Source organism: Staurois parvus, unplaced genomic scaffold (assembly GCF_062004578.1).
Source record: "Staurois parvus isolate SC_StPar_1 unplaced genomic scaffold, SC_StPar_1.0 ptg000558l, whole genome shotgun sequence".
NCBI classification, from domain to species: domain Eukaryota; kingdom Metazoa; phylum Chordata; class Amphibia; order Anura; family Ranidae; genus Staurois; species Staurois parvus.
In genome coordinates, this window is record NW_028318354.1 from 149,801 (window position 1) to 278,446 (window position 128,646).

Below are 128,646 nucleotides of genomic sequence, written 5' to 3' on the forward strand. Positions count from 1 at the left end.
GCCAGTCTGGGGTATTACCACTGGCTGCTGACACGTGTGTGTCCCCAGCTGTCTTCACCCAGGGCTAGAAACACGTTACGGGTGTTAGGAATCTGGGGGTGGGAAGGAGGATTGGTGGGGTTGCTTTGAGCAGCACTCGCTTTCTGAGCTGGAATATGATTGGTGTTTTATATATGTGACCCCAAGAGGGTTCCTATTTGTTCACCAGGCTGGGGGGACTATAGGCATCAGCGGGGTACCCTTTGTGCAGGTGGGCTGTGGATTGGACTGAAGTGGGGAGGAAGAGTGCCATGGGGGGTGGCGAGTTATGTTCTTCCTAGGCCTAAGCCAAGTGACATCAATCAATGAATAAAAAAATCTTCTGACTCCATGATTTATTTATTTATTTTACCATCAATTTACGCAGTGCTTTACATATATATTGTACATTCACATCAGTCCCTAACCCTCAAGGGGCGTACAATCTAAGGTCCCTAACTCACATTCATACATACACATACTAGGGACAATTTAGACAGGAACCAATTTACCTACCAACATGTCTTTGGAGTGTGGGAGGAAACCGGAGTACCCAGAGGAAACCCACGCAGGCACAGGAAGAACATGCAAACTCCAGGCAGGTGGTGCCATGGGCCGTGGCTGAGATTTGAACCAATGACCCTAGTACTGCCAGGCGGAAGTGCTAAACATTTAGCCACTGTGCTGCCCAGGATTGGAAGCTGCATTCACTATATCCGGTCTCCCCGGACCCTGCATTCACTATATCTGGTCTCCCCGGACCCTGCATTCACTATATGTGGTCTCCCCGGACCCTGCATTCACTATATCCGGTCTCCCCGGACCCTGCATTCACTATATCTGGTCTCCCAGGACCCTGCATTCACTATATCCGGTCTCCCCGGACCCTGCATTCACTATATCCGGTCTCCCCGGACCCTGCATTCACTATATCCGGTCTCCCCGGACCCTGCATTCACTATATCCGGTCTCCCGGACCCTGCATTCACTATATCTGGTCTCCCCGGACCCTGCATTCACTATATCTGGTCTCCCAGCACCCTGCATTCACTATATCTGGTCTCCCCGGACCCTGCATTCACTATATGTGGTCTCCCTGGACCCTGCATTCACTATATCTGGTCTCCCCGGACCCTGCATTCACTATATCTGGTCTCCCAGCACCCTGCATTCACTATATCTGGTCTCCCAGGACCCTGCATTCACTATATGTGGTCTCCCTGGACCCTGCATTCACTATTTTCGGTCTCCCACAGTACACACAACATGGAAGTGCGATTATTTTAGTAAATATAAACTGCTAAATAAAAACGCAGAGACGATCAAATACCACCAAAAGAAGGCTCCATTTGTGGGGAAAAAAAGGACATGAATTTAATTTGAATGCAGCGTTGCATGACCGCGCATTTGTCAGTTAAAGTAATGCAGCGACGTATTGCAGAAAATGGCCTGGTCAGGAAGGGGGGGGGGGGGGTAAATCCTCTGGAGGGGATAGGTACTTATTTGTAATGTTTTACATAGCTATACCTGTGAAAGCGGCCAGACTAAGGTGATCTAGTTTTTTTTTTAAGTTCCACTTAACAATGGTGCCCAACGCAGATCGCAACTGCAGTGCTTTTTGAATGAGCTGATAGCATTCAGTCATTTTTGATTTACAGTACTTGTTGCAGTGCAGCAACAATGACTCTGTTCAGTCCTTAGCCTTTCTCTCTCCCTCCTCCATCCAGGACACTGTTTGGGCTTCTACATGGAAATAAATCGATTATATTGTATTAATGATGCATGGTGAGGAATGTCTGTAAATATCCTCAGTGAGATCAGGAAATATGAAGCATATGTGTCTGTTTCCTCTGCGTAGTGATAGGAAAAGGAAAATGCATCACACCATCCCAGCACACTCTACACTGCTCTGGAATGGTGGTGCGTTCACATGCGTTGCATTAGGGCAGCCCATTGAAAAAAAAAACAGCTGTCAGCACACTAAATCATGCAAAAAAAAAAACATAAGTGCCACAAAATTCCTAAAGCTACACGCTATGGTGATGCAAGGCATGTGTATTGCCTTCGTGAGTTGGGGATGCTCTTCAAAATGATTTAAAATTCAAACGTGTTTTCCTGCAGTGCTTAGATGTAAAAATCACACCTTTGCCTTTTGGTTCTTTTTTTTCTGATGTGTTTTCAATTGCAATCAACAGAAAATAGAACAAAACACACATGTTGCCATGCGTTTTCACTCGCAATGCACTTTAACCACTTGCCCTCCAGAGGATTTACCCCCCCTTCCTGACCAGGCCATTTTTTTGCGATATAGCATTGTATTACTTTAACTGACAATTGCGCGGATAGATCAATAGATCAAAGGAAGGATTGATCAATCAAAGGAAGGCTCCAAAATCGCAGCTGGATCAAAATCCATGGATGAAGGATGACCAGGGAGGTGAGGTGAAGGTTAAAAAAAAGAATACTGAATCCATCATCCTTTTATAGGAATGGCTCTTATCTATGCTGATGCGACTTCTCTGAGAGAACATAGAAGCCTATGGGGCTGAATTTGCACTGAAGTCCATTGGCAACCTTTTCCAAAATCATATTGAGCCGAGTTCATTAGAAGGGCACTGCTGAATATAATGTGATCACCCTTCTCATGCAATTCTGTAAACCCAGCCTTGAGAATTTCCCAGAGGTGAGTTGCATTATTGATGCCTTTTTCATGCATTTTTGATGTGGTTTCTATTCATTTCAATAGAGGGTTGCATTTTTTAGCATTTTTTCAACAGACAAAACATGCACCAAAAATGTAGCAAACAGTATTTTTAAAACCACAACTGATGCGCAACGGACCAATGTCGTATTTAACCCTTTCGCTGCCAGGCCCGTATGTCGTATGGACCTGACAGTGGGGGGTTTTACACACAATCTGGTGGCCGCAGCCACTGGGATTGTATATAAAACTGATAAGCAGACTCCTGCCTGTCTGGCTGTGCATGTCCTTGCCATGTAATTCTGGGTTCCGCTTGCCAATCTGCGGGCCTGGGGCCAACATGATGGATGCTGGTGGGTGGAGGGAGTAGAGCGGACACACGTCTGCTCTCCTCTCCTTCTTACTTTGACCCAGAAAGCGACTCATATGATGTGACCTCCAGGTCACTGCTGTCACTTTCCCAAGCTAGAATAGGGGAGTAATGTATTACTATGTGATCTTCGTTGCAATACATCCAGTGGAGACAAGCGGACACTTTCAGGGTCTTTTAGACCCTGCATGTCTCAGTAAAGAGAACCTGTCACCTAAAAATCATCACATAGGGCAGTGGTCTCCAAACTGTTGCCCAGGGGCCAGATGTGGTCCTTTGCTTGTCTATATCTGGAACTTGAGGCATTTTTCCTCCCGCTGACATCAACGATGGGGCATAATTCCTGCCACTGACATCAACCATAGGGCACTATCACTCCTATTGACACCAACAATGGGACATAATTCCTTTTACTGACACCAACAATAAGGCACTTTTCCTTCTGACACCAATGAGGAGACACTATTCCTCCAACTAGAAATTCTGAAGGACTCTCTGCACACTGGTATATACCCTTTCAAGCAGACTATGCAATAAATAGGGATATTTAGTACACACATATTGCAATACATGCTTATTCCTCCAACTGACACCAACAATAGGGAACAAAAGATGGGACACTGCTCATTCCCATTGGGCACAGTCTGGCCCCCCTAAAGTCTGAAGGATGGTATAATGGCCCTTTGTTTAGAAACTTTGGAGACCCCTGACATAGGGGACTTTGTGTCCTCTATGTGATGAAAAAAAACAGTCAAGCATAAAAAAAAAAGTTATACCCAAGCACATAACATTCCCCCCAAAAAAACTTTGAGGCCCCGTACCCTCTCATATACTCATGTACAAATGTAAATCGGGGAAGCCTACACATGAAAACGTTCATTGCAGTACACATGTTACATATTGCTGCTCACACTGGAGTGAGAGCAATAAATCTAGAAAAAGACCTCCTCTGTAAAATTAAACTGCTGACCTGTAGGGGATTTTGAAGCATCGCCTATAGAATATATAGGGTACTGAAGATTGTCGCCATTTCACAGGCGCACACAAATTTAAGGTTTGGCATGTTGGGTATCTATCTACTCAATGCAATCTCATCTGTTATATTTTACCAAAAATGTGGGTAATTTATTGCATTTGTTTGCCCTAAAATTCACTTTAGTGAGTTTTTTTACTGAAATTTTGCATATCGTAGACCTTTGCGGTAATATCGTGTAACATAAAAAATTGGAGCTACCACTATTTTATTCTCTAGGGTTTCTGCTTTCAGAAAATATATAATGTATTGGGGGTTTTGTGTAATCTTCAGGCCTAAAATGATTTTATGCAAAAAAAAAAAAAGCAAAAACAGCTTTAGCTGTGAAAGGTTTAAAGGGATGCAGTTTTCTTGTGTTTTTCTTCTGCTTTTCTTAACTGAAGAACGCACCAAAAGTGGATCAGTGTGAAAGCAGCCTATAGAATGGAAAAAAACTATACTAGCCCTGACCCTTCCACATTCTAGAAACTAAATAGGGCATGCCAAACATGTCACTGTACTGAGAAAACACAGGATCCCTGCCATCATTGTGTTATATTTACCTCCAGAGCAATCTAACACTTTTTACAGCTGAGTAAGCTGTAAAAAGATAGATAGAGATGATCTTCGAATCTCTGGGAACACCTGCTGAAAATAAAGGAATGGCTCACAATACATTGGTGTAATACGCCATACATACAAGAGATAAAAGAATGAGTAATTACATAGTTATATACTGTAGATAGTCTGGCTGAAAAAGACAAAAGTCCATCCAGTTCAACCATAAAAAATAAAAAAGTTATAATCCTATACCCACAGTTGATCCAGATGAAGGCAAAAAACCCAGCAAAGCATGATCCAATTTGCTCCTGCAGGGGAAAAAAATTCCTTCCTGATCCCCCGAGAGGCAATCACATATTCCCAGGATCAACTTTACCTATAAATGTTAGTATCCAGTTATATTCTGTGTATCTAAAAAAAAATCCAGGCCTTTTTTAAAGCAATCCACTGAGCTGTCCAGAACCAACTCTTGAGGGAGTCAATTCCACATTTTCAAAGCTCTTACTGTGAAGAAACCTTTCTGTGTTTGGAGATTAAATCTCTTTTCCTCCAGACGTAGAGTACCCCCTTGTTCTTTGTGATGACCTCAGGGTAAAAAACTCTACACCGAGTTCACTATATGAACCACTGATGTATTTATACATGGAGATCATATCCCCCCTTATGTATTATACATGGTGATCATATCCCCCTTATGTATTATACATGATGATCATATCCCCCCTTATGTATTATACATGATGATCATATCCCCCTTATGTATTATACATGGAGATCGTATCCCCCCTTATGTATTATACATGGTGATCATATCCCCCCTTATGTATTATACATGGAGATCATATCCCCCCTTATGTATTATACATGGTGATCATATCCCCCTTATGTATTATACATGGAGATCATATCCCCCTTATGTATTATACATGGTGATCATATCCCCCCTTATGTATTATACATGGAGATCATATCCCCCCTTATGTATTATACATGGTGATCATATCCCCCTTATGTATTATACATGGAGATCATATCCCCGCTTATGTATTATAAATGGAGATCATATCCCCCTTATGTATTATACATGGAGATCATATCCCCCTTATGTATTATACATGGTGATCATATCCCCCCTTATGTATTATACATGGAGATCATATCCCCCCTTATGTAATATACATGGTGATCATATCCCCCCTTATGTATTATACATGGTGATCATATCCCCCTTATGTATTATACATGGAGATCATATCCCCCCTTATGTAATATACATGGTGATCATATCCCCCCTTATGTATTATACATGGTGATCATATCCCCCTTATGTATTATACATGTTGATCATATCCCCCCTTATGTATTATACATGGAGATCATATCCCCCCTTATGTATTATACATGGTGATCATATCCCCCCTTATGTATTATACATGGAGATCATATCCCCCCTTATGTAATATACATGGTGATCATATCCCCCCTTATGTATTATACATGGTGATCATATCCCCCCTTATGTATTATACATGGTGATCATATCCCCCTTATGTATTATACATGGTGATCATATCCCCCCTTATGTATTATACATGGAGATCATATCCCCCCTTATGTATTATACATGGTGATCATATCCCCCCTTATGTATTATACATGGAGATCATATCCCCCCTTATGTATTATACATGGTGATCATATCCCCCCTTAATCTCCTCTTATCAAGAGAGAATAAATTCAGTTCCTCTAATCTTTCCTCATAGCTGATCTCCTCCATGCCTCATCAGTTTGGTTGCCCTTCTCTGTACTTTCTCCAGTTCCCCAATGTTCTTTTTGTGAATTGCAGTGTACCTAGCATCATTTTGAGCACCCCCCTATTCATTAAAAAAAATGGTAACATTTGTGAAGTGAAAATAATAATAATGAATAATAATATTGGCCAAAAAGAAATGCCGACTGTGAAAATGGTAGTACCTTCTTACATTTCAGTGGAGAAATGTCCCTTTTATACTGGTAATCAGGGAAGAAAGGTCCCCTTTATATTGCTGCCAAATGGGAAGAAAGACTCTCTTATATTAGGGATGAAGGGCACCCCTACATGGGTGATCAGTGATGACCCTGCTTATTTTGGGGGTCATTGGGAAGAATAAAGGATACGTTCTTACATTGGTGGACAGAATATTCCCTTACACTGGTGGTCAGTGATTAAGTACTCCCTTACATTGATGGTCAGTGGGGAAGGGCCCCCTGTACATTGGTGGTCAGTGGGGAAGGACCCCCTGTACATTGGTGGTCAGTAGGAGAAAGAACCCTTTACATTGGTATTCAATGAAAAGAATGTCACTTACATTGCTGGTCTGTGGAGAGGGGCATCCTTTTATTGGGAGTCAATGGAGAAGGACTTACATTGGTGGACATTGGGGAGAAATACCCTTACATTGATAGTCATATGGAAGTATATCCCCTTATACTGGTGGTCAGTGGGAAGAATGTTCCTTTCATTGTTGGTCGTTGGGTAGGATATTTCGTTACATTGGTGGTTAGTAGCAAGAATGTCTCTTACATTGGTGGTCATTGGGGAGAATGCTTCTTACATTGGTGGTCAGAAGGAAGATAATTCCTTTACATTGGTGGTCAGTGGGAAAGATATTACCTTACATTTGCGGTTAGTGGGAAGGATATTCCCTCACATTGGTGGTCAGTGGGAAGGATATTCCCTTACATTGGTGGTCAGTGGGAAGTATATCCCCTTACATTGGTGGTCAGTGGGAAGGATATCCCCTTACATTGGTGGTCAGTGGAAGGGATATTCCCTCACATTGGTGGTCAGTGGGAAGGATATCCCCTTACAGTGGTGGTCAGTGAGAAGGATATCCCCTTACATTGGTGGTCATGGGAAATATGCTCCTTACTTTTGCTACAACTGGGGATACCATATCTGGCCACAAAGGTTACTGAAGGTCAGTTGCTCAGAAACATTAATCATTGTGACACCAATCTTTTGAAGGACTTCGAGTCATTTTTCCTACATAGAAAAAACCCAGTGAGAGCGATTCTATTGCCGCTACAAATCCATACTACAAATCCCCTGGTGTGATATAGACCTTTTCCATTTTCATTTACTTAAAAACACAAGGGGGTTGTCTAAGAAGTGTGTGTATATATTCTGTGTCCTCTGGGGATCTGGGGAATACATCTTTGCTAAAGGGCCCCAGTGGGGTACGGTGGAAGCCGTAGGATTGGCAGTAGGGGCTGGATTCCAGGACTGTGATCCAGAGCTCCAGCAGGGACAGTGCAGGCAAGTCTCAGCCAGGACAGGGATGAATACAAGCAGTGTAGGAGCTAGTATTTGCAGGAAAGGCTTCCCTCCCTGGAAGGATTCTGCACACATCTCACGCTTTGCACGTACTCACTGCAACATCTGGGCTGTAGAGTGAGTGTGAGCAATGCCTGGGAGGGGGGGGGGGGGGGGGGGTGCAGGGGAGGCAGTGGAGGGCAAACCTGAGGGTGGTGCAGGGTGAACTCTCTGCATTGATCCCGTTGGGTTCAAGGCTAACAGGTTCCCCTGTCTGGGACAACTTGGCTGTGTGCTCACTACAGCTGCATCCTGTACACTCCTATTCTTGCTGGAACTTGTAGTTCTTTAGAGCTAGCCGAAAGCAGACTAATTCACCTCTGTGTCCGGTCTACAAGCAGGATGGTGCGTGTCATTAGATCTGTCCATCATAAACTACCCCAGAAAGAGTTTCTACAGCTCCCTAACGGTAGACACAGGGACGGACTGACAATTCATGGGGCCCCCGGACATAGGGGATCATGGGGCCCCCTACTGACCCCGGGCCCTCGGGCAGTGCCCGAGTTCCCGGATGGTCAGTCCGCCCCTGTGTAGACATAAAACAGGGGCATGGATATGTGATGTCAAGTCCAATGTCTAAAGAAATATTGTGTGAACTTTCCCTTTAAGTAAAAGTAAAACGACCCATACAGCACTGAGATGGCAGAGGAAAGAGTAGAGCCCTCCAGCAGTGCAGAGTATTTCAAGAGAGGAGAGTCTGATAGAGAAAGGAGCAGAGACCTTCAGCAATGCAGAGTATTTCAGGAGAGGAGAGTTAGAGGAAGGAGCAGAGTCCTCCAGCGATGTAGAGTATTTCAGGAGAGGAGAGTTAGATAGAGCAAGGAGCAGAGTCTTCCAGCAGTGCAGAGTATTTCAAGTGAGAAGAGTTAGTTGGAGGAAGGAGAAGAGTCCTTCAGCAGTGCAGAGTATTTCAGAAGAGGGGAGTTAGATAGAGGAAGGAGTAGAGTCCTCCAGCAGTGCAGAGTATTTCAAGTGAGAAGAGTTAGATAGAGGAAGGAGAAGAGTCCTCCAGCAGTACAGAGTTTTTCAGGAGGGGAGAGTTAGATATAGAGCAGTCCTCCAGCAGTGCAGAGTATTTCAGAAGAGGAGAGTTAGAGGAAGGAGTAGATAGATATAAATACATATGCCCACCTTATACGTCTCGTTGATTGGCATCATGAGGCAAAACACTGGGTTGCTATGGAACTAGAGGACTCTCAGAGGACAGCCTCGAGCTGGCCCTGGCTGGTTCACCCTTTACCCCAGAATCTCAGTGCACACCCCACCCTTGGCAATACTTTAGGGGTCATTCTGCAGCACCTCCATTTCCCCTGCCCCTTCTCCCATGGTTCCCATTCCAGGAAACCCCAACTTTATCTCGGGAATACATAATCAGCAATTCCTTTGCCTCAAAGCTAGTGGGCATACCCATCTGATAGACTTTATGACTTCTGATGGGGCTCTAACCACTCATCCAGTTGGTGGACCTTTGGACTTCTGGGGAGGTCTCCAGCTTTGATCCTACATTTGCTCACTCTTGTGCTCGCATGCTGACTGCCTTATATCATAAGGGTGAACCAGTCTGGCACAGTCTCTCTATATTCTAATCACCTCTCATCGGTCCAGAGGCAAATTATTCTCCCCCTTTTCCTTCCAAATGGGAGTCAGATTTAGGTGTGCCACAGAAGGAGAAATTTCTACACTTTGCCCAAGAGTCCTCCATTGCGACCAAGGTCCAGTTACAAATTTCTCACCCAGTGCTATCAGGTCCCTACCAATCTCCATCTCGCCTCAGCTTTCTAGTGCTTGCTGGAACTGTGGCGCTGATAGTGGCACCTTTCTCCACAATTTCTGGCAATACCCAAAGCTCCAGTTCTTCTGGCGAGGGGTAACTAGCATAATTAAATAACTCACTGCCATAGACCTATGTCTATAGACCTACTGCCATAGACCTATGTCATAGACTCACTGCCATCGACCTACATCTTCACGACAAGTGCAGCAGGCAGGCCGCAGGGTCGTCATGACCCTGCGGCCTGCCTACTGCACTTGTTGGGAAGACCCATCAAGAAATATGAGACCTTTCTCACCGGTCAGCTGCTCAATGTGGCAAAGGCTTGCATTCCACTTCAAGCTACAGCCCCCCCACCCCCCACACACTCTTTTTCTCTTGTTTCCCTAGGTAAACGAATTTAGGGACATGGAGGACCTCACAGCCACTTCACGCAATAAAGAAGAGACCTTCCGTGATGCTTGGCAACCTTTATTTTGTCTTCACAGATGCCTATCTGAATGAATTCACTGCTCTTCAGTGAGGTTCACTCTCTTTGGCCCCCCTCACGCTCCCCTGGAGAGGATGCATGGCTTCTGTCCACTCTTTTGCTCACTTCCCCATTCTCCTTTTACTTGGTCCTATTTTTACCTCTTCTTCTTCCACCTTCTCCCTCCCCCCCATTCTCTGCCCATCCTCCATTGACATTGCAATACTTACCTGTGGCCTCTAACCTCTGCCCCTTCCCTTAACATCAGCTTTCCCCTGTATAGAGGGTAGGCAATGTTCTCCTTGCTGTTATAGCCCACAACGTATTGGTAAGCCTCAAACTACCTACCTTAGCAATTGCCCTAACCTTTTATAAGGTCATTTCCATTACTGTCTCCACTTGTCCATGATGTTCTACATGAACCATTATTGTTTAAAATACCCTGTTTATGTTTTATATGCCTTTTCTTACTGGCTATGACAATCCTTTTTGCAAGACCTGCCATTTGGACTACTTTTTTCCCAGGATTGACATTCTCTGGGCCCCAGTGGTCTTTGGGTGCCTCTTATCCTCCTGTGCTGTCCATGAGCCTTGGTCATCTATGCGCCTTTTGGTCCATTTGGCTGGATCGGTGATGTCTATACTTGTTGTTTTTACATATTATGACTTTCTCCATATGCAATAATTGACTTTTCTATGAGTATCAGATACATGTCTCCAAGTACCCAGAACAGAAGATTATTAAACGAGTGATTGGTCTGGAAGGAGGTATTGTAAGAACAGTTGGACACAAGACTAGATTTGTCAAAATTCCCAATGGGCATATGTGGGTGAAAGGTGACCACCATGGGCATAGGCGATTATGGAAAGTGAAGGAGAGTAACAGGGGTGGACTGACAACTCATGGGGCCCCCGGACAATAGGGGATCATGGGGCCCCTGTGTCCTTGCCCAAACTCAAAAAAGCCTATGAAAAAGGTACCAGGGGCATCTCATGGGGCCCCCTACTGACCCCGGGCCCTCGGGCAGTGCCTGAGTTTCCAAATGGTCAGTCCGTCCCTGGAGAGTAAGCATATTGGCACTTCATCCCACCAAGAGATATTTATTGAGCCATTTTTGCCAACCATGAGAGTGGGAGTCAACACTTGCTGAGTGTGCACCTGATAGGGGGAACACCATTCTCCTTTCTCACGTGGTGGTTACTTTGAGGAGTTTGAAGAATTGTTTGGTGGATAAGGATTATTCTTTGGACTTTTCTTGGGACTATACACTTATTTTTATTTATTTTTCATTTTTATTTTATTTTTTTATATATAACATACATGCATACATACGTAGGCTGGCCATACATGGGTTAATTTTCGAACGATTGTTCGTTCGAAAATAGGACCTAAGAAGAATCGGCCTAATTTCGCTCTGTTATTGAGGCAATGGCACTGGCCGATTTTCTTGGTTCCTCCCCATTTCGTTTATCGGGCATGCTGGAAAATGCGTGAAAAACGACCGATTTTCGAAATCATTGGTGGCACCATCGGATTATAGAAGGAACGCTGTTTTCGATTTTCGATCGAAAAATCGTATGGAATTCAACCCATGTATGGCCTGCTTTAGCCTGGCCATACATTATACAATTTTCTTGAGAATTTTGCTTTAGATTTACCAAAAACTATATAGTATGAGGTCACACCTGAACAACATTTTAAATTGTATCCGATCAGGCAGGCCCTTGCACTACATAGTTAAAAGTAAATCTAAAGGAAATTGGACAGAAAATTGTATAGTGTATGGTCAGCCTTAACCACTTCCCATCTGGCCGTTTATATACATGGTGGCAGTGCAGGGGCGGGTGGCTGTTTATAAACGTCCTCCCCACTACCTGCTTGTGCACGCTCCCTGGGAGCATGTAGCACCGCGATCCAATGCCCGTTGTGTCCTCTGGACACAGCGAAACACGGATCGTTGTACAGGACCTCTGTGTGAATCAGTGATCACATGAATAGTAGTGATCAAGATGTCACTTTTGACATCATTACCTACTACTAGTGAAATCTGTGAATGATCACAGAGGTCACATGGTACAGGGCTATTCACAACAGGCTTGTACCATGTGACAAGCTGTGACTAATCACAGCTCTCACAGTATTTCTTAATGGCTGCAAGAATGCAGCCAGAGAAGGAGAAATGATTGTTTTTACAGCCTTTATGGATGTAAAAGCAATCAGTGTATTAAAAAAAAAAAATATTCATCACCCCCCACAAGTATACAGTGTCACTATGACACGGTACTGCTAGGGTGACAGCATGTTAAAAAACATAAATAATTATATGAAAAAAATTTAGAAAAATTATAATTTTTGGTTATAAACTAATTTGGGTTATTTTTTTTTACTAAAAAGATAATCAAATAAATTTTGGCCAGATTATTTATTTGCAAAATTTTATAAGAAAAACACATTTTCTTCAAAAATTTGGGACTTTTTCATTTATATAGCAAAAAAAATAAAAATCCCAGTGGTGAATAAATACCATCAAAATAAAGTTTTATCTGTCTCAAAAAAATTCAAAGTGTGACAGCGATGAAAGCTGAAAATTGGTCCGGACTTGAAGTGGTTAAACAATACATACACTACATACATTATATAACACACATACATACAATTACATACATGCATACGTAGAATACTCAGTCCCAGCTCTGGCTGCACTCTGGCAGTGAAAGAGTTGTCAGATGTTGCTCAGGATGTAGGAGGAGACCGTGGTCTTTCCTCAGCCAATCAGAGGCCGGGCTGTCTGTGAGTGGCATGCAGTGGGCGTGGTCATTGCGTGGCAGAGTCCCCGGGAGCTCTGGGGAGAGTGGGATTCCGGCGGTGAGTGTTGTCAGAGATGAGTGTGCAGCTCCTGCTCCTGGGGGTCCTCTCCATCCTGTCCTGGGGGGCTCTTGGCTCCAGCCCAGAGGGTGAGTGATTGGGGGGGGGTCTCTTCTTCAGCACTGGGCAGTTTTGTGGGCTCAGCCTTGTAAGCCCCCCTGTGCACCCTGGATGATCCCTGCGTGTATGATCCCTGCGTGTATGTTCCCTGCGTGTATGATCCCTGCGTGTATGATCCCTGCGTGTATGTTCCCTGCGTGTATGATCCCTGCGTATATGATCCCTGCGTATATGATCCCTGCGTATATGATCTCTGCGTATATGATCTCTGCGTATCCCTGCGTATATGATCTCTGCGTATCCCTGCGTATATGATCCCTGCGTATCCCTGCATATATGATCCCTGCGTATCCCTGCGTATATGATCCCTGCGTATATGATCCCTGCGTATATGATCCCTGCGTATATGATCCCTGCGTATATGATCCCTGCGTATATGATCCCTGCGTATATGATCCCTGCGTATATGATCCCTGCGTATCCCTGCGTATATGATCCCTGCGTATATGATCTCTGCGTATCCCTGCGCATATGATCCCTGCGTATATGATCTCTGCGTATCTCTGCGTATCTCTGCGTATATGATCCCTGCGTATCTCTGCGTATATGAGCCCTGCGTATATGATCCCTGCGTATATGATCCCTGCGTATATGAGCCCTGCGTATATGATCTCTGCGTATCTCTGCGTATCTCTGCGTATATGATCCCTGCGTATCTCTGCGTATCCCTGCGTATATGAGCCTTGCGTATATGATCCCTGCGTATATGAGCCCTGCGTATATGATCTCTTCCTTCCTATAGGTGATCGGAGGCATTTCTGCTCAGTGGTCTGCCAGCTCTGATGGGCTCTTGTCTGGGTAGATTGGTGCCCATTCATTTGGAGTCATTCTGAGTCCTCTGTGCGCCCATTGGTTGTACCTGGCGAGCGGTTTATCCGATGCCTTCTGGCAGATTTTATGGTGGCCATGCACAAATCGATCTGTGATTGATCGAGCGATTGTAAGCAAGCGATTCATCCTAATATAAGGCATCAAACGATGCGACATGTATGGCATTGTCTGCAGATCTGCTTCGCTTTTATTATCTGATTGATGTGCGTTCCATGGATAGCCATCACTTTGCTTCCCATCAACTTGCAGTCAATTCAGATTGGATGAGATCAGTGGTCTCCAAACTGTGGCCTGCGGGCCGGATGTGGCCCTGTGCTTGCCTTTATCTGGCTCTTGGAGTACTACTGTTACTCTTACTGATACTATTTCTCCCTCTAACAACAATGATGGGACACAAGTCTTCCACTGACACCAATGATGGAGACTTATTCCTTCCAGTGACACAAACCATGGGGCATAATTCATGCCACTGATTTTAAAACAAGCGCACACACACACACTCTCTCTCAACTGGATAGACTGGTGTCATTTTGTAACCTTACCAACTTTAGGGGTAATAAACAATTCGGTACTGTTCCTCTCACTGACACCAATGCTCGGGCACTATTCCTCCCACTGACACCAACAATGGGACACTATTCCTCCCACTGACACCAATGCTCGGGCACTCTTCCTCTCACTGACACCAATGCTCGGGCACTCTTCCTCTCACTGACACCAATGCTCGGGCACTCTTCCTCTCACTGACACCAATGCTCGGGCACTCTTCCTCTCACTGACACCAATGCTCGGGCACTATTCCTCTCACTGACACCAATGCTCGGGCACTATTCCTCTCACTGACACCAATGCTCGGGCACTATTCCTCTCACTGACACCAATGATGGCGTACTATTCCTCTCACTGACACCAATGATGGCGTACTATTCCTCTCACTGACACCAATGATGGCGTACTATTCCTCCCACTGACACCATTCCTCCCACTGACACCAATGATGGGACACCATTCCTCCCACTGACACCAATGATGGGACACCATTCCTCCCACTGACACCAATGATGGGGCACCATTCCTCCCACTGACACCAATGATGAGGCACTATTCCTCCCTCTGACACCAATGATGGGGCACCATTCCCCCCACTGACACCAATGCAGGGGCACCATTTCCCCGACTGACACCAATGCTGGGGCACCATTCCCCCCATTGACACCAATGCTGGGGCACCATTCCCCCCACTGACACCAATGCTGGGGCACCATTCCCCCCACTGACACCAATGCTGGGGCACCATTCCCCCCACTGACACCAATGCTGGGGCACCATTCCCCCCACTGACACCAATGCTGGGGCACCATTCCCCCCACTGACACCAATGCTGGGGCACCATTCCCCCCACTGACACCAATGCTGGGGCACCATTCCCCCCACTGACACCAATGCTGGGGCACCATTCCCCCCACTGACACCAATGCTGGGGCACCATTCCCCCCACTGACACCAATGCTGGGGCACCATTCCCCCCACTGACACCAATGCTGGGGCACCATTCCCCCCACTGACACCAATGCTGGGGCACCATTCCCCCCACTGACACCAATGCTGGGGCACCATTCCCCCCACTGACACCAATGCTGGGGCACCATTCCCCCCACTGACACCAATGCTGGGGCACCATTCCCCCCACTGACACCAATGCTGGGGCACCATTCCCCCCACTGACACCAATGCTGGGGCACCATTCCCCCCACTGACACCAATGCTGGGGCACCATTCCCCCCACTGACACCAATGCTGGGGCACCATTCCCCCCACTGACACCAATGCTGGGGCACCATTCCCCCCACTGACACCAATGCTGGGGCACCATTCCCCCCACTGACACCAATGCTGGGGCACCATTCCCCCACTGACACCAATGCTGGGGCACCATTCCCCCCACTGACACCAATGCTGGGGCACCATTCCCCCCACTGACACCAATGCTGGGGCACCATTCCCCCCACTGACACCAATGCTGGGGCACCATTCCCCCCACTGACACCAATGCTGGGGCACCATTCCCCCCACTGACACCAATGCTGGGGCACCATTCCCCCCACTGACACCAATGCTGGGGCACCATTCCCCCCACTGACACCAATGCTGGGGCACCATTCCCCCCACTGACACCAATGCTGGGGCACCATTCCCCCCACTGACACCAATGCTGGGGCACCATTCCCCCCACTGACACCAATGCTGGGGCACCATTCCCCCCACTGACACCAATGCTGGGGCACCATTCCCCCCACTGACACCAATGCTGGGGCACCATTCCCCCCACTGACACCAATGCTGGGGCACCATTCCCCCCACTGACACCAATGCTGGGGCACCATTCCCCCCACTGACACCAATGCTGGGGCACCATTCCCCCCACTGACACCAATGCTGGGGCACCATTCCCCCCACTGACACCAATGCTGGGGCACCATTCCCCCCACTGACACCAATGCTGGGGCACCATTCCCCCCACTGACACCAATGCTGGGGCACCATTCCCCCCACTGACACCAATGCTGGGGCACCATTCCCCCCACTGACACCAATGCTGGGGCACCATTCCCCCCACTGACACCAATGCTGGGGCACCATTCCCCCCACTGACACCAATGCTGGGGCACCATTCCCCCCACTGACACCAATGCTGGGGCACCATTCCCCCCACTGACACCAATGCTGGGGCACCATTCCCCCCACTGACACCAATGCTGGGGCACCATTCCCCCCAGTGACACCAATGCTGGGGCACCATTCCCCCCAGTGACACCAATGCTGGGGCACCATTCCCCCCAGTGACACCAATGCTGGGGCACCATTCCCCCCACTGACACCAATGCTGGGGCACCATTCCCCCCACTGACACCAATGCTGGGGCACCATTCCCCCCAGTGACACCAATGCTGGGGCACCATTCCCCCCAGTGACACCAATGCTGGGGCACCATTCCCCCCAGTGACACCAATGCTGGGGCACCATTCCCCCCACTGACACCAATGCTGGGGCACCATTCCCCCCAGTGACACCAATGCTGGGGCACCATTCCCCCCACTGACACCAATGCTGGGGCACCATTCCCCCCACTGACACCAATGCTGGGGCACCATTCCCCCCACTGACACCAATGCTGGGGCACCATTCCCCCCACTGACACCAATGCTGGGGCACCATTCCCCCCACTGACACCAATGCTGGGGCACCATTCCCCCCACTGACACCAATGCTGGGGCACCATTCCCCCCACTGACACCAATGCTGGGGCACCATTCCCCCCACTGACACCAATGCTGGGGCACCATTCCCCCCACTGACACCAATGCTGGGGCACCATTCCCCCCACTGACACCAATGCTGGGGCACCATTCCCCCCACTGACACCAATGCTGGGGCACCATTCCCCCCACTGACACCAATGCTGGGGCACCATTCCCCCCACTGACACCAATGCTGGGGCACCATTCCCCCCACTGACACCAATGCTGGGGCACCATTCCCCCCACTGACACCAATGCTGGGGCACCATTCCCCCCACTGACACCAATGCTGGGGCACCATTCCCCCCACTGACACCAATGCTGGGGCACCATTCCCCCCACTGACACCAATGCTGGGGCACCATTCCCCCCACTGACACCAATGCTGGGGCACCATTCCCCCCACTGACACCAATGCTGGGGCACCATTCCCCCCACTGACACCAATGCTGGGGCACCATTCCCCCCACTGACACCAATGCTGGGGCACCATTCCCCCCACTGACACCAATGCTGGGGCACCATTCCCCCCACTGACACCAATGCTGGGGCACCATTCCCCCCACTGACACCAATGCTGGGGCACCATTCCCCCCACTGACACCAATGCTGGGGCACCATTCCCCCCACTGACACCAATGCTGGGGCACCATTCCCCCACTGACACCAATGCTGGGGCACCATTCCCCCCACTGACACCAATGCTGGGGCACCATTCCCCCCACTGACACCAATGCTGGGGCACCATTCCCCCCACTGACACCAATGCTGGGGCACCATTCCCCCCACTGACACCAATGCTGGGGCACCATTCCCCCCACTGACACCAATGCTGGGGCACCATTCCCCCCACTGACACCAATGCTGGGGCACCATTCCCCCCACTGACACCAATGCTGGGGCACCATTCCCCCCAGTGACACCAATGCTGGGGCACCATTCCCCCCACTGACACCAATGCTGGGGCACCATTCCCCCCAGTGACACCAATGCTGGGGCACCATTCCCCCCACTGACACCAATGCTGGGGCACCATTCCCCCCACTGACACCAATGCTGGGGCACCATTCCCCCCACTGACACCAATGCTGGGGCACCATTCCCCCCACTGACACCAATGCTGGGGCACCATTCCCCCCACTGACACCAATGCTGGGGCACCATTCCCCCCACTGACACCAATGCTGGGGCACCATTCCCCCCACTGACACCAATGATGGGGCACCATTCCCCCCACTGACACCAATGATGGGGCACCATTCCCCCCACTGACACCAATGATGGGGCACCATTCCCCCCACTGACACCAATGATGGGGCACCATTCCCCCCACTGACACCAATGATGGGGCACCATTCCCCCCACTGACACCAATGATGGGGCACCATTCCTCCCACTGACACCAATGATGGGGCACTATTTCTCCTCCTACTGACCATAGGCGCTATATAATTGTTTTAATCCTATTGACCACCATGCCTGAGACATTTTCTACTTCCACTGATGTCGGGCATTTTCCACTCCTGCTGGTCACAGTCCGGCCTCCCTAAAGTCTGAAGAACAGTAAACTGGCCTTTTGTATAGAAAGTTTGGAGACCCCAGGATTAGATCAAGTGTCGATCGATCAGGTCATGAAATGTGATTGATCAGATAGCATTGATCGTCCGCATACTTGGATCATATGTTGTAAAGCGTAAACTGTTGGCGCCACATAAATCCTGTATAATAATACGAACTATAAGGTTGCATGGTGGAAAAGGAGATGAGAACTTTCAATGGTATCTTCAAACTATCGATCGAAATCCACTTCCCCATGTGTGTCTTATCGATCTCATGGCTTGTCTGCTACAGATTGATTATTCCTATCAGGAGAGATGGAAACAAAATGGAACATTTATTGAAGTGTGTATGGCCAGCGTAAGAGATACAATCTATTAGAGATGACCAATTAGGCTTGATTCATACTGCCGCAACTTGGGATCCGACTTGTGAAATCCCATGTGAAGTCGCATGATGTGTGAAATACCCTGTGTAGTCGCATGACATGTGAAGTCGCATGACGTGTGAAATCCCCTGTGTAGTCGCATGATGTGTGAAATCCCCTGTGTAGTCGCATGATGTGTGAAATCCCCTGTGTAGTCGCATGATGTGTGAAATCCCCTGTGTAGTCGCATGATGTGTGAAATCCCCTGTGTAGTCGCATGATGTGTGAAATCCCCTGTGTAGTCGCATGATGTGTGAAATCCCCTGTGTAGTCGCATGATGTGTGAAATCCCCTGTGTAGTCGCATAATGTGTGAAATCCCCTGTGTAGTCGCATGATGTGCGAAATCCCCTGTGTAGTCGCATAATGTGTGAAATCCCCTGTGTAGTCGCATGATGTGTGAAATCCCATGTGTAGTCGCATGATGTGTGAAATCCCATGTGTAGTCACATGATGTGTGAAATCCTAATGTGTAGTCGCATGATGTGTGAAATCCCCTGTGTAGTCGCATGATGTGTGAAATCCCCTGTGTAGTCGCATGATGTGTGAAATCCCCTGTGTAGTCGCATGATGTGTGAAATCCCCTGTGTAGTCGCATGATGTGTGAAATCCCCTGTGTAGTCGCATGATGTGTGAAATCCCCTGTGTAGTCGCATAATGTGTGAAATCCCCTGTGTAGTCGCATGATGTGTGAAATCCCCTGTGTAGTCGCATGATGTGTGAAATCCCATGTGTAGTCGCATGACGTGTGAAATCCCATGTGAAGTCGCATGACGTGTGAAATCCCATGTGAAGTCGCATGACGTGTGAAATCCCATGTGAAGTCGCATGACGTGTGAAATCCCATGTGAAGTCGCATGACGTGTGAAATCCCATGTGAAGTCGCATGACGTGTGAAATCCCATGTGAAGTCGCATGACTTGTGAAATCCCATGTTAGTCAATGAAAACTGTCTTAATCAGCACAACTGAGGTCGCTCCCACTTCAGAAAAGGTTCCTGTATTAATTCAAGGCGACTTCTATCCGGCTTGTGCCCATAGACTTTAATAGAAGTCGCCTCCAAGTCGGATCCTCATCTATATGGGTGTGATTTGGATCTGACATTACAGGAAGATTACCCAGCCATTCCCTGAAAGTTGCTTCAAAGTAGTGCCCAAGTTGCCTGGCAAAGCCGCATTGGAAGGCTACTTTCTCACTGAGGAGTTTTTCAAGCGTTTTTGCTTTTAAAAAAGCATCTAAAAAGCTCAAGAAAAACGCCTCCCTGTGTATGTGAATGTATATTTATGTGTGTTTTCACACTGAAGCTTTGCACTTGCGGTGCGGTGTAAAAACTCCTGCTTGCAGCATCTTTGGGGTTAAAAAAAAGGCCCCCAAAAACGCCTCTGGGAAGCGTTTCTGGTGCAGTTTTAACCAATTCAATACCGGGCAATTTTCCCCCTTCCTGCCCAGGCCATTTTTCAGGCTTCAGCGCTCTCACACTGTGAATGACAATTGCGCGGTCATACAACACTGTACCCAAACTAAAATTTTATCATTTTCTTCACACAACTAGAGCTTTCTTTTGGTGGTATTTAATCACCGCTGGGGTTTTTATTTTTTGCTAAATTAACAAAAAAAGACCAAAAATGTTGAAAAAAAAACACGTTTTTCTTTGTTTCTGTTATAAAAGTTTATAAATAAATAATTGTTCTTCATAAATTTAGGCCGAGATGTATTCTACTACATGTCTTTGGTGAAAATAACCCAAATTAGGATGTATTTTTTAGTTTGTAGGAAAGTTATAGAGTTCACAAACTATGGTATAGATCTGAATATTGATCAATCCTGAAGTACTGACAGCCAATCTAATCTCTTGAGGTCCAAGAATGTCAGAACAGCACAGATATCCCCCAAATGACCCCTTTTTGCAAAGTAGACAGTCCGACGTACTTCATAAGAGGCATGGCGAGTTTTTTGAAGTTGTATTTTTTTTGTCATAATTTTTTGGAAAATGAAAAAATGAAAAAAATTATTTTCACTATTTTTTCTTTTTACATACTGTCACCAGTGCAGTACAGCGTCATCATATAACTGGCATGGCGGTGAACAGGGACACTGACTGGTGACAGTATGGGAAAAAAAAAAAAAAAAAAAAAATTTATATATATATATATATATATATATATATATATATATAATTTTTTTTTTAATTTTTTATTACTTTTTTTTTTTTTTATATTTTACTATGACCAAAGTAGTACAATGTTACCATAGTAACATTGTACTACTTTGGGGAAGTGATCAGTATTTTTTTTTTTTTTTTTACACAATTTTTTTGTGCTTAGCTGTGATTTGGCCACAGCTAATCACATGACATGTGCATGTGACCTGCTGTGACCATTCACAGCTAGGCACTAGTATACAATGGATGGCATGAATGAAGCCATCCATTGTATACAACTGTCATGTGACCTGCTGTGATTGGTCACAGCAGGTCACATGGTACCGGCAACGGGGGCTGGTACTCAGATCTGTCATCGGCCATGTCCGAGGTACACGGCCGGTGACAGATCGCGCCGCTGCGTGGCTCTGCAACCGCGCGAACTGCGCATGTGCGGGAGGACGCCAAATGGTGTACACCCCGGAAAGCTAAAGCATTTTTGCGGCCGCCAAACGGCTATAGGCCGGGCGGCAAATGGTTAAGTCACGTGTCCTATAAAAACGCTCGGTGCGACAAAAGTGCGGTAAAAATGCCCATGCTTTTTTGCAGCAGATCAGTGTGAAAGTGGCCTTAGTCGTGTGACTTTCAGGTTGTAGTAGCGTGAACTGAGACTAATGCAGGCCATAGATGGGTCGAAAATCGTCCATTTTTAAAAAAAAAACAAAAACAGAAATCGGTCGTTCAATCGGCCGACGTTACCACCAACGGTAAAAAAATCGGCCGATTTTCGTCCCGTCTATGGCCGGCGTTTTTCCTTCTGTTCCTTGCAGAGAGCTCCACTATTATATTTTACATGAAAAATCTTGCGGTTGCAACAATGTATCCCATTTGTATCCATTTCGGATACAGATGGCTTTATTCGGATACAAATAGATAAATTGCTGCAACCGCAAGACTTTTCATATAAAATATAATAGCGGACTGGAATTCTTCTTCTTTTTCTTCTTGTTGCAGGTCACGGCTCATGCGCAGATTTTTTATCGGTAAACGATCAGCCGATTTGCCCATCATTGCCGGGAAAATCAGCTGATCGTCAAAATCGGCCGCAAATTTTCCAACTTTACCGATTAAAAAAAATGTGCCAAATCCCCGAAAAACGGCCAACCAATTAACCCATTAACGGTGCGAAAATCGGCCGTTTTTTTTTCGGTCAAAAAATCGGCCGATTTTCAACCCGCCTATGGCCTGCATTAGTCTAGGTTCACACCTATGCAGGTTGCAATTCTGCATTGCGTTTTTGATGTGTTTTTCGTTTTTTTTCCATTTTTCAAAATGTTTCTTGTTACTAGGCAGATTTTAAACACAAAACACGGCAAAAACGCAATACATGCTTTTCTGCAGCATTCCCATTGAAGTCTTTAGAACCAAAAATGCAATGTTTTGCTTTCAAGAAAAGTCCCTGACCCTTTCCAAAAACGCAGCAGGTGAAAGCGCAGAGATGTGAACCTGTCCCATAGGAAATCATGTTAAATGGACTGTACTGCGTTCCTGCAAAACGCTGCAGAAAACGCTTAGGTGTGAACCCAGGGCTAGAGGTCTCCAGGTATGGACATTTGTTACAAAGTTACATTGTTTCAGCTTGGACCAATGTAAGTGTGTTCAGTGTGTGTCATACCTGTGGGATCCCCATGGAAGCTGCTACTACACTGATTGCTGCTAGCTTCCAGGTCCTGTGCTGTGCTGCTGCCCCGTGAACACAGGAGGTCACTCGCTCGACACGGCTGCCATTCGGAGAACACTTTGCATTTTTTGCATTTGCACCCTGATTGGATGAGGTTGAGATAGTGATGTCACTTTCATGCCTCTCCTCATCCAATCAGAGAAATCTGTGCTGGGACACAAAGTGGGGGTAATGCCCTGTTGAAGTCATAGGCAGCCTTTCCTATTGTATCCAGCAATTTTTTCTAATGGAGTTCAGCTTTAAAGGGATTGTAAACCTTTCCATATAGTTAGTGAAGTGACTGGTGTCAGGTGATACACGGAGATGAAGCAAATCCTCCTACAGAAGTTGTACCTGTTTATCTGCAAAATTATTTTCTCTACAGTCCTTCAAAGTGCAGAATTTAAATCAGAGCTCCACCCAAAAGGGGAAGTTACGCTTTAAGCCTTTGTTCCCCACTCCCCATTAAGGATTGGCACCTTTAGGGAGTGGGTACCCAAATTTGACAAGTACCCTAGGCGATCGGAAGCGGAAGTTGTTATCTCCCTCCGTCTCTGTAGTCTTCTGGAACACGTGACAGGTCCCAGAGGACTACAGGGCCATTCACAAAGCGCAGCGCTTCTCGCTCATGCACAGTGGGCACCCGGCTGTGAAGCTGCAAGCTATCACAGCCAGGTGCCCACACTGAAGATTCCGGTGCAAGGGAGAGAATACAGCCGGTGAAACCAGTCGTGGTGAGGACACCGCTGGACCGAGGGACAGGGTCAGTGGCTGTATTTTAAGTCAGCAGCTACAGTTTTGCAGCTGCTGACTTTTATTTTTTTTTTCAGGTTGACGCTTTAAACAGATTGTCTGAGCTGTCAGAGAGCAGGGGGTGGAGAGCTGAAATTACACTCTGCAGAGCTCAGTGAGGAGAGTTCTAACGGCTGATTGGAGGAAAGAGGAAAGTAAATTTAACTCAGCATGTCACATTTGGAAGTTGGTGTCACTTGCCAGACACACACATTTGAAGTCAATGGTTTTCCAATTAAAAATCCCCCTTGGATAAAAAAAAACAACTACAGGTATTTAGGAGACAGAAGCAGTGGGGTTGATTTACTGAAGGCAAATAGACTGAGCACTTTGCAAGTGCAGTTGCCCTCTACAAGGGAATTTGCTCCAGAGCTTAGTAAATAAAGGGAAGCTTCAATTTACACACAATACCCAATCACATGCAAGGAAAATAGAAAAAAAAACAAAACAGCATTTTTCCTTGCACATGATTGGGTGATGGAAGTTTGCAGGTCTTCCCCTCATTTACTAAGCTCTGGAGCAAATTTGGCCCTGCATGGGGCATGGATTAAATTGCCCCGTGTGAATGAGATCTTGCTCACATACTATGCGCCCAGGTTTACATATATGTGGTGCATCACATGTGATTCGCACAGGAACCGCACTGCATTCCTGTTCAAATCACATGCGAATTCTGTGCGGTGCAATTGGAGCCATACATCTTGTACGGCTCTAATCGCACCACACCAGAAAGGTGCAGGACCCTTTTTTGGTCCGCACTAGAATCGGATCGCATGGGTATTCACACTTATGTGATCCAATTCTGCACATGGCACCGCGTTTTGCGGACCGATTTCGGGGTGTTGTTAACTTAACATACACAGCCGCAGCGGTTTGCAAGAACGGGGTGCAATTCTGATGTGGTGCAGAAAACGTTGGTTAAATTTGATGCATTTCTGCATTGCGTTTTTGTACTTGCATTTTAGCCGCATTTTTGATGCATTTTGCAGGGGTTTTTTCTTTTCATTTTTCTTGTTAGGCAAATTTTAAACGCACAAAACGCAGAAAAAACGCAATACATTTTTTTCTGCAGGGTTCCCATTGAAGTCTATAGAACCAAAAATGCAATATTTTGCGTTAAAAAAAAAGTCCCTGACCCTTTCCAAAAAACGTGGAGATGTGAACGTGTCCCATAGGAAATCATGTTAAAAGGACTTCTGTGTGTTTCTTCAAAACGCCGCAGAAAACACTTAGGTGTAAGCTTGGGTTAAGATAGTGCCGGGACGTGATCCAAGGTCCCCAGCGCTGCAACGCAGAAGTGCTAACAGGTTGAACCTGATCAGGGTGGATAAAAATCAATGATTTTTTTTAAAAAATCAAAAAAAATCAGATTTTTTTTATTTAAATCAGATTTGTTTGATTTAAAAAGGATTTTTTTTTTAAAAAAATGCTTTTTGAGGAAAATATATTACCATCCAAAGGTTATTCCCTCATGAAATAAAGATTCGTTTTTTAATTATGTAGAATAAGGCTGTATATGTTTAATTTGTTTGGTAAATAAATTCCATGAATCCATTCACAATGTCATGCTCTTCCAGAGGTTTTTGTAAGATTATTGGGCAGTTTCTCTGCCTACAAGATATTATCACAGATGTTGGTTTACTTTTGCAGTTTTCAAAACTGAATTTGACTCAGCGGAGATCACATGCCTCTTCTTCACAGCAAAAATGTTATAACATGAACAGAGTTAAGAAAAAGACCTTCATCCTAACTTCTACAAACCTATGAATACAGAATCAACCCCTTCAGTGATAAGTTTCAAGAAGTTCAGTGAATAGAATAGAAACAATATTTTTCTGATTGTTTGGAGTGGAATAGATCTGCACAAGAAGAAAGTGAAACTAAGTGTGAGGAGGAAGGGGCTGACAGTCTAAGTTTCTTAAAATATATATATTTTGTTTAGCCAAATTAGTTAACAAACATGGATGTCTGTTTAAACAAATAACATATGCTGGAATGTTATTGTTTCAGATGGATAAATCTATTTAAATTGTTAATATTAAGGTAATGATTATTTTTCTCCTTCCTAAGTACAACAGAAAAGTTGTCCAAATATGAATGATTAACCACTTGGGCTCCTGAGGATTGACCCCCCCTTAATGACCAGGCCTCTTTTTGCTACTCGGCGCTGCACTAATTCAACTGATAATTGCGCGGTCATGCAATGCTACACCCAAACGAAATTTACATCCTTTTTTTCACACAAATAGAGCTTTCTTTCGGTGGTATTTGATCACCTGTGCGCTTTTTATTTTTCACGCTATAAACAAAAAAAGGCCAAAAATTTGGAAGAAAAACAATATTTTTTATTTTCAGCTATAAAAAATATATAGTAAACTCAAAGTTGGTTATAAATTTAGGCCAAAATGTATTCTGCTCCATGTTTTTGGTAAAAAAAATCCCAATAAGTGTATATTGATTGCTTTGTGTGAAAGTTATAGCGTCTACAAACTATGGTATAAATACTGCAATTTACGCCATTTTTCTGCTATACAGCACTGCACTAGTTTAACAGACAATTGCGCGGTCATGCAATATGGTACATAAATTAAATTTACATCCTTTTTTTTTCCCCACAAATTGAGCTTTCTTTCGGTGGTATTTGATCGCCTGTGCGGTTTTTATTTTTTGCGCTATAAAAAAAAAGGCTGACAATTTTGAGGAAAAAAAAAACAATATTTTGGACTTTTTACTATAAAGCATGTCCAGTAAAAAAAAAAATGCAAAAATCAAATTTAGTCATAATCTTCTGCCAAAATGCATTCTGCGACATGTCTTTGCTAAAAAAACCCTCAATACGTGTAAATTAATTGGTTTACGTAAAAGTTATAGCGTTTACAAATGGCGGGAAAGATACTGGGATTTTTAGGTTTTTTTTTATACTAATAATGGCGGCGATCAGAGAATTATGGCGGCAATCAGGGACTTATGGCAGCGACTTATGGCGAGACTGTGGCGGACATTTTGACATTGGGGGGTACTGACTTGGGGTCACTGACATCCCCAAAAACACTAATACAGTGATCAGTGCAAAAAAAAAAAAACTGACACTGTACTAATGGCAATGGGGAGGAAGGGGTTAACTTTATTTAGCAGGGAAGAGTTATAGGAGTGAGGGGAGTGTTTTACTAGGGGGCGGGGGTGTGTGCTGGGCGGGACATGGCTGATCGAGAAAGAAAAACTGTTCTTTCTGGATCAGCTCATCCTCGAGCTGTCAGGGAAGTGACAGACAGCACAGCTACTGCAGCTGTGCTCTCTGTCACTGTTTGCCGCCGATCGCCGGGACATAGCCGCTAAGGAGCAGCTGTGACCCGGCGACTGACATCTGTGGCAGAGAACCGCAGGACAAATAGGGCGGCGGCGCGCCTCGTGAGCGCCCCCTATTTGTTTACAAAACACACGTCTTAAAACGTGGTTTTGCCTGTGAGTGCCGCCCTGCCTCCGTATATGTACAGTGGCTGGGCGGCATTCGGTTAACCTATTAAACTGGGGATTAAAAAACTAATATGAAAAGTTATTCTAAAAATCTTCATCTACTTGCATATTAAAGTTATACCGGCAAGAATGAGTCTTTATGTAGAAAACTAGGATTTAAATCAAGCCTTACTGACTAGTGATTTAAATCGTGATTTAAATCAGTTTGATTTAAATCAAATCCACCCTGTCCCTGACCCTTTCCAAAAAATGCACCGGGTGAAAACGTGGAGATGTGAACGTGTCCCATAGGAAATCATGTTAAAAGGACTTCTGTGTGTTTCTGCAAACCGCTGCAGAAAACACTTAGGTGTGAGCCTGGGTTAAGATAGTGCCGGGACGTGATCCAAGGTCCCCAGCGCTGCAAGGCAGAAGTGCTAACAGGTTGAACCTGATGCTCTTTTCTTTTTTTTCCACCTAGCTTATTGCCTTACTCTGGATGTTTGACAAATAGAGAGCATTTCTATGTTGGAACTCTCATGGGCTACCTGTCTCCCGATGAATAAAGGGGCACCAGGAGGAGACAAGAACACCCTTTATGTCTGAGCTGCACTATGTAAAGTCTACAATTACAGCTCACGGGGGCAGGAAACCCCTTCATCACAAGGACTATTATTGTACGGTGTTCCTTCCATTGACTGGGGATGAATGGGGCCCTTTATTCCCCTCGCTCAGCAATCTATGAGAACCCCATGGCACGTCCTGCAAGCCAATCACAGCCCAGGATTTACACACTGCATGTATTTCACAGGCAACCTGTAACCTCCCTTATTTATCCTGCAAAGGTCTACATACCAAGCCATAAAGTGAACCTGTCATGTACTGTACATTCACTGAATGCCAGCCAGGCTAAGGCCGGTCATACATGGGTCGAAAATCGACCGATTTTTCGTCCGAAAATCAGACCTAAGAATAATCGGACGATTTTCACTCTGTTAGTGGGTCAATGGCACCTGCTGATTTTTATGGTTCCTCTTCTTTTCGGTGATCGGGCATGTTGGAAAATTCGTGAAAAACAACCAATTTTTTAAATCAGTGGTGGCACCATTGGATTACAGAACGAACGATGTTTTCGATTTTCAATCGAAATATCCTTCGTAATTCGACCCATTTATGGCCTGCTTTAGCCTGGCCATACATTATACAATTTTCTTGAGAATTTTGCTTTAGATTTACCAAAAACTATATAGTATGAGGTCAAACCTAAACAACATTTTAAATTGTATCCAATCAGGCAGACCCTTGTACTACATAGTTACCGATTTTCGACTCAATGATGGTCAAATCGTACGATTGTTTTCCCGAAAATAATATGCGCATGAGCAGTGACCTGGAAGAAACAGAAGTTTTGCATGTTATATGGGGTGAACTTTATGACTTGGTCGGTTGATTTTCAAAATCAATGATGGCACCATCGGATTACCGAGCGAACGACGTATCGGACGAAAAATCGTTTGGAATTCGAACCATGTATGGCCTGCATAACAGCCAATCAATTTACAGGAACTGGCGACATCACTAAGACACCAGGGAGGCAGCAATGTCATTGTTTCTAGCAAAAGAATGACAATTTTGGTTTGGATAATAAAAAAAAAAAAAGCTTTCCTGCAGAGTGAAGAAGCCAGGTACATATTTTGTGTATAAATTATTATAGTTTCCCTTTTCCACCCAAAAATGATATTTTATTTATGGGCGGACACTGGAGAGCTAAAACAACAGAAGCATTTTTTTAGGCTCCATGAACACTAGCTGTTTTTTTTTTTTTGGGATAAAAACACTGGTAATAGCGTTTTTAGGAGCATTCGCATTTTATTAGCATTTTTACAGTACATGTAGAAAGAAGCTAGAATAAAAACCTGTTAGTGGCGCTTTTAGTAGCGTTTAGAAGTGTTTAGCATTTTTTTTCTGTTTGAAAAACACTCCAAAAAACATTAGGCTCCATGCACACTAGCATTTTTTGAAGCTGCTCGAAGCTAAATAGTGTTCCCCTGTGAGTCCCTTGTGTCCATGCACACTACTTTAGGCCAGTAGCAATTTTTGAGCTTCAGTGTCTAGAGTTTTTTTTTTAAAGTGTTTTTCCAGCAGTAAAAAAGCGAAATGCTCCTAAACGCTATTAGGCACACGGGGCGTTTTGATAACGCTGGTATTGATAGCTGTGTAAAGTCACGTTGAAAACGTGAGTTTTTCAGCTTTTTTTAAGCATTTTTGCATTAACGGTTTTCCGTGTTTTAGTGTTTTTTTTTTTTGCGTTTTATAGCGTTTTCATTGTAAGTCACACGATTTCAAAGTCGGGCTTGATGTGACCGGGGTGTTACTTTCCTTTCAGATTCCACATTTTCTATGGGACACTATACTGCAAAATACTCCCACAAATGCCGGCCATTGATGGCAAACAAGATTTGTTCATTTGCACACACTAAGGGCTCATGTACACTGAAGCTGCTAAACTGACATTCAGGAACTGTTCTGCATTTTTTTCAGCAGCCCCTGAACTCTCCCTAATGTCTTCCTATGTGTCTATGTACAAATCCTTGTTTACAGGCATTTGAGTTTACAGTCGTTTTTTTTAATGCAAAAAACTTGCGTTTAGCAGTTGATTTTATCAGCGTTTCAAACGCTAAACGCGGCAAATCATGTTTATAAGCATTTGCATTTGAAATTTTTTTTTAACTCTTCCAGTTCCCGATGCTTTACAGAGCCTTTTTTCTTCCTGAAAAATGCATGCAAAGCATTTTCAAGCTACTCAAATGGACAAAACACTGAACACAGGATGTTCCTACCAAGCTTGTCACACATTGTAATGACCAATTCACACCTCAGACCTTGGAAACAAAAGATATGTTAATGACCATTCACAGCTCAAATTCCTCATGAAGACCCCCGGCCTTAATGACTCCCTCCACCAGACACCTTTCCCAGCCTTGAAAACAAAAGAAATGTTAATGAGCAACTCACACCTAAGCTAATCTGAAGACATACTGCTGTCTCTGCTTCTACTCTCTATATTTCTCTGAAACAGTCTGAAATAGTTACTAATTTACCACTTTTCAGTGCATTCTGGGCATTTGGGAGGTTCTCCTGTGCTTCTCTTTAGCTTCTAAACGCAAACGCGCATAAATGCGTTATGCAAACGCGGCTCAACAGACGTTTTTTAACCTACGTTTTCCAGCAGTCACTTTGCATCGTTCAGAAGTGTCCCGTGTACATGGGACCTAAAAAGTATTTTTCCTAACAAGTTCATTCAAGACCATGTTGCAAAAATGAATACAGGCCAATGAAAGTCTTATGCAGACCATTGGTTGGATTCCAAACAAATTTTCTTTAGAGAATCTGAACTTTCGTGTGTTTTGTAACCCGATGGCGCCACCATTGATTTTGAAATTCAACCAACCAAGCCTTCAATTTCACCCCATGTTGCTACAGAAAAGAATTTTCGTGGCCGGGAATTTTCTTTTCTTTCCAGGTCACATCTCACGCTCGTTTCTTTTTTGTTTATATTTCTCGCACAATTCTCCCATCATTGATTCAAAATTTGTTAGTTTTTCAAAAATTTCCAATGTCCCCGATCACTCAAATTCAATGGCCACCATGGTCTGTTTCTGTTACCCACTAATGGTGCGAAATTCGAACGAAAATTCCAAAAACAATTCTTTTGGAATTCAACCCATGTATGGCCGGGTTTAGGAGCAAAGCTAAATTTTAGACAACAAAATCCCAAGTAACAAGAATTCAACTGCAGGTGAGTCTAATTATCACTTGCCGTCCAGAGGATTTACCCCCCCCCCCCTTCCTGACCAGGCCATATTTTGCGATACGGCGCTGCGTTACTTTGACAATTGCGCGGTCATGCAACGCTGCACTCAAATGAAAAATCCTTTTTTCCCCACAAATAGAACTTTCTTTCGGTGGTATTTGATCACCTGTGTGTTTTTTATTTTTTTGCGCTATGAAAGACCGACATATTTTGGGAAAAAAACAATATTTTTTTGCTATTAAACATATCCAGTAAAAAAATAAAAAAAATCACATTTTGTCATAAATTTATGCCAAAATGTATTCTGCTCCATGCCTTTGCTAAAAAGAAAAATCCCAATACGTGTAAATTAATTGGTTTACATGAAAGCTATAGCATTTACAAATGGCGGTATATTTACTGGAATTTAACTTTTTTTTTCCACTAATGGCGGCGATCAGTGGCTTATAGCTGGACTGCAGTGGGCATTCTGACACTGGGGGGAACTGACTAACTGTCACTGACATCCCCAGTGACACCAATACAGTGATCAGTGCTAATAAAAAGCACTGACTCTACTAATGGCACTCGGAAGGAAGGGGTTAACATCTGGGGCGATCAAAGGGTTAACTGTGTGCTGTTTCACAGTATGCTGTGTGTGTGTTTTCCACTGTAAGCACACTGCTTTGTATGGCTCTACAAAGCAGTGTGCAGGAGCTGACAGGGGAGAGATCTGTGTTGTTTATACACATTCAGTAGTTCTTGAAGATCGCCGGGTGTAGGCAGGGAATCACCAGCCGGGACCCGGTGATTGATGCCACGAATGGCGGCGCGCACGCTCCCTACCCGGAACTGCAAAATCACAATTTTGCACACCCGTGCCACCCTGGTATTTGTGCTATAGGGCGGTGCGGAAGCGGTTAACAAGTATTCAAATCCAGGTTAGTCTAATTATTCAATAAACAGGTGTCCAACAGACAGTTAGTTATAAAAGGGCGTTGCTTAACAAAGAAGGCCCCTCCCATTTCATGCTGTCAGCAATGGCACCACACAAAAGAGAAATGTCACAAGACCCGAGAAAGAAAATAATTTCAGTACACAAGAAAGGTGAAGGCTACAAGAAGATCAGCAAAGCTTTACTTATAAGTCAGAATACTGTAGCAAAATTGATGCAAAAATATAACAAAGATGAAACTGCAACCATCTCACAGAGACATCCAGGCTGTCCACGGAAGTTAACACGTCGACAGGAGTGTCTTCTGCTGAGAAGGGTTGAAGAAAACTGCCATGCAAGTTCACTGCAGTTAGTTTAAAAAGTAGAAAGCCAAACTGGGGTGATTGTTTCCCATGACACCATACAGCGTACACTGCAGAGGAATGACATGCATGGGTGTCGTCCATGAAGGAAGCCGCTCCTAAAGCCCATGCACAAGAAAGCTCTCCTAGAATTTGCCAGCACCCATGCTGAAAAAGAAGATGCCCACTGGGACTCTATACTCTGCAGTAATGAGACCAAGATAAATGTTTCTGGAACTCATGTCTTCAAAACTGTATGGCATTGCAAAGGTGAGGAGTACAAAGACAAATGCATGGTGCCTACAGCAAAACATGGTGGTGGCAGTGTCCTTCTGTGGGGCTGCATGAGTGCTGCTGGTGTCGGGGAGCTGCATTTTATTGATGGTATCATGAATTCACAGATGTACTGCTCTATACTGCAAGAAAAGATGCTACCATCACTCCGCACCCTTGGTCGTCGTGTACTTTTCCAGCATGACAATGATCCAAAACACACATCTAGGGCCACTGTTGCCTTTCTGAAGAAGAACAGGGTGAATGTGATTTGTGACCAAGTATGTCTCCTGAACTTAACCCAATCAAACACCTATGGGGAATTCTGAAGAGACAAGCTGAGCATCACTCAACTCTCCACCCAACATCCCGGCTCTAAAAGACGTTCCTGAAGAATGGAAAAATATAGATGTTGCAATATGTCACCAACTTTTGAATTCCATGCCTAGAAGACTTGGTGCTGTCCTTACAAATCATGGAGGTCATACAAAATACTAGGAGTGGTTTTTGTGGGGTGTATTCATTTTTGCATCACATAATTTGGGTAAAACTGAAGATTTTGTTGTGAAGACGTTATATTATTAACCTTACTTTCATGTAATGAGCTAAACAATTGTTCTATAAAACTCAGTTTTGTCAAAATTTTGGAAATTGTTCTTGTGTTCATTGTGATATAGACTAAAATCTTACTTTTCAAAAGGGGTGTACTCATTTATGCTGAGCACTGTATCTGCCGGTTGTCATATTCTTTGGGCATAGTGGGAACTATGGCTCTATAGTTTACGGTCATGAAATAGTAATGGTAGTTTTGTCCTTTTCTATCTGGACAGAAAAGCTCCTGGTTCTGACTGTAGCCACCGAGGAGACAGATGGATTTCGGCGTTTTCAGAGATCAGCCCAATGCTTCAACTACAAAGTGAAGGTGAGTTAGAACCAGGTCTGTGGCCCCCCGAGGGCATCTTCTTCTTCACAAAGGAATTCCAGGAAATAGCAGACCAAGGCAAATATTTCATAGCTCAGACTGTCCTTTGGCTGTGATTTAAAGAGCCTACAAATGTTAGAGAATGTTTCCCCAGATGGATCTAAATTTAGGCCAAGATGTATTCTGCTACATTTCTTTTGAAAATAACCCAAATCAGTGTTTATTATTTAGTCTGTAGACGTTGTAGAGTTCACAATCTATGGTATATACAGTGGGGATCGAAAGTTTGGGCACCCCAGCTAAAAATTTGTATTAATGTGCATAAAGAAGCCAAGGAAAGATGGAAAAATCTCCAAAAGGCATCAAATTACAGATTAGACATTCTTATAATATGTCAACAAAAGTTAGATTTTATTTCCATCATTTACACTTTCAAAATAACAGAAAACAAAAAAATGTCTGCAAAAGTTTGGGCACCCTGCAGAATTTATAGCATGCACTGCCCCCTTTGCCAAGCTGAGACCTGCCAGTGTCATGGATTGTTCTCAATCATCGTCTGGGAAGACCAGGTTATGTCAATCTCAAAGGTTTTAAATGCCCAGACTCATCTGACCTTGCCCCAACAATCAGCATCATGGGTTCTTCTAAGCAGTTGTCTAGAAAACTGAAACTGAAAATAGTTGACGCTCACAAAGCTGGAGAAGGCTATAAGAAGATAGCAAAGCGTTTTCAGATGTCAATATCCTCTGTTCGGAAACTTTCGATCCCCACTGTATCTGAAAATCTATGAGCCCTGAAGTACTGAAGGCCAGTCTAATTTCTTGAGGCCCAAATATGTCAGGACAGTACAGATATCCCCCAAATTACCCCTTTTTTGCAACGTAGATAGTCTGAGGTATTTAGTAAGAGGCATGGCAAGTTTTTTAAAGTATTTTATTGGAAATGAAGACATTTAAAAAAAAAAAATTTCACATTTTTTTTTTTTTAACATACTGTCACCAGTACAATACAGCATCATTATATAACTGGTGTGCTGGTGGTGATTGGGGACACTGACTGGTGACCATACGAAAAAATAAAACTACCGGTATTTTTTTCCAATTTGTATATTTTTCATTGCTTTTTTTTTTTATTATGATTTTTTTTTCATAACACAGTAGTATAATGTTACCATTGTAACATTGTACCACTCTGGGGAAGTGATCTGTATTTTTTTTAAACGTTATGATTGCTTATAGCAAAGAATTTTGTTGCTATAAGAAAACATTTAATTGAATGAAATCAATTTTTTTGTTGTGATTAGCTCTGATTGGCCACAGCTAATCACGTGACACAGATGGGCTGTGATTGGCCCAGTCTGTGCCATGTGATTACTATGATCAAGTACAGCTAGCGACACAATTGCATACAATGGATGGCATTAAAGGAAGCCATCCATTGTTTACAGCTGGTACTGGCAACAGGCCGGTACACAGATCTGTGACAGATCTCGCCACAGCGCAGCCCCGCGGTGCGATCCGGGAGGACATCATATGACGCCCATTCGGATTGATTAGAGTCCCGCTTGGCCGTCATTTTGCTATTAGCTGGCTAACCCCTGAACTTGTTAACCCCTTCCCACCATGTGACCACTGTGATTGGTAGTCACAAAGGTCACATGAGCGGAAAGCTACCTATCACAAGTATGAATTGTTCTACTCTGGGGAAGTGATCAGTTTTTTTTTTTTAACTTTATGATTGCTTATAGCAAAGAATTTTGTTGCTATAAGAAAGCATTTAATTGAAGGAAATCGATTTTTTTTTGTTGTGATTAGCTCTTATTGGCCACAGCTAATCACATGACACAGATGGGCTGTGATTGGCCCAGTCTGTACCATGTGATTACTGTGACTAATCACGGATAGCGACACAATTGCATACAATAGATGGCATTAAAGGAAGCCATCCATTATTTATAACTGATACTGGCAACGGGCCGGTACACAGATCTGTGACATATCTCGCCACAGCACGGTCCCGTGAGAACACGCAAGGTGCCAACCCGGGAGGGCATGATATGATGCCCACTCGGATCGACAAGAGTCCCGCTCAGCCGTCATTTTGCTATTGGCTGGCTAACCCCTGAGCTAGTTTATCCCTTCCCAAAATGTGACTACTGCGATTGGTAGTCACAAAGGTCACATGATCGGGAAGTTACCTATCACAAGTATGCATGGGGAGCTTTCCGGTACCTGCCCATTACTGTGCTGGGTTCTTGCTCTCAGCACAGTAAAGTGTGTACCTAGTATGTATGCGCTAGGTCGGCGGGAAGTGGTTAAAAAGGTTAAAGTTCACCCTCCCTATCCTAAAAGAAATTTCAGATCCCTAATGCTTGTCCCTATAGGAAAAAAAACATACTTATCAGTCAATAAAGTCCAGCGTTGTCTTTCATGCAGTCTAAGTTCCCCCTTCTCCAGTCTGCTCCCACGCCACCTTCTTGAAATGAGCATGGGCACATGTACAGGTAGGCCATGGGTTTCTGCCAGGTCCCATAGGCTTGGCAGAGACCCACCACGTGTCTTTGCATGCATCAGGTCCCCCTGCACATGTGCAGACTGCCATGGATCTCTGCCCGGTCCCACAGAACCCGCGTCATATCTGCTCATGAGCAAGACTGTGCAAACTGTCTGCTGGAATGTGTGACGTAGGTGAGAATTCAGGAAGTGAAGGTATAAAAATAAAATAAAAGTAATCTATTTACAGTTTAAAATTTTTGTCCTGCAATTCTGCAAGCAGGGAGGCAGGTGGCAGGACGTAAATAAATGGGTGAAGGTTTCCTTTAAAAGCCCATCCCCAACGCTGCTTATTTTTACCTTCCTTTTACTCCACCACCATTGGCTGTGAGAGGGAAGAAAAGAAGCTAAGTCTGGCTGGAGTTTACATGAGGCTAAAGATCCCCCCTAACCTCCAATGCCCTTGGGTCTAATAAATGGCTCATTAGCACCGAGTTGTAGAAGGAAAGAAGATACATGATCTACTGTACCCAGAAGTACCAACTTTTTGTCTTTGCTTCAGTTGTGGCAGCAGATAGGCGATGAGTATATGCGAGGTGGCACCAGGCATTAAAATATAACTGCACACAAGAATACTTGTCTTCATGGTGAGTATTTGGCAAAGAGTGCAGCCTGTTAAAAGCAATTTAATATCTCTGTATGATGTTCCTGCAGGTCCTGGGGCTCGGGGAAGAATGGCATGGAGAGGGGCAGAAGGTCCGACTCCTAAAGGCTGCACTGGAACAATATGCCGACGATGAAGATCAGATTATCCTCTTCACTGAAAGGTATCTGTGGGCAAAATAAAAAAAAAAAAAAAAATCCTGACAGGTATTTTTTTTATATATATATATTTTTTGGTTTACTCTATGCAAAACTCTCTCAAAAGAAAAAAAAAAAGTTCAATTTTAGATACAGATGGTGCCTGGGTGGCTGTGACAGCCCATGGCTTCTCTATGTCAGGGGTCTTTAACACTGAGATCTCCCTGACATTCATGACCATGTTCCTATCCATCTAGAGGTTGTTCTGGTCATGGCTGCTGTTAGAAACAACAGGGCCCATACAGCCAACCTGATAGCCCCCCCCATCCCCCAGAAAACACAGGTTACTATGCTTCAGTTACGAATGAACACAGTGAGTGATCGGTACATTCATTTAGGAAAGGAAGGGGCTGATAAATGTGACATTTTTACCTGGATCCTTCCCCCACTCTCCATCCCGAAGGATCCAATTGTGTGCTTTCAGCTGCCGGAGGAAAGGAGAGGAGGAAGCCGGCAGCACTGTGGGTGTGGGGGCACACTGGGTGACGGGGGGAAGTAGGGGAATTGGTATGGTGCATAGGGAGGGTGATGGATGTGGCAAGGAGGCAATTACTGGAACCAATTCTCTCTATGGCTCTCTCTGCAGCAGCTGAAAGCCAACAGCAGGGAGAGGAGAAGCCAGCTTTCAGCTGCTGCAGAGAGAGCCATAGAGGGGATTGGTTCCAGTAATTGCCTTGCCATGCTGATCACCCTCCCTGCCCACATCTGCTTCACCCAGATGCCTGGGCCTCCTTACTGGCTTGGGCCCCATACAGGAGGATTGGTGGTACCCCTTTATCCACTGCCCTGGTTCTACTCACCTTTGTGTGTTCCAGCTCCCACTGTTAAGATTCTCTGTAATCTAACATATAAATCAGGCAGGGATGGTGAGAGACCCTCATAAAGGACACAGCAGGAGTGTAAAACCAGGAAGTTGGCACATTGATGGTGGGAGCCCCTCATAATGGGTACAGCAGTTGTAGAGACCTGGGAACTCCATGCAGGGATGGTGGGAACCCCTTATAATGGGCATATCAGGTGTAGAGACCTGGGGACTTGATGCAGGGGTGGTGGGAACCCCTCATAGTGAACACAGCAGGTGTACAAACCTAGGAACACAATTCAGGAACCGTGGCAGCCACGGTCCCAATAGTGGGTACAGCAGGTGTACAAGACCTGGGAACTCAATGTAGGTATGTTGGGAACCCCTCATATTGGGCACAGAAGGTGTGCAGGCCTGGGAACGCAGCACAGAGATGGTGAGAATCCCTCATAATGGGCACATTGAGAGATAGAAGAAACTCTCAGGGGGTGTATTACTCCAGCATCCCCCAACACTGAAAACTCACTTCCAGGTAGACTGATGAATTATAGTGATACTAAAGCTGAAAATGTTCCTTGCATTAAGGTAAACAACGTCTTCTATCACAAGATGCTGCATGTCGTAATGGACTTTTCCTTATTGCTTTGCTCTGCGTATTTCCTTTGCAGCTACGATGACATATTTGCTTCAGGCCCGGCTGAACTTGTGAAGAAATTGAAGCAAGCCAAAAGCAAGGTGGTGTTCTCAGCAGAAGCCGTGGCCTATCCTGAACGACGTCTGGAGCCCAAATATCCGAGTGTCATAGAAGGCAAACGTTTCCTGGGATCGGCAGGTAAGTCTCCGACACATGGAACTCCAGTTCCCAGTGTTTAATGCTGAACTTTGGGGAAAAGAAAACAATATCCTTGGAGTGTGGCTCCCGAACAGTCCAAGGAATAAACGCTCGTATTTGCCTGGGGTACTGGGAAAGGGACTTTTACTTTGTCCCTGACTCCTGGAGGCTCCTTCTTCCATGTGACTGGTGCCCCAAATCCTCTTCTCTAACACACTCCAGTTGGTGGTCGTACTCTGATGTCATTACGTACAATGCAGGACCTGCAGTCCTGCATTGTAAGAGGATGAAAAGGGCCCACCCACAACATAGAGCATGGAAGGGAAGAGGAGAGCACCGGCTGCTGGGGGAGGGAGGGAAAAGGTAAGTAACACTGCTTTTTATTGATGCTCTAGGCCAGGGAGTCTTCAAACTTTTCAGTACAAGTTCCACCATATTGCATTTTACTAGTATTTGTGAGCTGAATAAAATCCTCTCTTACCAAGGGTCCCCATCAGTGTCGCCACCCTACAACAGGGTCCCCATCGGAGTCCCCACTTTGCATCAGTGCTGCCACCTTGCATCAGGGTCCCCATCAGAGTCCCCACCTTGCATCAGTGCCCCCACCTTGCATCAGGGTCTCCATCAGAGTCCCCACCTTGCATCAGTGCCCCCACCTTGCATCACAGTCTCCATCAGAGTCCCCACCTTGCATCAGTGCCCCCACCTTGCATCAGGGTCCCCATCAGAGTCCCCACCTTGCACCAGTGCCGCCACCTTGCATCACGGTCCCCATCGGAGTCCCCACCTTGCATCATTGCCCCCACCTTGCATCAGGGTCCCCATCAGAGTCCATGCATCAGGGTTCCCCCCCATACATAAGGGTCCCCATCAGAGCCCTCTCTCGTAGCGGTACAAATTTGTTCCCTTTATCAGTCCAAAATCCCAGTTGAAGCACAAAGCAACCAAATGTCTTCCGGGTGCCACCTCTGACCCATGAAATGGATAGCACACAAGGAATAAATGCTGCTTGGAAAACCGGAAGAATCTGGTACTATAATCCAGAAGGCAGACAAAAAAAGCAACAAATAGATCAGTAAGAATTAAGATTAATCATCTATGCAGAACTGCTAAATAAGATAAAGAATTTGAATTTGCTGCAAAAACAAGCCAGTCCTCAAAAAAAGTGGGGACCGGGCACCTGTAGTGAACAGACTGATGAATCCTTGTTCTGAATAGCTGGAATCAGTCTCTATACAGATGGTAAGGAAACGAGAATTCCAGTTGGTAGTAAATAAAGACACTTTATGATGCAAACAATATCCACTTATATGTGGGACAGGGTCTGTGCACCAGGAAGCCATCAATGTGGTGGTGGTTGGGGGTAGGATGTGTACCTTCCTCTCCTGTGGCATGGCAATGTGTTTCGAAGCTCTGCCTCTTTGTCAAGCCAAGTCTTGGTGTGGAAAGCCTACGTTCAGGTAGTACTTCTGTATACTATATGCAGGTTGCTCATGTACCAGCATACAGCCATACATGGAGGTTGTATGCAGCACCTGGGCTTCTTGGGTGTTAAAGTGTGCCTATCATATGTTGTATGTGGCCTCATGCACTTGTGAGGCCATGAAAAGAAGTTGGAGTTTGTCAGTTTTGACTCACCCCCCCTTCCCCAACTCTCACTATTGACTCTCCTCTCTGCAGCTTTCATAGGCTATGCTCCGTATCTACACAAACTGGTGGCCGATTGGGATGGGGCCGATGAAGACAGCGACCAACTCTACTACACCAAGATCTACTTAGACCCCGTGAAGAGAGTAAGTGACCTGCAGACTGCAGGCCTGATGTTGGCTCTACACAGGGCAATCATTTGGGGATTTAAATGAGAATAATTAGTGCAACCTACCAACTTTATGGATTAGCAAAATTGAAAGTTTTATTCTCCCTGAAACGTAAAATGTTTCAGGGGGGATCTTTAGAGGACTACATTGAATTCAGTAGGGAAGGCAAAAGTAATGTAGTTTTTCTTTGTCAAAAGTTTTATTGAAACGCAGATCAATACAAAACAACTGATCGCCTGCTCAGGGGTACAGATCAATACGTAAACAGATGAAGTAACAGGCGGTGCTCACAACATTTTCAGAACAATTAGATCAGAATAATGCCAACCTGTGACCGAGGCCACAGTGCGGCTTCCATGACCCAGGGACAAGCCCGAGAGGACAAACCGTAGGCAATAACGACAATTCAATCGCGTTTCATTTAACAATAGAGAGAGGACAGAGGAATAAACCAAAAGAAAAGAAATAGAGGAAAAAGCAGGAACATAGTAGAAAAAGAAAGGGGTAACCTCCTGCAGGTCTGGGTCACAGCTGGGATTTAGAGGGTCCCTAGTCCCAACGGGGATAGAGTAGGGAACTCATAAGTCCACCAAGGATGCCAGATTTTCAGGAATTTAGCATGTGAATCACCAACAATACTAGTCATCTTTTTGTGTAACATCAAGGTGGTCAGGGTGAGTTTGACCTTACAGAAAGGGACAGAGGGCGATCTCCATGCTTTGGCAATGACCCTTTTATCGGCAATGAAATCATAGGTGGCCAGCTTCTGTTGAAAGTAATGTAGTTTTTATTTATGGGGCAGCACAGTGGCTGAATGGTTAACACTTCCACCTGGCAGTACTAGGGTTGTTGGTTTGAATCCCAACCACAGCGCCACCTGCCTGGAGTTTTCATGTTCTCCCTGTGCCTGCTTGAGCTTCTTCTGGTTTCCTCCCTCACTCCAAAGACATGCTGGTAGGTTAATTGGCTCCTGTCTAAATTGTCCCTAGTATGTGTATGTATGAATGTGAGTTAGGGACCTTAGATTGTACACCCCTTGAGGGTATCGACTCATGTGACTGTACAATATATATATGTAAAGCGCTGCATCAATGGACAGCTCTATATAAGTACCTGTAATAAATAAGATAAATAAAAATACATTCAGTAGGGAAGGCAAAAATAATGTAGTTTTTAGGGTTGCAATGGGTTTTAAGTAGCTCTCGAGGGTCACAGAAGCACTTTTCATGTATCCTGGACCTGTTCTTCCACTAAAATTTGCCTCTCATGGCTCCAGAAAAAGTAAAACATTAAAAAACGAAAATAAAACTTAGTTATCATACTGAAATAACAAATACACAACAAAACATGTAAAAATAAAACCACAAATGCAAGGAACACTGAATTTTCTGAGCTATTCCCACTGTGTTCTGTGTGATTGCCGGCGAATGTCGCTATGCTTTTTTCTATCCAAGTGGGATGACAGCAGGAAAATACGGCCACTAGATGGAGCTGATGAACATAAATACAGTCAGGTCCATATTATATATATTTGCACACAGGCACAATTTCCATACTTTTGGCTCTGTATGCCACCAGAATAAATTAAAAGGAAACAATCGAAATTAATTTGAAGTGCAGACTTTCAGCTTTAATTCAAGGGGTTGAACCTAAATATCAAGTACACATTTTATGCACAGTCCCTCCATTTTCAGTGGCTCAACTTTAATTGGACAAATGAATCTAATCATAAATAAAATGCTCATTTGTAATATTTTGTTGAGAATCCTTTACTGGCAATGACTGCCTGAATTCTGGAACCCATGGACATGACCAAAGACTGGGTTTCCTCCTTTCTGATGCTTTGCCAGGCTCTAACTGCAGCTGTCTTCAGTTGTTCTTTGTTTGTGGGTCTTTCTCTCTTTTTAGTTTTGTCTTCAGCAAGTGAAATGCATGCTCAATGGGGTTGAGATCAGGTGATTGAGTCGGCCATTGCAGAATATTCCACTTCTTTTCCTGCAAAAGCTCCTGGGTTGCTTTTGCAGTGTGTTTTGGATCATTGTCCATCTGTACTGTGAAGTGCAGTCCAATCAACTTTTCTGCATTTGGCTGAATCTGGGCTGACAGTATATCTGTAAACATGGCAGAATTAATCTGGCTGCTTCTATCTTCTGTCACATCATCAATAAACACCAATGACCCAGTGCCACTGGAAGCCATGCATGCCCATGCCATCACACTGCCTCCACCATGTTTTACAGATGACGTTGTGTACTTTTGATCATGAGCTGTTCCAAGCCTTCTCCACACTTTTTTCTTCCCGTCATTCTGGTACAGATTAATCTTAGTTTCATCCATCCAAACAATGCTTTTCCAGAACTGGTCTGGCATTTTTAGATGTGTTTTGGCAAAGTCTAATCTGGCTTTTCTATTCTTCAGGCCTATGAATGGTTTGCACCTTCTGGTGAACCCTCTGTATTTGCTCTCGTGAAGTCTTCTCTTGATTGCAGACAATGATACGCCCACCTCCTGGAGAGAGTGTCCTTCTCTTGTCTGGGTGTTGTGAATGGGTTTTTCTGTACCATAGAGAGGATCCTGTGGTCATCCACCATTGTTGTCTTCTGTGGGCGTCCATGCCTTTTTATGTTGCTGAGCTCACCAGTGCGTTCTTCTTTCCTCAGAATGTACCAAACTGTTGATTTGGCCACTCCTAATGTTGCTGCTATATCTCTGATGGATTTGTTTCATTTTTGAAGCCTTACAACGGCCTGTTTCACTTTCATGGACAGCTCCTTTGAACACATGATGTAGGTTCACAGCAATAGATTCCAAATGCAATACCACACTGAGGTTGGCCATACACTATACAATTTTCTGTCCAGTTGCCTTTAGATTTACCTTAAACTATGTAGTGCAAGGGCCTGCCTAATTGGATACAATTGAAAGTGTTGTTTAGGTTTAACCGCATATTATATATTTTTTGGTAAATCTAAAGCAATTTTTAAAGAAAATTGAATAATGTATGGCCAGCCTTAGCATCAATTCCAGACCTTTTACCTACTTAAATGATGAAGAAATAATGGAGTAGCCCACACCTGGCCATAAAACAGCTTTTGATTCAATTTTCCAATTAATTTTGGTCCCTCGAAAAAGGGGGGATGGCTAGTCTTAAGAGCTGTAATTCCTAAGCCCTTCCTCCAATTTGGATGTACATACCCTCAAATTAAACCTGAGAGTGTGCACTTTCAGACCATTTCCATTATAGAACTATAGCTTGAATATGTTTCGGTAAATACCTGAAAAAATCTAAAATTGTGCCTGTGTCCAAATATATATGGACCTAACTGTATATACCTATTTGTTATGATCATTAGTTCCATCTAGTGGCCATAATGCAGTATTTTCCTGATTAACGTTTTTCTTAGGAATGAATAACATCCAACCCGGAAAGAAAATATCCCAGTAACATTCAATTTTGCTGACATTCACACAGAACAAGTGTACATGCAATATTACAGGAAAAATAGCTCTGTGAATTATTTTGTTTTCTAAATACACCTCTAAGTGAAATAAACAAAACTCTGCTAAAAAAAAAAAAAAGAGTAGATCATTTGTTTCAAGCAGACTTTGCCTTACAAAAGAAATCTTGTGAGCTGATAACGTCCTTTATTCTCTGCCCTTGCGGACTATTATTTTTCCTAGATATCCTTGAGGAGTACAGAACACCCTCCCTTTGTGTTGGGGCAAGGGGGAGGTGTTTGTAGTCCTAACACACTTCCTATCCTAGGGTGACAGTACTGCTCCTCCATGGATACAGTACTGTGAATGTTGCTATCCTAGAAAAAGTAGTTTGTTACTGACAGGATAAAGGGGAAAAGCTCTGTGAAAAAAAAGAAAACTAATGCAACCACCACATCTGAGGGGTGTTAAGCTGCAATATATTTCAGTTTTGCTCTTGGGTTTAGATACCCTTTAATTACGTGACGGAAAGGGTAAATGTTTACAAATATAATCTTGGGTTAGGGTCAGCTTTGATACAGCAAAACTTGATTCTAATAATACCTATTTATTTTATTAAAAGGAAAAAACAAACATTACTTTGGACCACCGGTGCCGAATATTCCAGAGCCTGTATGGATCTGAGGGTGAGTACGTCGCCAAAATTGTATTTTTGTGCTGAAGTAGTCATAAAAACACTTGAGTATCAGCCTGTATATTTTTTCAGTGCCATGATAGTTTGACTGACAATTACTTGGTCATGCAGTAGCGCACATAAGTACATTTTATACTTTCTTTCATTTTTTTTTTAGACAAATAGAGCTTTGTATGGTGTTATTTAATAATTTTTGTGCTTTTTACATTTTTTTTTTTTTTACTATGTTACCCTTGATCCTCTGCTCCGTCTTGTGGCCATAGTGCGGTCATATCCTGATTCAGGTGTTTCAGGAGAGTTCTGCATTATGGACACTTGATGAAGCTGGCGATTATAGAAAAAAAAACAAGTGTGTGTCTGAATGCTGAGACATTCTCACAGTAAGTTTTTTCATAGATAGACATCCCTAAAGGCATTATACACTTTCAAATAGTTTTTATTATTTATAAATAGGTGTATTTATATTCCCTGTGCTGTTTGTTTGCCCCTTACCTTGTAATGATGGGCTCCCATGTTGTAGTTGCAGTTTGTAGTAACATGGCTGAGTGATTCCCCTACGTCCATGCATTGCTTCAACTAGCTTGTCCCTATGTGCCAAAGGGACAACTTCCTGATTCAAGGCACACAGCATCCAGTGCATGTGTTACCTTAAATGTGGGAGTGCTAATGCAATGAAAAAAAAACCATCTTGCAACTGCACGGTGAGCTCTCTGTGTCTGTAAATGTTCTGCCTGCTCGTGCCTATGTCAGATCTAATTACTGTGTAGCTCTCACCTGCAGGACACCAGTCTGGAAGACACAGGGATTGTGGGATATATAGTTTCTTCCCAGGAAGTGTCAGTTCTCAGACTGCAGACAGAGATCACGTATTAACCTTTGCAGTGCCAGATTACACGCCTCATGTTTCTACACAAACCGAAACTTCGGACACAAAAATGTGAAGCTTTTCTCTATTATAGACCATGTGTACAGGGCAACAAATGACACCACAAATGTACATGATCAGTGCACATCTTATGCAGGTGGAAAACACAAAGTGTGGGAAGGAAGGTTTTTAATGTCCTTAAAATTTACTGATGGTGAATTCTGCTTTCTTTCCTGTCATTCCTACTTACTATTACAATACACTTGGAGCAGACATGTGGTGGCTGCACATATGTTGTGCTCAGATTTTTCATGCATAGCCCTGTCCACCCAGCCACCGGAATTAGAGGAAATGTCAGACAAGCTGTAGTCTTAGGATAGACAGGGCATTTTATTATAAGGACTTTTCTATGATAACAGTGGAGTTTCCCTTTATTCGGTTCCTATTTCTTTTAGGGGACGTGGTGATGAAGTTTGAGAATGGACGAGTCAGAGCACGGAATCTCGCCTACGACACCCTTCCTGTTCTGGTGCATGGCAATGGGCCTACTAAGGTGGGAATCTATGCCATATGTCAGATATACACTATATTGCCAAAAGTATTGGGCCAGCCCTCCAAATCATTGGATTCAGGTGTTCCAATCACCTCCATGGCCACAGGTGTATACAATTAAGCCCCTAGGCATGCAGACTGCTTCTACAAACATTTGTGAAAGAATAAGTCGCTCTCAGGAGCTCAGTGACTCCAAGCGTGGTCCCGCGATAGGTTGCCACCTGTGCAATAAGTCCATCCGTGACATTTCCTTCCTACTAAATATTCCACGATCAACTGTTAGTGGGATTATAACAAAGTGGAAGCAACTGGGAAGAACAGCAACTCAGTCACCAATGGTAGGCCACATAAAATGACAGAGCGGGGTCAGCACATGCTGAAGTGCACAGTGCGCAGAAGTCTCCAACTGTCTGCAGAGTCAATAGCTAAAGACCTCCAAACTTGGTGTTACCTTCAGATTAGCACAACAGTGCGTAGAGAGTTTCATGGAATGGGTTTCCATGGCCGAGCAGCTGCATCCAAGCCTTGCATTACCAAGTGCAATGCAAAGCGTCGGATGCAGTGGTGTAAAGCACGCCGCCACTGGACTCTAGAGGAGTGGAGATGTGTTTTCTGGAGCGATGAATCACGCTTCTCTGTCCGGCAATCCGATGGACGTGTCTGGGTTTGGTGGTTGCCAGGAGAACGGTACTTGTCTGACTGCATTGTGCTAAGTGTAAAGTTTGATGGAGGGGGGATTATGGTGTGGGGTTGTTTTTCAGGGGTTGGGCTTGGCCCCTTAGTTCCAGTGAAGGGAACTCTTAAGGCATCAGCATACCAAGACATTTTGGACAATTTCATGCTCCCAACTTTGTGGGAACAGTTTGAGGATGGCCCTTTCCTGTTCCAACATGACTGCACAAAGCAAGGTCCATAAAGACATGGATGAGTGAGTTTGGGGTGGAGGAACTTGACTGTCCTGCACAGAGTCCTGACCTCAACCTGAAGGAACACCTGTGGGATGAATTAGAGTGGAGACAGCAAGCCAGGCCTTCTCGTCCGACATCAGTGGCTGACCTCACAAATGCACTTCTGGAAGAATGGTCAAACCTTCCCATAGACGCCCTCCTAAACCTTGTGGACGGCCTTCCCAGAAGAGATAAAGCTGTTATAGCTGCGAAGGGCGGGGCCAACTCAATATTGAACCCTACGGACTAAGACTGGGAGGCCATTAAAGTTCATGTGCGTGTAAAGGCAGGCCGACCAATACTTTTGGCAATATATTGTATGTATGTGTATGAGGGCCACAGATAATCTGCCTATGAATGAGTATTGCCTTATAATCTAAATGTGCCTCTGTGCTAAGTCAGTGCAACATAGCTGCATGAAATTGGCAAATCTATCAAGAGAACCTGTCTTCAATGGGCATCTGTAATCATTTAAATCTCCACTCTTGGTTTATTATAAAAGTGCAGCCTTATTAATCAGAGATTACAGGAATTGTACCATGTATCTGTATTCTCTCCCTGTCATATCTGTAAGACTATCCAGTGCCCTGCCTGAGCTGAACAGATCTAAAAGCTGTCACTTAACTAAGGATTGTTAATTGGCTGTTTCACCTCCTTCAACAGCCTGGACATGGTGTTAATTATTAGGCCTAAGCACGTGCAGCAGGTAGGTCAGCCTCAATGGGGGCCATAAGCTGGCCATAGATGCACTGAAATTTAGCTGGTTTAGCAGGGACTGGGCAAATTTCAATTAGTGTGTGGATATCCGCTGATCGACTTCTGGCGAATGGATAAGTCAAGAAATATTTGTTAATCAGTGGCTGCAGTCGCTGAATGATGTATTCTGACAGCACAATGTCTTGCTGTCTAGATACAGTGCCCCAGCGGGGGGAGAGGGATGCCTCCATTTGTAGATAGAGGAACATTTATTTTTCATTCCCATGGATGAAGAAGAAAAAAATACTTACATGTGACCAGCTTTACAGCCAGACACTGACCTGACATGTCTGCTGTGACAGAGAGAATAATGGAAGCAAATAACAGCACACAGCTCTTCCTGAGAGGTAAGGCTACACTATTATAAAAGTTTGGCAACTCAGATTTATTACAAATGTCCAGATGAGGCAAAGAATATCTCTCTTTGTTTGGAATTTTAACTTTAGGCTAGGTTCACACATTGGAAAAAGAAGCACACGGGGTGCAAACATCTAGTGCATTATCCAAGCTTTATATAAAAGCGATAACATACTTACAAACATGGAAGCATAAAAGCCTATAAAGCCACTGAGATGACCCAACGTGGTAACAGAGTTCCCAACTGGTATTGAAGTCGGCTCCTTCCTCAGACCTAAAGCCGACCACAGTTTGTGCCCTAATAAATGTGTGTGTCATAGGTACCGCCTATCTCAAGGCTCCTCCCCACAGCATGGGAGGGGACCAGATAGGGTAAAAATGATAAATAATAAAATATGTATAAGGTGGGCTCCACCTGGCCCTCTGGATACCCATTGGCTCAAGACAATACAATCTATTATGTTAAATGTAATGTTCACACCCTCATGATAAAAATCAATATACAGTTAGGTCCATATATATTTGGACACAGGCACAATTATAGATGTTTTCAGGTATTTACTAAAACATATTCAAGCTATTGTTATATAATGGATATGGGTGGAAAGTGCACACTCTCAGGTTTAATTTGAGGGTATGTACATCCAAATTGGAGGAAGGGTTTAGGAATTACAGCTCTTAAGAGTAGCCATCCCCCCCTTTTTTTTCAAGGGACCAAAAGTATTTGGACAATTGAATCAAAAGCTGTTTCATGGCCAGGTGTGGGCTACCCCTTTGTTATTTCTTCAAAGGTTTGGAGTTGATTCTAAGTCTGGTATTTGCATTTGGAATCTATTGCTGTGAACCTACATCATGCATTCAAAGGAGCTGCCCATTTCTGAAAAAAAAAACTAAAATTATGCCTGTGTCCAAATATATATGGACCTATCTGTATATGTGTATATATCTCTGAAGAAATCTATATGTATGTATAGAGAAAAAAAATACCTTAGAAGAGGAAGGGGGAGAAAAAAAAACAGCCAGTCGTGTGAAGGGGAAGAAAGGTTCACACATATGCAGGTTGTGGTTGATGTGTTTTTCCGATGCAGTTTTTTAAATTTTTGATGTAATTTGTATTTTTGGGATGTGTAAGGGCTCGTTCACACTTGGCTGTTTTACCAACGCTTGCCAAACGCCCCTATAGCGTTTGGCAAGCGTTGGTCCGGCGTTTGTGGAGCTTTTTTTAACGCTCGGCAAACACTCCACAAACGCCGCATGCGCGGTTTAGCGGCAGTTGCTTGGCGTTTGCCAAGCGTTAAAAATGCCCCACAAACGCCTACAATGCAGTTTTGAATGGTGTTACCGCTCCGCAAACGCCCCGCAACCGGGTTGAACCGCACCGCAAACGCCGGCCGGGCGTTTGCAGAGCGGCACCATAGACTAGAATAGGAGGCTTCAACGCCTCCTGACTCGACCAGAGGCGTCCGTTTTGACGCAACGCGTTTGCGGAGCGGCATCATAGACTAGAATACGGTGCTTCAACGCCCTCTGACTCGACCAGAGGCGTCCGTTTTGACGCAATGCGACGCGACACAAACGCTCCCGTTAGAACAGCACCATGTGCTGTAATGTGCAGAATTGGCAGAGGCGTTTGGGAAGCGGTAAAAACGCCTCTCTGCCGCCTGCACACAACGCTAGTGTGAACGTAGCCTTAATGTTGCTAGGGGGAGGTGCAGGAAAAAAAAGCACCAAAAACGCACGTTACATGCACTTTTTATGCATTTGCATTGAAGTCTATGGAACCAAAAACTCATCATGTTGCGGGCAAAAAAGTCCCTGACTGTTTCCAAAAAACGAATCGGCTAAAAACACACAGATGTGAACGTGACCCATAGGAAATCGTTTAATGGACTGTAGTGTGTTTCTGCAAAACTGAAAATGCACCGCAATACGCATAGGTGTGGACCTGGCCTAATAAATAATGGGTGAACATATTTGACTTATTTCCAGCCCTGCCAGTGGAGAGTAATATTTATTAGTAGATTATGGGTTCTACACACTTGTGGCTAATGCTTGTGTCTCTCAATCAGCTTCTGATGAATTATCTGGGGAATTACATCCCTCGTGTATGGACCTTTGAGACCGGCTGTGTCGTCTGTGATGAGGGCTTAAGGAGTCTCTCTGGATTTAAGGTAAATAAATTACCGTTCCTCTTTTTTTTTTTTTTTTATCATGCATTTAGTGATCAGAAAATCCATATTAATAAAGCTGATCTCCAGGAAAACAGCGAAGTACACCGATGACATGAGCTGTTTTACCTGCCAAGGAATTTGTCTTTTTGTCCATCCAGACCAGACCTGAGATTACACAGCTCTGCCACACAGTACAGACCTATCTGGTAGGGCAAGAGACCTGATTTGTAATCTGCTGCAGTTAAGTCTTGTTCCTCCCCCAGCCTGTGACTGTACAGTAAAAGGAGGAGCAATAGATTTATCCGTTTTATTTCTCTGTCACTCTGCTCTCTCCTCCTATCACCATTTCCCTTGGTAACACATGAGCACTGCAGCAGAATTGATTGGCTCCTTGTGCTGTCCCCTTCCTTTTCTAGTCTGAGTTCTGCTGTACAGGGACACAAGAGGCTGATACCAAGTCACATCCAGGCACTTACACTGCTTACACTTGGAAACTAAATATATTGTATTTATTCATTAACTAAATGTATTAATTTATTACATGTATGTATTTATTAAAGCGGAGCTCCAGTCTCCTCTGCACTTTTCTACAAAATGCACCTGCATTATTCTCTTCAGTTGCAGTATATAATTAGGACAAGTGTATGTCATTTGCTTACTTGCAAATGTGACATTCCTCAGCAGGATCCCGGCAGGCAGGCAGCGGCCATTACTAGTGTGGGCATCTGAAGCCAGCTCCTACTTTCTTCTGGATTCTGTGCAGCTGGCTACCCAGCATGCACCTCCTGATCTTGCGCTGTAAGGACATGGCACGGCACACTGTGTTTGTAGGTTGCCATAACAATGGCGACGGCGGCGACGGAAGATCCCGACCAGTTGTTATGGCAACCTGTCAATCATTCCTCCTGATAACGTCACTTCCGGTCAAAAAATACCGCGAGACTTCACCATTAGGCTTCCCAAAGACACCTGGGAAAACCAATGGCGATATCCCAAGAGTTTTAGGGAATCACGTAATGATGAAGTCGCCTAGGCGGCTGGACCGGAAGTGCAGGATACTGACAGCAAAAAAAGGTATTTTGAAATAAATATTATTATTATTATACAGTATTTATAAAGCGCCAATAGTTCGCTCAGCACTGTACATTACAAAGGGGGACAGAACATGTGACAGAACAATACCAATACAATGCAAAACATGAGGGGATCGAGGGCCCTGCTCTTTGGAGCTTACAATCTAGGAGGGAGGGGATAGTGGCACAGGAGGAGATAGCTGTGGGGGATGGAGTGGTAGGAAGAGTGGAGGAGGTCGGCAGGTTAGCAGGGGGTGGGGTAGGCTTCCCTGAAGAGATGGGTTTTCAGGGTGCGCCTAAAGGAGAGGAGAGTAGGTGATAATCTGATGGGTTGGGGCAGGGAGTTCCAGAGGATGGGTGACACCCTGGAGAAGTCCTGGAGGCGGGCATGGGAGGAGGAGACCAGGGAACTAGAGAGAAGGAGGTCTTGTGCGGAGCGGAGTGTGCGTGCTGGGCGGTACTTGGATATTAGGTCGGTGATGCAGTACGGGGCAGTGTGGTGGACAGCTTTGTACGTCAGTGTTAAATAAAAATATCCCATAACAGACTGTTCTGCGGGTGGGCATTGTGTGGCAAGAATCATGAAAAAAGGGTGGAACTCCGCTGTAAGATTATTATATTTAGTTTGTTAAAATGTATTCATTTTTATCTATAAAATTTTATTTTATTTATTACATTTGGCATGACCTGTTCAATTCCTTGCTCCTCTACATCCTCTGGCTGCTGCAGAATGGCGGTTGGCATAGTCAGAATGGTAGTAGGTACCCTATTGCTGCAGTTTTACTGTTGCTAAACTTTTGTTTTTATTTTTTTATTGTGGAACACCTTCTCTTATTCCCACCTTGACACCTTTACTGCCCTGGATCAGCTCATCTTACAAGCCTTCTCCTCTTTTCTTTTTTTTTGTCAGACTGACGAATCTTTCCCATTGGTTGTGATTGGTGTTTTTATTGATCAGCCCACGCCATTCACCTCAGAGTTCTTCAAGCGGATTAGTAACCTGGAGTACCCCAAGAAGCGTATCCAGCTGTATATCGCCAGTCGTGTGAGTACGACCGTGCTGTTAGAAGACAGGCGGTGAATCTTCCATTGCATGCTGCTCAGCCAGCAGATGCAAATTTGCACTGATGCCCCTGGATTCTGCTTACACATGCAGAATCCATGATTATCCATAACATTCCTCGCTGTGGCTATGTGTCTTGCAAGGCTTGCTGGGAAATATTTAACCCTTTGTTTCCTGTAACTCCAGGAGCCCAATCATCAGAGACAAGTGGAGAAGTTCTTGAAGGAACACAGTGCAGAATACAACCTAGTAAAATACATTGCACCAGAAGAAATCTCAAATGCCGCAGATGCCCGCAATGCTGGAATGTAAGTTTTTTTGTTTGCTTCTTATTTTTTATATGTGTAACAAAAGGTAAAAATATATATACAGTCTATACAGTATTCTCAATATACCTATTACATAACATGATCAAGGGGTGTAGATAATGGGGGGGTGATGGGGGTCCAAAACATCCCCAGAGTGTCTGTCAATGGTACAGTCTCTGCAGCTGGCTAGGAAACGTCAGCTAGCAATTATGTTTCCTGGAGCTGAATAAATTGAAATAGACCACCACAATAGAGTACCCACGCACACCACCTAATTGTCTCCCTTTTTGGTTCCCAAAGCTGAACCCCCTTCCCAGAAAAGAAAATTATCTTCGGACTTGGATGTCATAATCTTAGAAATAGTCTTATTGCCTGTGTAAACATTTGAAAAAAACTAAGTACATATTCGTGTGCGTATTACATGTGCAGCCTCTGCTTCCTTCAGGCTAGGTTCACACTGCCACAACTTGGGATCCGACTTGTGAGACCCCAAGTCGCATGACATGTTAAATTCCATGTTAGTCATTGAGAGCCGTCCTAATTAGCACTGCAGAAGTCACTTCAACTTTAGAAAAGGTTCCTGTATTACTTCAAGGCGACTTCTATCCGACTTGTGCCCATAGACGTTAATGGAAGTCGCCTCCATGGTCAGATCCTTGTCTATACTGATGTGATTTGGATCTGACATTAAAGGAAGATTACCCAGGCAAAGTGGCATGGCATAAAAGTCACACATCAAAGTCGTACTCAAAGTCGCATCAAGTCGCCAGCAAATCGTCAGGAAGTTGCATGGCAAAGTCGCACCGTAAGTCACTTGACTTTCAAGTTGCGGTAATATAAATCGGGCCTCAGAGTGCTTTATATAGATGATACATGTTTATGTTTAGCAGGGATGTTGCATTCCCCAGCGTATCCCCACGTAAGCCGAGAGAGAGAGAGAGATTGTTTATATAAATACAGGCGTACCTCGGCTTATGAATGTAATTTGTTCCTCGGGACTTTTCGTATTGTGAAGAATTCTTAATACGAATCGTGGTTTCCCATAGGCATGCATTGAAAACCAATTAATCTGTTCTGTAAAAAAAAAGTATTTTATCTGTTCAAAACTCTTTATAAAGTGAACTTTAAAGACATAAATACTGTACAGGGACATGATTAAAAATTAATTTGTAAATGTATTGAAAACCAATTAAGCTGTTCCAGAGGTCACAAAAAAAAGTAAAAAAAAGTTTTATCTGTTCAAAACTCTTTATAAAGTGCACTTTAAAAGCAAAAAGGGACATAATTAAAAAAAAATACGTAAATGCATTGATAACCAATTAATCCATTCCGGAGGTCAGAAAAAGTCCCAAAAAAAGTATTTTATCTGTTCAAAACGCTTTATAAAGTGCACTTTAAAGGCATAAATACTGTACAGGGACATGATTAAAAATTAATTCGTAAATGCATTGAAAACCAATTAATCCCGTTCGTATTGTGAAAATAATTCGTAAACCGAGCCATTATTTTCAATCGATTTTCATTCATAAACCGAAAATTGCGTTAACTGAGTCGTTCATAAACCGAGGTACGCCTGAATGTGCAAAAGGATCACTCTCAGCTGAAAACTTGCTCTTAAATTAAATACACTGTAAAAGACATTTAAATTCTATTCCAAGCCACAACTTTGTTCCGCTTTAGTTCTGGAGATAGAATATTGAATAGTTAGAGGATGATTCACCCCAGTGGACACACAGAAGTAAAAACCTGACAGGGAGTCCAACCCTTCCACACTGCATCCAAAACTAAAAAAGTTTGATTTTTAGATACACTTTAACATACTTTGTTACCTGTAATAAAGAAAAAACCTCCAGCCTTCCCTTCAGTCTTCCCACAATTATTCAGGCTCCTCACCTGTACTGAAATTGCCAGTTGTGAGCTTCTTACAGTTACATTAGTAGCTGCAGTAAGTCAGACAGGGCCCACCTCATTTCCTGCCTGGAAAACGCCCAGCATCATCCAGCACTTTCTTGCCCAGCCTGACTATCCCAGACCCACTGTTTCAATCATTGGAATTCACTTAGTGTTACTAAACCTACAACCATAAAATCAGTCTGTATATGCAGTAAAGCATGCTTGTTAGACTCACTGTGGAACTTAAGGGGTTAATCCTCTGCATTGTGTAAAAAAGGATGCTTAATCCTGTCTTCTCTGACCCTCCCATTCTTCCACTGTCCCCTACTCCATCTCCTGATCGAACAGAGCCTTGGGGCAAGCTGCACATGCTCAGTTTGGTGTGTATTGCTGGAGAGTGTTTTTTTTTGGGGGGGATAGTGCATGTGATCAGCACAGGGCCAACCAGCACTGTCCAGACAGTTATGCAGTTATGCAGTCTCTTAGGACAGTGTGAGGAGAATGAAAACTACTCCTACAAGCTTTAACCAGTGCTCTGCTGGACACTGATAGAAGTCACAAGACTGCTCTAACTGCTGATGAGAAAAGGTATTTAGCAGTTTATATTTACAAAAATAATTGCATTTCTATGTTCTGTGTACTGTGGCAGACCAGATATAGTGAATGCAGGGTCCGGGGAGACCAGATATAGTGAATGCAGGGTCCGGGGAGAGCAGATATAGTGAATGCAGGGTCCGGGGAGAGCAGATATAGTGAATGCAGGGTCCTGGGAGACCAGATATAGTGAATGCAGGGTCCTGGGAGACCAGATATAGTGAATGCAGAGTCCAGGGAGACTAGATATAGTGAATGCCGAGTCCGGGGAGACTAGATATAGTGAATGCCAAGTCCGGGGAGACCAGATATAGTGAATGCCGAGTCCGGGGAGACTAGATATAGTGAATGCCGAGTTCGGGGAGACTAGATATAGTGAATGCCGAGTCCGGGGAGACTAGATATAGTGAATGCCGAGTCCGGGGAGACTAGATATAGTGAATGCCGAGTCCGGGGAGACTAGATATAGTGAATGCCGAGTCCGGGGAGACTAGATATAGTGAATGCCGAGTCCGGGGAGACTAGATATAGTGAATGCCGAGTCCGGGGAGACCAGATATAGTGAATGCAGGGTCCTGGGTTTAGTCATTGGGACTCTGCATCACATGTGGGCATTATCTAGGGCATGGGTCTCCAAACTTTCTAAGCAAAGGGACAGCTTACTGTCCTTTAGACTTTATGGGGGCCGGACTGTAGCCGGTGGGAGTAGAAAAGCCTCGGCATCAGTGCCCCATCATCAGTTTTAATAGGAGGAATAGTGCCCCATTGTTGATATCAAAGAGAAGTATAATGCCCTATTGATGGTGCCAGTAGAGGGAATGCTCTATCACTGGTGACAGTTGGTGGAATAGTGCCCCAAGGGTCAGATAAAGGCAAGCAAAGGGCCAAATCTGGCCCCAGGGTCGCAGTTTAGAGACCACCGATCTAGGTTATTCTGCATGTAAATACAGCCTGTCTAGGAATGCCCACTCTTCCATTTTGACTCCCACTCATTAAGGCATTTTGATATTTGCATACAGTAACTCCTCCCAAGAGCCAGGCAATTGCATTCATCAGGGCTCTTTAGAGGACTACTGAGGCAGGCTGGTGTTATGTTTTCAGGAGGCTATATACAGCAACCTGCTGGCCCCACCCACCAGTTATAATCTGCAAATCTGCCTGCATTTCATAGAGAACCATAGAGACTCAGTGAGGACATCACTGAGTCTAAAATAAGGTATGTAATTAAAACAGAGAGGTTTTATTCAATATTTTTTATGTATATGTTTTTTTATATTTAAATTATAATATAAATACTATATAATAAATATATATCATTTTTTTTATTTTATTAGCATGTTGATGAGAGGGGAAATATAAACAATATTAAACATTCGGCTTTAATAAAACCAGCAATATAAGACCCTGTGATCCATATAGATGATATAAACTATTTGAACAGACATTGGTTATTTGGTGCTGTGGTTTCCTCGTTTATAATTTTATTGTTAATAATGCAACAAACTGTTCCAATACTCTTTATTATTTACAAAGATCAGCCATAAAAATATATTTAGACATGTCTACAATAACAATGTAAACCATTATATACTAGTGAAGAATATGGTGCTCAGGACTTCTGCCGCCATTGGGGAAGAGCCAACCAATCATTGGGGCAAATTTACTAAGACTGGAGCAAACAGAACCTGGAGAAGTGAAACCACAAAGAGGGGAAAAAAGGAGAGCTGGGACTTTAAGGTACCATTGGGGTTTAGGAACAGACTTCATTGATCAGAATCTGGAGCAACTGTGCATTGCAACCAATCAGGTTTTATCTTTTATTTTCAAAGCCTAACTGAACAAGTTGAAGATAAAAGTTGATTGGTTATTGTGCCCAGCTGTGCCAGATTCTGTCTGCTCCAGTGTTCGTAAATCTCCCCATTGTTTCCCTCTCTTTTCTGAACCTCGTTTTTAGCAGAGACCATTTGACCAATGCTTGGCATCCAGCTGCACAGTATGTGGGATGTTAATTTTACAATACAGGTCCTCTTTATTTGTAAGAAATAATTTCTAGAACTATTTACTCAGATTGTTCTTTTAAAATTCAATTTAGTTAAACAATAATGTCGTTTGTATTTATTTTTAACGTGGCAGATTTTAGTTAATTTTGTGCTTCTCCCCCTCTTTCAGGGATATTTGCCGGCAGAACCCGGAGTGTGAATATTATTTTAGCATTGACGTGCAGGTGGTGCTGAAAAATGCCAGCATACTGCGGACACTCATAGAACAAAACAAGTATGTTGTGGTTTTAACGTTGTCTCTAAAGTGGACCCATAGCCACCATTGTGATGGTTGAAGCAGTGATCTGCATAGGTCTAACCAGTCACCATGTCTTCTCCCCAGGTCCATCCTCTCCCCTATGATCAGCCGGGTTCAGGACTTGTGGTCCAATTTCTGGGGGGCGCTGAGCAAAGAGGGGTTCTACGCCCGATCTGAGGATTATGTTGAAATCGTCCAGAGACAGAGGATGTGAGTACATTTATGGGTCCTTTGAGCAAAGCTTTTCAGGGCCACCCAAAAGTGTTTTTATTTTTTAGGTGGAGCACTGACTCTCCCTGCCGTAATTCTTAACTCTGTTCCCACCCACCTTTATGTATTCCAGCCCTCCTGTTACCTTTTTCATAAAATCCAACAATGCTGGGAGGTCCTCATAATGGGCACATCAGTGGTGCAGACCTGGGAACTCAACCCAGGGGTGGTGAAAACCTGTCATAATGAGCAATGAAGGTGTGCAGACCCAGGAGCTCAACACAGAGAGGGTGGAAGCCCCTCATAATGGACACATCAGCTGTGCAGACCTGGGAACTCAGAGCAGGAATGGTGGGAACTCCTTAAACCAACACGGCACTCTGTACAGGGTTGGGATGTTGGAAGCGCAAACCTTGGGAACTCAGGGTTGGGATGTTGGAAGCCCCTGCTATTGGGCACAGCAGGTGTACAGACCTGAGAAACCAACACAGGGATGGTGGCAACCCCTCGAAGGGCACAGCAGGTGTGAGAACTCAGTGCAGGGATGGTGGGAAACCCTCCTAATGAGCACAGTAGGTGTGCAGAGCCAGGAGTTCAACACAGAAATAGTGGGGACTTCTCATAATGGGCATAGCAGATGTGGAGACCTGGAAAGTCAGAGCATAGGGATGGAGGGAACCCCTCATAACGGGCACAGACTCAAGAGGTGCAGAGATCTCACCAACAGAATTCCTGAGATATAAAAGAGACTGTCAAGAGTTTGTCTGCATCAGCCAATCGACACTGAAAGGACTGGGCCTTTAAAGGAAGACTAAGCCAAAGATATCAGTGACCCCACATAGCTGCTGGTAAAACTAACCGAGATCCTACAATCTGATGTTGACATCTGTGGTTATATTAAGTTGTGGTAAACCCCGTGTTCTTATAATTACTGACTCTGAGCCTGTGCTTACAGTGGCATCTGGAACGTCCCATACATCACCGATGTGTATCTGGTGAAAGGCAGCGTGCTCCGGACTAAACTGAACCAGTATGACATGTTTCGCAGTGGTCACCTGGACCCCGATATGGCGTTTTGTGACAACGTCCGCAAACAGGTCACTATAACATGGGATGGGGGGAAGGGTATGCTTACAGGATGGGTTATGTGGATGATGGGAACAGGGAAAAGTCAACCATTTAAATGTACATTTTAACCACTTTAAAGTGTTACTAATCCCAGGACCCTGCATTCACTATATCTGGTCTCCCCGGACCCTGCATTCACTATATCTGGTCTCCCCGGACCCTGCATTCACTATATCTGGTCTCCCCGGACCCTGCATTCACTATATCTGGTCTCCCCGGACCCTGCATTCACTATATCTGGTCTCCCCGGACCCTGCATTCACTATATCTGGTCTCCCAGGACCCTGCATTCACTATATCTGGTCTCCCCGGACCCTGCATTTACTATATCTGGTCTCCCCGGACCCTGCATTTACTATATCTGGTCTCCCCGGACCCTGCTTTCACTATATCTGGTCTCCCCGGACCCTGCCTTCACTATATCTGGTCTCCCCAGACCCTGCATTCACTATATCTGGTCTCCCCGGACCCTGCCTTCACTATATCCGGTCTCCCAGGACCCTGCATTCACTATATCTGGTCTCCCAGGACCCTGCATTCACTATATCCGGTCTCCCAGGACCCTGCATTCACTATATCCGGTCTCCCAGGACCCTGCATTCACTATATTCGGTCTCCCTGGACCCTGCATTCACTATATCTGGTCTCCCACAGTACACAGAACATGGAAATGCGATTATTATAGTAAATATAAAATGCTAAATACCTTTTCTCATCAGCAATATATAGCAGTCTTGTGACTTCTATCAGTGTTCATCTGAGCACTGGATAAAGTTTATAGGAGGTGTTTTCATTCTGCTCTGACTGTCCTATGAGGCTGCATAAGCCCTGACCCTCAGTCTGGATAGTGCTGATTGGCTCTGTGCTGATCACATGCACCCTTCCAAAGAAAGAAAATGCAATGCAATTCTCTAGCAATGCACACTAAACTGAGCATGTGCAGAGTGACTCCAGGAGCTCTGTACTATCAACAGATGAATTGAGGACAGTAGAAGAAGGGGAGGATCAGAGAAAACAGGATCAAACAGCCTTTTTACACAATGCAGACGATTAACCCCTTAGGTTCCACAGAGAGTATAACAAGCATGCTTTACTGTATATACAGACTGATTGTACTGTTGTGGGATTAGTAACGCTTTAAGACAAGGCCTTTTCTGACACTTTTTGTTTACATGTAAAAATCAGTATTTTTTGCTAGAAAATTACTTAGAATCCCTAAACATTATATATTTTTTCAAAGCAGAGGCCCTAGAGAATAAAATGGTGGGTGTTGTAATTTTTTATGGCACAAGTTATTTTTGCGCAGCGTTTTTTTAAAGGCAATTTGTTTGGAAAAAATATACTTTAATGAATTTTAATGCACAAAAACACAACAGAATACCCAATTGTTTGAGAAAATATAAAATATGATGTTACGCCGAGTAAATGAATACCAAACATGATATGCTTTAAAACTGCGCATGCCCGTGCAACACTGACAACCCACGTACATTTTATTATCCATAGTCAATGCTTTAAAAGCCTTTACAGGTTACCACTTTAGATTTACATAGGAGGTCTGGTGCTAGGAATACTGCTTTTGATCCAATGTTTGCAGTGATATTACACGTGTGGTGCGAACTCTGTTTACTTATGTGTGAAGGACCTATGTGTGCGTTTGCCTTTGTGTGCGGGATGAGGGTGCTTTTAAAAAAAAAAATGTTTTCATTCAATTTAATTTTTTTATTTCTACACTGTCCCTTTGTTTTTTTTATCACTATTATCACAGGAAATGTACTATAAATATCCTTTGTGATAGCAATAGGCAGTGACAGGTTCTCTTTTCTGTAAGCAGTGACAGGTTACTTTTTTCTGAGAGATCTGGGGTCTGTTAGACCTCAGATCTCTCTTCTGCCTTTAAAAGCCTTGGATCATACAATGAAAATAATGTGTATGGCCAGCTTAAGATGCAAGTCAGATGCATCATTTGCAATAGAAATTATAGTTTTGGTGACACCCCAAGGGTTAAATACTTAGGATGCCGACCCTGCAGCTGTCCTCATTAAAATGCTGAGAGGTTGATTTACTAAAACTGGAGAGTGCAGAATCTGGTGCAGCTGTGCATGGCAGCCAATCAGCTTCTAACTTCAGCTTGTTCAAGTTAGGGTTTGACAATAAAACCTGGAAGCTGATTGGTTTCTATGTACAGCTGCACCAGATTTTGCACTCTTCAGTTTTAGTAAATGAATCCCTGAGAGTGCACCAGATCAGGGGCGGACTGACAACTCATGGGGCCCCTGGGCAATAGGGGATCATGGGGCCCCTGTGTCCTTGCCCACACTCAAAGCATACCCAAAACAGCCTATAAAAAGGTAACAGGGGCATTTCATGGGGCCCCCTACTGACCCTGGGCCCTTGGGCAGTGCCCGAGTGTTCAAATGGTCAGTCCGCCCCTGCACCAGATGATTATAATGAACCAGGCCCTCCTATACAGAATCAGTCTGCACAGGACATGGAGAAATAAACAGTTATTTTTCAGAAAAACACAGCGTAGGAATCTGCTACAAAGTTTGTGTAAAATCACAGCAATCTATATTGATCATCAGAGAGATTATTTTTTTCCTAAACAAAAGTGGAGTTACTCTTTTAAACTTTTTTTTTAGCTACATTCTCATATATGGTGGAAACCTTACTGAACTTTGTATGTACGCCATTCCTGCTATGTGGGGGACAACACAAGTGTTAATGTGACCTGTGATAGTGTCTGGGGAGAGCAGTCTGGGCGTGTGAAGTCAATATGGTGTGCGTGTCACTTTTCATATACTGATGTCCTTCTCACTTCCAGGGGGTTTTCTTGTTTGTGAGCAACAGGCAGCTGTTTGGCCACCTCCTGTCTCTGGAGAATTATCAGACCAGCCACCTCCATAATGACCTGTGGCAGATCTTTGAGAACACCCAGGTGAGACCGCAATAGATAAAATGTCCCAAATTGTATGAAGAGGAGACCTGAGAATTGCCTCAGTCTTTTCAGGAATGAATGCAAATCAGAAATACAGTATCCATCTAACTGATTATCTAGCTGTCAGTCTGTCCTCTCTCTATTTACTATCATACAGTATTTCTGTTCTTTCTGTCTCTCTTTATATATCTTCTTTTTGTTTTAATTTTCTTTTCGTCTCCTTTTCTTTTTTTTTTTCTTTCTCTCTTCTCACATAATATTTAATTATTTTATTAAAATCCTTTGTGGTGTTGATCTTGGTCTTTGCTCTTTCTCTCGCTTACTCTTTCATTCTTTCTCTCTTTCTCAATTTCTTTTTTTCTTTGCTGTTTCTTTCTTTTTCTTTCCCTCTCTCTTTCTTTTTCTCTCTTCTCTTTCTTTCTCTCACTCTTTCTTTTCCTCTTGCTCTCTTTCTTTTTATCTCTGCTCGTTCTTTCTTTCTCTCACTCTTTCTTTTTCTTTCGCTTCTTTCTTTTTCTCACTCTTTCTTTTTCTCACTCTTTCTTTTTCTCTCGCTCTTTTTCTCTCGCTCTTTTTCTCTCGCTCTTTTTCTCTCGCTCTTTTTCTCTCGCTCTTTTTCTCTCGCTCTTTTTCTCTCGCTCGCTCTTTTTCTCTCGCTCGCTCTTTTTCTGTCGCGCTCGCTCTTTTTCTGTCGCGCTCGCTCTTTTTCTCTCGCTCTTTTTCGCTCGCTCTTTTTCTCTCGCTCTTTTTCTCTCGCTCTTTCTTTTTCTCTCGCTCTCTTTCTTTTTCTCTCGCTCTCTTTCTTTTTCTCTCGCTCTCTTTCTTTTTCTCTCGCTCTCTTTTCTTTTTCTCTCGCGCTCTTTTTTTTTTCTCTCGCTCTCTTTCTTTTTCTCTTGCTCTCTTTCTTTTTCTCTCGCTCTCTTTCTTTTTTCTTTTTCTCTATTTTTTTTTCTTTTTTGCTCTTGATCTCCCATATACCTGTCTTCTCACATAATATTTAATTATATTGCTAAACTAGTTTGGTTTTGATCTTGGGCATTCTTTCTCTCAATTAACTTTTACCTTTAATTCCTTTCCAAATTCTGCTTGATAGCTCGATAGATAAATATACAGTGTGTATATATGTGTATGTATGTATGTATATATTACTATAAAGCAATAAGAAAGGCTCTGCGAACATAAAATGTGCTATATATTGAATAAGCACCACTGTAAAAACCAACGTGATCACGTGTATGACAAATAAAGGATGGACTAATCTTTATTTGTCGTACAAGGTAGTATCAAAAAGTTGTCGAGGATTATTACCGGTGAGAAAACTTGGGTGTACAGGTTTCACACAGAATTTCAAGTTTTCTCTTTGTTCTAACTTGATGAAATAGCAGATGTACTAATGCACGTGGTCAGAATAGCACCAGTTGCACAGCTCTGGGTGTACACAGGACGATATATTTCTGGCACAATGACTTGTGAAGGTTGGTGCTCACTGAGACTGTGCATGCAGCCTTGTGCTGCCATCTGTTGGCGTGTTACAAAACTAGTCTCAAAACTTTTTGATACCACCTCGTACCCTTGATCACTTTAGTTTTTACAGTGGTGCTTATTTGACACATATTTTATGTTCGCAGCGACTTTTTAAAATTGCTATTGCATTATTGTGTTGCATATTTTTATTGAAAATGACACAAAGATAAATCATTTCAGAACTTTTTCCAGCTTTAATGTAACCTATAAACTGTACAACTGTTCAAAATTAGGCAATTACATTCACAATCATGTTAAATAGGAGTCAGTACACACCTGCCATCATTTAAAGTGCCTCTGATTAACCCCAAATAAAGTTCAGCTGTTCTAGTAGGTCTTTCCTGACATTTTCTTAGTCACATCCTACAGCAAAAGTCATTGTCCGCAGAGAGCTTCCAAAGCATCAGAAGGATCTCATTGTTAAAAGGTATCAGTCAGGAGAAGGATACAAAAGAATTTCCAAGGCATTAGATATACCATGGAACACAGTAAAGACCGTCATCATCAAGTGGAGAAAATATGGGGCAACAGTGACATTACCAAGAACTGGACGTCCCTCCAAAATTGATGAAAAGACGAGAAGAAAACTTGTCTGGGAGGCTGCCAAGAGGCCTATGGCAACATTAAAGGAACTGCATATCTGGCTGTGTGGTCCATGTGACAACAATCTCCCATATTCTTCATATGTCTGGGCTATGGGGTAGAGTGGCAAGATGGAAGCCTTTTCTTACGAAGAAAAACATCCAAGCCCAGCTAAATTTTGCAAAAACACATCTGAAGTCTCCCAAAAGCAAGTGGGAAAATGTGTTCTGGTCTGATGAAACCAAGGTTGAACTTTTTGGCCATAATTCCGAAAGATATGTTTGGTGCAAAATCAACACTGCACATCACCAAAAGAACACCATACCCACAGTGAAGCATGGTGGTGGCAGCATCATGCTTTGGGGCTGTTTTTCTTCAGCTGGAACTGGGGCCTTAGTCAAGGTAGAGGGAATTATGAACAGTTCCAAATACTGTTAATATTGGCACAAAACCTTTACGCTTCTGCTAGAAAGCTGAACATATAGAGGAACTTCATCTTTCAGCATGACAACGACCCAAAACATACATCCAAATCAACAAAGGAACGGCTTCACCAGAAGAAGATTAAAGTTTTGGAATGGCCCAGCCAGAGCCCAGACCTGAATCCAATGGAAAATCTGTGGGGTGATCGGAAGAGGGCTGTGCACAGGAGATGCCCTCGTAGTCTGACAGATTTGGAGTGTTTTTACAAGGAAGAGGGCAAATATTGCCAAGCCAAGATGTGCCATGCTGATAGACTCATACCCAAAAAGACTGAGTGCTGGAATCAAATCAAAAGGAGCTTTAACAAAATATTAGTTTAGGGGTGCGCATACTTATGCAACCATATTATTTTAGTTTTTTATTTTGACTTTCCTCCATCTAAATGATTTCAGATTTCACTGAGTTGTACAGTTTATAGGTTACATTAAAAGTGGAAAAAAAATCTGAAATGATTTATCTTTATCTCGTTTTTTTACATTACAGAAACCTGGCATTTTAAATGGGATTTGTAGACTCTTTATATCCAGTGTGTGTGTGTGTGTGTGTGTGTGTGTGTGTGTGTGTGTGTGTGTGTATTAGATGACGTGGTTTTTATTGTAATAAAACATGTATGCTTTCATTGAACAGGACTGGAAAGAAAAGTACATTCACCCTAATCACAGTTTTGCTCTCAAGGGAAAAAATATGGAAGCGGTAAGTCTTAGATTACAGGGGAGCCATAGTCATTCTAATGTTCCTTTTTTTTTAGCTACATGTAAAAGAAAACATTTTCATGTTTGCAATAGTTGAGACTAAAACTGGAGTACACAGAATCTAGTGCATCTGTGCATAGTAGCCAATCAGCTTCTAACTTCAACTTGATCAGTTGAAGTGTTACTAACAACCCCAAATAATAAGGGATCCTCCTGCGCTCATGGGAATAATTGACAAAATACAGCTGCTGTCACTTAGCTGATACCAATAAGTGCAAAATAAAATTAAAAATTAGTGAAGCGCTTGTATCACATGAATACAATCATGTATCTCCATATAGTGTAATTATAAATCAGAGTGACCACTATATATAATAAATGTGTGTTGACTCCCTCTAGTGAAAAGAAAAAATAGTGTCAACCAAAATAGCTAAATAACACACATTAGGAAACTAAATATATAGTGCATAAATCAAATATAATGAACAGAATATATATACGTGAAAACAGAATATTGGCCACATACAATGGTGTCTAAATTATACATAAATGATATATGCCATAGGTGAACAAGACAATATCAAAGGTGAAAAAAATATTCCATGCATGTGACTGTGCTTTAAGCTGGAACACACACGTGATCTCCACTTCTAAGTGCAAGTACTCTCCTTCAAATGGCAGCAATGCCTGCTCACCTCCCTTCCTCGACCCACACAGGGCCTCAAAGCAGTTACCACCTCAGTGGTGTATTCCTCTGGCAGACTCCTTATTCCTCCTCCTCTCTTATGCAACTCATAAAAAGACAAGAAAGCCTTCCATAGTGTAGTAAATTTAATAGGCAAAGTTAAAAATTACAAAGTTTTCCACTCACATGCTCCTTTCCATAAAAAAGCGTTTTTCCCAGCCTGTGGGTAGATATGCATGCACCTGGGGGAATCCAATATGGCCACTGTGTCCGGACATACGTCACCAGGAAGTAGACAAACCGACGCGTAGCGTCACGTGCGCGTGAAGTCACGACGCACGTGACGCTACGCGTCGGTTTGTCTACTTCCTGGTGACGTATGTCCGGACACAGTGGCCATATTGGATTCCCCCAGGTGCATGCATATCTACCCACAGGCTGGGAAAAACGCTTTTTTATGGAAAGGAGCATGTGAGTGGAAAACTTTGTAATTTTTAACTTTGCCTATTAAATTTACTACACTATGGAAGGCTTTCTTGTCTTTTTATGAGTTGCATAAGAGAGGAGGAGGAATAAGGAGTCTGCCAGAGGAATACACCACTGAGGTGGTAACTGCTTTGAGGCCCTGTGTGGGTCGAGGAAGGGAGGTGAGCAGGCATTGCTGCCATTTGAAGGAGAGTACTTGCACTTAGAAGTGGAGATCACGTGTGTGTTCCAGCTTAAAGCACAGTCACATGCATGGAATATTTTTTTCACCTTTGATATTGTCTTGTTCACCTATGGCATATATCATTTATGTATAATTTAGACACCATTGTATGTGGCCAATATTCTGTTTTCACGTATATATATTCTGTTCATTATATTTGATTTATGCACTATATATTTAGTTTCCTAATGTGTGTTATTTAGCTATTTTGGTTGACACTATTTTTTCTTTTCACTAGAGGGAGTCAACACACATTTATTATATATAGTGGTCACTCTGATTTATAATTACACTATATGGAGATACATGATTGTATTCATGTGATACAAGCGCTTCACTAATTTTTAATTTTACTAACAACCCCCCAACCCTGCATTCACTATATCTGGTCTCCCCGGACCTTGCATTCACTATATCTGGTCTCCCTGGACCCTGCATTCACTATATCTGGTCTCCCCGGACCCTGCATTCACTATATGTGGTCTCCCCGGACCCTGCATTCACTATATCTGGTCTCCCCGGACCCTGCATTCACTATATCTGGTCTCCCCGGACCCTGCATTCACTATATCCGGTCTCCCCGGACTCTGCATTCACTATATCTGGTCTCCCCGGACCCTGCATTCACTATATCCGGTCTCCCCGGACTCTGCATTCACTATATCTGGTCCCCCCCGGACCCTGCATTCACTATATCTGGTCCCCCCCCGGACCCTGCATTCACTATATCTGGTCTCCCAGGACCCTGCATTCACTATATATGGTCTCCCCGGACCCTGCATTCACTATATCTGGTCTCCCCGGACTCTGCACTCACTATATCTGGTCTCCCCGGACCCTGCATTCACTATATCTGGTCTCCCAGGACCCTGCATTCACTATATCTGGTCCCCCACAGTACATAGAACATGGAAACGCAATTATTTTAGTAAATATAGTTAGAGCAGTCTTGTGACTTCAGCAGAGCACTGGTTAAAACTTGTAGGAGCAGTTTTCTCTAGGAGGACGCAGAACCCCTGACCTCTGTCTGGACTGTGCTTATTGGCCCTGTGCTGATCACATGCACTTTCCCCAAAAAAAAAAAAAACTTCTCTAGCAATACACACTAAACTGAGCATGTGCAGAAGGGCACAGTTCAATCTGTTTTATCAGTGTCGGCATTTGAACAAGAGGAGGGGCAGAGAAGTCAGGATCAAACAGCCTTTTTACACAATGCAAAGGATTAACCCCTTAGGTTCCACAGTGAGTATAACAAGCATGCTTTACTGCATATACAGACTAATTTTACTGTTGTGGGTTTAGTAACACTTTAAGCTTTGGCAATAAAACCTGAAAACTGATTGGTTTCTATGCAGAGCTGCACCAGATTTTGCACTGTTCATTTTTAGTAACCCCCCGCCATGTTATCAATGTTATCAGTTAATGTTTTACAAACTATTTTTTCTGGGTATAGTCTGTAGTACATGTACATAGGAGGAACCATATTTATTCAATATATATTGTAGGTTCAGCTTATAGCTCCGTACTTGTGACAGGTTCTGTCTGGTGAAGTTTCAGGTGACATAAAAATTAACAATAGAAGCCAGAGACAAGGGGGTTATGTACTAAAACCGGAGAGTGAAAGATCTGGTGCAGCTCTGCATAGAAACCAATCAGCTTCCAGGTTTTATTGAAAAAGCTGAAGTTAGAAGCTGATTGGCTTCCATGAACAGCTGCTCTGGATTTTGCACTCTCCAGTTTTAGTAAATCAGCCCCCATGTGATCTAACCTGCCTAGGCTTTAGTTCATATGACCAAGGTTAGAGAAGTTTTTTTTTTTTACATTTATGACAAGCAAAATGCACTTAATATTGTAATTTTATTATTGCGCTCTCATTCATGTGAAAAAAAGAAATCTAATGACTGATCAACTATTTTTTTCTCTACCTCTAAAGATTTCAATTTGTTTGAAAACATCAAATTCTATTATTTCCAAAGAGCTGAGGGTCCCTAACATATCCCTCAAAATCACAGAACATAAATTGAACTCTAAACAGATATAAAAGACACAAATGAGTCCACTTCTTTCTCATCAATACATCCATAACACGTTTTATTGTACAATACAAGTAGTCTGAGTATCTGAATGTGACCTGGTATTAGCCTCTTCCAGGCCCTGTACAGCAGAACTGAAGAGTGAGAAGCAGTACAAAAAGCCAGTCTCTTCATGTGCTAACAAGAAGCATGTTGATTGGAGGAAAGAGCAGAGTAACAGAGAGATGAGCTCTTCACTGTGCAGCTTTTTCTTCACTGTCGAGTCACAGACTTGGGGTGGGACCAGGATGACCTGGGCTCAGAGGAAGTGGGTTGAACAAAGCTGGGCTATAAACACAAGGCATCTAGCTGCAGATAAAAAATTGTTGTATTGCGGGGTGGGGGATGGAGAATCCCTTAACTTAATGTGAATTTTGCAGCTAGGTTTTGTTATTTTATGGGCTCTTTGCATCTATTTTTTTGGCTGGAGTTCTGCCTTAATTATTACAAAAAATAATGAAATAGAGATTTACTGGTTATAGGATCTGTAAAAAAGAGTATTATTTATTATGTAATATTGTGTATGTTGCTGCTCCTCGGTAATCACACATTTTTTTGGATCCCTCAGCCGTGCCCCGATGTCTACTGGTTCCCAATTTTCACAGATACAGCTTGTGATGAGCTGGTGGAGGAAATGGAATATTTCGGTCAGTGGTCAAGTGGAAGCAAGCAGGTAAGCGAGCTGCTGAATGCCATTGTTCTGAACAGATTTACAAATCCCATGGTGTATAAAATATATATATATATATATATATATATATATATATTTATATTATATGTACACCAATTGGCTGTAACTTTAGGTCCACTGAACTAACATTGAGTAGGTACCCAAACCACAGAGGTATGGATGCTACTAGACCTCTGGTTTGCTCCGGTACCAAGTTGTCAGTAGCAGATCCTTTAAGTCCTGTAAGTTGTGAGGTTGGGGCTCTATGGATCCAACTTGTTTTTCAAGCACATCCCACATGCTCAAAGGACTGAGATGTGAAGAATTTGGAGGCCTAGTCAACACCTCAAACTCGTTGTTGTGTTCCTCACACCATTCTTGTACCATTTTTGCAGTGTGGCAGGATACATAATCCTGCTGAAAGAGGCCACTGCCATGAGGGGACACAATTTCCATGAAGGGGTGTAGTTGTTTAGGTAGGTGGTATGTGTCAAAGTAATGTCCACATGATTGGCAGCACCCCAGCGTTTTCCTGCAGAACATTGCCCAAAGTATCACAATGCCTCCGCCAGCTTGCCTTCTTCTCTAGTGCCATGTCTTTCCCAGGTAAGCGACTCACCCAGCCATCAACATGATTTAAAACAAACTGTCATTCATCAGACAAGGCTACTTTCTTCTATTGCCTTGCCGTCCAGCTCACGTGGCCATTGTAGGTGCTTTTAGTTGTGGACATGAGTTAGCATGGGCACCCTGTGCAGCCCCATTCACAACAAATTGTAATGCCCAATTTTTTATGCTTTCAACACATCAACTTCAGGGACAACATATTTACTTGCTGACTAATATATCACACCCACTTTCAGATGACATTGTAATGAGATAATCAATATTATTCAGTCAACATGTCAGTGATCATTAAGTTATGGCTGATCGGTGTGTGTGTATATCTCTATATGTGTATGTATATACTGGGACGCCAGTAAAGTTCATGTGCTTGTAAAGGCAGGCGCCCTAATACTATATACAATATAGTGTGTGTATATATGTATATATGTGTATATATATATATATGTGTGTGTGTATGTATGTATAGATATATACAGTCAGGTCCATAAATATTGGGACATCGACACAATTCTAAAATGTTTGGCTCTATACACCACCACAATAGATTTGAAATGAAACAAACAAGATGTGCTTTAACTGCAGACTGTCAGCTTTAATTTGAGTGTATTTACATCTAAATCAGGTGAACGGTGTAGGAATTACAACAGTTTGCATATGTGCCTCCCACTTGTTAAGGGACCAAAACTAATGGGACAGAATAATAATCATAAATCAAACTTTCACTTTTTAATACTTGGTTGCAAATCCTTTGCAGTCAATTACAGCCTGAAGTCTGGAACGCATAGACATCACCAGACGCTGGGTTTCATCCCTGATGATGCTCTACCAGGCCTCTACTGCAACTGTCTTCAGTTCCTGCTTGTTCTTGGGGCATTTTCCCTTCAGTTTTGTCTTCAGCAAGTGAAATGCATGCTCAATCGGATTCAGGTCAGGTGATTGACTTGGCCATTGCATAACATTCCACTTCTTTCCCTTAAAAAACTCTTTGGTTGCTTTTGCAGTATGCTTTGGGTCATTGTCCATCTGCACTGTGAAGCGGCGTCCAATGAGTTCTGAAGTATTTGGCTGAATATGAGCAGATAATATTGCTGAAACACTTCAGAATTCATCCTGCTGCTTTTGTCAGCAGTCACATCATCAATAAATACAAGAGAACCAGTTCCATTGGCAGCCATACATGCCCACGCCATGACACTACCACCACCATGCTTCACTGATGAGGTGCTATGCTTAGGATCATGAGCAGTTCCTTTCCTTCTCCATACTCTTCTCTTCCCATCACTCTGGTACAAGTTGATCTTGGTCTCATCTGTCCATAGGATGTTGTTCCAGAACTGTGAAGGCTTTTTTAGATGTCGTTTGGCAAACTCTAACCTGGCCTTCCTGTTTTTGAGGCTCACCAATGGTTTACATCTTGTGGTGACCCCTCTGTATTCACTCTGGTGAAGTCTTCTCTTGACTGTTGACTTTGACACCCATACACCTACCTCCTGGAGAGTGTTCTTGATCTGGCCAACTGTTGTGAAGGGTGTTTTCTTCACCAGGGAAAGAATTCTTCGGTCATCCACCACAGTTGTTTTCCGTGGTCTTCCGGGTCTTTTGGTGCTGCTGAGCTCACCGGTGCGTTCCTTCTTTTTAAGAATGTTCCAAACAGTTGTTTTGAACACGCCTAATGTTTTTGCTATCTCTCTGATGGGTTTGTTTGTTTTTTCAGCCTAATGATAGCTTGCTTCACTGATAGTGACAGCACTTTGGATCTCATCTTGAGAGTTGACAGCAACAGATTCCAAATGCAAATAGCACACTTGAAATGAACTCTGGACCTTTTATCTGCTCATTGTAATTGGGATAATGAGGGAATAACACACACCTGGCCATGGAACAGCTGAGAAGCCAATTGTCCCATTACTTTTGGTCCCTTAACAAGTGGGAGGCACATATGTAGGCACATATGTAAACTGTTGTAATTCCTACACCGTTCACCTGATTTGGATGTAAATACCCTCAAATTAAAGCTGACAGTCTGCAGTTAAAGCACATCTTGTTCGTTTCATTTCAAATCCATTGTGGTGGTGTATAGAGCCAAAAATGTTAGAATTGTGTCGATGTCCCAATATTTATGGACCTGACTGTATATATGTATGTGTATATATAGATGTATGTGTGTGTATGTATATATGTATGTGTGTATGTATATATATATATATATATATATATATATATATATATATATATATACCGTATTTGCCGGCGTATAAGACAACTTTTTTGCCCTGAAAAACATGCCTCCAAGTGGGGGGGGGGTCGTCTTATACGCCGGGTGCACTTCAGTTGGGATAGACATAGCTGCCATAGTGGCCTTCCGATACTCGCCCGGTGCCCATAGAGGCCTCCCGATGCCCGCCCACCTCATTCTACATACCATCCAGTATCGCGCGGTATCCAGTGCGGCGGGTCATCAGCGCGGCTGCGGCGAGCATCAGCAGCGATACAGGGGTGCTAGCCTTTTCGGCGTGACCGGCCCGTTTTGCTCGGCGGGAAGCAGCGGCGCTCCGGCCCGCCCCTTGTCTACGCAGAGCTCGCACATGCGGACTTGCGCACTAGTGCCAATTACAGGGAGATGCAGGGACATGGTAGTGACATGGAGACAGGGAGGGCAGACAGGGAGCAGGGACCAATCCAATCAGGCTTTGTATACAGCCAACAGCCAACCACAGTACTGCACCATTGTACAGTACAATACAGCATAGAAAATGTCCAGCAGTCAAACCCCTATCAACCCTATCATGGCACCAGCAAAAAGAAAGAGGGGGTAGTCTTATACGGCGAGTATATAACAAACTCTATATTTTGAGTGGAAATGTTGGGGGTCGTCTTATACGCCCAGTCGTCTTATACGCCGGCAAATACGGTATGTCTATATATATATATATATATATATATATACATACATACATACTAGTTCTGTAACACGCCAGCAGAAGTGGCAGCACAAAGCTGCATTCACAGTCACAGGGAGCACTGACCTTCATAAGTCAGTGTGCCAAAAGACATTGGCCTGTGTACATCGGGAGCTGTGCAACGCAGTACCACGTCTGCTATTTCATCATGGACAGCAAGTTAGAACAGAGGGCAAATGTGAAATTCAGTGTGAAACTGGGCAAATCGCTGGATCTTGTCAAAACAGCGACCTTTGAGCTGGATCTTTATCTTGGGGAAGAGGATATTTTCAAGGGGTTGAGCTTGTTGAAGGTCTTCTTGATACCTCGGCGTCTTCCAGTGATGTTCTTCTGCTCTTGAAGCACATTTGCCACTCAAAACACTTCAGCTTTCTCTCTGCTGTCAGGGATGACAGTTCGGGCTAGAGAGCTTCTGGTTGAATCAAAAGCCCTCTAGCCTGAACTGTTATCCTTGTATGGAGAGGACCACCATTTACTGATGCCTGGTATAGAAGATGTTGCCTTTTAGTGCTAAAAAAATCTAAAATAAGCTGCACAGTGCCACCTATAGGCCAATGACATACCATACACTTTACAGCAATCATGCCAGTTAATGGGTAAAGTATTTGCATTAACGATCCCTCCTCTTGATGTATTGCAGGACCAGCGTCTGCAGGGAGGCTATGAAAATGTCCCAACGATCGACATTCACATGAACCAGATCAACTACGAGAAAGAATGGCACAAGTTTCTGCTGGACTTTATAGCGCCAGTGACTGAAAAGATGTTCCCTGGTTATTACACACGGGTGGGTATCTCTGACCTTTGCAGAATGTTAATCCTTATACTTGTCATTCATTATCCAGAAGCTCAGTTCAGTTTTCAGTTTAAAGTGGATAAATATAATCCAGGTATATGAAAACAGAAAGTGTATAAAATCTTACAGTTCATTTTCTATAAGACTGTCCCCTGACAGCGTGCTGCAGAAAAGGACCCTTCCCTGTATGAGGAAGCAGTGGTCTCTCTGCAAAGGTCTGCCATGTCCCCTGAGATTCAGAGCTTGAGTTCTCCCAACAGCAGGGAACATGAGATTTTCAGACTGCACATCTATGTAGCATGCTGGACCTCTGCAGAAAGACCACTGCTTCCACTCAGAGAACAAGGATCTTTTTCTGCACAATGCTGGCAGGAGATAGGCTTTTCTACTCTGCTCTAGAGAAGATGAACTGTAAGACCTTTCCTCTTGATGAACCTGGAGTTTATCTGATTTAAATCAAACATTCAGTTGGGTGTTGATGTCTTTAGCCATTAAATCTGATTTTCAGGTTTCAAATTGTAGAGCAGCCAGGTGACCCGATGTGCCCTTCCAGGTCTCTCTCAGCAGGCAGTGTTGGTGAATAGGCCTGCAGTGTCACAAATAATTAAACGAGAAACGAGCGCTAGATCTATATTGATGGAGCAGCTAGCATGAAAGGGTAATAACCTCAAAACCTTCTGTGTGCAATATTTGTAAAATACCATGCAGCGCTCAGATGATAATGTTAAACATAAATAAATGAGAAAATGCAATACAAAATATATATGATCACTATGAATTAGAATAGTTCATTAATTCAAAGCTTTATAGATGAGTTGGTGATAAAGGGTGACAGTCTATATCTGATGAAAGACCGTAATCGTGACACTGGTGGTAAGTGTGAGAGTGGGTTGCACTAAGCGCATATGAGTGATGAAATCATCTGGATATGGACATCTGGACCCAGGTTTTCTGATGAGCAGCGACAGGAATCACAGCATGTCAGCCAGGCTTCTGAATGACCGCATTCTGATCGAAGACCACCAGAGGGAGCCAGCAACCAGGATGTCATCAAACCTTCTTAAACCAGGTATCCAAAAATGTGTAGTATGCTCTAAAAACCAGTTTTTTGAGCATACTACACATTTTGTGTATCATGCTGTGATTCCTGTCGCTGCTCGTCAGAAAACCTGGGTCCAGATGTCCATATTCAGATGATTTCATCACTCATCTGCGCTTAGTGCAGCCCACTCTCACACTTACCACCAGTGTCACGATTACTGTCTTTCGTCAGATATAGGCCTGCAGTGTCACGGGTGTTTTGGACAGTTAACCTCCATTCACATCAAGCCCGACTTTGAAATCACCCGACTTACAGTGAAGTCGGGGGACCCGCCGATTTCAGGTGGGATTTGCAAGACATCTGTGCAAATCGCACCATAAATAGTGCATGTACTACTTTTGAAATTGGTGCAGCTCTGACCAAGTCGAAACCGCACCGACATGACCACTCCAATTGCGGACAATAGGATGAGATTTGGCATGCAATTTGAAAGTGGCAGGGCATGCGAATCGCATGCCAAGCTGTATCCAGTGTGAACCAGCGCTTATGCTTTAACCTCTTCACGTCGGCCGCACGCAAATGTACGGCCTCCTGGCATCTGGGCCTAGACGCCGAGCGGCCGCACATTTGCGTTCTATTAAAAAAGGACATATGTGCTGAGAGTGCACGCACTGCGCGCTCCCAGCACACATGTCCAGTACTCACAGGTCCCGATTTCCTCTTTCGATCGGGACCTTTCCTGATCATGTGACGGCGCGTCACGGTGGTCACATGACACTAAACCCTGCCCCGCCTCCCGGCTTCTGAAACTCTTAAGGGGTCCGGGAGGTGCCGGCGTGAAGGGGTTAATTAAGAACCAGCAAACACAAATGCTCCTGCGCTTGGGGATGGACTCGATGCAGGCTGCACCCACATTAAGAATGTCCTGGAACATGCACACCGTGCTGCCCTCAATAGACCGGGGGAATCCAAATATACTGAATGAGGAAAGAACAAACAGAGGGCGCTCAGAACTAGTGCATTACCATAAAAAATGTTTAATAAGAAATAAAGTAAGTGTTGTAATCACAAACGACAATAAAGTCAAGGCATGTATTAAAAGAACAGCTGGGTCAACACCGCGCTGAGTAACAGTCCGCAATAGGGAGTGTAGACATCCAATAGGCTGACGCGTTTCGAGGACTTGCCTCTTCCTCAGAGTCAACTCAAAGCCGAACTGGCTCCGGGAAGAGGCAAGTCCACGAAACGCGTCGGCCAATTGGATGTCTACACTCCCTATTGCGGACTGTTACTCAGCGCGGTGTTGACCAAGCTGTTCACTTATGCTTTAATTATCTGTCTTTTCTTTTTCTGCAGGACTGCCTGTGCCGTATCTCACACTCTCTATGTGTTTATCCTTCCAGGCTCTGTTTGACTTGGCCTTTGTAGTCCGGTACAAACCAGACGAACAGCCCCTCCTGGAACCCCACCATGATGCCTCCACTTTTACAATCAACATCGCTCTAAACAGCGTGAGTCAGGACTATGAGGTCAGTCACCCCACAACCGTCCCATGCCTCTATTGTATTTGAAAGAAGAACTGTCTGTGTTGTCCCACAAATTGTCTTTTTTCATCTCTTGACTACAGTACGGTTATTGATCTGAATGGTAGTGATGGACCTTCAACACAGATGGCTTTTATTTCACATATTTTATTCACATATTATATATAATGTTTTAGTTTTGAATAGACTGTAAAAGAGTAACTACTTTTCTGGTTCTTTTGCCTTCTGTGACCCTATTTTGGTGCATTATTATTATTATACAGGATTTATATAGCGCCAACAGTTTGCGCAGCGCTGTACAATATAAGGGAGACAGTACAATTACAATACATTTCAGTACAGAAGGAATAGGAGGGCCCGGCTCGTGAAGCTTACAATCTAAAGGAAGGGGGAGGTGATACAAAAGGTGATAGCTGCAGAGGATGATCAGGTGGAGGTGATTAAAGTACAGTTCTTAGGTGGAGGTGGGGTAGGCTTCCCTGAATAAATGAGTTTTCAAAGATCGCCTAAAGGCAGACAGGTGGAGGGTGACCAGACATACTGTGGTAGGGAGTTCCAGAGGATGGGAGAGGCTCTGGAGAAGTCCTGGAGGCGAGCGTGGGAGGAGGTGATGAGTATTTACTTCACTTCCTGTCTCTGTGACACCAGCACAAGACTGTGTGTAGTGCATCCCGTCCTTGCACAATTCCTGATTGTCAAAATGACACATAAACAATCAATTTACAGGTATTGGGACTTTTTTTTAACAAAGACATGGAGCAGAATATATTTTGGCCTAAATTTGTGACAAAATTTGATTATTTAAATTTTTTTACAGGACATGTTTAATAGCAAAAAGTCCAAAATATGTTTTTTTCCCCAAAATTGTCAGTCTGTTTTGCTTATAGCGCAAAAAATAAAAAAATGCACAGGCGGTCAAATACCAAAAAAAGAAAGCTCAATTTGTGGGAAAAAAAGGACGTAACTTTCATTTGGGTGCAGTGCCGCATGCCCGCGCAATTGTCGGTTAAAGTAACACAGCGCCGTAATGCAAAAAATGGCCTGGTCATGATGAGGGGGTAAATCCTCAGGAGGGCAAGTGGTTAATTAATTTGTAAAGACCTAATTTTAGTGTCATTTTAAAATGGACAAATGACATAATAAAATATATACTTTTATCTAAAATAACACAATTTTTATTTTAATGAACATTGATCAAAGTAGAAAAACTGCATTTTCTGTTAGTATGATACTGTTTTTGTCTATGAATTGAATATAAAATAAATTCATATTTGCAAGACAATATCCCCAAATATATGTAATAAATTAAATCTTTATTATATTGCTTTTTTATCTTCTATAATGACAAAGTTAATGCCAGCCACTGGCTCTACATGGTGGGAGTTTGCTGAGGGAGATATATATTGGGGATTGTTCAGTCTGTTTCCTCTCTCCCTCTTCTTATGTGGTGGATTACAAGGAGGAATAGGAGCCACTAGAGAGCTACTATAGATATGTGATTGGAGGCATTTCAGGAATGGGTTTGGGGTAGAATCCATAACTATTGAGGGTGTTATCTGGCCAGGAGGAAACTCTTCTTTTGTGGAATACCAGATATGAATTGGGAATACCTTATAGAAAGACTTAGGTGACGTATTTTTTACTGGACTGATTGTCTATGAGTTCCCTGGTTTGGACCAAGATAAATTTACTCTTGAATATTGCGCCCAATAATAACTGTTTTACGCCCACCCATATTTGATTTTCTGAGCCCCTCTGCTTACTATTGCCCAGCACCTAACTGAAATTCAGACTTTTTTGACCTCTGTCTCCAAGACTTATGGTCCTGAAGAAGCTGAGAATGCGAAATGCTTTGACCTCTTGAAGGACATAATAGCAGGGATAACTTTTAGAATGCTGTATTAGGGCCGTTTAGCCACTATATTGTTTTTAAAGCATGTAAAATGATTTTTATGTATGATTTAATAAAATGTGTAATGTCTGTCCTATACTGTACCAGAAAAGTCCCGTCATTTTTTGGTGTCCTCAGTATGTCTATTTAGGGATGTGGTACATGCAGATAATTTTTTGGTGTTCTCTGTATGTCTATTTAGGGATGTGGTACATGCAGATCATTTTTTGGTGTCCTCTGTATGTCTATTTAGGGATGTGGTACATGAAGATCAATTTTTGGTGTCCTCTGTATATCTATTTAGGGATGTGGTACATGAAGATCAATTTTTGGTGTCCTCTATATATCTATTTAGGGATGTGGTACATGCAGATCATTTTTGGTGTCCTCTGTATATCTATTTAGGGATGTGGTACATGCAGATCATTTTTTGGTGTTCTCTGTATGTCTATTTAGGGATGTGGTACATGAAGATCATTTTTTGGTGTTCTCTGTATGTCTATTTAGGGATGTGGTACACGCAGATCATTTTTTGGTGTCCTCTGTATGTCTATTTAGGGATGTGGTACATGCAGATCATTTTTTGGTGTCCTCTGTATGTCTATTTAGGGATGTGGTACATGCAGATCATTTTTGGTGTCCTCTGTATATCTATTTAGGGATGTGGTACATGCAGATCATTTTTTGGTGTTCTCTGTATATCTATTTAGGGATGTGGTACATGCAGATCATTTTTTGGTGTCCTCAGTATGTCTATATATGGATGTGGTACATGCAGATAATTTTTTGGTGTTCTCTGTATGTCTATATAGGGATGTGGTACATGCAGTCTACCACTTTAATATATAAATGTAATGTCTACTAAACAGGCCTATAGCAGAAATGTAAAAATTGTTTGGGTCCATTAGCAGTATACAGGTGTGAAAGGGGAAGAGGGTACTGTATACAGCTCATTAATCCTGTATTCTACATTGCTCTGTAACGTTTGCACCTTTTCTAGTACTGGTAAGTGTGAGGGACTTTCCTTACTATTCTGTTTTGATGGCACTAACTGGTACAGTATTGAAAATTTGTGATGAAAGGTCCCCTTTAAACTCAACCATCCCGGTCTGCTTTTCTCTTGCAGGGAGGTGGCTGCAGGTTCCTCCGTTACAATTGTTCCGTCAGTGCCCCCAGGAAAGGCTGGGCGTTGATGCACCCGGGAAGACTGACTCATTACCACGAAGGGCTTCGTGTCACGAAAGGCGTCCGATACATCGCAGTCTCCTTTGTGGACCCTTAGGTGGAAACTTTGATCGAACAAAACTTTTCTGAGAAGTTACAATGTAACTCTGATAAAGTGTTATGAGAAAGAGGGGTGGAGTCAGTTGACGATTTTCCAGAAGATCAATGACAGGGCGACTGCACAGATCTGAACAAGGTGGAGCCATCTGAATTCTTTTTAAATCAGGCGGACTGATGAATTTACACAGGCTCCAGACCGAGCATAGTGAACAAACTGTGAACCCCTCCCCCATCCTTCCTTATTTTGTGTCCCTATGTAGAGGAAGTCCTGAATTTTCAGCTGATATACCAATGCTTCATTTTTATTGGGGTTGCTAACACTTAGTCCAGTATGGAACCCCCAAGAGCTGGTCACCCAAGGTTCAATCGTTCTTTATTTGTTTGACATTATGATTGTTTATCCCATGCTGTACTGCCACACATGTGCCTTGTTCCAGTTATTATTTTAGGTCACTTTTAAAAAAAAAAATGCTTGTATAAAAAAAATAATTTATTGTCCTCAACACTATCAAAGAAAAATCATATGGTGCACAAACTGGCTGATCGCTATTGCATAACGATTCTTGGGAACACCAGCAGATCTATTTAAAAAAAGAACAAACAAAATAAAACCTTTGTTGTGTGAATATCATGGATATTTGTGCACGCTCAACTAATTTTGCCTGTATTTTCTCTAATATATTAATTTGTGTGATAATCGGCTTCATCTAGTGGTCTAAATTTTCTCATTGAGGTATTTCAGAATACTACTACTGCATTTTGGCCACTAGATGGTGTATATACCACATACACTGCCTTGAAAAAGTGTTCGTACCCCTTGACATTTTCCCCATGTTGTCATGTTACAACCAGAAACGTAAATGGATTTTATTGGGATTTTATGTGATAGACCAACACAAAGTGGCACATAATTGTGAAGTGGAAGGAAAATGATAAATGGTTTTCAAACTTTTTTACAAATAAATATCTGAAAAGTGTGGCGTGCATTTGTATTCAGCCCCCTTTACTCTGATACCCCTAACTAAAATCTAGTGGAACCAATTGCTTTCAGAAGTCACCTAATTAGTAAATAGAGTCCACCTGTTTGTAATGTAATCTCAGTATAAATACAGCTGTTCTGTGAAGCACTCAGGGGTTTGTTAGAGAACATTAGTGACCAAACAGCATCATCCAAGTCCAAGGAACAGACAGGTCAGGATTAAAGTTGTTGAGAAGTTTAAAGCAGGGTTAGGTTACAAAAAAATATCCCATGCTTTGAACATCTCATGGAGCACTGCTCAATCCATCATCTGAAAATGGAAAGAGAATGGCACAACTACAAACCTACCAAGACATGGCCGTCCACCTAAAACTGACAGGCCGGGCAAGGAGAGCATTAATCAGAGAAGCAGCCATGGTAACTCTGGAGGAGCTGCAGAGATCCACAGCTCAGGTGGGAGAATCTGTCCACAGTTACAACTATTAGTCGTGCACTCCACAAATCTGCCTTTATGGAAGAGTGGCAAGAAGAAAGCTATTGTAGAAAGAAAGCCATAAGAAGTCCTGTTTGCAGTCTGCGAGAAGCCATGAGGGGGACACAGCAAACATGTGGAAGAAGGTGCTCTGGTCAGATGAGACCAAAATTGAACTTTCTGGCCTAAAAGCAAAACGCTATGTGTGGCGGAAAACTAACACTGCCCATCACCCTGAACACACCATCCCCACTGTGAAACATGGTGGTGGCAGCATCATGTTGTGGAGATGCTTTTCTTCAGCAGGGACAGGGAAGATTGTCAGAGTTGATGGGAAGATGGATGGAGCCAAATACAAGGCAATGTTAGAAGAAAACCTGTTAGAGTCTGCAAAAGACTTGAGACTGGGGCGGAGGTTCACCTTCCAGCAGGACGACAACCCGAAACATCCAGCCAGAGCTACAATGGAATGGTTTAGATCAAAGCATATTCATGTGTTAGAATGGCCCAGTCACAGTCCAGACCTAAATCCAATGGAGAATCTGTTACAAGACTTGAAATTTGCTGTTCACAGACGCTCTCCATCCAATCTGACAGAGCTTGAGCGATTCTGCAGAGAAGAATGGGCAGAAATGTCCCTCTCTAGATGTGCAAAGCTGGTAGAGACATCCCCAAAAAGACTTGCAGCTGGAATTGCAGCGAAAGGGGGTCCTAAAAGTATTGACTCCGGGGGGCTGAATACAAATGCACGTCACACTTTTCACAGATGTACTTGTAAAACATTTTGAAAACCATTTATCATTTTCCTTCCACTTCACAATTATGTGCCACTTTGTGTTGGTCTATCACATAAACTCCCAATAAAATATATTTCCATTTTTGGTTGTAGCATGACAAGATGTGGAACATTTCAAGGGGAAGGAAGACTTTTTCAAGGCACTGTATAACAGATTAAAGTGTTACCAAACCCAGGACCCTACATTCATTATATCTGGTCTCCCACAGAACATGGAAATGCAAATATAAACTGCTAAATACATTTTTTTCATCAGCAGTTAAAGCAGTCTTGTGCAATCACAAGTGAAAAACACTAGCAATACACACTAAACTGAGCATGTGCAGAGCGACTCCACACGATATGTCCTATCAGGAGATAAGAGGGGGACACTGGAAGAAGGGGAGGATCAGAGAAGACAGGATAAAACATCCTTTTTACACAATGTAGATTAACCCCTTAGGTTCCACAGTGAGCATAACAAGCGTGCTTTACTGCATATACAGACTGATTTTACTGCTGTGGGTTTAGTAACACTTTAACCTCCACGCCTACAGTATAGGAGTTAATCTATTACAGAAATTACAGCCAAAATTCTTTGAGCATGCACAAATGTATGTGACATTCATCCAACGAATGTTTTATAAATAGACCCCCATGAGACAAAACAATTTAATATCCTGTTTCATTCAGAGATTCCAATTACATCTAAGCAAAAACATGGAAGATCAGCTTTAAAAAAATATTTCAAATGGACATCTTGATTGTATTGTATAAATGGTGGCAGTTTCAGTGGACACTGACCACACTGTTGTGAGCGTCAACCCCGGTGATATCAGAGGTCATCCTTCTTGCACTTGCCATCCAGGATGCAATGATCCAGATGCTGGAAATGATGACGTGATGTCAGGGGATGGGGGGGGAGGACATTCTGCAGGGACCCTATGCGTTGAAATTGGGGATCTTAGCATCTTTGGTCCTGTGTGCCTGCTCTAACCTCCTCTGCTGCAACGTATCGCAGACTCAATCAAATGACATCAAAGAAATAATGACTGAACTTTTCTTTAAAGTCAAACTCCAGCTATGATTTTTACTGCACAGGTACATTGGTTCAGCTTGGCACAATATATATTACACAAAGTATAGTATACTGATAGCCGAGATTTTCTGGGCTCTGCCAAGCGGCTTCCCCTCTGCACACTGATCGCAGGGGGTGCTTGATCAGTACTGCCACCATTCACAGAAGGTCTTGTATTTTTTCAGTGAAAACAAGGCATTCTGCGTTTGGACAAGGTGGAGATTGTGATGTCACCATCCCACTTTTCCAATCAGAGAATGTTCATAAAAAAAGGGTTCTGTTAATGGCTCACATGAGCAAGCAACCCCCTGTGGGGCGCCGATTGGAGCAGGACCAGAAAATCATGGCTATTACTGTAGTAGTGCTGACTTCTACAGTGCTTGTCAGCCTCTGCAGCGCCCCCCTCAGGTATTAGATATGCATACTTATATCGTGCCAAGCTGGACCAATGTAACTATCCAATAGAGATCATGGCGTTTCATGTCAACTTTCCTAAGACTTTTCAATCCTGTTCTCTGTGTGTGTTACGTTTAGCTAAGCTCTTATTTATGATATGCCATGATGCTATCTAAGATTCATTTTAAAAAAAGTCCCATTTTATCAGGAAACGATCCTAATCAATAATACAGACATTTACATAATAATCCTAGAACACAAGTATTGGATTTAGTCAAAAGTCAGCAAATGAACAATACACCAAAGTTTTTAAATTTCTTTTGAATGGTGCCTCCTAGTGGGCAATCTGCAGTACTGAGACTTAAAGGACAGTTCCCTCTGGAGGTAGTGCCTTCTTATTATTGTGCCTTTTTCTCTGCCTTGTTGTGAAATGTGACACTCGGCATCTGCTGTGTTTGTGGTATTTTGTATATTTTGATAGAAGCAGTGTGTTCACAAGCCGTATCCGGGATATTATCTCATCCCTCTGGATCTCATTGAGAGTATAAATATTTACTGTACTGTACAGTTTGATAGGATTTGTACATTAAAATAAAGTTTTGTGCTTGTCGTGTCTTCATTCTGCTTGTGTCATTCAGTTCCATGTGAAGTACTTTGAACAGCATTGTACACACGCTGAGTACCTGTCACCTAAACACAACTGGGGTCACCTAAACATATCTTGGCTGATAGTACACGGGTCTGTAAATCAGAACAATGAACTTCTATTATTTGCTCCCTTTTAGTGGTAAATATACCAATGAAAGTATTTTGTTCTATCTGTTCGACAAATTCAAAAACACACCTATTGATCCTGCCAGATAACAATTGAGCTGATAACTTCCTGTATACTCGGCTGCAATGAAGCCCCAAGAGAAGAGTAGAAGCGCCTCTAAGTGCAGTATAGGTAACTTTAATGGATAACAAATGTAGAACAACTCACAAGTTTCATGATAAAAGCAAGGTCAAAAAGATGGGAGGACGGATGTGTCCGTGCTGTCAGCCACCTCTGCACTTGGAAGACCATGGAGGCAGGAAAGAGCCGGCCGGTATGTGTAGTCTTCTAAAATGGCGTCTGGAACGCACATTGAAGCATGATGTCTGCGTGATGATGTGTGTGGACCAGCATGCATAGCGACAGGTTTCGGAGCATGCGCTAGACCTCTGAGGGCAGAAACGTGCTCCCTTGTTAAGCTTAGCTTAGCTTGAAAAGGGAGCGTGTTTCCGCCCTTAGAGGTCTAGCGCATGCTCCGAAACCTGTCGCTATGCATGCTGGTCCACACACGTCATCACGTTGCTGCCGACATCGCCATTTTAGAAGACTGCACATGCTGGCTCTTACCTACATTCACGGTCTTCTGAGTGCAGACGCGGTTGACACAGCACGGACACAGACGTCCTCTTATCTTTTTGAGCTTGCTTTTATCATGAAATGTGAGTTGTTCTACATTTTTTATCCATTAAAGTTACCTATACTGCACTTAGAGGCGCTTCTTCTCTTCTCTATTCTATACAGAGTTTTGCTACTACTACATGAGGCTGGCCCTAGTGCTATATGGACTTTTGTAGCCCTACATTGCACTTTTGGACTCTTTTACAATTCTTAATAGCTGGGTGGTAGCACTTTGCGCTGATTGTTCTCAAATTGAGTTTCTTGAATGTTATCAGCCCTTCCCAGACTTTCTTTGTGAATTAGAGTACTTCTACCCCATGTTATGGAGATTGTCACACAATGACTGGAAGTGTCTTACTGGCAGGATCACCAGGGGAAGTCTAAAATGTAAAGCCTGGACTGACACTGTTGGCTATTAGGTCAGCCATAACTATAGTGCTACCATTAATTCTTACCTTATAGTCATATTCCTAATCCTCAGCCTAGCCCTACCCTTAACTCTTATCTTAGCCTTCTAAGCAACTGAAGAAATGTAAAAAAAAAAGTTAAAACAAGTAAATATCAAGGGTCTTCAAAAAGTTTCCTCACTTTTATACATACACTATATTGCCAAAAGCTTTGGGATGCCTGCCTTTACACACACACACATTTTAATGGCATCCCAGTCTTAGGCTGTAGGGTTCACTATTGAGTTGGCCCCGCCCTTTGCAGCTATAACAGCTTCAACTCTTCTGGGAAGGCCGTCCACAAGGTTTAGGAGGGTGTCTATGGGAAGGTTGGACCATTCTTCCAGAAGCACATTTGTGAGGTCAGGAACTGATGTTGGGGGAGGAGGCCTGGCTCACAGCCTCCGCTCTAATTCATCCCAAAGGTGTTCTATGGGGTTGAGGTCAGGACTCTGTGCAGGCCAGTCAAGTTCCTCCTCCCCAAACTCGCTCCTCCATGTCTTTATGGACCTTGCTTTGTGCACTGGTGCATGAAATTGTCCAAAATGTCGTGGTATGGTGACACCTTAAGAGTTCCCTTCACTGGAACTAAGGGGCCAAGCCCAACCCCTGAAAAACAACCCCACATTATAATCCCCCCTCCACCAAACTAAAACTAATTAGTGAGGATGAAAAGTTTATTTCTGCTTTACCTCTGCTTTACCTCTCCACCTAGCTGTATCCTTACCTCTTACCTTAGCCCTACCCTTAATCCCCAGTCTAGCCCTGTCGTTATATTTTACCTTGGTCCTAAAGTTAGCCATCTCCTAGTGCTACCCTTAACACCTACATTAGCCCTACCCTTAGAGGATAAATTCACCTTTGGAATATGTAACACCCATATTTAGAGTGTAAAATGTAATCTGTACTTTTTCCTTCAAGGTGAACTCATCATCTACGTATTACCTTAGCCCTAACCATAAAATGATTGTAAACTCTCATCTTGTAAAACAACTCATTCAGTTTAAAATAACATCACATATACTTTATTATCAGGATTTTAGTCCTCACACTTCCTGTCCCTGTGAAACTTGTTCCAGAAATGGGGTTGTCACCAGGACAGGACTGCATGGACAGCAATAATAACATTGTCAGACATTCCAACCCTTCTCTGTTTTTTTAAAGGATAAGTTCACCTTTAGGAACTATTGTATGTTACACCCATATTTAAGGTATAACATGTTACTAGCTGAGCAACCCCCAAGTTTCGTTGTGAAAGTGGGCCAGGGATCCTCTCCACACATCCACTGTAACAATTAAAAAAAAAAAAAAACGAAAAAAAAAGCTGCAGTACAGAGCTCCATCCACCCGGCAGTGTCATTCATTCACAGAGTTCTGAGTGGGAGAACTATAACTACCATCAGCCACTTCTCAATGAATCACCAGGGCACTGATGAGCGCTCTAGGGTGTTCATTGATCCTTCCTGTCATTTAGTAACTGCCTGTCCATACGAGGTATGGGCAGACAGCTACAATCTGCTGATTGCGGTTGCAATTCTTTACAGGCTCAAAATAAAAAATATAATAAATGCACATTTTTTTTAACCTACAAAAAGATGTGCATTTTTTTTTTCAAATGTAAACCTATTTTTTTTTTTTAAATCTTTTTACATTTTTCTTGCCAATGTTGGAGAGACCAGTTGTCTTTAAATAAAGGCTTGTACCTTTCTCCAAAGAAAAAAAATAAAAAGTTTCAGGAAATGACAACATTTACTATATATTTTATTTATTTTGTAAATTTGGTTCTCCATTATGAGATGAGATCTCTGGCCTTTTGTTTTTCAGGCTTCTTTTACTTTGCGCGCAAGGACAAAACCTAAATGCTTGTAGTTAACACAATCACTGGGTTCCACAGCATTAATCAGAGATGACTTTTCAATGATGAAGCCGGCTTTTATCACCAGCTCTTGTACTTCTAGCTCTTCCAAGCTGAGGCAGAAGTAGCGATGGTGGCCCACCATGTAGAAGGTCATCTTCAGCGGCACAAACATCATCAGGCGGCCTCCAATTTTCAGTCTGGATGTGAATCTCTCCAGGTTCCTCTGGAAGTCATCCTTTGTTTTACTGATCATGGTTAATAACCATAGACTAACGACACAATCTACCTGTGGCACCACCGCAGGATCTAGGCCATGGGTTTCATGGTTGTCCCACTTATAAACTCCTTTAATGGCTTTTCTTGCCTGGTCTTCCATCTCCTTCCACCCTTGTCTGGAACAAGATATCATGTCTGATGATAGGAGTAAGAATCATTTCTACTATAACTGCTGGTTCTACTACTAATAGAGATACTACTACAGATATATTAACGTTTGTTACTATTATGATTACCTCTACTACTATTAGTAATGATCCTACTACTTGTGCTGGCAACACTGCTAACAATACTATACTACTACACCTTTACCAGTTTTATATGGATATTGAACTGTAGTCACTACTAGTATTAAGGTGATTGTAGAATTGCTCCTCCGATTGCTACCACACACCTACAGGTAATATTTATTATAAGCTCACCTGTAGGCACAAGTGTCCAATGGGAGTTTACTTCCACTTTAAGATAGCAGCATAATACATATAGGGGTTTATTTACTAAAGCTGGAGAGTCCAAAATCAGACTCCCTTCTGCATAGAAACCAATCAGCTTCCAGGTTTCATTGCCAAAGCTTCATTGAACAAGCTGAGGTTAGAAGCTGATTGGTTTCTATGCAGAAGGGAGTCTGATTTTGGACTCTCCAGCTTTAGTAAATAAACCCCATATTGTCTTGCAACAATGATTTTTTTTTTGCAATCCTTAACCACTTCATGTCCGGACACTTTCACCCCCTTCCTGTCCAGGCCAATGTTCAGCTTTCTTCGCTCTCACATTGTGAATGACAATTACTCAAGCAAACGACACTGTAACCAAATGAAATTATTATAATTTTTTTCAAACAAATAGAGCTTTCATTTGGCGGTATTTAATCACCACTAGGGTTTTTATTTTTTGCTAGAAAAATTAAAAAAGACTGCAAATTTGGAAAAAAAAACATGTTTTTCTTAGTTTTTGTTACAAAATTTTGCAATTAAATATACTTTCTTCATAAATTTAGGCCAAAATCCATTGTGCTACATTTTTTTGGTAGAAATAACCCAAATCAGTGTGTATTATTTAGTCTTCCTGAAAGTTATACAGTCAACAGACCACGGTATATACTGTTTATTTGAAAATGTAGCATTCCTGATGTACTGACTACCTATAAAAATTCTTGGGGACCTAAAATGCCAGGACAGTACAAATACCCCCCAAATGACCCCTTTTGGAAAGTAGACAGTCTGAGGTATGAGAGGCATGGGGAGTTTTTTAAGTTGTCATTTTTTGAGGGAAATGATGAAAGTAAACAATTTTATTAAGTTGTCATTTAACAAGTTCTTGCTCTCACACGGCATAGGCATACTTGCAATTACACCCCAAAACACATTCTGCTACTCTTTCTGAGTATGGCGATACCACATGTGTGAAACCTTTTCACAGCCTAGCCACATAGTAGGACCCCACATCCAATAAGCACCCTTAGGCGTTCTAGGGGCAAAAATTGCACATCTAATTTCTTGACTATCAGTTTTGGCGGTCCTGGAGCACCAGGACAATTGAATTACCCATAAAATGACCCCATTTTGTAAAGCACACACCCCAAGGTATGTTTTAAGAGGTATGGGGAGTCCTCTGAAGACTTCATTTTTTGCCACACGTTTTTGGAAAATGTGAAAAGAAAATGAAAATGTATTTTTTTTTACGCAAAGTTGTCAATCTATGACATATTTCTATTACGCAGCATAGGCATACTTAAAATTACACCTCAAAATGCATTCTTTAACTCCTGCTGAATATGGCGATACCACATGTGTGAGACTTTTTCACAGTCTGGCTACATAGAGGGGCTTCACATCCAATAAGCACCTTTTGGAGTTCTAGGGGCAAAAATTACACATCTAATTTCTTGATTACCTATTGCCGTTTTGGAGGTCCTGAAGCATCAGGACAATGGAATTATTCACAAAATGACCCAATTTTGGAAAGCAAACACCCCAAGGTATGTTTTAAGAGGCATGGGGAGTCCCCTGAAGACTTAATTTTTTGCCACAAGTTTTAGAAAATGTGAAAAGAAAATGAAAATGTATTTTTTTATGCAAAGTTTTCAATCTATGAGATATTTCTATTACACAACATAGGCATACTTAAAATGACACCTCAAAATGCATTCTTTAACTCCTGCTGAATATGGTGATACCAAATGTGTGAGACTTTTTCACAGTCTGGCCACATAGAGGGGCTCCACATCCAATAAGCACCTGTTAGCGTTCTAAGGGCAAAAATTACACATCTAATTTCTTCGGCCACTTGTATGGTGACCCCCCCCCGCCCCCTAGTAAAACACTCCCCTCACACAGATAACCCTTTCACTGAATAATAAAGTTAACCCCTTCCTCCCCAGTGCCATTAGTACAGTGTTTTTTTTTTTTTGCACTGATCACTGTATTGGTGTCACTGGGGATGTCAGTGACCTCAAGTCAGTACCCCCCAGTGTCAGAATGTCCGCCGCAGTCCCGCCATAAGTTGCTGATCGCCACCATTATTAGTATAAAAAAAAAACTAAAAATCCCAGTATCTTTCCCGCCATTTGTAAACGCTATAACTTTCACGTAAACCAATTAATTTACACATATTGGGTTTTTTTTTTAGCAAAGACATGTCGCAGAATGCATTTTGGCAGAAATTTATGACTAAATTTGATTTTTACATTTTTTTTTACTGGACATGTTTTATAGCAGAAAGTCCAAAATATTGTTTTTTTTTCCCTCAAAATTGTCAGCCTTTTTTTTATAGCGCAAAAATAAAAACCACACAGGCGATCAAATACCACCGAAAGAAAGCTCAATTTGTGGAAAAAAAGGATGTAAATGTCATTTATGTACCGTATTGCATGACCGCGCAATTGTCCGTTAAACTAGCACAGCGCTGTATAGCAAAAAAATGGCGTAAATTGCAGTATCTATACCATAGTTTGCAGACGCTATAACTTTCACACAAAGCAATCAATATACACTTATTGGGATTTTTTTTACCAAAAACATGGAGCAGAATACATTTTGGCCTAAATTTATTACTAACTTTGAGTTTGCTATATATTTTTTATAGCTGAAAGTAAAAAATATTGTGTTTCTTCAAAATTTTTGGTATTTTTTTGTTTATAGCGTGAAAAATAAAAAGCGCACAGGTGACCAAATACCACCAAAATAAAGCTCTATTTGTGTGAAAAAAAGGACACAAATTTCGTTTGGGTGCAGCATTGCATGACCGCGCAATTATCAGTTGAATTAGTGCAGCACCGAGTAGCAAAAAGAGGCGTGGTCATTAAGGGGGTAAATCCTCAAGAGGGCAAGTGGTTAACATACACACCCCTGGCTTCTCACAGCATTACAGGGATGACTCCGACACCACCACTGGCCTCTAGCTGTATTACAGGGATGACTCAGGATACCTCTCCACCATAAACAGAGCCAACAGAAATAATATAATCCACCTTGAGGAAAATAGCTCGAACAAACGAGCCACGACAGGAGCCCTTGGCGTGTAGTAATTTATTATTGCATATAGTAAAAAACATTCACGTGGGTGAAGGGAAATGTATGTCTTTTAGGTCTGTCATGTTGTTTTCCCCATTCTATATTTTCTACTAACATGTTGATTAATTGTTTTGTATTATACCCAGAATGAGTTAATGAAAATATGCTGTCAGTTATGTGTTCCAGAACTGTACTCTCAATATTCTATTTCTTATCTTAGCCTTGGTAGAGATGGAGATAGTTCTTTGTACTAACAGCACCTGTTTCTGTTATGATATAATTAAAAGTCAAATACTTCTGTCCCATGGGAAAATAATTGTTGGATACTTGTAACTGATTTCAAGGCCTGAGAAAGTCATGTTTATAGCCTTGACAAGTATCTAGCGAGATTCTATTGTATGTAGTAGATAAGTGTTTTAAAACAATTTAGAAACTTTTATTCCTGGGAAAGTGAAATTCCGCTTCTCATCACTTTTCAGAATTGACGTCAATGTTGTCTTTTTGTATTCAGCCAATCAATTATTGACAACTCAGCTTTTTGATACTCTGCGCCCCCACCTTTCTTTTTTCTGTTATATTAATTTTCTTCCCGCTAATAAACTTGAGAGATTGATTTCAACTATCACTGTGTGTATGTGTATGTCTGTTGTCTTTTCTGAGATGAAGTCAATCTCCCCGACGCGTCGTACCCTCAGCAGCCTGATAAAGACTGATAGCCAGGGGCTATGGACAACCTTTCAATTGGAGGTCCCACCGAGATCGGGAGTTCAACCCGTTTGCGGTCACCCGGTAAGATAAACAAAATCTGTCTGTCTGTCCGGCTGTCCGTGGGCTCTGACTAAACTCTCGATCTCTGAACTGTGACAGGAGTATTCTGGGAATACTTCATTGAGTCTCCAGGAGACTCAGATAAGGAAAGGTGATTTATGTAGACGGGGGTCTACATTTTAAATGCCTAGACAGGGTCTAGGTTAATTACAGAGTCTTAACTAGTCTGTTGAGGGTAACCAACTTTCTTTTCTTTGCTTCTATTATCAAATGCATAGAGTATAAGATAATTTGTTTATGCAAATAAGTGAACCCGGTTGGTAAGTGAACGGGTCAAAGTAATTGAAATAGAGTCAATATTTAAGTTCTTATTGTCTATCTTTTGTTCAGAGTGTTACAAGTGGTTATGTGTCACTAGACCGTAGTTCCGTACTGTCAGCTCCGTACTGTCAGAATATATCCTTCCTTCTCCAAAGAGGACGTGAATTTTTCCTTGCAGCCATTGCAGCACAGCAGCAAATCCAACCCACAGCCCCATCCCCTGTCCCAGTCCAGGACATGGTGAAAGACCAACCTGAACCCCCACCCAAGGAATTCCTGATTCCACACAGGATGAGGGAACTTTTTTTTGCTGAAGGATTAAAAGAGATATCAGGGTCCCTATTAGTAGACTTGGCAAATAAAGCAGGAATAGATAAAAATTTCAGTCCCGGACAGGCAGGTAGAACCAGATACAAGGTGGCGATATAAACCAAGGAATATCAATTTCTCACTGTAGGAGACACGTTATTAATTAAATGTTTAGAAATAGAGGACATTGACTGTGTTACAAAACATTGTTCTGTTGGTGTTTGACATTCCGTTTTTTTTACAGCCATACCGTCTGATGCTGAATGTTTTTCAATAATTTATTTAGCAAATGCATTTTTTAGCGTCCTTGTTGATGCAGAGACACAGCCCATTTTTGCTTTCTGTTTAATGCCTCAGGGTTTTTGTAGATTTTTCTGTAGTCTACGCAACTGTTCTCCAGGCCACTCTGAGGGAGTGGACACCGGACTATGGGTCAGTCCTGCTGCAGTACGCGGATATCATCTGCCTCTGCAGTCTCACTAAGGGGGCCGGCCTGAGGGATGGGGAGAGTTTGTTGAAATGTCTTTTTGAAGGTGGACATAAAGTGTCAAAGACAAAACTACAATGGTGTAAAATAAGTGTTAAATATTTGGGTTTTGTGCTTACAAAAGGAGGAAAGGAAAGTCAGTCCAAAGAGAGCTGTGGCTCTCCTGAAACTTGCCCGCCCACAAACCAAGAAAGACATGCTCTCCTTTCTTGGAGCCATTGGTTACTGCCGCCAGTGGATACCTGACTGTTCCTATTATGATAAGTCACAACCCAGGAAATGTCAGAAATTGTTAAGTGGTCAGATGACATGGTTGATGCATATGTGTATTTGAAAAATGTAATGATAACTGCCCCAGGCCTTGACCTCCCTGACTATGTAAAAATGTTTCATGTGTATGCAAGGGACAATTGTAAGACCATGGCTGGTGTACTCGCCCAAGAGCACGGAGGCAGACTTTGCCCTGTAGTTTTTTTTTCTCAAAAAATGGTGCCAGTTCAGGTCCAAGGCATGCCTGCGTGTCTCAAAGTGTTGGCATTTTACGGTATGACTGTGGAGATGTCTATGTCATTCACCTTAGGACACCCTATGATATTGCACACTACACATAATGTAGCTATTTTATTAAGAAATATACACACTCAGCACATGTCCTCCCAACAACTCAGCGGATATGAGGTTATCTTGATGAGCAACCCCATGTTGCATATTAAGTATAGCGCAAACAACTCAGGTCCAGCAATGATTCTAAACAAACTGTTGGGTCTCAAATTGTCAAACGATCTAGGACCCGAGGCTCATGACTGTCTCAAATCCATTGAGGCTAATACTTCACCCAGACTAGATTTATCAAAGATTCCAATCCCAAATGCTGATGTTGTTTTCATAGATGGCTCCTGCACTAGGCCAAATGACAAATCCCTTTTCAATCAGCCCAGGCTGCTGAATTGATTGTTCTCACTAAAGCATGTAAACTGTACAAAGACCAGTCTGTCACTATTTACACGGATTCTAATATGCCTATGGAACAGTGTATGACCATGGTGTATTACGGCTTCTCAGAGGCTACATAGGAGCTGATGGGAAAAATATTGCCCATTCCCTACTAGTAGCCAATTTGTTCAAGGCTCTCACACTTCCCAAGGAACTTGCTGTCATACACTGCAGAGCACATACCAAAGGGGACAATGATATAACAAAAGGTAACGCTCTAGCAGATTATGAAGCAAAAAAGGCAGCTCAACAACAACTTGCTTTACTGCAGATGCCCACTTTATGCCCCATCCTCCCAGATGATTTTCAATTGATCACAACTTTGTAGCAGTCAGTTTCCACAAAAGGAGCTCGAAGACTGGTGCTACCCTATTTTACAGAAGAATCCAAAGACTGGATTAATCTGCAAAGAGGGGAAACCATGCATCCCACGGTGTAGCGCCCCGATATACATTGCACAATACCATGGGATAGGACATATAGGATGGAAGACAACCCTAAAACAACTCCAAAAAGATTTTTATATCACAGGAATGGCGGAGTTAGTACAAGATTATGTGAAAAGATGCATCACATGTATCAGGAGTAACCCAAATAAAGCCATGCATCAACATCTGCCTTACCCCACAACACTTTTTATACATCTTCAAATTGACTTTACACACATACCCCAAACCAAAGGGAGGACAACAACCAGCTAGTGTGGTCACAGATGTGTTTTCCTGATGGCAAGAAATGTATCCCACAAAAATAGAACGATATTATCTGCAAGTTTCCGTTTTTTTTACAGGAAAATACCTACCCATTCCAGGCCGGAGATCGTATTGTGGTGAAACAGCTGACGAGAAACAAGAAACAGCAGGATTTCGTCTATGGACCAGAAACTACAGTCGTAGCAGTAACCAGAACAGCAGTTCTCAAAGAACATAGTTCCATCTGGATCCATGCTTCCAGAGCGAAGCTGGTCGAGAGAGGCCCAGGACCAGACCCAAGGCAAACAGGAAAGGAGGTACTAACGGGGGCAGAAAGCCCTGACCTCGAACAGGACAATCAAGGAAAGGGGGTATTAACGGGGGTAGAAAACCCTGACCCTGAAGAAGATGAACTGCTTCCCCAATTTTGGACCATGGTTCTGCCACTTTCTCCTGATCATACTGATTTTGTTGGCATCTAGCCATGGTGAAGTGGTGATAATACAGGACTCAGGCCACACTATATTGTGGTATAATTCATCAAATACTGAGGTTGCTACCTTCATTATTGATTACTGCCAAAGTGTACAATGTTCCCATAACTCCCACTTACTCTGGTTGTATAATATGTATCATACTGCACATGATGTTAGCTATGTATATATAGATACCATAGGGGTACCAAGAGGGGTTCCAGATGAATTTAAGGCCAAAAACCAAGCAGCAACTGGATTTGAGTCTATGTTTTTCATTGTTACCATAAACAAGAACGTTAATTGGATAAATTATATTTATTACAATCAACAAAGATTTGTTAATTATACTAGGGATGTCCTAAAGGGAACTGCTGTACAATTAGAAGCCACTCCACAGATGACATTCCAGAACAGGATGGCTCTAGATATGATTCTAGCTGAGAAGAGTGGTACATGCAAAATACATAGACATGGTAGACATTTGTTGCACTTACATCCTAGATAACACAGGCCCAAATGGCAAAGTCATATTAGCCATAAAGAAACTCGAAGACTTGTCTATAGAGTTTAAGAAGAACTCCAGCTTAGACAACTTTTGGGATTAGTATTTTGGATGGTTTACTAGCTGGAAACAGATACTAGTACAGTTTGTTATTATTATTCTGATTGTATTAATTATTATAGGTTTTGTGGTTTGCTGCATTTTTCCGTGTATAAAGAAGCTTATGAACAAAGGAATAGGTATGACTATGTATGAAGAAGAGACCTAAGAACAAACTGCCCCACTGAACCCAAAACCTAAAGAGTACCACAGTTATCTAGCCAAATATAGAAAGAAGCAGAAAAAGAACTATGTTGTATAAGGGGGAATTAAAATCATATATGTAAATAATGATTTTAAGAGGGGATTGAAGGGAAATGTATGTCTTTTAGGTCTGTCATTTTGTTTTCCCCATTCTATATTTTCTACTAACATGTTGATTAATTGTTTTGTATTATACCCAGAATGAGTTAATGAAAATATGCTGTCAGTTATGTGTTCCAGAACTGTACTCTCAATATTCTATTTCTTATCTTAGCCTTGGTAGAGATGGAGATAGTTCTTTGTACTAACAGCACCTGTTTCTGTTATGATATACAGGCAGTCCCCGAGTTAAGTACATTCGGCTTACGTAATACTCATACTTACGTACACTTCCCTCGGGACCGGAAGTCAAGCTGTCAGCATTCTTGTGCAGCAAGCTGATAAGAGACTAGCTGATAAGAGACATCAGAGAGACATAAGAGACAGAGACATCCATTGCTCGTTACTTGTGGGGCTAGCAGTGTCTGCCCACTATCTCCAAAGTGATTTAAGACTGTCTGTCTGCACCTCCGGGGAGAGGAAAGGAGAGGCTGTCAGGCTGCTCACTGAAGTGATCCTCCGTCTGTGCAGGGGGGAGGGGGCAGCGTGTGCTGTGTAAAGGAGAGCAGAGTTCTCTCATACAGTACATTACAGTACAGTGTAGTTTAGCCAAGATAGTTTAAAGTTGTACTCTACACTGTACAAGAGTTTACAGTATAATATTTGAATGTTGAATTTGATGTTTAAACATTTACATGCACATAAAAGTTAAATATGTTAAGGCAAACATGTGTCCAAGCTGCAGTTCTTATGCAAAACACCAGTTTAGAGCCTCTTGAGGTTTTACTGCTTTCTGTAACCTTATTACAAAAACGTAATCTAATATCCTGTCGTTTGGTTAGTAGTTAGTGCTTATAAAAGTGCCTGATTCAACTTATGAACAAATTCGACTTATGAACAAACCTACAGTCCCTATCTTGTACGTAACCCGGGGACTGCCTGTAATTAAAAGTCAAATACTTCTGTCCCATGGGAAAATAATTGTTAGATACTTGTAACTGATTTCAAGGCCTGAGAAAGTCATGTTCATAGCCTTGACAAGTATCTAGCGAGATTCTATTGTATGTAGTAGATAAGTGTTTTAAAACAATTTAGAAACTTTTATTCCTGGGAAAGTGAAACTCCGCTTCTCATCACTTTTCAGAATTGACGTCAATGTTGTCTTTTTGTATTCAGCCAATCAATTATTGACAACTCAGCTTTTTGATACTCTGTGCCCCCACCTTTCTTTTTTCTGTTATATTAATTTTCTTCCCGCTAATAAACTTGAGAGATTGATTTCAACTATCACTGTGTGTATGTCTGTTGTCTTTTCTGAGATGAAGTCAATCTCCCCGACGCGTCGTACCCTCAGCAGCCTGATAAAGACTGATAGCCAGGGGCTATCGACAACCTTTCAGTGGGTAACAGAAAAAGGAAGCTGACAGCAAACCATCACAAAAATGGCCAACGGACCTCCGTGAGGATGCTGCGGCGTGACGTCAGTGCGGCATGCTCCTCCCTAGGCTCCTCTGTTATCCACATGGGTAACAGAGAAAGAAAGCTGGCAGCAAACACTCACAAAAATGGTCACCGGACCTCCGTGAGGATGCAGCAGCCATTTTTGTGAGTGTTTGCTGCCAGCTTTCTTTCTCTGTTACCCACCTGGATGTTTTTTACTATATGCAATAATAAATTACTACACTATAAGCGCTCTTGTCCTCACTCCATATCAGGGGCGGGCTGACCATTCAAGAGCTCGGGCACTGCCCGAGGGCCCGGGGTCAGTAGGGGGTCCCATGAAATGCCCCTGGTACCTTTTACAGGCTTTTTTAGGTGTGCATTGAGTGTGGGCAAGGACACAGGGGCCCCATGATCCCCTATTGCCCGGGGGCCCCATGAGTTGTCAGCCCACCATTGCTCCATACCATGATATTTGTGATGAAAGTTTTCCCTACCTGTGGAGGAGCTGGATATATTATTATATGCATTTAATATGCGCTTCTGGTGAGTGCATTCATACAGCATTTCCTAGCATGGAGTCACTTTCACCTATTCATCACTGAGATTGCTTGGACTTTTGTTTTGCTATTTTATCCGAATGACCATATTTTATATTGGACTGGTCACTATTGTCACTTTATATTTATTTACAAATATCACTTTCTTGCTGTCATTTTGCGGGACACTTGTGCAATATTATTCACATTAGCGATAAATTTGAGCCCCTCACTTTGAATCTGCCACCATTGTCACTTTAATTACTCATTCATTTATGCATTAGCACCTTGGTTTCATCATATGGTATAGCGCTGCCTTTTTCGTTTTTTTCATGTGTTTGAGTTTATAGGGGTTCATCCTTTTATGCCAGCTGCTTTGTGTGAATCCGTGCGCTCGCTTGCTTTGCTTTTAACATACACACCCGGAGCGGTTCACATGATTGAGGTGCGATTGCGGTGTGGAGTTCGCACGGAAAACACTGTGAATTCTGCACCCCGTTAGTGTGAACCCAGACTGAATGTAACAAAACATAACAAAGCATGCTTTTTCTTTTTTTTTTTGAGCAGTATTAGTTTAAATATTAGTATTATTATTATGTTACTGCACATAAAGGTAAGGGCTGTGGCAAGTTCCTTATTATACTGACAGTGCTTTGTCTCCCCTCTTCCAGCCCTGCAAAATATATCTGTTCTCATGTGATGTTCTGAAGGGCCGGGAGGAGGGAGGCAAGGGTGATGCTCTGCAGGGGTGGGAGGAGGGAGATGGGGGGGATGCTCTGCAGGGCTGGGAGGAGGGAGACAGGGGGATGCTCTGCAGGGCTGGGAGGAGGGAGGCAGGTGAGATGCTCTGCAAGGCTGGGGTAATGCTCTACAGGGCTGGGAGGAAGGAGGCAGGGGTGATGCTCTGCAGGGATGGGAGGAGGGAGACAAGGGTGATGCTCTGCAGGGTTGGGAGGAGGGAGACAGTTGTGATGCTCTGCAGAGCTGGGAGGAGGGAGACATGGGTGATGCTCTGCAGGGCTGGGAGGAGTGAGACAGGTGTGATGCTCTGCAGGGGTGGGAGACAGGGGTGATGTTCTACAGGGCTGGGAGGAGGGAGACAGGTGGGATGCTTTGCAGGGGTGGGAGGAGGGAGACAAGGGTGATGCTCTGCAGGGCTGGGAGGAGGGAGACAGGGGTGATGCTCTGCAGAGCTGGGAGGAGGAAGACAGGGGTGATGCTCTGCAGAGCTGGGAGGAGGAAGACAGGGGTGATGCTCTGCAGGGGTGGGAGACAGGGGTGATGTTCTACAGGGCTGGGAGGAGGGAGGCAGGGGGGATGCTCTGTGGGGCTGGGAGGAAGGAGGCAGGTGTGATGCTCTGCAGGGCTAGGGTGATGCTCTACAGGGCTGGGAGGAGGGAGGCAGGTGTGATGCTCTGCAGGGATGTGAGGAGGGAGGCAGGTGTGATGCTCTGCAGGACTGGGAGGAGGGAGACAGTTGTGATGCTCTGCGGAGCTAGGAGAAGGGAGACAAGGGTGATGCTCTGCAGAGCTGGGAGGAGGGAGACAGGGTGATGTTCTGCAGGACTGGGAGGAGGGAGGCAGGGGTGATGCTCTGCAGGGGTGGGAGACAGCGGTGATGTTCTACAGGGCTGGGAGGAGGGAGGCAGGGGGGTTTCTCTGCAGGGCTGGGAGGAGGGAGGCAGGTGTGATGCTCTGCAGGGCTAGGGTGATGCTCTACAGGGCCGGGAGGAGGGAGGCAGGGGTGATACTCTGCAGGACTAGGAGGAGGGAGACAGGGGTGATGCTCTGCAGGGCTGGGAGGAGGGAGGCAGGGGTGATGCTCTGCAGGGGAGGGAGGCAGAGGTGATTCTCTGCAGGGGTGAGAGGAGGGAGGCAGGGAGTGATGCTCTGCAGGACTGGGAGGAGAGAGACAGGGGTGATGCTCTGCAGGGCTGGGAGGAAGGAGGCAGGGGTGATGCTCTGCAGGGGAGGGAGGCAGAAGTGATTCTCTGCAGGGGTGGAAGGAGGGAGGCAGGGGTGATGCTCTGCAGGGGAGGGAGGCAGAGGTGATTCTCTGCAGGGGTGTGAGGAGGGAGGCAGGGGGTGATGCTCTGCAGGGGTGGGAGGAGGGAGGCAGGTGTTACACACACCCTGTGTACAATGACGACATCTTGGGGGCATGTGCAACATGCCCAGAGTCTGCAACAGGTTAAAGAGAGCCAGGAGGATGAATATGACTGAATATCCAATTCCATGCAGTAAAAAATCCTTCTGCATGCAGCTTCCTCTACAGCCCCCCTGAATACATACCTGAGCCTGATCTCGATCCAGCAATGTTCACAAGAGGCCAAGGCTCCTCATTGGCTCAGATACATCAGAAGGAGCTTTTGTCTTCCGCTGCTGTCATTCAGAACCAATGAGGAATGAGACAAGATCTGATTGCAGGTAGGCAGTTGTAAATGGACACAAGTCTGTTTACACCCGATGGTCCTTAGGGACACATGGACCATCTGATCAGGTGAGCCTGAAAAACTGACAGGTGGACCTGATTGGATCGCTCGTGTCAAAGGGGCCTAAAAGTGGTTAGTGCATGGAATAAACATTCAGCTCTTCCCAATGAAATGGTGAACTTCGGTGACCAAATTGTAATCTCTGATGTTCCGCTAATGTACAGCATACCTGTTACCCTCAAGATGGCAGATTTGTTTGACAGCATGTGACCAATCAGTGGCTTCCTTTTCATTGTGCAGCCATTGATTGAAGTGTGTGAAGCTGGCATCAGTCATCTGCACAACATAGATCTCTTTGAAAATATTGCTCATGGAAAAGAGTTGGTAGGTTATGGACCCAAGGCTGATATCGAGTGCCTTGTCTCCTTTCAGCTGCCCTGTGGACAAAAAACTAAATAAAAACACAATTCTTTTTTAAAAAACACAAATAGATGAAGTTCTGGATCCATTAATATGTCATTGAATGTCTCTCTCCTAACTGCAGAGTGGGGAAAACAACAACAGCGTGACATAAATATATCATTAAACTTGTTGATATAATCCAAGCACTGTAAACAGGGCCGTAGACAAGGGGGTACAACCAGTCCTCCTGTACGGGGCCCAGGCCAGCAGGGGGGCCCAGGCTGCTGGGTGAATCTGATGTGGGCGGGGAGGGTGATTGGCACAGCGGGGAGGCAATTACTGGAACCGATCCCCTGTATGGTCCTCTTCAGCAGCTGAAAGCTGGCTTCTTCTCTCCCTCCCATTGGCTTTCAGCTGCTGCAGAGAGAGGTATACTCCCTGTGCACCATAGGTTTTCCCCTGCTGCCAAGGATCCCCTGTGTGCTCCCACCCCTCAATCCTGCTGGCTTCCCTCCTCTCCTTCCCACTGGCAGCTTCAAGTACACAATAGGATCCATCGGGATGAAGAGTGTCACATTTACCAGCCCCTTTCTTTCCTGAATGAACACAATGAGGTTGATTTACCAAAACTGCAGAGTGCAAAGTCTGGTGCATGAGAGCCAATCAGCTTCAAGTTGGAAGCTGATTGGTTTCTATGTATAGCTGCATCAGATTTTACACTCCACAGTTTTAGTAAACCAACCCCAATGAGTGATCGGTAAAAATCACTCACTGTGTTCATTCATAAATGAAGCATAGTAAACTGTTTTTTTTTGGGGCGGCGGAAGGGGGGCCCTGTCAGGTTGGCTGTATAGGGCCTCATGGTTTCTAACAGCAGCCCTGACTGTAAATATGCCATTTTAACTTGGTATCACCCTCTTGCAGTCCATGTATAGCAGAGATCAGACTATGAGATGGAGAAACAGCCAATCAGTACCCAATACTGTGGGTATAGGATTATATCTTTTTTTTTTTTCAATGGTTGAACTGGATGGACTTTTGTCTCTTTTCAGCCAGACTAACTATGTAACTATGTAGCAGTGCTCATGTGCTAGCATATGCAGTTGATACAGAGGAAGGCAAAAAAAAGCCCTCATATGACATGGCCCAATTTTAATAACAGTTGGACACTCTCTTGGTCAACATGTTACAATACTGTTTCTTACAAATATTAGGACATTTTGTATGTTTGGAAAGACACCCAGGTCTTTTTTTTTTCTTTCAGGCAATTCACTGAGTTGACTAGAAGCAGCTCACGTGAAAGACGATTTTTTGAGCTTTTACAGTATAGAGCACTTTCCATATATAGATGATCAACCAGGACACCCAGGGACTTCTCCATCATTGAGTCACCCAATTTTATTTCCCATAGGTTGATCCACGTTTTATATCTTTTCATGTGACTTGGTCACGGAGAGGTTCTAAAATTTAGATTTATCAGTGAAAGTCTATAACACATTCAACTCTAGCCTAGCTCTAGACCTCTGTTGGCTGATCTCCTTCTCTATAACACATTCTACTCTAGCCTAGCTCTAGACCTCTGTTGGCTGGTCTCCTTCTCTATAACACATTCAACTCTAGCCTAGCTCTAGACCTCTGTTGGCTGGTCTCCTTCTCTGTAGCACATTCAACTCTAGCCTAGCTCTAGACCTCTGTTGGCTGGTCTCCTTCTCTGTAGCACATTCAACTCTAGCCTAGCTCTAGACCTCTGTTGGCTGGTCTCCTTCTCTGTAGCACATTCAACTCTAGCCTAGCTCTAGACCTCTGTTGGCTGGTCTCCTTCTCTGTAACACATTCAACTCTAGCCTAGCTCTAGACCTCTGTTGGCTGGTCTCCTTCTCTGTAACACATTCAACTCTAGCCTAGCTCTAGACCTCTGTTGGCTGGTCTCCTTCTCTGTAACACATTCAACTCTAGCCTAGCTCTAGACCTCTGTTGGCTGGTCTCCTTCCACCACATTACTACTGATTTCTCTACAACAGTCAGGTATAGAAGGAGAACCAACAGAGATGCAGAGAGAGGACACCAAACAACAGAGAGAAAGTGTGCGAACCTATGGATGGAAGGGAACCCTCAGTGCTGATTATTTGGCTACTGTGCTTCCTTAGCTGTGCTTTTGTGCATCAGTAGTCTATACACTACATTACCTGTGGAAGCCATCTCATGCATGATCCTTGTAGGAAAGCCCAAGCTTTCTTCGATTATACTGATCTTCTTATGGGTAAAATATGTGTTAGCAAACTCCTTGGCATCAAAATCAGCATCGTGATATTCCTTGTGCGTGGTCCCAGACATTTTCTACTCTGAACCTTCGCTGTGTAGGTGTCCTACTCCTTCAAATGATTGTCAACCTTTATGTATCTGTGTAATATATAGGTCTCAGTTCAATGCCAATATCGCACTTCTTTTGTCAATATTGTGGCATTTGACAATAAGACAAATAAAAACATTAAGATGAACAAGACCAGCCTTGGGATATTTAGCACCTTGTAAACATTTCAGCATGGAACCTCCAGCATACAAACTGAAGCTTGCACAGTCTCCTTTGTTGCCATTGATGTTGACAAAAAAAAAAAAGTATCCCAGTGCGTGAAATCCCACTTTTCCACCCAAATGGCGGCATTCTGCAGATGAGAATAGTAGGGACATGTGGTTGTCAGCTTCTTTGGGGTACAAGGTTTAATCTTTGTATAGTTACATAGTCTGACTGAAAAAATACAAAAGTCCATCCAGTTTAACCATTAAAAAAAAAGGAAAAAAGTTAAAATCCTACACCCACAGTTAATCCAGAGGAAGGCAAAAAAAAAACAGCAAAGCATGATCCAATTTGCTCCTGCAGGGAAAAAAATTCCTTCCTGATCCCCCGAGAAGCAATCGGATATTCCCTGGATCAACTTTACCTATAAATGTTAGTATCCAGTTATATTCTGTGTATCTAGGAAAGAATCCAGGACTTTTTTAAAGCAATCCACTGAGCTGGCCAGACCCAACTCTTGAGGGAGTCTATTCCACATTTTCACAGCTCTCACTGTGAAGAAACCTTTCCGTGTTTGCACTTGTTAAGTACTGGGTCATATGTCATTATTCTATAAATATGAGAAATAAAGACAGAATAAAACAACATAAGTCCTTCATCACTGCCCATTATCGAATTTAAAATTTTTCGTTTGGATTTCGGCAAAAAAAATCAGAATATTTAGGAAAAATGACTCCATTTTAGTCAAATGAAGTCAATTGGGAAAGCTAAGTTAATTTTGACGGTTTTAAAGGTACAATGGGCTTTAAATTGGCTCTTGAGGGTTAAGAGGCTCCTTATAACTATCCTGGACCAGAAAGGCTGATAAATGGCCTTTCAGTAACTGAAAAACATGATTTTATATGCTGAGCAACAGAGCAGTCTTAAAGCAGTATTCAACCCCAAGCCACAAAATGTAATATATTGCAGCTTACCAATCATTAGATGTGGTGCCTGCATTAGTTTTCTTCTTTTAAGGCTTTTTCCCCTCCTTTTTTTCCTGGTGATCTGGCCAGTAACACACCTCCTGTATTACAGTGTCCCCCACTCTGGATGAAGGAGCACAGGGGGCCCAGCAGACAACAGCATTGTCAGTCTGGGGGGAGGGGAGTGTTAGATGTACTAGCGGATTTTGATACACTAACACATTGAAGCCAAACTCTAGCTCATAAGCAGTTTTTTGCCAGTAGTGCTGTGGAACATCCAGGTGCTCTTTTGCAAACTTCAAACGTGCTGCAATATTCTTTTTGGACAGCAATGGCTTCCTCCGTGGTGTCCTCCCATGTACTCCATTCTTGTTTAATGTTTTCCTTATTGTAGATGTGTCAACAAAAATGTTAGCATGTGCCAGAGATTTCTGTAGGTCTTTAGCTGACACTCTGGGATTCTTCTTTACCTCATGCAGCATTCTGCGCTGTGGTCTTGCAGTCATTTTTACAGGACGACCCCGCCTAGGGAGAGTAGCAACAGTGCTAAACTTTCTCCATTTGTAGACAGTCTGTCTTACCGTGGACACATGAACATCAAGGCTTTTAGAGATACTTTTGTAACCCTTTCCAGCTTCATGCAAGTCAACAATTCTTGATGGTAGGTCTTCTGAGAGCTCTTTTCTGCGAGGAATGGTTCACATCAGACAGTGCTTCTTGAAACCAGTAAACCCAAAACAGGTGTGTGTTTTTTAAGGGCAGGACAGCTGTCAGCAACACATCCAATATCATCACACTGATTGGAGTCAAGGTTGGCTCACTCCTGGCTTTAATTAGCTCTGGGAGAAGTCATTAAGCTAGGGCCTCACATACTTTTTCCTCCCTGCACTGTGAATGTTTACATGTTATGTGCAATTAAACCATGGCAACATCTAATGTTTGTGTAGTATTATGTTCAGCAGACTGTGTTCTTCTATTGTTGTGACTTAGATGACGTTCAGAGCACATTTTATGCTAAATTCATGCAAAACTCCACGTAATTCCAAGGGGTTCACATACTTTTTCTTGCAACTGTATATGGGGTGAACTTTATGACTTGGTCGGCCAATATTCGAAATCAATGATGGCACCATCGGATTACCGAGCAAACAACGTTTCTGATTTTCGGACGAAAAATCATTCGGAATTCGAACCATGTATGGCCTGCATTAGAGAAAGAGGTTTGCATGATGCTGGCCATCAGACGGAGGACATCTAGAAGCAGAATATTACTGCGAGGACATTTTCTTTATTGAAAGTGAATATTGCAGCAAAAGTTGGTTTTGTTCTTTTATCTTTTGATGGGCTTTCCATTTTTCTTATCTTTAGTTTCGTCTGGAGTTCTGCTTTAAGTGGCAAATATTATGAAGCTTATCTGACAAAAACAAAATCTATGAAATTTTGCTGGAGGTTATCCTAGTCATGCGTTTTATTTGAAATAAATCACCAGAGAAATCCTTACTGACATAATGTTAATTTAGAGAATTGAAATGTTTACTGTATGGAATGTTCGTTTGTTTTTCTCATCTCACACTACCAATCATTTAGAACTTTTCATCATGAGACTCTCATGGAGCATACAGTAAATTAGGACCAAAATCCTGCTTGTAGCACTCTGATTCACACGGCTGTGATTTCGGGGCTAAATTCACCTGTGACACGTAGCATAATTACTGAACCTTTTATGGGGTTTTTACTATATTTCAAGTAATATTTCACTTCTGACAAAAGTTAATATGGCGTGTATTATATAGACAAGTCGTATTGGGGACCTCTTTGTCTGCATGAAATAATTCCTAAAGTAATTTCATGTCATAACAATATCGTCTTTGAGGGCCGGTTCACACCAAATGTCCAATGCAGTTTAAAACGTATGGATAATAGGTTATATGGTTTCCAATGGCATAGTTCACACCAGTGCGGTCAGTTCCAGAAAAAAAAAGTAGAACATACTGCATTTTTTCTGCATTGAACTGTACTGGAATGCAGTAAAACGCATCAAAAATGCACCTAAAGGCACCAAAAGCGCGCCAGAACACATGTCCATATTAAGGTGAAATAAAAAAGAGGGGGAATATGCAATGGGGCGCATAAAAAATGCATCTGGACTGTGCTTCTATGGTGTGAACTGGCGCTTTGGGCAAGTTCACACCACAAAAACACACTGCTGATGCGTTCCGGATGCGTTTTTGTTTACAGTTCACACCACACTCCTTTCCGGTGCGTTTTTGAGGTGTTTTGCTATGTTCCAGTACAGTTCTGTGCAGAAAAAATGCAGCATGCTCTACTTTTGTTTTCTGCAGCAGAAACTGACTGGAACTGACTGTGCTGGTGTGAACCAGGGCCATTGGAATATGTGGAAAACTCTCTGCATGCATTTTTGATGCAGAAAAAAAATGTACTGGACTGCATCTGGTGTAAACCATGGCCGGTTTCGACACATTTTTGGTGTGTTTTTGATGCATTTTTGACACATTCTGGTGTGTGTTTTTTTATGTGATCTGGTTAATTTTTCCCCATTCTCTTTTTCTTCAATTTAAATAGGGACATGTGCATTTTTGGTGCATTTTTGATGCGTTTTACTGCGTTCCAGTACAGTTGTGTAGGAAAAATGCAGCCGTTTCTACTGGAATGCATTTGCCTGCACAGCGTCCTAGTTTGACCCTCCCCTGCCCCTCTCTATTAGTGCTGGGGTCACATTGCCTCAGTGATGAAGAAAAACTGAGGGAGAGGAGAAACACTGGAATACTACTAGGTACCAGTGTGCAAAAGTGCTAAATTTTCTGTGGAAGAATAAATCCCTCTAATGTTGGGTGTCCTACATGTGTGGATATTGCTGTGTTATAAAAAACTATTAAAATAGTTTTTCACATTTTAGAATGGGGCTCTCCATAATTTTAACCATTTGCCCTCCAGTGGATTTACCCCCCTTCCTGACCAGGCCATTTTTTGCGCTACACCGCTGCATTACTTTAACTAACAATTGCGCAGTCATGCAACGCTGCACCCAAATTAACTTTATGTACTTTTTTCCCCCACGAATTGAGCTTTCTTTTAGTGGTATTTGATCTTCAGTGCGTTTTTTTTTTTTTTGCGCTATAAGCAAAAAAAGACTGACAATTTTGAGAAAAAAACAATATTTTGGACTTTTTGCTATTAAACATGTCCAGTAAAAAAAATGTAAAAAATAAAATTTTGTCATAAATTTAGGCCAAAATGCATTCTGTGGCATGTCTTTGCAACTAAAAAATCCCAATACGTGTAAATTAATTGGTTTACGTGAAAGTTATAGAGTTTACAAATGGCTGTATAGATACTGGGGTTTTTTTTCTACTAGTAATGCCAGTGATCAGCGGCTTTTAGCGGGACTGCAGTGGACATTCTGAAACTGGGGGGGAACTAACTTGGTGTCACTGATGCCCCAGTGACACCAATACAGTGATCAGTGCTAAAAAAAAAGCACTGACACTGTACTAATGGCACTGGGCAGGGAGGGGTTAATGTGAGGGGCGATCAAAGGGTTAACTGTGTGCTGGGAGTGTTTTGCTAGGGGGTGGGGGTGTGTTCTTCACTGTTCGCACACTGATCGGGATGGCTGTATTGTGCACAGCCATCCCGAACAGTGTGCTGAAGCTGTTTTGTAAACAAAACAATCTTCCTCTCCATTGGAGATGCTCGGTAATCACCGGGCGCCGGCAGGTAATTACCGGCTGGGACCTGGTGATTGACATCCGCGGCCGTGAATGGCGGCGCAGGTAGGGCCCGCACGCCCCCTACCCGGAAATGCAAAATCACGTATATATACAGTACATGATTCTGCACACAGTATATCTGCTATAGGGTGGTCCTTAAGCGGTTAAAGGGTGCCTTGACTGAAAAAAGGTTTAGAAACATTGCACTAGGAGACCTGTGGAAATCTGTTGAGCCCTAATGAGGGGGAAGTTATTTTGCCCCTGAAACACATTTAATTTTTTTATATGGCCAACAATTAAAATGCCCTGCCTGTGTCCCTTTATATCAGGTGTCCTTAACAGAGTCCCTCCTTATATCAGGAGTTCTTCTCAGAGTCCCTCCTTACATCCGGTGTCTTTACCAGAGTGCCCCTTACATAAAATGTTCACATCAGAGTGTCCCCTTACATCAATTGCCTCCTCAGAGTGCCCCCTTACATCAATTGCCTCATTAGAGTGTCCCCTTACATCAATTGCCTCATCAGAGTGTCCCCTTACATCAATTGCCTCATCAGAGTGTTCCCTTACATCAATTGCCTCATCAGAGTGCCCCCTTACATCAATTGCCTCATCAGAGTGCCCCCTTACATCAATTGCCTCCTCAGAGTGCCCCCTTACATCAATTGCCTCATTAGAGTGTCCCCTTACATCAATTGCCTCATCAGAGTGTCCCCTTACATCAATTGCCTCATCAGAGTGTCCCCTTACATCAATTGCCTCATCAGAGTGTTCCCTTACATCAATTGCCTCCTCAGAGTGCCCCCTTACATCAATTGCCTCATCAGAGTGTCCCCTTACATCAATTGCCTCATCAGAGTGCCCCCTTACATCAATTGCTTCATCAGAGTGTTCCCTTACATCAATTGCCTCATCAGAGTGCCCCCTTACATCAAGTGCCTCATCAGAGTGTCCCCTTACATCAATTGCCTCTTCAGAGTGTCCCCTTACATAAATTGCCTCATCAGAGTGTCCCCTTACATCAAGTGCCTCATCAGAGTGTCCCCTTACATCAATTGCCTCTTCAGAGTGTCCCCTTACATAAATTGCCTCATCAGAGTGTCCCCTTACATCAATTGCCTCATCAGAGTGTCCCCTTACATCAATTGCCTCATCAGAGTGCCCCCTTACATCAATTGCCTCTTCAGAGTGTCCCCTTACATAAATTGCCTCATCAGAGTGTCCCCTTACATCAATTGCCTCATCAGAGTGTTCCCTTACATCAATTGCTTCATCAGAGTGCCCCCTTACATCAATTGCCTCATCAGAGTGTTCCCTTACATCAATTGCCTCATCAGAGTGCCCCCTTACATAAATTGCCTCATCAGAGTGCCCCCTTACATCAATTGCCTCATCAGAGTGTTCCCTTACATAAATTGCCTCATCAGAGTGTTCCCTTACATCAATTGCCTCATCAGAGTGTTCCCTTACATCAATTGCTTCATCAGAGTGCCCCCTTACATCAATTGCCTCCTTAGAGTGCCCCCTTACATCAATTGCCTCCTCAGAGTGCCCCCTTACATCAATTGCCTCATCAGAGTGCCCCCTTACATCAATTGCTTCATCAGAGTGTTCCCTTACATCAATTGCCTCATCAGAGTGCCCCCTTACATCAATTGCCCCCCTCAGACTGCCCCCTTTACATCAACTGTCCCCATCAGAATGCCTGCTGCTATTCTCTCTAGGAAACGAGTAAAAGAAGCTTGACTCTATTAAATGCAGTGGACTGCGACCGAAATGGGATTTAATCATTTTGGAATAAGAGACATAAGTAGGAAGGACTTGGCTTAGCATGAATTGTTAAACAGGTTAATCATCAATCTCATTTTATTGATTGAACCATCAAAATGCTGTGCATCTTCCAGCACAGTGATCGATGTTGGAAACACATAAATAAATTGGCCTCATTACACAATTAACAAAATCACGAACTGGTATAACTGTTTTTTGGCTAAGCTAGTAGTAGTTAGATACAGGCACCTGAACTTGTTCTGTAATGTTAAACATGTTTCACTCGTCATCCAAGCAGCTTCGTGAGTTCTAATGAATGTCAGCATACTCAGCATTTATACAGTGTTACAACTCCCACACTCAAGCACATGTAGGCAGGTGTAGTTTGTTCTCCATCCTGTAGGTGGTGCTGTGTTACTTTGTCCTGTGTAAATGGAGTGGAAGATGCGAGGAACGTTGTTCCTCTGCAGACTCAGTAGGTGCCACCATTAGAGCAGCTGTCTGATTGGACACTACAACACTGAGTGACCGTTGGTGGCCATATTTAGTATGGGCAGTGTTTTAATAAATATGTGCAGTGTGCAGTTTCTGTGGGTAACCAGGAACTGGGGGGAATGGGCTAACAGCGAGACAGTGGAGAGTGGTATGGGGCATGGCTGACAGGTCCTCTGGTTAGCGAGAGGGTCGGTGTTCTGACTCCCTCCCTTGTGGTCGGTGTTCCTTAAAGCATTTGGGACTGAATCTGCAAAATGCAAATACCTGTAGATTGGGGGGGGAAAACTATCTCTCAACAAATGGATGGCCCAACATAGAATATCAAACTCTGTAGGTTAGGATTTAGAAGTCTTCCTATACGTCAAGCAGAAGGAACATTCTTTCAAGAAAAACTGAAACAACCACCTATAAACAGAGGGTGGGAGCCTTGGAAACCATCTGTCACCCACATATCAACATCTCTAGAATAGTATAGTATATACAGGTGAAACTCGAAAAATTAGAATATCGTGCAAAAGTTAATTTATTTCAGTAAAGCAACTGAAAAGGTGAAACTAATATATGAGATAGACTCATTACATGCAAAGCAAGATAGTTCAAGACGTGATTTGTCATAATAGCGATGATTATGGCTCACAGCTCATGAAAACCCCAAATCCACAATCTCAGAAAATTGGAATATTACATGCAATCAATAAAACAAGGATTGTACATAGAACAATATCGGACCTCTGAAAAGTATAAGCATGCATATGTACTCAGTACTTGGTTTGGGCCCCTTTTGCAACAATTACTGCCTCAATGCCGCGTGGCATGGAAGCTATCAGCCTGTGGCACTGCTGAGGTGTTATGGAAGACCAGGATGCTTCAATAGCGGCCTTCAGCTCTTCTGCATTGTTCGTTCTCATGTCTCTCATCTTTCTCTTGGCAATGCCCCATAGATTCTCTATGGGGTTCAGGTCAGGTGAGTTTGCTGGCCAATCAAGCACAGTAATCCCACGGTCATTGAACCACGTTTTTGTGCTTTTGGCAGTGTGGGCAGGTGCCAAGTCCTGCTGGAAAAGTAAGTCAGCATCCCCATAAAGCTCGTCTGTGGAAGGAAGCATGAAGTGCTCCAAAATCTCCTGGTAGACGGCTGCGTTGACCCTGGACTTAATGAAGCACAGTAAACCAACACCAGCAGATGACATGGCTCCCCAAATCAACACAGACTGTGGAAACTTCACACTGGACTTCAAGCATCTTGCAGTGTGTGCCTCTCCATTCTTCCTCCATACTCTGGGTCCTTGGATTCCAAATGAGATGCAAAAGTTGCTCTCATCAGAAAAGAGGACTTTGGACCACTGAGCAACAGACCAGGTCTGTTTTTCTTTAGCCCAGGTAAGACGCTTCTGATGTTGTTTTTTGTTCAGGATCTGCTTGACAATAGGAATACGACATTTGAAGGCCATGTCCAGGATCCTTCTGTGTGTGGTGGCTCTTGATGCACAGACTCCAGCCTCAGTCCACTCCTTGTGAAAGTCCCCAACACATTTGAATGGCCTTTTCCTGACAATCCTCTCCAGGCTGCGGTCATCCCTGCTGCTTGTGCACTTTTCCCTTCCACATAACTTTCCATTAATGTGCTTTGATACAGCACTTTGGGAACATCCAGCTTCTTTTGAGGCTTTCCCTCCTTATGGAGGGTGTCAGTGATGGTTTTCTGCACAACTGTCAGGTCAGCAGTCTTTCCCATGATTGTGATTCCTACTGAACCAGACTGAGGGACCATTTAAAGGCTCAGGAACCCTTTGCAAGTGTTGTGGCTTAATTAGCTGATTAGAGTGGGACACTTTGAGCCGAGAATATTGCACCTTTTCACAATATTCTCATTTTCTGAGATTGTGAATTTGGGGTTTTCATGAGCTGTAAGCCATAATCATCACAATTATGACAAATCACGGCTTGAACTATCTTGCTTTGCATGTAATGTGTCTATCTCATATATTAGTTTCACCTTTTAAGTTGCATTACAGAAATAAATAAACTTTTGCACGATATTCTAATTTTTTGAGTTTCACCTGTATACTTGTAACTAGTTGCTGGACTACAAGAACATGGAGAAGGCCACGTTCTCTGTTATTTCACTGTCTAATGTGATCCTGCTCATCATGCTGCACTATCCCCGCCAGCCAACAGGGGAAGAACTATAACCTGTAAGTCTATGGGCTCCTGTGTAGGGCACTGAGAATCATAGGAGTTGTAGTTTGAGACATCAGCTATAGAATAGAGCCAACTTTGCCACGGGGAGACTGGAGTGTCTTCTCACCCTTTTCTTCCCACAGCTGATACCAGAGGCATTCTGTGGAGAGACAGAGGGGGCCTCATTTCATTGTGATAGTTCATAGTCGCACCATGGGGACTAGTGAGAGCGCTCAATGCCCATTGTTCACACTTCTTTCAGGGACTGTCCTACTAGAGTTCGTACACTTGTTGTACTGCACCCCTGCACTTATACTTCATCTATGTTTGGGGAAGTGCGGCATGGTGCAACGGCATTGAACACACAGGGTCCAGGTGAAATAAAACCTGAAACTTGTATTGAGTGGAATGACAGCATTCAAACACCCCAGCAGGAGAGCGCCTCTTAGGGAAATAACTTACAGTTAAGTCAAAGATGTGGCTGAGAAAAGATGCTGACAGCGTTGGTTTCAGAGGGTGAAGTATAACCTGACTGGTCTGGTCCCAAGAGGGGGATCTTTACAGGATAGCAAATCCCTAGCCTATCCTTTCTCATCAGGAACCTTTCCCTACAGCTAGTTACTTTCCCTAACAAGCGAGGTCTCTCTTCCTACAGTAGCCACTTGCAAAAATGCGCGCAAGAACCTGGGGGGCAGGGACTTATATATACTTACCCAAGATAGCCCCCAAGGGTCACATGGCTGCAGCATAGCCAACTGGAACTCTGCTCCATTGACTCAGGAAACCATAGAGAACCTATATTTCCCTTGATCTCTCCAGCTCTGGTACCACTTAGGTTGAGTTCCATCTACAGTGGAGAATATAGACTGCACCTGCCTACATATGCTGCATCTATACTGCACTTATAGTTCTGTTCAAAATAATAGCAGTGTGTTGACAAAAGTGAATAAAGCTCAAAATCCTTCTAATAGCTTTTATTTCCATACACACAAATGCATTGGGAACACGACACATTCTATTCCAAATCAAAACATGAAGAAAAATATATCAAATTTGTGTTGTTCCTCTAAAAAAATGAAGAAAAGTGAATATTAGACTGTTCAAAAAAATAGCAGTGTTTGTATTCTTCTTTACAAACCAGGGGCGGACTGACAACTCATGGGGCCCCCGGGCAATAGGGGATCACGGGGCCCCTGTGTCCTTGCCCAAACTCAAAAAAGCCTATGAAAAGGGTACCAGGGGCATCTTATGGGGCCCCCTACTGACCCCGGGCCCTCGGGCAGTGCCCGAGTTTCCAAATGGTCAGTCCGCCCCTGTTACAAACTCAAACATTCACTATATAAACTGAAAAATGTTTGAAGATTTTGCTTTCCTTTGAATCACTTAATGAATATTTGGTTGTAGTCGCACTGTTTCTGAGAACTGCTGTACATCTGTGTTGCATGGAGTCACCCAACTTCTGGCCCCTGTGAACAGGTATTCCAGCCAAGGATGATTGGACTACATTCCACAGTTCTTCTCTATTTCTTAGTTTTGCCTCAGAAACTGCATTTTTTATGTCACCCCACACGTTTTCTATTGGATTAAGATCCGGGGATTGGGCTGGCCACTCCATAACGTCAATCTTGGTGGTCTGGAACCAAGATGTTGCACGTTTACTGGTGTGTTTGGGGTCGTTGTCTTGTTGGAACACCCATTTCAAGGGCATTTCCTCTTCAGCATAAGGCAGGATGACCTCTTCAAGTATTCTGATGTATTCAAACTGATCCATGATCCCTGGTATGTGATAAATAGGCCCAACACCGTAGTATGAGAAACATCCCCATATCATGATGCTTGCACCACCATGCTTCACTGTCTTCACAGTGTACTGTGGCTTGAATTCAGTGTTTGGGGGTTGTCTGACAAACTGTCTCCGGCCACTAGACCCAAAAAGAACAATCTTACTTTCATCAGTCCACAAAATGTTGCGCCATTTCTCTTTAGGCCAGTCAATGTGCTCTTTGGCAACTTGTAACCTCTTCAGCACGTCTTTTTTTCAACAGTGGGACTTTGCGGGGGCTTCTTGCAGATAGCTTGGCTTCACATAGGCGTCTTCTAATTGTAACAGTACTCACAGGGAACTTTACACCTTCTTTGTTCTTCCTGGAGCTGATTGTTGGATGAGTCTTTGCTATTAGGACTATTCTTCTATCCATTCGAATGGTAGTTTCCACGTCTTTCAGGTTTTGGTTGCCATTTTAAAGCATTTGTGATCATTTTAGCTGAGCAGCCGATCATTTTCTGCACTTCTTTATATGTTTTCCCCTCTACAATCAACTTTTTAATCAAGGTACGCTGTTCTTCTGAACAATGTCTGGAACAACCCATTTTCCTCAGAATTTCAGAGAGAAATGCACTGTAACCAGTATGTACAACAATGATCGACCTACAAAAGTTATAAACCATAATCTGAACTAAATGGAATAAACAAAATGACCTCAAAAATGGGTCAAGAAACAGTTTAGATCTAAACTGTTTCTTGACCAATTTTTGAGGTCATTTTGTTTGTTTGAGATTGTAGGTCGATCATTTTTTTGATCAAATTTTTTTTTGATCAATCATTTTTTCTATAATGATTATTCGATTGGTGGATTGCATTTTTTATCTTACTATAATATCTCGCTTGTTCCATTTAATTTAGAATATGGTTTACTATTTTTGTGGGTCTATCAACTTTTGATCGAATTTTGTATAGGTCAATCTTTTTGATCAAAATTTTTCTTCATGGATTATTCAATTGCTTGATCAAATTTTAGATCGAATAATACTGATGCATTTTTTTAAATTGAGGATTTTTTATATCTCTTGGAGGTTAAGTTAGATGTTTATTGGGGATTTCCTTATACCTCTCGAGGTTAAATTAAGGATGGTTAGATTTGTGGATGGGGTACCATTCCAATGTTTGGCTCTCTATATGATCAGATTATGGGTTATTATCCCTATACATATCATCTTTATTGTTCGTCTTTGATTGGTGGTAGAATTTTATACAGAGAGTTCTATGTTTTGTTATTATCATCTTTATGATGTAGGTTTGAGATTATGTATATTTCTGCTACCACTCTTAGCATATATATATGTTTAATACTCACCTATGTTTCCATTTGTGTATTTATATGTTATTTTCATTATTTGATTATGCCACACCAATTTGCTGTTATATGTTATTGCCACATATTTCTATTTACTGCGGAGATTGAGCTGTAGTTTGGTATCAGATTGATGTGCTGATCGACTGCAGCTGATCAGACGTCTGATATCCACTCCGCCCTTTGAAGACGTCAAGTGACGAAACGCGTTGGGCCTGGCCTAGTGGACGTGACGTTGGAACGTTCCTCCCAGCTGTCGGCTGTTTGATCGCGGTGCAGGAGGTTTGTCCCTTGGTTTTTCCCTTGTGGATGTGGCATTATAGAGGCTGTCATTGCTGGTGTCAGCTAGACACCTTCTTTGTGAATGCAATACTTTACTAATAACATTTTACTGGTTTTAAACGTACTGCACCATCATACCTCTTCTTATTCCTTGAGCTTTGCCCATGTTATTGGAAGATCATTTGCTGCTTAGCCGTTCCATATGTGCTGCCTAGCTGTTCCATATGTGCTGATTGGATCACTATTGGTTGCTGTTCTTCTACTGGGATATCCTGCAGATCATCGCTCCCAGAGCAAAATGCTATCATGCTGGTTTATAATATAATCAGCATATAGCTCTGGTGAGTGTATTCATTTCATCTGGTGTTTGTTTTCAAGATTGACATTAAGTTGATATTGGACTATCACTGTTATGGTGGCTGGACTTATGTTTATATCTATGAATTTATTTATATTTTTATTATTTATCCTTGCATTTTTTGTGAATAATTAGCGCACTTTTTATTTGTACACTATTTTACCCTTTTTGGTTAGAGGTGCTGCTTATTATTTGATTTATTTTGTATTTTCTGTGGCGCTTCTTTTATCTGCTACATACTTGTCAAATGTTAGGGTGGCTGTATGTATGTAGGTTAATTATTTTGTGAATGAGTACCTAATGCTCATTCATGCACGATGGAGCTAGTATCTGGGGGGTTCCCTTATGATTAAAGTGTCTTCCAGATTATGATGACCCCACCTGCAGGTCCTTACAACCACTGGGTACGGGTTGTGGGGATGAGGTCCTTGACCATCTCATATAGGGGTATATGACCTGGTATGGATTTTGGAGGGGGGGAAGGCATGCTAGCCCCTCCTTCCTGGCCAGCCAGTCTGCATGCTTGGATTAAGGGACTGGTGTGGATTTGTGCAGAGCACCCCTTAAAATCCGTAACCATACCTGAAGGGTCTGGTATAGATTTCTGGGGGACCTTGCACATTTTTTTTTTTGCATAAGGTACCCCCTTAATATCCATACCAGACTCAAAAGGGCAAAAGAGCCTGGTATGCATTGGGGGCGGGGAAGCTCTATGCAAGTTATTTTCCGATTCTTTCTGTGGGATATGCTACAGCAAAAATGACATATTCAAAGAAAAAAGGAGACAGTTTACATTGTTTTAATTCAAAACTGTGAAATGTATTCTGCTCACCCAAGTTTCAGATACGTCCTGATATAAAGTAGATGGTATAGCAGACTATTAAAATGTTCTCCCTGCACAACAAACATTTCTTGCCTGGACAGAACAGAAGCGTGCTTATACATATAACTGCCTAGGGGGCTTACCAAGGTAATAATTTTTATGTAAGCATGTACACTGTTGTGCAATATTTTATACAGAAAAACAAAGATCTGCATGTTCTCTGAGCTTAAGCTATTTTGCCAAGAGGAATGGGCAGACACATCCCTCTCTAGATGTGCAAAGCTGGTAGAGACATCCCCTAAAAGACTTGCAGCTGGAATTTCAGAGAAAGGTCACGGATCCACCCCACACGCCCAAGCCCACAGCGACTAGCTAACCGAGGCGCGCACGTGCGGCCGTGACTTGAGGTAAGAGGGAATAAGGGGACTTAATCTGAATATATATAAGACCAGCCGTGATATACTTTCACAGCCCGCAGTACCTCTGGCCACCACTAGAGGGAGACTCCACTCCAATCTAGCTGGTCGACCACACACAGGCAGATAAGAATCTTATATACAATCTGGTGCACACTAAGGGTTGAGGAGCAGCCTAGCAATCAACACACCCTTCTAGGATTCCTCCAGCTATCCTACAAATTAGAACCCCGGTGTTAATCACTCTTCCACTGTCCACACACTCTCACACCACAAATGGTAGCTTGCCACCACCCAACAGTTTTATCCGCAGACTGGCCTGCTGGGCCACCACACACACACAGATCTCCGTCTGGCAGATGTCAAGGTCCTACCTTTCCTCAGGGCTTGTGCTGCTCCATGTGCTGGCATCCATCTTAGGTGTCTGCAAAGCATTGTGGGATCATTTATGCTTTCAGCCCTTTGCGGCTCCTCCCAGGAGGTGGCGGCTTATCACATTTAAGCCTGCTGTTTGTAGCTGTCCATTGCATTCGTGTCCTGTCTGTTGCACAGCAGCAAGCTCCTGTTCAGTTAACTCATTGCTCTCCTGGATACCGACTCGGCTTTGGCAAAAACTTCTTCTGGCTTCTGCCCCCGGCTCTGGCGACCATTCTTCCTGGCTTCTGATCCCGGCTCTGGCGACCATTCTTCCTGGCTTCTGGCTTTGGCTATGATTCCCGCTGGTTCTCGACTTGATTATCCTGGAAGACGACCTCGGCAGGAGAACTTCTGTCCTACCAAGTCATCTGCTGTTGCTGTCGGACTTGCATAGACTCTGGCCTTGTTTCCGTGTAAATAAACCTACTTTTAATTGCACCTCCTTGTGTGTCTGGCTCCTCGCTCCCTGACACTACGCGAATGCCATGAATCCTGATGGTGCAGGTACGCCCTCGCTCCCTATGTTGGTTGCCAGACTTGATCAGCAGGATCTCTTGTTGGATCAGTTTGCTCAGGCGTTGCAGATGCTGCTTGCACGCACAGCGCACCTTACTCCTGGTGCAGTTAGGCCGGATGTCACTCCTGTGGTCACTCCCGCTGCTGCTCCGGTTGTTGCGCCTACCTCTGCATCTGCTGCTGCACTTGCGGTGCCCAGAGGTATGACTGGTTCAGCCCCCTTCCACAGCACTTTGGGGGTGAGCCGAGTCAGTGTCGGGGTTTCCTTAACCAAGTGGGCATATATTTTGAGTTGATACCCCATGCTTTTCCTACTGAGAGGTCAAAGGTGGGCTTGCTAATCTCGCTGCTCTCGGACAAGGCCTTGGCCTGGGCAAATCCCTTATGGGAGAACAATAACCCTGTGATTCATGAGTTTGCCGGTTTTGTTGCCTCCTTCCGTAGGGTATTCGATGTGCCTGCTTGCTCCGTCTCTGCCGCCAAGCTGCTCATGTCCATGCATCAGGGTTCACGGTCCGTTTCCGAGTACGCCATAGAATTTCGTACCCTGGCGGCAGAGGTGGGTTGGAACAATGAGGCTCTAGTGGCTGCTTTCTCTCATGGTCTCTCAGATGCATTGCAGGACGAGATTGCAGCCAAAGAACTGCCTGTGGAACTCGAAGCACTCATTTCCTTCCTAATCCTGATTGACACCAGGCTCAGGGAGAGGCCTTCACTTAAGGAGCGTCTGCGGAGGCCTCCTAACCGATTGGCGCCTACGTTTTCTGTCCCACCCGTTCCTCCCTCTCCTCCCACGCCTCCTGGGGATGGCTTGTCTGGCGGTGAGCCCATGCAGCTGGGGTTTGCTCGCCTTTCTGAGGGGGAGCGGGCCTCTCGGCGTAGGGAGGGTCGCTGCCTGTACTGTGGTCTCGGTGGGCATTTTCGGCAGTCCTGTCCGGTCCATCCAGGAAACACTCGCACCTGAGATCCTGTTGGGGGCAGATCTTGGGTGGAGTTTCCTCGTCCACGGTTTCCTGCAAAGATAAACCGCTAATCACTGTTGTCCTCTCTTGGGCGGAAGGCACGGTGACGGCCCAGGCGTTGGTAGACTCTGGTGCTGGCGGGTTGTTTATGGACAGTTAGTTTGCTGCCCAGTACTCCATTTCTCTGAAGGCTCCAGTTACTCCATTGGTTCTCGAGGCGATAGATGGCAGGCCCCTGCAACTGCCGCAGGTTACCCATGAGACCCTGCCGGTTGAAGTAGCTATTGGGGCTGTTCACAGGGAGTTGGCCTGTTTCCAGGTAATTTCTTCTCCGCACTACTCCGTGGTTTTGGGATATCCCTGGCTTCAGAAGCCATATCCGACCTTTAATTGGTGGTCGGCCGAGATTCTCTCGTGGTCTCCCCAGTGTGGGGCCGGTTGCATCCGTGGACCTGTTAAGGTGTTGTGTGCCTCCTCAGACTCTGTGTTGCCCACTGACTATGGGGAGTACCTGGACATGTTTGACAAGGTGCGCGCCGGTGCTCTGCCTCCTCATCATCCATACGATTGTGGCATAGCCTTGCAACCCGGGGCCACTCCTCCTCGTGGCAGGGTGTATCCTCTTTTGGTTGCGGAGAATCAGGCCATGGAGGAGTACGTTGCGGATACGCTTTCCCGGGGGCACATTCGCAAGTCTACTTCTCCAGCAGGAGCTGGCTTTTTCTTCGTGAAAAAGAAGGGCAGTGAATTGAGGCCTTGCATTATAGGGGTCTCAATCGAATCACGATTAAGAATGCTTACCCAATTCCGTTGATTACCGAGTTGTTCGACTGCCTCAAGGGAGCAACGGTCTTTACTAAACTCAACCTTAGGGCTGCGTACAACCTCGTACGGATCAAGGAGGGCGACGAGTGGAAGACCGCGTTCAACACCAGAACCGGCCACTATGAATCCCTGGTTATGCCCTTCGGGTCTTTCAGGAGTTCATCAATGATGTCTTTCGTGACTTGTTGCAGCAGTGCGTGGGGGTTTACTTGGACGACATCCTGGTTTACTCTCCGTCTATAGAGTCTCATATCCAGGATGTCAAGCGGGTGCTGCAACGGTTACGTGAGAACGAGCTTTTCTGTAAGCTCGAGAAGTGTGAATTTCACCGATCCCAGGTTGCCTTTTTGGGCTACATCATTTCCGCTGTGGGATTCTCCATGGACCCTCAGAAGGTTTCAGCGGTTCTGCAGTGGCCTCGTCCCAGTGGTCTTCGGTCCATTCAGCGCTTTTTGGGATTCGCCAACTATTATCGGAAGTTTATCAGGAACTTCTCCACGCTGGCCAAGCCTCTCTCAGATCTGACCAAGAAGGGCAGTAATCCCCACGAGTGGTCATCCGAGATCATCTTAGCTTTCGAAGCTCTGAAATCCGCCTTCGCTTTGGCTCCGATACTGTCTCATCCCAATCCTGGGTGGCCCTTTGTCCTCGAGGTTGATACATCTGAGACGGGAGTAAGCGCCCTCCTGTCTCAGCATCGGTCGCTCGCTGGACCCCTACTTCCCTGTGGGTTTTACTCCAGAAAGCTTTCCTCCGCAGAATGCAACTACCAGATTGGAGACAGGGATTTGTTGGCCATTATTCAGGCTCTCAAGGAATGGAGGCACCTGCTCGAGGGTTCTGCGGTTCTGGTTCTCATTCTCACTGACCACAAGAACCTGACGTATCTCTCGGAGGCTAAGAGGTTGATGCCCCGTTAGGCCAGATGGGCTCTGTTCTTGTCGTGTTTTAACTATGTGGTCTCCTATTTGCCTGGCTCCAAGAATGTCAGGGCTGATGCCTTGTTGTGGCAATACTCTGAGCTGTCCAGGGAGGACTCTGAGCCGACCTCGGTCATAGCTCCGGATCAGATCCTGGCTGCCATTCGTACCAGCCTGACTTCTCCCCTTGGGTGCAGATTTTGGCGGCTCACACTGATGCTCCTTCTGAGAGACCGGCTGGTAGATGTTTCGTACCTAAGGGGCCCTTGCGGAGGAGGTACTGTCAAGGTCCTACCTTTCCTCAGGGCTTGTGCTGCTCCATGTGCTGGCATCCATCTTAGGTGTTTGCAAAGCATTGTGGGATCCTTTATGCTTTCAGCCCTCTGCGGCTCCTCCCAGGAGGTGGCGGTTTATCACATTTAAGTCTGCTGTTTGTAGCTGTCCATTGCATTCGTGTCCTGTCTGTTGCACAGCAGCAAGCTCCTGTTCAGTTAACTCATTGCTCTCCTGGATACCGACTTGGCTTTGGCAAAGACTCCTCCGGGTTTCTGACCCCGGCTCTGGCGACCATTCTCCTGGCTTCTGAGCCCGGCTCTGGCGACCATTCTTCCTGGCTTCTGATCCCGGCTCTGGCGACCATTCTTCCTGGCTTCTGACCCCAGCTTTGGCTATGATTCCCGCTGGTTCTCGACTTGATTATCCTGGAAGTCGACCTCGGCAGGAGAACTTCTGTCCTACCAAGTCATTCGCTGTTGCTGTCGGACTTGCATAGACTCTGGCCTTGTTTCTGTGTAAATAAAACTACTTTTAATTGCACCTCCTTGTGTGTCTGGCTCCTTGCTCCCTGACAGGAGGTGAGGATGAGCTGAGCTGTGTGTGGCAATAGGCACACAGCATAGCTCAGGATGGAGCCCAAATATGTGCCACAAAAAGTAAGAGGCTCCCTATGGTGGCAGGTGCAGAAGAGGAGGAGCCTAGAGCTCTGGCAGGGGACCCCAGAAGAGGAGGTTCAAGGGCTCTCTGTGCAAAACCATTGCACAGAGTAGGTAAATACATTGCTCAAAAAAAGTAAAAGGAAAAATTTGAAAACAGATCAGATCTCAATGGGGACAAATCTCCTGCTGGATATCTATACTGATATGGACTGGGTAATGTGTTAGGAACATAAGGATGCCCTATGGTTTGATGGAAATTAAAATTATCAACCTAGAGAGGACTGAATTCAAAGACACCAAAACATGATATCCCAGAGGTGTTCTATTGGATTTAGGTCAGGTGAGCATGGGGGCCATGCAATGGTATCAATTCCTTCATCCTTCGGAAACTGCCTGCATACTCTCGCCACATGAGGTTGGGCATTGTCGTGCACCAGGAGGAACCCAGGACCCACTGCATAAGCGTAGGGTCTGACAATGGGTCCAAGGATTTCATCCCAATACCTAGTGACAGTCAGGGTGCCATTGTCTAGCCCAGTGGTGGGCAACCTTTTTTTCAACTGAGCCAAATCTCGCCAAAACCACGATTCAAATTTATTTTGAGAGCCACATTTTTAAAACTGAAAATACATAGGATGGTACACTGTTTTTAGTTTCAATAAGTTTTTATAGTAATTCATCCCCCATAGTAATTCATCCCCCATATAGTAATTCATCCCCCATATAGTAATTCATCCCCCATAGTAATTCATCCCCCATATAGTAATTCATCCCCCATATAGTAATTCATCCCCCATAGTAATTCATCCCCCATATAGTAATTCATCCCCCATAGTAATTCATCCCCCATAGTAATTCATCCCCCATATAGTAATTCATCCCCCATAGTAATTCATCCCCCCTATAGTAATTCATCCCCCATAGTAATTCATCCCCCATATAGTAATTCATCCCCCCTATAGTAATTCATCCCCCCTATAGTAATTCATCCCCCCTATAGTAATTCATCCCCCCTATAGTAATTGATCCCCCATAGTAATTCATCCCCCCTATAGTAATTCATCCCCCATAGTAATTCATCCCCCATATAGTAATTCATCCCCCCTATAGTAATTCATCCCCCATAGTAATTCATCCCCCCTATAGTAATTCATCCCCCATAGTAATTCATCCCCCCTATAGTAATTCATCCCTCATATAGTAGTAGTAAGTAAGTAGCAAGTAGTAAGCCAAGTCCCCTGTGTCAATTCACTTACCTTTGCTCTGCGCGTTCCTCTCGCCGTGTTCCCGCGCCGTTCCGGTCTTCAGGGCGGACTGTGAGAGGAGCCTAGCTCCTCTCACGTTCGTCACGCTGCCCCGCCTACACACATCCTGACAGCCAATCACTGGCTATCAGGATGTGAGTGGCAGCGAGACTAGCCAATCATTGCATTTTTTTTTTCTTTAATAAATATTTATTAGTTTATCAATCAAAATACAAATCATATTCACATTTCTATTAAAAAGACATTTAGACAATATCCTCCTATTTGCATAAATTATTTAAATCCCTCTCCTCAACCCTCCCTCTTCCTCCCTCCCCCCCTCCTCAGCCTCCCCCCCCCCCCACCTGCCTCTCCCACTCTGCGTTTTTCTCTCTTCTCCTTCACACCATACATTTCTGTTATTTCTAAATCCATTTCAAGGGGTGTTATATCCTCATATATTTCACTTTTCCTCTATACTCTTCCCATTTTTTCCACTTTGTATTGTACATCTCCATCTTATCTATATGCATGTAATACAATCTTTCTAATCCGCATATCTGGTTCACTCTGCCCATCCAATCCTCCTCTGTTGGCACCTCTCTTTTTTTCCAGAACCTGGGTATCAGACTCTTCGCTGCACTCAAGTAATGCCATATCCCCAAGGCCTTATATAATTTCACTGGAAGCTCTGTGATATGGAGGAGACATAACTCTGGGTCTAATCCAATATTAATTTTAGTGATTTTCCTTACTAAATAAATTATTTTCCGCCAGAACACCTGTATTCTTGAACACTCCCACCACATATGATACCACGTACCTATCTCTCCACAACCTCTCCAACACATCCGTGAAATCTCCCCATTCAATTCATGCTCTACATTAGGTGTAATGTGCCATCTCACCAAACACTTGTAATTTTTTTCCACCTCTCGCATACTAATATTTTCGTGAATTAATCTGAACATTTTCCTTTGCTCCTCTTCATCTATTTCCCTTCCCATATCTCTTTCCCATTTCTCTATATATATTAATTTTATATCAGTGTCTAATTCGGTTAATATTTTATATATTTTTGCAATTCCGTGTCTCCCATCTCCCCGTGCGTCCAACAATCTCTCCAATGGATTCCACTCTTTTCTAGTTCTCATAGGCTTTGGGAGATTTTCAAAGAAATGTTTCAGTTGGTAATATCGGAATCGATCCATCTTATTGAAAACTTCTCCCTTTTTTTTCTCCATATGATCCCAATTCCTCCCCAACCATTATATCTCTCAATTGTGCCTCTTGTTTTATAATCCATTTTCCTGAGATGTTTTCCTGCCCAGGGGTAAAATATTTTGTGTTCCTTAGTGGCATTAACTGTGAATTAAAAACCCATCCCCTCTGTCTGTGTAACATTTCCCACACTCTCAAAACATTAAAAGTATACGTGCTTGTGCTTTCCTCTAATCCCCTATATTGTGCTGGCACCCATATAATCTTACTTAAATTTGATCCACTCAGTGTATGCCAATCATTGCATTTGAGCGCGCTGCCCTGGCTGTTTTTTTTTTGGATCACGCTGCAGAGTCTCTGCCGCCCGAGAGGAGGGAGGGGAGCGGGCGCCCAGCACACAAGAGCCGCATTAAAGCGTGTAAAGAGCCACATGTGGCTCGCGAGCCGCGGCTTGCCGACCACTGGTCTAGCCTGTAGAGGTCTGTGCGTCCCTCCAAGGATATGCCTCCTCAGACCATCACTGACCCACCACTAAAACGGTCATGCTGAATGATGTTACAGGCAACATAACGTTCTTCACGGCTTCCCCAGACCCTTTCACGTCTGTCACATGTGCTCAGGATGAACCTGCTCTCATCTGTGAAAAGCACAGGGTGCCAGTGGCAAACCTGCCAATTCTGGTGTATACACACACACACACACTATAAAAATCTAAAATAGAGGTGTTTTTCTATTGAAGTTAATAAGGGTCATTTTTGCATTGATGTCATTTATTACTGGCACTTTTTTTTTTAAATCAGCAGAATGCTGATAACCCTATTTTCGGCAACCGATATATCGGCATATCGCTAGTTTTTTTGCTCTCTGGGTCAACTGTGGGTAAAGGATTTTGTATATGGAGGCTTCCCCATTTGTTTGTTTTTTTTTTTCTATTGGATAAACTGGATCGACTTGTGTCTTTTTAGTCTATGGAAGGAAAGGAACAGGGGAGGATGGGGGGTCCTTAGAGGTGTCTTATGCTGTAGTGAGGGTGGTTCAATTCCTGGGTCAGAAACGGAGCAACCCATTGGTATGTGGACATGAGACAGGAAATATATATATAGTATATCAATCCAGCAAAGTTATCACATTCCAAAACTCCTTGCTTAATATGTTGAATTTATTTCAAGTAAAACAATTGCATAACAGTTCTAAGCATCCAATCGCATGCATCTGATGATAACGTGCTCGTAGCACGAAACGCTTTAGGATGGAGCCTAGCCGGTGACGTCACGCCGCTCGGGCCATGTGGAGGCTGGTGGCCATCTTTACTACTGTACATGCTGTGAGTGTATTACCTTTTGTGGGTTCATTAATAAATTAAAAATACTGCACTATAAAGATCTTTGTCCGGGCTCGTTTTATTACGAGCCCCCCCCCCCCTTTCAAGGTCGATTCCCTTATTGGGTTCCATATACCTGTCACTGTGATGGTTTCCTTACTGGATAGCTGAATATTAGAGATGAGCGAATCGAACCAGGCGAAGTGGAATTCGATTCGAATTTCAGGAAAAATTTGATTCGCGTCGAATCCGAATATTAGCCTACTTCGGGTGCGCGAATCGGATTTTTCCCGATCAGCCGGCAAAAGTGTCCCTGCAGAGAGCTCCGCTATTTCTGACAGTTCTCTGACAGTTCCTTCACATGTACAGCGGTTGAAACATTGTATCTATTTGTTTCCATTTAGGATACAGATGTTTTTATTCGGAAACAGATACAATGTTTCAACCGCTGTAAATGTGAAAGTCAGAGAACTGTCAGAAATAGAGGAACTCTGCAGATACACTTTTTGCCGGTTTGGAATTATTCTTATTTTCATCCTACTTCTTCTTCTTCATCCTCATCCTCAGAAGAAGAAGAAGAGGATGAGGATGAAGAAGAAGAAGAAGAAGTAGGATGAAAATAAGAAGAATTCCAAGCCGGCAAAAAGTGTATCTGCAGAGCTCCTCTAAGTGTATCTGCAGAATAGAGGAGCTCTGCAGATACACTTTTTGCCGGCTTGGAATTCTTCTTATTTTCATCCTACTTTTTCTTCTTCTTCTTCTTCCTCATCCTCATCCTCTTCTTCTTCTTCTGAGGATGAAGATGAAGAAGAAGAAGAAGAAGAAGTAGGATGAAAATAAGAAGAATTCCAAGCCGGCAAAAAGTGTATCTGCAGAGCTCCTCTATTCTGCAGATACACTTAGAGGAGCTCTGCAGATACACTTTTTGCCGGCTTGGAATTCTTCTTATTTTCATCCTACTTCTTCTTCTTCTTCTTCTTCCTCTTCATCCTCATCCTCTTCTTCTTCTTCTGAGGATGAGGATGAAGAAGAAGAAGAAGAAGTAAGATGAAAATAAGAAGAATTCCAAGCCGGCAAAAAGTGTATCTGCAGAGCTCCTCTATTCTGCAGATACACTTTTTGCCGGCTTGGAATTCTTCTTATTTTCATCCTACTACTTCTTCTTCCTCTTCTTCATCCTCATCCTCATCCTCAGAAGAAGAAGAAGAGGATGAGGATGAATAAGAAGAAGAAGAAGTAGGATGAAAATAAGAAGAATTCCAAGCCGGCAAAAAGTGTATCTGCAGAGCTCCGCTAAGTGTATCTGCAGAGCTCCGCTATTTCTGACAGTTGGAAATAGATAAAAAAAACAGATAAATGGAAACAAATAGATACAATGTTTCAACCGCTGTATGGAGGGAATGTCACAGAACTGTCAGAAATAGCCTATTTCTGACAGTTCTGTGACATTCCCTCCATACAGCGGTTGAAACTCCTTCTTCTCATCCTTCTCCTTCTTCTCATCCTTCTCCATCTTCTCATCCTTCTCCTTCTCCTTCTTCTCATCCTTCTCCTTCTCCTTCTTCTCATCCTTCTCCTTCTTCTCATCCTTCTTCTCATCCTTCTCCTTCTTCTCATCCTTCTTCTCATCCTTCTCCTTCTTCTCATCCTTCTCCTTCTTCTCATCCTTCTTCTTCTTCTCATCCTTCTTCTTCTCATCCTTCTCCTTCTTCTCATCCTTCTTCTCATCCTTCTCCTTCTTCTCATCCTTCTTCTCATCCTTCTTCTCATCCTTCTCCTTCTTCTCATCCTTCTCCTTCTTCTCATCCTTCTCCTTCTTCTCATCCTTCTCCTTCTCCTTCTTCTCATCCTTCTCCTTCTCCTTCTTCTCATCCTTCTCCTTCTCCTTCTTCTCATCCTTCTCCTTCTCATCCTTCTCCTTCTCCTTCTTCTCATCCTTCTCCTTCTCCATCTTCTCATCCTTCTCCTTCTCCTTATTCTCATCCTTCTCCTTCTCCTTCTTCTCATCCTTCTCCTTCTTCTCATCCTTCTCCTTCTTCTCATCCTTCTCCTTCTCCTTCTTCTCATCCTTCTCCTTCTTCTCATCCTTCTCCTTCTCCTTCTTCTCATCCTTCTCCTTCTTCTCATCCTTCTCCTTCTTCTCATCCTTCTCCTTCTTCTCATCCTTCTCCTTCTCCTTCTTCTCATCCTTCTCCTTCTCCTTGTCCTTCCTCATCTCCAAGGGCATTTAAATTAAAGGTACAGTGTTCTGCACTAATTTAAAGGCTCTCTGAAGCCTAGAAACCCTTTTAATAAGTTAAATTCGTAGCGAATTAATTCGCATCGAATCGAATTTCTTCCTCAAATTCGGCGAATCAGCCGAATCGAATTTTTGAATAATTCGCTCATCTCTACTGAATATCTTTGTTACCTGGATTATGACCCCCTGCTGGATGGATGATGAATGTCACCTGGAGAGAGATGATATGTAATCACCTGTCCTGCTGCTGGTTTGCCAGATGATCATTGCCTTTCCAGATCCAGATGACCAGGAGTGGTCTGACAACTCAAAGGCGCATACATTTGCGCTATCTGGTTAGTGCAATACTTACTCATTCACAGTCACAGGAGGCACGGCTTCCACCTATGTTGGATCATTGGATATTATATTATTATTGTGTGTGATTTGACATTTTATTTATTATATCTCACTTATTGCACTTTAAAACGTCACTATCTTAGACCTTTAACACTCGCCATTACCACAGCACTCCACAGCACATTTATATGTATTTGTCACATTAATTGCTTATTTATATATATATATATATTTTTTTTTTCTGATTATAGCGCTGCATTTTTTGACACATGGAATAATCTGACACCACCTGTGCAAAAGGACCCATTTGCAGGACTGTATTCTGACCAGTGTATGTCAGACCTTCACCACCTTATGAACACTTTCTGCTTTAAGACTTTCACAGCTGCACTTATTTTATTGCGCCAATCATAGCGCTTCATCCACTTATATTTGCTATCACTAATATCTATTATTGATTTATTATCATCATCATCATTAATAATCATTATTTATCATTTATATTTTTCTAGTCCTACACTGTGTAATTTTTTAGCACTGCACTGTTGTCTGTCTGTATTATATATAAGGTCTAGGGTTCCTTTTTAGTGCATTTGTGGCTGATCTAGTTGGATCCCTGAGCACTCACTGTTCCTTTGTTCAATATATATATATATATTAC

General features: G+C 43.4%; 2 protein-coding genes across 2 annotated transcripts; one reads left to right on the forward strand and one right to left on the reverse strand.

Annotated features, from left to right (window-relative positions):
• The first annotated feature begins 13,083 nt into the window (after positions 1-13,083).
• Positions 13,084-83,714, forward strand: PLOD1 (procollagen-lysine,2-oxoglutarate 5-dioxygenase 1). Its single transcript, XM_089691250.1, has 19 exons — positions 13,084-13,212; positions 33,654-33,745; positions 36,952-37,064; positions 38,569-38,732; positions 40,413-40,525; positions 44,610-44,673; positions 46,002-46,099; positions 50,228-50,329; positions 52,313-52,447; positions 52,652-52,773; positions 57,430-57,534; positions 57,643-57,768; positions 58,724-58,865; positions 61,721-61,834; positions 65,051-65,116; positions 69,150-69,254; positions 73,479-73,625; positions 76,080-76,205; positions 79,238-83,714. The coding sequence occupies exons 1-19, from the start codon at positions 13,140-13,142 to the stop codon at positions 79,391-79,393; spliced, it is 2,163 nt and encodes a 720-aa protein (XP_089547376.1). The 5' UTR covers positions 13,084-13,139; the 3' UTR covers positions 79,394-83,714.
• Positions 83,715-86,721: 3,007 nt separating this feature from the next.
• LOC149450920 (indolethylamine N-methyltransferase-like) lies at positions 86,722-102,766 on the reverse strand. The gene is made up of 3 exons (XM_089691251.1): positions 102,569-102,766; positions 100,210-100,417; positions 86,722-87,223 (listed from the first exon to the last, which is right to left on the reverse strand). The coding sequence occupies exons 1-3, from the start codon at positions 102,714-102,716 to the stop codon at positions 86,794-86,796; spliced, it is 786 nt and encodes a 261-aa protein (XP_089547377.1). The 5' UTR covers positions 102,717-102,766; the 3' UTR covers positions 86,722-86,793.
• Between the last annotated feature and the right edge of the window lie 25,880 nt (positions 102,767-128,646).

Excerpts from the sequence above, each read along its gene's own strand:
- PLOD1 (XM_089691250.1), top strand. The coding sequence starts at position 13,140 with ATGAGTGTGCAGCTCCTGCTCCTGGGGGTCCTCTCCATCCTGTCCTGG. Across the intron at positions 50,330-52,312 it reads GGAGTCTCTCTGGATTTAAG|ACTGACGAATCTTTCCCATT; the intron begins GTAAATAAATTA and ends TTTTTTTGTCAG. Across the intron at positions 57,769-58,723 it reads ATCGTCCAGAGACAGAGGAT|TGGCATCTGGAACGTCCCAT; the intron begins GTGAGTACATTT and ends CTGTGCTTACAG.
- LOC149450920 (XM_089691251.1), bottom strand. The coding sequence starts at position 102,716 with ATGTCTGGGACCACGCACAAGGAATATCACGATGCTGATTTTGATGCC. Across the intron at positions 100,418-102,568 it reads GCATGAGATGGCTTCCACAG|GGCAGCTGAAAGGAGACAAG; the intron begins GTAATGTAGTGT and ends TTTTGTCCACAG. Across the intron at positions 87,224-100,209 it reads TGCCATCTTGAGGGTAACAG|ACAAGGGTGGAAGGAGATGG; the intron begins GTATGCTGTACA and ends ATCTTGTTCCAG.